Genomic DNA, 144,179 nt, shown 5'->3' on the forward strand with positions numbered 1-144,179 from the left:
CTCCTCCTCTCTCTCCTATCCCTAACATCGACTTATCTAGAAAAACTATCCAAGTTGTCTCTTTTTTGTCTCCTTCTTTCCTTCAACAAACACCCAAATATTTATAAGAGGCCCGTCTCACATCCCAGGCATGGCAACCATGGAAACAAAAGAGACCATCCCCTCAAATAATTTAATCAGTAATTATAACCAAGAAGTGCTCCCTGGATGATGCGGCAGAGGGAGGAGAGAGCCCGGGCATCTTAAACCAAGCCCTCTGCAGGCTTGCTTTGGCCCATACGTCTGCAGAAGGGGCACATCTCATATCAGGAAAAAATCAGGTACTACAGGGATCTCTGTTCCAAGTGTGCGCGGGGGCCTTTAGAGGTGGCCAGATGTGGCTGGAGGAGGATTGCTCCCAGGTATGACAGCGGGTACAGTGGGATTTGCTGAGTGACTAAGTCACTTGGCCTCTCTGATTTATTTAGCTTATTTAATCGGGGCAAGAAAGCCGACTTTCCTCAGTCCCAGGAAGGGCCGCAGAGTCCTCTCACATGAGAGAATGGTTCATGTGTGTCTTTTACTCATGACAGAGTCCTGTCATGTGCCTACTCTGTGCCATGTACCAGAGGACCGATGAATCCATGCGCTCAGTCTTGAGAGGCTAATAGGAACAGCCAGTGTTTATTGAGCTGGTACTATGCTTCAGGCCCTTTACCCATAGTAAGTCACTTTATTGTCCTTTATTGTCTTAAGAGTCTTACAACGACAGCTATTACTATCCATATTTTGTAAGCAAGAAACTTGAGGCATGGAGGGGATAGATGCCTCACCCAAAGTTCCAGAAGTTTGGCTTCAACTACTACACCAGAGATTCTCATGGAGTGGTCTGGGGACCCCTGGGGTCCCAGAGACCCCTGGATGTGGTCCAGAAGGTCAACATAAATTTCATTATTACTAAGAAACTGCTTGCCTTTTTTACTCTCATTTTCTCATGAGTGCACCACGGAGTTTTCCAGAATCTGCATGACTTGTGATATCACAGCAAGCAGACAAGAGAACCAGGTGTCTCTTGTAGATGCTCAAAAAAATGTACAATGCCACTCTTCTCCCTATTTTTTAATTTTGAAAATATTTTCATAGGGATACTTATATGAATGTGATGAGTTTATTGTTACTTTTTAAATACATTGCCACATAAATACTTAGAATGTTCTTCTCAGTTTTAATAAGGTAAGAATGTAAAGGGGTCCACAGACCACAAAGCTTGAGATCACACAGAAATGTTCCACAGTCATTGTAACATGGGTATAATGCTCCAAGGGAGGCCTCCTGGGGCTGTGGTCCTGGGGCTGCTTGCCGGTATCATTAACATTATTAAGAAATAGATCCTTGGATCACGCTACATGGAGTGGCCCATGGGAGAACCAGCCCTATCACAGATCAATGCCTGTGATTCAGAGCGTTCTACCCTTGTGACTTGCAATATGGGAGTTAAGTTGTAATTCCTTCCTTGTATTTCTCTTTCTTTTTTTTTTTTTTTTTGTTAAGAAAATTTTGTGGTTTTATTGTATCATGAGGCATTGAAACATCCGAACAAATCAATATCTGGGCGGTGAGGCAGCTGCTTTCTCCTTCACTTCTTTGGGTTACTAGAGCAACTTGTCAGTAGATTAAAAAAAAAAAAAAAGACAACCTTTTGCATTACTGAAGTCTTTCCAAGGCATGCGCTGGTACAACACAAACTTCTCCTGTCAGATGCAACTAGTCTAGCATCCAAACATCATGCACAATACCTTGGTAGCAGCGCACTGCGCCCGCTCCTGCCACGGCCCTGCTCGTTTGTGTATGATATTTGGGGCATCTGGAGGAGTGTGAATAGTATCAGGAAGAGGAGGGAGGAGGAAACAGCACGAGTGCCTGGCTGGGAGGAGGTCAGCCAAAGTTGTGCAGGGCAAGCCTGAACATGTCATTGGTGCAAACCCAAGCATCGTTGATGTTCTTTAATAGGACCATCTGGTGGAACCCCATAATGGGGTCTCCATCGGCCTTGAGCTGGCCCACAACCATGCTGATGATGCCGCTGTCTGGCGTGGGCTGATGGTCCTGTGCCGTGATGCTGTGCTGGATTTTCTGGACCGGAAGGCTAGACAACTTCTCCACAATGGCAGCTTTCCCCTGGAACTGCTGTCCTTCCCAAGTAAGGCATGATGCGTCAATATAAATTGCGCCTTGTTGGGTTCTGTAGTTATCAAATAACTGGTAGTAATGTTGAATGAAGCTGGATCCAATCTGCTCCCAGATTGGCTTGTCTCCCGTTCTGGAGCGTCACCCGGCCTCGTTGAGGCCCGAGGGGCTGGCACAATGACGGCAGCGGCCTGTATTCCTCTTTCTACAGCTTCCTGAGGGCTGTAGCTTTCTCTCTCTTGATCGGCAACCGCCAGTGTCTAGGATGACTTCCTTGCTCTTCGAGATGCACCCCTCCCAACCTGAGCCCTGCCCAAAACTGTTGTTTCCTACACAGCCTATATTCTACACAAGATGCTCACAAACACTTCTGCCAAATTTTGTGACCACCCAGTTAGTTGTTTTCACTTGCTATGGTGACAAATAGAAACCGAATAATGAAAATGATGGTAACAATAAGATCAGATATTCAGTAAACACGGATGGCATGGAGACAAATGCCCAATCATGGCAGATCTAGAGAAAACTTTCTGGAAATGTTCACAAGATCTGTATACGTGTCACTTGCAGGGGAATCTGGTCTTCTGGATGGCGATCTTAATTTAATCTTTCATATTACCTTTTATCTGGAACTCTGCAGGTAACTTCTTGGAGAAATTCTGAAGGACAAAAACATTTGAGAAGAATTTCATTCCAGAAATATTAAGTTAGGATCTGACATGAACGTGATTCTAACTTTCAGTGTTTCTATAAATGTTTCTTCGAAAGACGAGAGCTATGTTTTTCAGCCGTGTTGGTTAAATTACTACAGTTTTACGGGATGTGTGAATACTCTCTGTAGATGCACCACAGAGCATTCTGTATCATGCGTGGCGATGTGGTTCACCTAGCTCTGCTCTGAACTTTGTAACCCAAGAGAGGCTTGCCTGAGAGCTGCTCTTGTTTTGGAAGCTCACGATGGCGCAGTGTCAAAAGGAACGAGCTTCAGATCTGACCTGAAAGGTAGTGATCCTGGCTGAACTGGTAGACATTCTAGAGCTTCAGGTCTTCGGCTGTGAAATGGAAAAAGAAATCGACCCTTCTTACCCTTACAGCTTTGTTCTAGGGATCAAATAAGGTAAATACTTTGAAAAACAAAGTGCTTGTCTCTCTCCGGAGGAATTCCCGCATGCTGATGTGCCTCCCTGGACCCGCTCTGGCCCTGTATTGGTGTAACCCCAAATGGTCCTACAGTGTGCCTTGCTCTGCTGCATCCCAGCTGGCTCAGGCGCGCAAGTCTGTTTCAGCGCCTTCATACTTGTTACACTCTTTGCACGGAATGTTCTTCCCTTGGGTAACTGCATGGCTGAGCCCTGATTTCCTTCACATCTCTGTTCAAATGTCACCTTAGCAGGAAGGCCTTCTCTGGACACACTCTATGTGTCCGACCCCTGGAGCTCTCCTATTCTCCTTACACCACATCAGTGTTCTTTGTCGCACGTATGCATTTTATAGTTATTTGTTTACCTGTCGATTATCTGACTACAGTGTCACTTCCACAAGAGCGGGCACTTTGCTTTGTTCTGCTGTAATCCTCATGCTTAGAACTGAGCATGCACACCCTCCTCCACCAGAATAAAAGCAATAGACAATAAAAAGACAAGAAAATTGCAGACTGCCGTATCAGACTATGAGACAGGGCGGGCTGGCTGGAAGAAATTTCAGTGGGGTAGACCACAGAGAACAAAGAAGAGGAGACCCCATGTTTCCTCCTGCTCCCACTCCCACCCCTTGGCTTAGATGTATTACAGCAAAGCCTCAGTGTAATTATGGGCATTTAGATTGTTTACTCCTTGTTAACCACCCTCTTTGCTCACTAAATTGGTCCAAAGCCCGTGGCATGAGTAACTAAGTGTGCAGCAATTTGGCACGCGGCGTGCCCCCAGCAACAATGGGGTTGTGTGGACCGACTGGGCTCTGGGTGCAGCCTTCTGCCCACGCGGAGCTCAGGCAGGTGGCTTCCACTGCCCACAGCACTTCTGATGTCCCGGCAGACACGCCGGGGGACTTGCTCACCCCTGGGATCTTCACTCTTGGCTTCTCGCGGGTGCCTGATTGGTCTCCCCGATTCCAGGCTTTCTCTGCACCCTACCCAAGGGGGCAGAATAATTCCCCTCCCCACTTCAGGGGGAATGACATCCACCCTGCCTCTGCCTGGCCTGGCTTTTGCCTGCCTGGCCACCTCACCTCACGTGTCTCTCCTCACTCATCTCTTACCTGCTTCCCTATTCAGGTCCTGCCTCAGGCCATTGGCACTAGCTGTTCCTCTCAGATCCTCACAGCTGCCTCCTCTAATCCATGTAGTAGTTTATATGAATGACTGAATGGATCATATGACTGGGCAAGTCCTGATCTCTCTCTGTATCTTCATTTCCCCATCTGATAAATAGGTAGATGGATTTAAGTTCTACGTTCCTTTCCAAAATGTATGTCTGAGCATTAGGCAAGTCATTTAATGAGGCCACAAAATTTCTTTTTTTCTGGATTTTTTTTTTTTAAGTAGGTTCCACACTGAGTGTGGAGCCCAACGCGGGGCTCGAACTCAGGACCCTGAGATCAAGACCTGAGCTGAGATCGAGAGTCGGACACTTAACCGACTGAGCCACCCAGGTACCCTGAGACCACAAAATTTTTTGAAGACCCTACTGGGCACAGAGTTCTAGGGGCTATGTAAATAGTGGTGAAAAAATAAGATGGAAAGGCTGCCCTGAAGGGGCATACTTTCTAGTGGATGGAGATTGACAGACAATAAACATAGAAACAAGATGATTTCAGCTTTACTGGTAAGTACTGTAACAATAAAAATAAGGGAATGTGATGGAGAGTAAACCATGGCAGGGGCTTTGGTCAGAATAGTCAAGGGGGGCCTCTTTGAGGAGGTGACTTTTGAGTTGAGACCTGAGTGACAGTGAGCTGACACAAACATTCCAAGGAGGAGAGCAGGTACAGGGGCGCAGAGAAAGAAATGAGGGCGTTATCTTCAAGGAGCACAAGGAAGGCCTGTGCAGAAGGGGAGAGTGTCTGGTGGGCAGGACATAAGAGATGAAGGTCTTGTCCAGGGGCCCTGGTATACAGTGTGCACCTCATGCTAGGGTGGAGGATTTTAGGAGGAGAGTGACTTATATCTTAGAACAAATCATTCTGGCTGCTTCTTGGAGAATAGGCTAAAGGGAGACAAGAGAAGAGGCAGGAAGAACAGCCACCCATGAGAGAAGAGAGGGCATCTGGATCAAGGGCAGAGGGGCTGGTGGAATTCAGGGTGTATGTTTTGCTGAGGTAGAGGTGAGAGGGCTCAGTGATGGACTGGATGTGCTTGTGAGAGAGGGGGAGCCATGTGAGATACAATTAATAAGTGATGAATAATAAACATGGCTCAGTGATCCCTGTGGGGTGCTAGTTTGCCAAAAAGCTCAGCATTGGGGTTTGGGCACATCTGAACTATAATGGGCGACCTTTGTGTTTCCTACTTGTCATTGTCTTTGAGGGCAGGAACCATGTGGGTTTTGTTGCTTTACCCTGATGCCTAGCACAATGCCAGGAAGAGAGTGATGCTCATAATGGTCATGAATAGTCCCTAGAGCTTGTGTTTCTCCCAAGGACCTCCCAGGGACACTGGGCCAGAGAGAAGGCATCCCGGCGCTCACAAGCCACCTGCTGTCTCATAGTGCTATCAGTCCCACAGGGAACCAATCGGAGTAGGTAAGGAAGCTGTGCTGCATTCCCACGGCCATGCTCAGGTCACCCAGAGCCCTCTCTTGCCCTGTGCCCCCTCACCAGCTGCAGGAGGCCAGGAGCCCAATTTTGATGCAGTCTGGCTGCTTTCCCAGCTCAAAAATATGCCCCCTGCTTACAATTCACCAATAGTCTGGACCCTCATCCCCTGCTTCCCTTGTGGGTCACACACATATTCACAGAGGCTTTTGGGAGACCTGAGAGTCTGCCTCATACTAAAGGTGAAATGTCAGTTGTACGGGGGGTGGGGGGAATGTTAAGGGCAGGGGTGTGATCTGTATTAATACATACTTCTCTTGGCTGAGGAGATTACCACTTTGCCTATGATTGAGGCTGATACAGGAAAAAGAGATCCCTTTTTCAGAAGGTCTTCCCCAGGATGCCTCCGAAGGGGAAGAGTGCTCCCCCAGAGCTTCTCAGGGATGGGACCTTTGAGCATTCTTGGCTCAGCCTGACTGATTATGCAGGCTTCACCCTGTTCCAGGGCTAATAAAAAAGCACAGCCCCAAGGCACTGGGGCTTTGTATTAAATTTTTAATAGCCATGGTGGGTTTGATCCCACACTCCTGGGCAAATTAGTCACTGCAGGTTCAAGTGAGGAATTTATAGACAGGCCTCAACAATCTGCTTCTAATTTTGGGATGGAAACTTTGATTTAAGAATCCTACAAGGCAATATGGTATAGTCAAGGAGGCCTAGGTTCCTGCCATTCAACAAATTTTTAGTAATCTATGTGTTTGGCACTGTGCTGATCCAGGCTCCTCCCTCTGAGTCTAAAGCTATGTGGTCATAAGCAAGCTATTCCCCATCTTTGGGCCTCAGCCTCCTGACTTACAAATGATGGGAGTGGGGCTCTTCCCAGCTCTTTCCAACATCCTGTGTCTGGGTCTGTGAAGGACAAATGGCATCTCCAGCTGCAGCTGCTCCCTGGGAGGCCTCCTTTAGGGAAAGGTGGCTTTGGGTGCAGAGCAGTTCCTAGAAGCCCAAGCATGCCCTGCCCTGAATCTCTGCTGGCCTTCCTGCTGCTGGGACAGGGTGGAAGGGGTTAAAGTTGGCTCAGCAAGGCAGGAATAGACTCACTCAATCCCCTCCCTCTTCAGGTCCTCTCCCCTTTTTGTTCTCAGGGATTTGCTCAGCTTGCTGAGGTTAGGTAAAACGCCTTGCTGGGCTGGGAGCCATGCCTCTCTGCCTCTCTGCTGGGAGAGAGCTGAACTGTAGCAACTTGCCCAGGCTCTTCCCCCAGGCAAGAAATCTGAAGCTACCACGAGGGGTGGAGAAATCTTGGAACCTGAGACAGTGATTCTGGCTGGAGCCAGAAGTGCATTTGGAGATTATTGCATCCAGCTAGCTCCTTTTGCAAGTGGGGAAACTGAGGCCCAGAGAGGGGGCTTTTCTTAGGCTCATCCAGTGACCGAGGGATAAACACAAATGCAGGTTCCAAGATTCCCAGACCAAATCCTTTCTCCTGGGCTGATACCTGGATTTTGGGGACAGTCTTTTGGGCTGAAGCTGTCATGAATGGATAACGTTGGGAGGGGGCCCAGAAGGAAAGCAGAGGGGGTATAACCCCAGGTGTCCTGAAGCAGGAAAAAGGGACTAACTCTTTGTTAATGCTTTTGGGGGCCACCTTCCTGATACTCATCCTGCCTCTGCTAGGCTGTCCAGGCACCCCAAATGTCTATCCCTTCAATCCTCAGATCACAGTAGGCCAGTTTGTTTTTACTAAGAACCCAGCTTGGGTGGAGCCTCCTTTATTTATCTAGGGCCCGGTTTTTTAAAACAGACTTGCTTCAAGGCCCAGCTTCTCTTCTGATTAGCTGTGTGATCTTGGGCAAGTTGTTTCACTTTCCTGAATCTGAGCTACCTGTCTGTCAAATGGTAGTGCTAATAGTACCTTCTTCACAGCACGGTGGAGAGATGAATGAGATACTGCAGGGCCAGGAGCAAAGAAATGGCAGTGCTTACTAGCATTCCTCTGCCTTGGGTGCTCTATCACCATCTTTCTTGTCTTCTCTTTCAGGAGAATGGACCTATCTCTGGGCCTGCCCTCCTCACAGGGTACTGTGAAGCCCTAATAAGACAGTGGAGGTAAAGGAGCTTCATACTATGTGGAACCAGTGGTTTCTCTTGGTGGTTCCTCTGGCTAGTTTGTCCCATGGCCCCGTGGCTCCTGAACAATCCCTGGGTCGACCAGGTGTCCATCCGCTCAGGATGTGGTGTAGGAGAAACACTGGGAACCTGGATGTACCAGATTCATCCTAACCATCCATGAGCTAAACAGCTCTGGGCATGTCATTTTGCCTTTCTAAGACCACTTTGCCCACTGCAAGATGGGGCCAGAATCTCTGTTTTTCCCAATTCATAGGTCTATGTTGGAAACTGCAAAGCTCTCTGCCTGCTCTGTGGCCAGTCCCCCTTCCTCTGGTTCCACACCTGATTTCCATGAGACATCCAGCCCACTCTGACCCCCAATTTTGGCCAGAGGTTTGGGGCAGCTGACCCAACTTCCGCTCCAGTGTTAGGTCTAAGACCGGCCTTACCAATCAGAGCCCTGAACTCCCTATGGTCACTGTGAGGGTTTCAGGGATGGGACTGTGATCCAATCACAGCCAACTAACATTTATCCTGGAACTTTGGCTTATAGAGACAGGGAGAAATGACTCACTCTTTTTTCTACTGGACAAGAGCCTGGGAGAATGAGAAATTGGAGCTCCCAGGCACCATCAGATGTCAGGAGAATCTACCTGATCATTAAGCAAATGCAAAGCAAAACAGACAAAAGGCAGAGAAGGGCAATCTTCTGCCAGTGTTGTTTGCACATTCAGTCATAGACTTACCTAAAGCCAAACTCTTCCTGGACTTCTCAGGAATATAAGTCAATTTATTTATATATAATATATATATAACAATATATAATAATAAAATATTTCCTTTCCTTCTTTCTGTCCTGTTTCTATTAATTACTCTCTCTATCCAATTATTTTTGCTTAAGTCGGTCTGATTTGGCTTTCTGTCACTTGCAATCAAAATTTCCTAATTAAGACAATGAAAGAATTATGATACTCACTGGAATAAATAATGTTAGCTGTCGACCCAATTTCCATTTCCCCTTCTTCTTAACTAATAGAACCCTGGATGGAGGATGGGAGCAGGGAGAGAGTGTGGTTAAGTCCCAGGAGAGATGTGATATTTGGTCTAAGTTAATTGTGACAGCCCTATTTCTTGTTTTTCAAAATCCTTGCATTAACAGTGACCATGTGACTCAGTTCTAGACCATAAAACAAGGAGAAAACTGCTGGAAAGTAGGTGTCTGGGAAAGTAGATAGCTGGCATCACCCTGTTTCCTTCTTCCGGCCTTGAGAAAGGATGTGATGACTGGAATTGCAGCAGCCACATTGTGACCATGAGGCAGAGACCAAAAGAATTACATCACTAAGCCACTAAACTAATGCCAACAGGTGTCTGCCTGTATGTTTCTTGTAAAAGGATAAAACAAACACTTATTTGTTTAAGCCACTGTTAGTTGGATTTTCTGTTATTTGCAGCTCAAAGCAGTCATTAGGAGTGAGTCACTTCACTCACACAGAACTCAAGTAGCTATCCAGCGATGTCACTGATCCAAAACTCAGACAAGAATACTATTTAAGAATAAAACAACGCAGCCTGTTTTTGTTCCTTAGGGGAAAACAAAAGAGAAAAACAAATAACATTTATTGAGTAGTTATTATTGCCAGGCAGTGTGTTAAGTGCTTTAGTAGCATATAACCTTAGGTTCAGTTGCAATAGCCTTATGGGCAGATACTATTAGTAGTCCCATTTTATAGATCAGAAAACTGAGCCACAGAAAGATATTTTTAGGGTCACTTGGCTAAGAAGTGCTGGAGACAAAAAGGCTTCTGAGTAGCCACAGTGGATTCTACTATGTATTTTATTCATAAAAGAGCCCCATTGCCCGGAGTTGATAGACTCATTTTCTACACAGTGTAGGCATGTAGTGATCTAACAGATTTACTGTTGTAAAGAAGGGAGAGATAAGGGCCCCTGAAGTAAGTGACAGCTGACACTTTGTCACTGAGCAATAATAAAATACAAAAAAGGGAAGCCTGGCTTTTTCAGTGTAGGCAAAAATAGCCTAACAGACCTGCACAGTCCTGAGGACACTGCTGTATTAAAACTCAAATCAATCATTAATGTTTTATAATGGCCCTGAGTCATCAAGGAAAGATGAAATGATGCTTCACCTCTTGTTTGAGAAGGCAAGGAAGCATGTAATACATCTAGGGAAGGTTCCTATCTGAAACACTTAAAAGAAAATTTTAGCATTTTCATCAGTGATACCTCCCACTTCCCCCCTCCCCAACCCAACTCTCCAGAAAAATCAGTCACAGAATGCTTCCTCCTCTAGGGGCCCAGAGGCCAAGGTGTTAGGGGACTGCATTTTTCATCACCACGGTCCCAAGATGTGCCCTCCTCAAGCCTATAAATGTCAACCTGTGTGTTTCTAGCAAGGTGCTCTGAATTCTCATGCCTGGGGGTGACCCATGGGCACACATGGCGGAGAGCCCAGCTGCAGGGTGAAGCCTTGAAGAGCAGCACCTGCTAGGAGCTCTGCCTGCTGCCTGAGCGGGGACCACAGGAGGCTGCACAAGGAGCAGGAGTGGGCTCTGAAAGGCAATTACATGGACCCAATATCCAGCTGGGCAGGGGCCACTGAACAAAGTGCTTGAAGGTAAAAACCACACCATGCTGACACTGGATGTGGCCTTTGATGGTTGCAATCCACCCTGCTCTGTGAATAGATAAGGAACCTGAGGTCTAGAGAGGGGAAGGGACTTCTTAAGTTCACACAGCAAGGTTATCGCAGAGCTCAGAGCCCTGATCCCTGACTTTGGACCAGGGCAGAGGGGAACAGCAAACAAAAGTCTGAGGGTTGGAGAAGTCCTCTGAGACTTGTGTCCCGAGCTGGGAATGGGATCAGCCTGGCTGACGTTCCTCTCCCCTCCTAGGCCTCCTCTTTGGGACTTCCGGGGCTTCCCAGGCAGCTGAACCAGGTGGGGGCCTCTCTGAGATATTAATTCAACAAACATGTATTTTGTATCTACTATGTTCTCATAATAGTGAGAAAAATCACAAGTGCTCCCTGTCCTCAAGGGGCTAACAGTCAAGTGTAGTGTTGAGGTGATAGGTTCTGGTATCGTTTGCCAAGTACCAAGACTGGGGGTCCCTTGTTTGCTGCACTTAGACGCAAACTAAATTACAGATGCAAAGACCTACATATAGACCTACAGGACAGCCACATAGGCATAGGCAGTGACCTAGACCTTCTCAGACACACACATGCACACACACACACACACACACTGTAAGCCCACAGACATGCACACACAGACATATGTATAGACATGTGCCCCCATCAGAGACACACACACATACATATCACACACAGATACAGGCTCAGATGTACACACACAAAGGCACACATGTGTGCACACACACAGAGCCCTCTTGCATTCCTCCCTGCCCGCCATGAGCAAATTGCAGTTTTGGCGACATTGGAGATGCCATCTACATACTTTCCTGGTAAAACACTTCCTCAACAACGCCTGACCCCAAACCAGGTGTGCCTGGGTCCCTCCCCCACATCCGTTGCTGCTACAGGTGTTTGCTGAGTAGAGGCAGGAACCCAGGACCTGAACCACTCCTGCCTGATTCACTCCTCTCTGGGCCGCAGAGCTTTCCTCTTCCTGCTCGGAGCTGCTTCCCAGGCTCAGCACCTCGAGTTCTGCCCCTGACTCATCCTGCCTTAGCGCCCTATGCGGCCTGTGGTTTGCACAAGCTGGGGCATGACCCGAGGCGGGGATGGGGTGATTCTGGTGTGGGGTGGGGGGTCACTGTTAGGTAAGGGCCCTGGAGGAAGTATGGGTATGGGCTGTGTGTCTCATAGGGGCCAAAGGAATGTGTACTCATCAGTCTTGCTGGAAAGTTGCCTTATGGGAGCAAAGGGGGAACCTAGCAGTAACCCCAGGATTGTCTGCAGTTCGGATTCCCCTCACCCTAGAGCTACCGGGCCCCGCCTGCCCCTCCTGCAGCTGCATTCTCCCCATGGAATCGAGAGTCTGTGGAGCCAATGGGATGGTTTACCCTAAGCCTATGACCCCCACTTCTTGATCACATTCTGGGCACCCAGGATCTGGATTTCTTGTTCAAAGACCCCCAGCTAGTTTCCTAGGCCGTTGCAGCAAGCCCCTGCCAGGCATCTTCTTTTAAGGGCAGGCTGTACACCCCTAAAGGGCGTGGGGGGGGCCAAATTGGTGCTGTTTACTGGGCAGGAGTGAGGGTGGTGTGGGTGGAGCTTGGGCTGAGAGGTGTAAGCCCCTTCCTTGTGGGAGAGCAAGGGGCAGGCAGGGAAGGCAGGTGGGCTGAAGCCCTGGGGCTGTCCAATGGCACTCTTGCTTAGTGCCCTGCCTGAAGTCAGTCTGTCCTTACGCCGGGATATGGAGGCCTCCCAGTGGCAGAAGCACAAAGCTGAGTGTCAGGGAACCTGGACTCTGACCAGCTTCTGCCAAAGAGTCCCACTGGAGAGGAGTGGAGTCTCTGCGGTCAGTTACCTGGCTTCCAAATTTCTGGGGCTGTCTAGCCATGTGACCTGAGACAAGATGCCCTCTGTGAGCCTCAGTTTCCTCACTGGTCACACGAGACCAATAATTGTCTCTACCTCGTGTTGGACAGTGAAGAGCTGAGCACAGTAGCTGCTACATAGTAAGTGATTAATTAGCATGATGATGTCTAACCTTGGTAAGTCCCTTGCTTTTTCTCTGCATCTCAACTCCCTTTCAGGAAAGGGAGGGATGACGGACGTTAACCCAGGATCAGGCCCCGGGGGAGATGCCTCTCAGTGCCTGGAAAGCCCCACGGACAGAGCACAGCAAACTCATTGAGTCCTCTCTGGGTACACTGACGGCTTGGACCTGCACATCCCCATCAAAGGACTTGGAGAGAAAAGTGGTTCCCAGAGAGCCATCCTCCCTTCACCTCAGGGCTTTGGCACATGCCTGTCCGATTGCCGGGGACACCTGCACTGTCTTTCACTTCTCACCAGTTAACTGCCATGTAGGCATCAGATCTTAAATATCACTTCCTCAGCTCAGATCTGCGGTGACCGGTTTTCATTGTTGGCTTGGATCGACATTCCATCTATCATATTTATGTAGGTAATCGCTGGATGCCACTTCCTCCAAGGGGCCTTCCTTTCAACCCTGTCAAAGTTCTGTGCCCTCCTGGTGTACTCCCAAAGCACCCTGCACTTTACATTTCACATTTTGTCTGTGAAATCTTTGTACCTCATCTCTGAGGTGTAGATGAAATGTCGCTTCATCGTGGAGGCACTGGATCAAGATCGGCTCCCCTGCTGTGTGTTCCCATAGTGCTCCTTACTCTCCTTTCATGAAATGCACTGAACTTGTCAAACTTGTCATGACTTATTCAATATCTGTCTTCTCCTACCAGAACAGGAACTTCCCAAGGCAGGAACATACTTGCCTATCCACAGTTGTATCCCCAGCATGTAGAACAGTGCTTAGCACATTGAAAGAATTAATAGCTACGTGTTTATCCCTTTCCCCTCTGCAAACACACGTGCATGTGCGTGTACACACACACACACACTCACAAACCTACTTTTACTCTCAGTGCCTATGACAGTGGCTGGCACAAGGTAAACTCTCAGTTAGCACTTATTAAATGAATGGATGAATAAGCCTCTACTACAGCTGAAGCTCAGGAGGCCAGGGAGCCTGTCTTCAACGATGTTGTTTTCCATCTCTTGTGAAAATGGGATCAAGGGAATCCCCCAAAGAATGTCCCCGTAATAGGACTGGATCTCCAGACTCCCACTCCAGGCAGACACAGTGAGGCCTCCGGGTCCTCCCTTCTAATTATTCACAACCTGCCTCATTCCCTCATCTGGCTCCACCCTTGCTTTCCAATCTTAATTTCCACAGCTTCTTCCCAAACTTGGGGTCCCAGCCACAGACACTCCCCTGGATAAAGGAGGTAAAGCCAGTTGGTTTTCTCCATTGTCCAACAGCTGCCATGGCGTAAGGGTGGGAGGAGATGTGCTAGGTCAGTGGCACAGAGGAAGCTTAGTAGTATTATACTGGTATACAGGTATTATCTAGCCAGGCTGAGACTGTGAGGGATGGAGTAGTAAAGAGCAGGGGAGGACAGGCATTTCATGCAGAGAAAATAATCAGCACAAGCTCAAAGCAGGACCAGTTTTCTGGCACCGTGGCTACTCCCTTACAACATGGGTCCAGCACTACGCAGGGAGCAGAAGAACTGCCAGGTGCTGGAAGAGAACCTGGAACAGGTATCATTTTAGAGAAAGGAAAGAATAGTAGCATCAGCAATAGCTAAAGTAAGATGTGGCCTTCCCTTCTAAAGAGACCGTTCGTTGTGCAGCCGTGCATGGGACTCCGCCTTTCCTGGGCCTCAGTTTCCTGATCTACAAAATAAATGTCTTGGATGAGATGGTGCCTCCAACTCTTTCCAGCTCTGAAGTCCTGTGACTGAAACTAAAGTCTCCCTTGGCTTTTCCTTCTGGTTTTGGATCAGCCTCAGGACTTGTGACCAGATATGAGGTCAGTCTTGCCGATTTCAAGACAAACGAGGGCTCTGTCTGTGCAGCTCGTGCCCATTTCCTGTGCCCAGAGCCCTGTCCTTGTGCTTGGTGCAGCCAGCTGTCACCATGCTCACAGTGTCACCTGCCCCTACCAGCCTTTCATCCTCTGGGCTCCTGGAGCATCCCCAGAGCTTGGCCAGGGGAAAGGTGGTGCAGCAGGTTAGGCATGGTAGGTGGACCAAAGGGAGCCTATGGAGGGCTGGCAGGGCCTGGAGGACACCCTGATGATCCTTGGCTCAATGGCCTAAGCTTCCGCTTTCCTTTCCTATGTCCACATATGTTTCTTGCAGCCAGTAGATTTTGGAATGAGTCAGACCTGGCTTTGAATTCCTTCCTTGCCACTTACTTGTTGTAAGCATTTGGCCCGGTTTGCTTGTTTTTTTTCTCATTATTTCATTTGTTCATTAGCTCAGTTTGTTTGTTGACTCATCCATTTATGCATTATTCAACAAATGTTTAAGACTATCTACTATGTGCCCACACAAAGCAAGGGGTACAGTGTTCAACAAGCTGACTTTGTCACTGCCCTCATGATACGGTGCCACAGGAATGCCTGTGTGTCCAATGGGAGAGCCACTAATGTGTGACATCTGGCTGGTGTGACCGAGGAACATTTTACATTTTATTTAATTTTTATTAATTTAAATTTAAAAACAGATACTTGGGTTTGCTTTTAAGGGTGCTTGAAATAATGGGAATGTGAAGCTACTTTTCAACTGCAAATTTTGTGAAATTCCTTTAGCATTTAAGTCAAAATGTGTTGGACATGTATAAAAACACATTGGATTTTAAAGTGTTAGTAAGAAAATAGGAACGAAAAATACTGCACTAACAAATTTTAGATATCGATTATGTGTTGGAAACAACACTGCGGATACATAAAGTTAAATAAAAATATATTACTAAAATGAATTTCACCTGTTGAATTTCACCGCTGGACAGTGCTGTGTTTGACATCTCAACAGTCAACTACGACTCCCGGGATTGCAGGGAGCAGTAAATGCAATGCTGCATAGGAAGGGCTTCGTTCAGGGGAAGTGCTCAGTCAGTGTTAGCTGTATCTGACCTTCAGACGTTGGGCGGAACTCCAGATTACTCCTTTCCCTCACCTTGACAAGCAGAGCCTGTTGTAGCACCAACGTCTGGTTCCATTTGCTGACCGTGACTTTTTCCCCAGGAGCCTTGTGAGCCTTTTATGCAAACAGGGCATTCCATGTCCCACCTCTCGTTCTTAGGACGCTGCGCCTAGATCTATGTTACAACAGGGGCCCAGGGGCCCCTCAACGCTCCACTCGATGTCATCTTATTCCTTCTTCCTCCTCCTCCCCAGCAGTGCACACTCTGCCCTACCTCAAAATCTGGCCCACACTCCAGGACTTTCTAAGTCACTTTGGATTTTACAGATTGGTAAAATGCCCCACAATTTTGAAGGCTCAATACAGGATTGCTTTTTTTTTTTTTCCCCAAATAGGGTCATTAAATTTTTTTAAAAAATTACTGTCTCCTATCACCATATTTCATAAGAGAACACTTTTTAAAGTGGGAGCTATTTTTTTTTTTGCAGACTTTGACAAGTTAATTCTAAAATTCATATAGAAATGTAAAGGACCCAGAAAACCCAAAACAAGCTTGAAAAAGAAGAGCAAAAATGAAGGACTCCTACTTCCTGATTTTAAAACTTACTACAAAGCTATAGTAATCAAGATAGTGTGGTACTGACTAAGAATAGGCATCTGGGTCAATGGAAGGAAATGGAAAGTCCAGAAATAAACCCTGACATTTATGGTCAATTGATTCTGCAGAGCGTGCCAAGACAATTTCATGTGGAAAGAATAGCCTTTTCTTTCTTTTTTTTTAAAGATTTTATTTATTTATTTGACAGAGAGCTAGAGAGAGAGCACAGACAGGCAGAGCGGAAGGCAGAGGGAGAGGGAGAAGCAGGCTCTCCACTGAGTAGGAAGCCCGACGTGGGGCTCGATCCCAGGACCCTGGGATCATGACCTGAGCTGAAGGCAGATGCTTAACCAACTGAGCCACCCAGTCACCCCAAGAGTAGTCTTTTCAACAAATAGCACCAAGACAATTGGATATGCAAATATAAAAGAATGAATTTGGACTCCTATATCTCATATACACAAACCTTAGCTCAATATGGACCCTCGACCTAAATTAAAGAACTATAAGCTTTTAGAAAATATAGGGGTAAATCTTTGCAACCATGGATTAGGTAATGGATTCCTAGATATGACCCCTAAAGCATAAACCATAAAAGAAACAATTGACAAATTGGACATCAGGAAAGTGAAAACTTTTGTGTTGTAAATGACACAATTGAGAAGTGAAAGGACTAGCCACAGAATGGGAAAAATATTTGCAAACTGTATATTTGATGAGGGACTTGTATCCAGAATATTTAAAGAACTCTTACAACTCAACAACATAAAGATGAACAAATTGACTAAAAAATGGGCAAGGGATTTGAACAGACATTTCTCCAAAGAAGATACACAAATGGTCAATAAGTACATGAAAAGATGCTTAGCATCTTTAGTCTCTGGGGAAATGCAAATCAAACCCACAATGAGATACTATTTCACATCTACTGGGATGGCAATGATCAAGAGGACTGCTATTAACAAGTGTTGACAAGGGTGTGGAGGAACTGGACCCTTATATTCTGCTGGTGGGAATGAAAATGGCTGCTTTGAGAAACAGTTTGGCAGTTCTTCAAAATGTGAAGGATAGAATTACCATATGACACAGCATTTCTCTTCTTATGTATCTACCCAAGAGAAATGAAAACATATGTCCACAAAAAAACCCATAAAAAACAAACAAAAAGGGGTGCCTGTGTAGCTCAATTGGTTAAGCATCTGACTCTTGATCTCAGCTCAGGTCTTGATCTCAGGGCTGTGAGTTCAAGCCCCGCACTGGGCTCCATGTTGGGCGTGTAGCTTACTTCAAAACAAAACAAAACAAAACAAAAAAACCAAAAAGCCTCATACACAAATGTTCATAGCAGTATTGTTCCTAATAGTTAAAAAGCAGAAAAAGTCCAGATGTCCATCAACTGATGAGTGGATAAACAAAGTAAGGTATACCCATACAATGGAGTTTTATTTAGCCATAGAAAGGAATGAAGTAGTGATACATGCTACCACATGGATGAACCTCAAAAACCTGCTCAGTGAAATAAGCCAGTAACAAAAGAACACATCCGCTATGATTCCATTTGTCTACAATGTCCGGATAGGCAAATCTACAGAGACAGACGTGGATTAGTCGTTGGGAGGGGCTGGAGATGAAGGATGGGAATCAGGAGGGAGACTGCTGATGGGTATGAGATTTCTTTTCGGGGTGATGAACATATTCGAAAATGCGATTATGGGGATTGTTGCATAATTCTGTAAACAAACTGAAAGCCACTGACTTGCACCCTTTAAACAGGTGAATTTGATGGCATATAAATTCTTTCTCAGTAAAGCTGTTAAACATAAGAGCAGGCCTGAGGATGGACCGCATATTAGGCGGGAGGGCAGCACTCTGGTGTGCCGAGGTCTTCAGGGTGAGTCCTAGCTCTCCGGCTTTTCAGCTGTGGGACCTTGGGCAAATTAGTGACCGTGACCTCAGTTTCCTGAGTTACGTGGGGGATGAGATGAGGAATAAACAAGAACATCTGTGTCAGGTGACTCAGGTCTGGGACACAGCGAGTGCTCAAAACTCGCCAGATATATTTGTTGTTAGATAGACCTTCATCTCTGCTTCAAGGACAGTCCTTTAAATGAAACAAAGCGAGCTTTATGAAAATCTCACTGGCTTGTCCTTCTTTTTCTCATTTTGTAAAAACTAGTGAAGGCTTCTGTACTGGCCGGCAACCCCCAACCCTCCCCCTCCCCCCTAGCCCCCTGGGGAGCAGGGTGCTGCCCACCTACAGCATCATCCCTCCCTCTGAGCAGGAGACTTCCAGGCCTGGAAGAGCTGTAGGGATCCAAACACATTTTAGGAATGGAATTAGTCTTCACGTGACATTAAGATACTAATAATCATAATAAGAGTTGATGATTCTTGAGCCTGTGCCACAAGCCAAGTATGATGGTAAGCGTCTCACGCGAACGTCCCGTTCAATAACTTACCTCGAGGTACTCTGGGCCACAGTTTAGTCAGTAGCGGGACCCTCAAGAGCCTGCCAGCTTAATACAAAACATCCATACTCTTGATCAAGGGGCAGTTAAACGGGGCCTGACTGCAAGTGTTTGCATCCTCGCTCAGATCCTGGACGAGGTATCTAGCAGCCTCGGTTTCCTGCAAGATGTGCGACCTCATGATACATGTACCGTGCAGTGTTACTGCGTTAAGCATTTGGCATGCATTATGGCATGGAATCCACCCAACAAGGTGTGAGGGCTCAGTGTTTGCTTTCATTATCACTCCGCATATCACCTCCTTATGAGGAAACCCAGAGGGAGAAACAAATCACAGCGGGGCTGCTCTGGTTGAGAAGGGGGGTGAGGGCCCCACTTCAATCTGTCCTGTCTATCTTCTGCTGCCCCTCCCTGCAAGGCAGACCCTAAGAACCCCTCTTTGGGACCCTAAGGCTCCTCGAAGCATAGCTTGAAGCCACTCTTCTTACCCCATCCTTATTAATTGGGCAGAGGAGAGCACTGAGGCCCAGAAGGGGGGGATACCCACCCAAGGTCACACAGTCACTCGGGCAGAGCTTAGACCCTTGGCTCCCTGATCCCAACCTGGTTGTTGCTGCCCCACCTGGGGGTCCCCAGGTCTCCCTGCTGCCTCAGAGGTTGTGCTGCCGCCAGAACTCCCAGGTTGGGCTCCCTCCCCTCCTCCAGTCTCAGGGATAATCCTTTAATGAATTAAATGGGGCAATCATGGGAGGGGAGAAGGAGGCTTTGTTACTTTTTGGTAACCAGCTGGCATCTTGCAGTCTTTTTTACCTCAGTGGAGTACTTAGACATAAACCCTCTGACTTTCCACGTCTTCACCAGCATTTCCTCCCCTCCACGTTCCCCTTCAGTTCACGTCAACACCCCCCATTGCACCGCAGGGACAAAGTGGTGAACGAGACCCGCACAGCACCCCCTTTTGTGGGGCTTCCATCTAGTACAGCAGTCGGACGCCAAATAAGCAAAAACCGGAGCAAAACCCACAAAGAGAAATACTCTCAAGATATCTTCCAGTTTTTGGTTCTCTTCAGTCAGAGTGGAGTGAGGGGTTGGATCTTGGAGGTAGCACCAGACAAGGCTTGGCTGTTGTTCCTCCTTCGGCCTGGAATAGCGCCTCTCTGACCTGTGTGGCGGGCTCCTTCTCACTGCAGGTCCCCTCACGGGTCCTCTGGTCAGCGCGGCTTTCCCTGGCTGTCTTACCCAAGCAGTCCCAAACTGCCCTAGCCCTGGCTCTGCTTTATTTTCTCCCTCCGTCCCTCCCTCCCTTCCTTCTTTCCTACCTTCCTTCCTTCTTAAAGATTATTTATTTGAGAGAGAGAGAAGCACAGGTGGGGGGTGGTGGGGAGAGGGACAGAGGGAGAAGCAGGCTCCCTGCTGAGCAGGGCGCCTGCCGCGGGGCTCGATCCCAGGACTCTGAGATCACACATGAGCTGAAGGCAAACGCTTAACTGACTGCGTTAACAGTCAGTTAACAGAGGTGCCCCTCTGCTTTATTTTCTCTAGAGCACACAGCTCACTAAAATCATCCGATTGATTTGCTGATGTGTCTATTTTCTGTCTTCAGCCCCCAGTGGAAGCTCTGGCAGGTAGGACGTGTATCTGTCTGTCTTGCTCACGACTGCATGCCCAGCACCCAAAGGAGGGCTTGGCATTTGGGAGGAACTCCATACTATTTGTTGACTGAGTGACTGAAAGAAGGAATGAAAAAGTCAAGTGCCAAGAAGTGGAAGTTGGGGAAGGATCTTTTTCCAGTTCTGTCACTAACATGCAGTGTGACTGTGGGCAAACTTCTTGCCCTTCTCTGGTTAGCCTCATTTTCTTCAGGTGCAAATTAAAGAATTAGAGTTAGCATCTCTTTTGGCTGTGTGCTCACATCTCGCTCTAAGGATTTTCACACCAAAATATAACTTTGTCTTTAGACATCTGTCTCACCCACTTAGCTCTATGTTCCTTGGGGGCAGAAACCAAGTTTTAGCCTGCAGTCTAAACCAGCACCACACCAGGGACAACTAATAGTGTCGGATGAGTGAGTGGGTGGGTGGATGGATGGATGGACGAAAGGTGCTCCGAAGGGGCGCCTGGGTAGCTCAGCCAGTTAAGTATCTGGCTCTTGGTTTCAGCTCAGGTCATGATCTCAGGGTTGTAAATGGAGCACCGCGTCAGGCTCCACGTGCAGCACAGAGTCTGCTTGTCCCTCTCCCTCTGGTCCTCCCCCCATGTGCTCTCTCTCTCCCCCAAATAAATAAATAAAATCTTAAAAAAATAAAAAGAAAGAAAGGTGCTCTGACGTTCCTTCCAGGGAGAGTGACTTGGGGTCCTAGGGTTCCTGTAAGCAGGGACAATTAAAAGAGGAAATAGGTGTTTTAGCTTGGACATCTTCCTCAGAGTCTTTCTGAATCCACTTTCAGGGGGTCAGGCTCTTCCTGCTTTCCCACCCCCTAAGGCAGAGAACAATTTGCTCCACCAGAGTGAAGACCATGAGGGAGTGGTATGAAGGAGACCTATGACACAATCTCATTAAAGACTATAAGACAGGGCAAATTACCACATGAGCCAAACAGTAAAGTATGTAAGGGAGACCCAGCAACAGTCCTGTGGAAAGTGGGAGCCAGAGCAGGGCTCGGCTCACTTCTTCCGTAAAAAGCCACATAGTAAGTATTTTACGCTTTGTGGGCCATACTGTGTCTGTGCAGCTCCTCACCTTGCCCTGGTACCAGCAGTTACAGACAATCCATAATGAACAATTGTGACTGCCTTCCAATAAAACTATGTATAGATGCAGAGGTTTCAGCTACATACATTACAAAATACCACACTTGATTCGATTTCTTCAATCATTTACAAATGTAACACCATGCGTAGTACACAAACAGGTGGGGAGAGGACAGTGTTGGGTGGCCTTTCTGGGAGGCTTTCAGAAGGAGGGACTTGGAAGCCAGGGAAGGACTTGGATGGGGAGTAGCAGAGGTTTGAGCCAGAGGTGAGAGCAAGGACACACACTCAGACACTAGTAGGAGCCAGGGAAGACTCTGAGAGAATGAGCGAGGCAGGCTGGGGGGGACTGGGAGCCTGGGGGCGACTCACACACTTGCATCCCATTGAAAATGTGCAGCATCCGAGCTCTAGAGCTTTGCTGCCCACATGCCCCTTTTTGAGATCATCCAAACTTTCAAGAGAAGCCTGGGTTTTTCTGTAGAAGTTCTCAATTTTTAAAAATTGGCAATGAATTAAGGCTTTTTTTTAAATTAAAGATTAAAAAAAAGAGCAGGTCAAATAGAACATGAGGAGGGGTGATTGTGGCTCATGGATCATTAGTTTGCAACTCATGGCTTCCTAGGCTTATGGAAATCATGCCAATTGGAGTGGGGGTGGGGAGCTTCTTAACCAGGGAGTGTGCCTACAAGGGCAGGTGGGCACCCGGAAGGGGGGGCTGAAATACACCCAACAAACAAGACCTATATTCCAGGAGAGTCCATTTTACTGAGACGTTTTGGAAGAAATCATTGTTAAAGTAAGCACAAACGTATTTGGATAGATTGCAAAAATTATATACTTTTTCTTTTCTTTAAATTAAGAAATTTTTTCATGGGCATTACATACAATAAAGTTCACTGATCTTTATAGTACTGCTCAAAGTATTAGTCTTGCCCGATCCTGAGCTCCACATATTCTAGAGCAGAGGCTGTCTGGGGTCTGGCTTCCTTCTCTCCACATGTTGTCTGAGAGACATCCGTGTCATTACGTGTGGCGGGGGTTTGCTAGTTTTCTGGTCATGCAGTATTGCTCCATTTACCTATCTTACTACCAATGGACATTCAACTTGTGTCCAGTGTTTGGATTTTATGAGTGACATTGCTATGACCATGTGTGGACATAGGCACTGGCTTCCTGGGGTCTATGCCCCACGTGGACTTGCTGGTGGTACGGCTGCTGTGTGTTTCAGAGAAGGTAGTACTTGCTGTGTGTGGCTTCAGACTCTATACCCAGGCCCCCAGGGACCCAAGTCCACTCTCCCTTGCAGTTAGGTGACCTCACTGGAAAATTTGAGAACACTGGTGTAAGGGTAAGGACATGGAATGAAGGGCTAGAAGACAGAGACCAATAGACAGTACCACTATTAGCATCATTTTGTAGATAATCACATCGAGGCTCAGAGAGCAAGCTGATTTGTCTGAAGCCAAGTAAATATTAAGGGGAGACCCTGCATTTAAATCCAAAGTCAGTCAACTCCAGAGTCATGTTTTTAACTGCTCTGCTCTAAAGCCTGGGCATGAGCCCCTGTATTTTCACCTGCCCAGCATATATTTCTCTCCTCTCACTAACAGCATCCCAGTGTCCTTTGGAGAGGCATCCAGTGGCTATTTGATGCAGTCTCAGTGGGCTGTCACTCTAAGTGCCCTCCACTCTGGGCCAAGGTGCAGGCCTGGGACCCAGCCCAGCACTAGGGTGAAGGGCACCAGGTGTCTACGACACCTAGGGTGCAAAAAAATTTTTTTTAAAGATTTTATTTATTTATCTGACAGAGAGAGACACAGCGAGAGAGGGAACACAAGCAGGGGGAGTGGGAGAGGGAGAAGCAGGCTTCCCGCGTAGCAGGGAGCCGATGCGGGGCTCGATCCCAGGACCCTGGGACCATGACCTGAGCTGAAGGCAGACGCTTAATGACTAAGCCACCCCGGCGCCCCTAGGGTGCAAAATTTAAGGATGCACTCACTCTCAGGGTCAGACAAGTACAGGGTCAGCCTCCCTTCATCCCAGCCCTGCAAGGGACCCAAGCTCAGCCAGCTCCACCCTCCTTAAGTAATCTGGATCTTGAGAGGAGGGGCATCTGTCCTTCTGGGGGTGACAGCCTGAGTGGATTGCCCACTTCCTTCTGGTTCTTCTCTTTTGGGGAGGTCTAACTATAACCCCTGCACTCATTCATTCTCTGTGTTGCTCATATCCATGCATTAAATTCCTTTTTTGCACCAGGTAGGCAGGTGGGGTTGGTTTCTGTACCTTTTTTTTTTTGAGAGAAAGAAAGTGCAAGTGGGGGCGGTGGGGGTGGGGGGGCAGCGGGAGAAGGAGAGAGAGAATCTTAAGCAGCCTCCATGGCCAGCACAGATCTCACAACGCTGAGATCATGACCTGAGTGAAAATCAAGAGTCGGATGCTTAACCACTTAAGCCACCTAGGTGCCCCCTTTTCTGCACCTTTTAAAGAGCACACTATGTGCTCTGGGACATGGTGCCCAACATTTCTGAGTCTCATTTTCTTCATCTGGAAAATGGGGATTCAGTGGTAATACTCCAGGTGGAAACACAGCAAGACCCTGGGGATGGGATGCCTCTGAGCCCTGCTTCCTAACTCTGGCCCCACACTGGCACCACCTAGGGAGTCTTCACAGTCTGATGCCCAGGCTTGCACCTCATCCTGATGCATTCAGAATCTCTGGGGGTGGGCCCAGGCAGCCCCCCACCTACACCTCCCCCAGGTAGTTATTATAATGAGCACCCAGGGCTGAGAACAACTGTGGGAAACAAGCCTGGGGTTTCTGCGAGTACTTCTCCTGCAAGGCTCCATGGCTCCATGCCTGGGACTTTACTATAGGCATTAGAATGGCCTTCATCTGAGCCCAGCCAGATGGGAGGAGGAGCAAGAACCACTTATCTGCCTTAGGCCTCCCTTATCCCTGGGTTTTCAAGGATCCCACCAGCAGCCGCGAGAAAGCCAGCGGGCTTAGCTCAAAATCCTTAGGCAATTGGAGGAGGCTGTGTCTGGTAGTGGCTGAGGGGTCTGAAATCCCAGAGATTAGGGCCATCAAGAGGTCATTTGGGCCATTTCCCGGCCCCTGGGCAGGAGGCACTGGCAGGGGCCCTGGAATAGTCAGCAGGACAGCTGGGTTCAAGTCTCAACCCTGCCAGACACCAACCAGTGAAACTGTGCAAGCCACAGCAGCTTGGTACCCTCAACCTGGGCACCTCCAAGTACTCTGACTTAGAGGCCAGGGGAGGACCCCCACAATCTGTGCTTGTCCGTGGGCACCCAGGTGATCCTGATGCTGCTGGGCTCTGCACCCTGCCCACGAGGCTGAATCATCAGGGTAATTCTGAAGAGGGAAGCAGACCTGAGCATCATAGCAGAGGGGCTGTGTCAGGGAAGATGGCATGTTTTGGATGGCGAGACAGAAGTGTGTAAGCCAGACACCGACCTCAAGCAGTCCCAAAACACCAGGCCCTTGGTTTGCTCAACTGTTACTTGATGGAGTAGGACCTACTGTGTGTCATATAAATTCCAGCTCCCACATCTATTCCTCTATCAGTCACTTTTTTTTTTTAATTTTTTTAAATTTGAGTATAGTTGACACACAATGTCACATTAGTTTCAGGGGTACAACGTAATGATTCAACTTCTCTATACATTATACTATGCTCACTACCAATGTAACCACCATCTGCCACCATATTGTTACAATATCATTGACTATATTCCTTATGAATCTCTCACATTGTCCTATTTAGGTATAACTAGGCCTGAGAAGTCCTTTAGATTTGCTTACAAACACTATCCTCTGACAATTGCAAGCAGCTTTACACAGAGCTGTCATCTAGTATTTTCATAATTTCCTGGGATGGGGGCAGACCGGACTGATCATCTCTGCTTGTAGCACAAAACCCTCATTGGTTACATGGCCAGTAAACATCAATAAGCAGAGGGGCTCAAATCTAAACTTAGATACCTGATCCAAAATTCAGTAATCCTGGACCAAGATTATCTATCTCTCTGCTTGCCCGTCCATTCACCCATCCATCCACCCGTCTATCCACCCACCCATCGTGTGTCCATCTATCCATGCATTGCTAACTTACTTTCATCTGCTTATTTCTGTCATCTATTTAATGCCCTCATCTATTTCTATGTATCCATTTATCATGAGTTTGTCTCTATAATAATCTATCTATTCAATTTAGCAAACCTTTATTCAGAGCCCGTCATGTGTCATACAGTCTCCCTACTTATATCTCCTGCTTTCACTCTCTGTATACCTCATCTTCCCCCTGAATGCTTTCTTCTCCGACCTTTCTGCAGGACCCATAATCTGTGTGACCGCAATCTCCATTTGCCTCTCTCCTGACTTCCACTCTTCCCCAACGGCATGTGAGTAGACCCCTGGTCCTTTCTTGAATGCTTTGACCTGGTTCCTCCATTCCTGCCCCACGCTAGACTCCAGGGAAATACTGATTGACTGGATGAATGGACCCTCAACTAGGCTGTTTGCATCATTTCTTTTCTAGGGTTCTGTCCTCCTCAGTTCCCAGTCTAGGGCCATGGACAAGTAAATGTTTTATTCATAATGGTTGCTTTGAATTCACTGTCCTTGGGAGTTGGAAAGGACTTTTCAACTTTTATTCATTCAACAAAACTTGCCTTGATTCACTTGCTAGATGTACTTGTCAGGCACAGAGATTACGGACTACAACCTTATTTTACCGTTGGGGGGGGGCTCTGAGAGGGAGAGGGGCTTGCTCAAGGTCCCACAGCTATGGCAGAACTTTGAGGACAGTGAAGAGATTGTCACTACTCTAGACCCAGACAGCTCCTGAGTTCGCCATAGAGACAGATGGTGTGTGCTTGAAAGTCCCTAGAGGGGAGGTGTTGGGAAACCACGAACTACCTTACCAAGTCAAACCAGTCAGGCCTCATCAAAAGCCCTGCAGAACCGCCTTCTGGGTGGCAGGGAGAGCCTGAGTCAGTCCTCACCTGCACAGATGACATCAGGGTGACCAGGGGCTGTCAAGGGAAGGAGGGTGTGGCACTGAAGGAAGGAAGTGGAAGGGAAGGGAAGGGAAATAGGAGGAAGGGAAGGGAAGTAGGGGGCCCTATCTAAGTGGTGGAGTCTAGTTCCAGGGACACTCCAATTAGGCCAGACTTTCCGTCATTCTTGGGAAATATCCTGCTAACTCTGCCCCTTCTCTATGTTACAATCAGACTCGCAGGATGTGATGTCAGTGTTTATCTAGCTCAGAGGTTCTCAAACTTGAATGAGCCCCAGAATGACCTGGAGAGCTCCAAGTGTGGGTGGATCTATGTGTAGTCCGTGAAAAGACCCCAAGACAAACTGTTGAGTGAATATGTTGCAGGATGACACGCAAGGTACTATGTTAACAACCACCCTCCTTCCCCAAACAAACAAAACCCTCCAAATGCTATATATTTCCTTTTGGTATATTTATGTATGAATATAAATATCTACAAATGTTACACACCTAAATGATTATATTGGTTGCCTTTGGAGAAGGTATTTGTGGTGGTGGCAAAGAGAACTTTAATCCTCAATGTACTGTTTTATTATTTCACGAGAAAAATGTATCGTGTTTTATTTGTGTAAATGCAAAATTTAAATAAGATTTCTCCAAATTTTTTTGCCCATTTTATCTGGAAGTGTGAGAATCTGCATTTTAACCAAGTTTCTGGGAGCTTCTGTGCAGCTGATCCATGAAGCGCACTTTGAGAAAAGCTAGTCTAGCCCACCATCGTACAGATGAGTAACTTGGGAGGCAGAGAGGGTAAGGAACTTGCCTAAAACCACACAGCATGGCGGTGACTGAGTTGGGACCTGAGCCCAGCATGCTGACTCCAAGGCAGTGCTCTTTCTCTTATACACAGTGACTCGAGAAGGAAAGCCACCAGGAGAGTGAACATGAAGGCAGTAGACAAATTTCCAGAGCAAGGTGGGAGGGGCTGGGGCTCCATCCACCCCTGAGTCAGACCAGTTGGCAGTCTCTGGGGTGTGGGTAGAGGACACAAGGACAGTGGTGGAGTGAGAAGGGCACATATTGCCCATCTTTCTAACTTTTCTTTGAGCTGCCCTGTTCCAGCCCTTCACCCTTCTGCATTCCCCAGCCCTTGTGCAGTTTTCGTCTGAGCGCTTCCTGTTTCCAGAAGGAACCGTGGCTCCTGTGAGGACGGCCTTGGAGCGGGTGACTGTAGGCAACCCCTTCTGTCTCCTGACCTCAGCTGTGCCATCGATCACCTGTGCAGGGGACTGAATCAGCCGCCCTTAAACCTGGCCATGCACCCTCTTGGAGGCTCATTTAAGAAGCAGAATCCTCGGCCCCTCTGTAATGGGGGGTGGGGCCTGGAATGTGCCTTTTTAACATCCCCCCTCCGCCCTCCCACCAGATGATTCCTACAAGTCTGAAGTTAGAAAATTACTGGGCTACTAGTCTGTCTTCCCCGAGCAGCCTTCCCTGGACAACCAGTCCTGAGGCCCAGCCTGTGAGGAGGGCCTGGGGTGCTGAAGAAGTCGGCGTGGCCAGTGATCCCTGCTCCCAGGAGACCTGAGCCCCTCTCCCTGACGCCTCGGTTCCGGCCTGAGGGCCTGCCTCTTCCTAACCTGGGCAGAATGTCTGGAATGTGGCTGCTGAGGGAGACAGGGCTGCCTGGGCTGCCAGAGCTGCCTCTGGAATTCAGGCAGCAGAGAGTAGACTCCTGCCCCTGAGGGCCTCTGCCCTGATGGCCTTCAAGTGACCCAGCGAGACCCAGGCACCAAGGGCGGGGAGGAAGGGAGGCTGTGAGGCCCTGAACAGGTCAGCAAAGCTGACACTAGGCCTCAGTTTCTTTATCTGTAAAATCACATCCTCCCTCTCGACACTCATGGCCCTGCAGCACCCCCAAAGCAATTTCACATCTCTCCATCCCCCGCATCTCGCACCTTTCCTTAGCACCATGTGAAGAGCTATGGGAAATTCATAGATGAATTAGACACCAGACTGATCCAGAAAATGACCACTTTTTGCCTCAGGCATCCTGCTTAGTGTTTTATTGATTCATCCCTTATTTAATCCCGACAATTCCTGCAAGATAAGCACCGCTACCACCTCCGTATGGCAGATGAGGACATTACTACCCAGAGAGGCTAAGTAACTTGCCCTAGGCCACACAGCTGCACACACAGATGGCAGTGCTGGGGTTGAATCCATTTATCTAATTTCAAGTCCAAACCTCACCCTGTGCTCCCTTCCCCTGACAAATACGGCAAGGGGGATGAGGACCACACAGTGATCTCCCTCCCTGACCTCATGTGAGACCGGAACAGGGCAGTCTGCTCCACAAGGGCCCAGGAACCCTCACAGTGGGCGGGGAGGCATGCTGGGGGAGAATAAGAGATGCCCGTGAGCAGGCAGCCTTGTGATGGACCAGGTGGGTGCCCAGCCAGGTAGACGCAGGAGGGGTGGCAGTCTGCACAGAGGCCCAGCATGAGCAAAGGGACGGGGTTGGGTCGAGGCTGGGGAGCAGCAGGCTGGCCCATGTGCCCAACTGGCTGCATCACCTGCCGGACCCAGTGCAAAGTGACAATGATGGGAACCTGATGCCAAATTAATTGAGATTCCGAGACAGATACAGCGGAGCATTGAATCAAGTGTGAGGCCTTTCTAAATGCAGGTGGCAAGTCCTTGGATCCAAATCTTGTGATTTGGTTGGAGCATCACATAAGGGGGGAGGCTAGAAGCATGTGTTTCTTGTTTTTTTGTTTTTAAATAAATGAAGTTGTTTTACTTGAAGAACGTTTAACAGAAAAGTATATAAAGTCATTCCACAAATGTTGATACAGAGATCTTAAAATATGCCTTGGGAAGAGTCCTCAGTAATGTCCCTTTTGCCTTCCAGAATTAAATAAGGCCATCACCCAACAATTATTTCCTAGAAACAGTTTAAAAATTAAAACAAATAAGAAGAAAAAAACCCAGCCACTATCCCCCCCCCCCCCCCCCGCCATCAGCAGCAGCAGCAGCAAAAAGATCCATCAACAGACTCAGGCCTAAAGTGGGGACACATCCCACTTTCATAGTAAATAGAGTGGCCTCAATATTTGCGTTCACACTTGGTTAAATATTTCCATGATAGAAGCATGGGTTTTAGAAGTAGATAAACTGAGTTCAAATCCTCGATCTCCCGTTTAAGGGTGTGACGACCTTGGACAAGTCACTTTAAACTCTCTGAATCTCAGTTCCTTCCTCTGCAAAATGAGAATGAAAATAATAGTATCTCATCAGGAAGATTTATTTGAGGATCATAGGAGATGATGCTTAGCCTAGCACTTAATAAATTGTAGCAAATGTGAGTTACTATTACCACAATCATTATTATTGCTGTTGTTACTACACAAGAGGGAGAAAAGGAGATGAGGCTGGAAATGTAGTACATGGTTGTGGAGAAGGGGACATGGGAGGGGGACTGGTTCCCTGGCCAGAACCACATCTGAGCCCCAAGTCTGGGGGCAGGTAAAGGTGGGGACAACAGCAGAGGCTCTGTTTCCAGACCTCAGAGTGACTCCCCCCGTCCCAGCTTCCTATTGGGGTGACCTAACCAAGGCCACTGAACCAGCCAGCCTGGCTCCAGTAGCTCTCAGCACCAGAGCCCCACCTGCCAGCACCAGCCTGGGGCAGGCTGACTGAGGGCCGGATTGGCAGCAGATGAGCTCATGCTCACCAGCCCGGCCAACAAGGCCGGACGCTTCTCCTGGCAGGAGCCTGTCAGAACTGCCAGCTGGGGGTCAGGATGAGCTGGAGGGCCCGGTGGTGCCCAGGTGCCCATGGCCAGCAGGTCTGCTGAGTGTTTGATTACATTCCCGAGCACCCCAGGCAACGCCAGGGCTGGCTGTTCCAACTCCTGCTGGGTCCCGTCTGTTCGCTGCAGAGCTGACATCCCAAGCTCGGCCCCCACGGCCCACCTGCCTTCCACCTTCTGCTTCCCGCTCTTGGCTGCAGGCTGCAGCCCTCACAGAGCCAGGTGGCCTCGGCCCCCGATGACTTCATCCTCCTTAAAGGCATCATGTCCCTTTGACAGCCAGGCCTCTGGAGACTTTCCTGTCCACAGGTCCATAGCCCAGACTCCAGGGTCTCTGCTCTGTACCTATCTCCCAGCCTCATTCCCATCCTGCTGTGTGACCCTCTCCAGGGAGAAGGCAGTGTGATGGAAGGGACCCCAGCCCTGGAAATGACAGGTGCATTTCAAGTTCATTGACACACTGTCTCAAAGTAGCCAATCCCTCAGCCAGCTGTCCCCAGTGAGCTGAATCTTCTCTCAAGGCTGGTCTTCCCAGGTGGACCCCACTCACTGGGCACCCACTCTGGGTATACAACACATAAGCGTAATGCAGGAACACAGCAGTTCACCCTGGGACTGTCCTGGTCATAGCACTGAAAGTCCCGATCGCTGGGAACCCCTCAGCCCTGGGCCAGCCTGGATGCTGGTCAGCTGACCCTGCACACACATCTGTGATATGCTGTCTGTCTCTGATGATTTGTGTCTGATTTTCACTGAAGAAACCTGAGACTTTAGCCTGCCCCAAAAGGAATCAAAAGGGTGCAGTCCGTTGAAAATGAAAATAATATGATCTGTGCTTTCAGACTTTATGGGTGCCCTGAAGTTGGCCACCTAGTCAGAGTTTTCATCACTGCTCAGGTCCCCCCTTTATACTCTGTCCACGGCAAATGTGGACAGATTGTTCTGGAAAGGAAAACCTAGGAGGGAGGAGAAAGAGCTCATCCAGTCCACAGGGGTAATACGGCTTTCCTCAGGCAGGTAGGGGGAGTAGATAGAGACTATTCGCTAGGTCTCTCTTTAGAAGCTGACAACATCCTTGTAAAGACTATTAGGATTTTATTTTATTTTAAAGATTTTATTTATTTATTTGACAGAGAGAGAGATAGAAAGAGCAGGAACACAAGCAGGGGGAGTGGGAGAGGGAGAAGCAGGCTTCCTGCCGAGCAGGGAGCCCGATGTGGGACTCGATCCCAGGACCCTGGGATCATGACCTGAGCCGAAGGCAGACGCTTAACGACTGAGCCACCCAGGCACCCCAAGAATATTAGAATTTTAGAACATCAGAGCTAGGAGTTAAAGATCTGAGTTCAACACCTGCTTTGTTGAGATAGGGAAATTGAGGTCCCTACAGATGATTCAGATCAGATGTAATTCCTTTTAATGCGTACAACGTGCCTGGTGCTGTGTAGGAAACACTGGTGCTACAGGCCAGCCCAGGTGATGCCGGTGATGCCAACGTGCGGTCTTGGTGGAGAACCACTGAGTTAGACAGAGGTCCATCCCTGAGGAGCTTACAGTGGAGCGGGCCAGGCTGAAGTGAAGAGAGGCACATAGGAAGTAGAACCCAAAGCAGAGGGTCACACAGGAGGTTCCGTCAGAGGGCTGCAGCGGGGCGGGCAGACCCAGGACAGTGCAGCCCAGTGGTTCAGGAGTTCAGACAGAAGGGAGCTTGAAACTTAGCTTAGTCTAGACCTGTGACCTTGGGCAAGTAATTAAAGCTTTTCTGAGCTTCAGTTTCTTCATCTGAAAACTAGAGCATGATAACAGTGCCTAATCCACTATGGTGGTGTTCAGAGAAATGAGATAATCCCCGCGGAGTGCTGAGTTGAGTGCCTGACATAAAGATTAGCTATTATTGTTATTATTACTTCTCACTCAGGTCAGGGGCATGGTTGGGGGAGCTCACAGAGGGGAGGTGGCCTATGGGTTGTGCTAAGATGGACAGGGACAATCTTAGATGTCCAGGAAGCTGTCTTCGAGAAGTCTCCAGGTATGCTTGGGGGACCCTGAGGAGTCCAATTTCCCTGGTGCACGGGGCACTGGAGGCCAGTAGATGCCCCAGTCAGGTCCTGGGGCCAGAAGGAAGAAGGACCAGGGCCTGGGTCAGGAGTAACAGGGGAAGTGGAGAGGGGATAAATGTCAGTGGCATTATGGGGTTCTGCAATCCATACCAGTATTCATCCCTCCCTTCCCTCCTTAGACAGCAGGCTGCCCTGCACTGGACAGGCTGAAGGCCAGCTTTGGCCTAGATAGGGACCCGAGGGAAGACAGCCGCCTGCTATTCCGCACATGACTAGTCAAAGGGCTCATGGGGCCACTCAGCTACCTTCCCTCGGGTTAATGCCTAATCGACCGAGACTCAGAGACTTGGGCGGCAATCAGTCAGCTGGATAATTGCCCAGGTTAGTCTTCCCACTGGAGCTCCCCTCATGCTGCATATCCCCAGGACTCTCATCCAGGGCTGAGGGAGCTTGCAGGAGAGAGGCCTGGGGGATTCTCCTCTGGACGTCTTGGGCAACATACCATGGCAGCCTCCCTGGCACTGTGGTCCTCCCCAGTGCTGGTGACAGATCCCCGAGCAATGCAGCCCACAGTGGCTCCATGAACGAATAGCTCCTGAGAGCTGGGAAAGAGCCAAGAGCCTCCTTACTCCTTCATAAGCACCAAGATCAGAACCTTAATGCTTCCAGTTATCCTTAGGGTCCAGCCTAAACTAGAAAGCCACATCCTAGCCATAAAAACAGATCTCAGTTGTGGTCACATGGCAGAGAAAATAGATCTGTTCTGAGCAGCCCCAGGAATTGTCAGCCCATTTAAAAATCAAGGAAACAGAGACTTAGCAAATTTAAAACATCTGCCTTGGGTCACATAGCTTATAATAATGGTAATAATAAAGATATGTAGAATTCTTTTTTTTAAGATTTTATTTATTTGTTTGACAGAGAGAGAAACGGCGAGAGAGGGAACACAAGCAGGGGGAGTGGAAGAGGGAGAAGCAGGCTTTCCGCGGATCAGGGAGCCCAATTTGGGTCTCCATCCCAGGGCCCCGGGGTCAGGACCTGAGCCGAAGGCAGATGCTTAACGACTGAGCCACCCAGGTGCCCCAAGATATGTAGAATTCTTGTTTATTATGCAGGTTCAAGGGTTGGGGCTCAGCTGAACATCAGATAAAGATGCCAAGAGTCAGAACTGACTGCTGGGAGAGGTAATGAGCTCCCTATAATTAGAGGTATGCAAGCAAAGTCTCACTATTCACCACGGAAGCTGCAGAGGGGCTGCAAGTCCTGGGGAGCGGGGAAGGGATTGGATAGGATGGTTGTAGAGTCATTTTCAGCTGGGGGGAGTGGGCAGGAACTGTTCCATTTACCTCTATATCCCCAGCACCAGGTACAGTCCCTGGAAGAGTGTAGGTGTAGAGCCTCACGCAAAACAAGCAAATGAATACATTCTATAACTAAGAAGCACAACAGCGAGAGAGGGAGGAGGGCTAATTCCTGTCTGACTTTTCTTCCCTTCCCTTAAAACACTGGTTCTCAGCCCAGGGAGCACATTAGAGTCATCTGGGGAACCAGAGCAGAGAGGCACCCCATAAATCATACCAAAACTAAGATGTCTTGCTTCCCAGTGAGATGTAGGCACTGTGCTTGGCACTTTACACACATTATCTATCCCATGAATCTGCACAACCTTATGAAGCCGGGATTCTTGGTACCCCCATTTCACAGATGGGGCAGCCAGAGCTTGGGGAGGTTAAGCCGCTTATGGAGAAAGTCACAGCTCGTAACAGAAAGAAGAATCACCTCTTACGGGAGACTTTCTCCGCTAAATGATTTCCATTTAACCTTTATCTCATTGACTCCTCATGCAGTAAGAGTTATTATTGTCCCCATCTTTTCAAAAAAGGAAACTGAGGCTCTGACTCAGTATTTCCCCCAAGGTTACTGAGCTTGTAGGTGGCAGCCCCAGGGTTTTGAACTGGGCCTGGGGGGCGTTGGGGGGGTGTCTCAGACCTAGAGTGTCAAGGAGGAATGTGGAGGGAACACTGCTGAGAGCTTAGCAACCCGGGTCCTTCCCCAGTCCCCTCATGGTCTCTGTTGGTCCCCCCGCGAGTACTACCTGCCTAGGGCCTCAGTTTATCCCTCCGTCAAACCCAGGAGGGAGGTGGAGATGGGCCTGATTTCTCAGCAACTTTCCAGCCGTCATTTTCCATGACTCGATTCCCCACTGTGAGTTCTGGGCCACAAACCAGTTGGCTTCCTCCCTCCCTCTCCGTGAGACAGAGAGCTGGCAGGAGGGGATGATCCGCCTCAATTCGCCCACCTCCTTTTTCCTCCTCCCCCTCCTGGGCTGGGACACACCTACTCCAACTTTCTCAGCAGCCTCTCCGGAGTGCGAGTGCGTCGGGCTTTCCTGCTCTGAGTCTCTGCACCTCCCTCGGGAGCCTGTCAGCCTGGTGCGTGTGGAAAGGGCTCCAGCCCAGCAGCCCACCCTGGGGCACCCTCCCCTACCTGAAGGGCATAGGTAAGGACTGCTGGAGGATGGGAGGTTGTGGGAGGGGGTTGCAAAGCGAATCCATTCTTGTGCCTTGTTCCAGAGCAGGTGGGGGCGTTCCAAGGCTCTTGGACGGTGGGGACCGGACCAGGATTTGAAAGGGGCAGGCATGGTGGGGGTAGGGAAGGGATACCTGGGCCCCGGGTGCCTAGGTACGCTGAATGAAGCCAGAGATGTAGCCAGTCCAAGCCTGCAGGCTGGGGTTTCTGGCCCAGGAATGGACAAGGCCAGGATTTTGATCTCATGAAGGAGCAAGGTCATATTTGCACGTGTGAAAAGTTGGAGTCGTGTCCTTGGAAGAATGAAAGTCTCCGCATAGGCTTTCTGAAGATGAGCCTTCCAGGGGATGTGGTGACATTTTCCTGCCTGGTTTTAGGGGGAGAAGTGCTGGGGCCAGGGCACCAAGAAGTGCTGGCTTCTTGTGTGTGTCCAGGGGGGCAAAGGAGTCCTATTACAGAAAAGCCACCTGGTGTGGAGGAGGGAAGGAGGGCCTGCGGGACAGTCAGATAACCTGGCCAGCCCCGGCTCTTGTGTGGCTCTTGAGGCACCCTGATTAGAACCTCAGCCTTCCTGGCTATAAAATGAGGGTGCTCACTATCTCTGAGGGTTGTAAAAGGCTGTGAGTCTGAGAGACACCAGAGGCAGCCCCGGCGTGGGGTGAGTGGGAGCAGTTCTGTTCCCCTGTCTTGGGGGAAGAAGGAATCCGATGCATATCTTTGGAGGCAGGTGAGCTGGAGTGGAACGCTGAGCAGAGCCACCAGGCCAGAGTTCAGCTCTCCACTGCAGACAGGGTATGCTATATGCCCCAATTGTGGGGAGCAGCAGAGCATGCTAGGGTTTGCTGAGGGCTCAGAAGGGCTGCCTCTGCGGGCTGCCTCTGCCGCCTGCCACACTCTGGCGCTGGTGGCTTCAGGAGAGAGAGGTAGAGAAGCAGGCTTGGGGCTCCTTTTACAGATGGGGAGCTGAACCTGGGCAGATTAACAGAGCCCTCCATGCAGAACACTCCTAATAGTTACTATTACTGTTGATACTGGCTGAATGCTTCCTGTGTTTAGGGACTGGGCTGAGTATGCATGGTCATTTGAAAATAGTGAGTTTTTGAAGGAGGATGGAAAGAGAATTTTATTATTCATGTCTCTGAAACTCACAGGCTGTGTGGTCTAAGATGGTTCCATACCTCTCTGGGCCTATTTCCCTACATATAAAATAAAGGTGGCTAGATTAATGTTATGATCCATTCTTAACTGATTCACCCCAGTAAGCCTGTTGGGTAAGCAAAGTAGGAATGGCTGTCTATTTTGCAGGTGAGGAACCCAGGGGCAAGCTCAGGTTTCCCCCCGTGTTCTCCAGGGACCACAGGTTACACTGTGGCAGGGAGGTGCTGAGTCCATGACATTGGCTAGCCTGACAGAATGCAGCAGTGACACCCCCCTCTCCCATGAGCTGTCCAGGCCTCAGGTTTCTCATCTGTAAAATGGAAGAGGAGCTAGAGGGAGTCAACCTGGAACCATTCCCACCCCATGATTCCATTGACTCTTAGTGGTCTCTTTAAGGACTCAGGCGACAGACCCAGAAGGGCACGGACATTCTCCAGCCCCTGTGTCAGCTGTGGCTGTGCTTTCTACAGGGAGCGGCGGCCAGGCTTGCTCTACACCAGTCCTCTGTGAGCTGGGCCACCATGCTCCGCTCCCTGCACATTCTTCCCTGGGTTCAAATGAACTCACCTCAGGCTAGAAGTTCTCCTTCCAGCTGCCCATGACAGGCCATGGTGCTGGCACTCCTTCTGGCCAGGTGGGGCCAGGTAGGAGAGAGTGTGGGGTAAGGGTCATGTCTTAAAGAAAACCAGGCAATGATGTCGGTACATTCAGGGACCTTCTATACCCCCTGGATGGGCCCTGCCTTTTGGGATCCTTTGGAAATGGGACAGGGTAGAGCCTCTAGAAGTTTCCCATGCTTCCTGGGTCCCCAGCACAAGCTGAGTTGGCTCAGAATCTCAATGCTACTATTTCTATAGCTAATGGTCTTAATATGCTTACATTTATAATGGGGGTTTCTAGACAGGCTTACAAAGACACATGTGGATCCAAATCCTGGATATCATTAGTTGTGTGACCTGGGCCTCAACTTCTCTAAACCTCAGTCTCCTAATATGAGAAAGAGGGCTAATGATAGTCCTTTCCTCAGAGATGGAAGTGACACTTAAATGAGGTCATGCATGTAGCACACAGGGTCGCATTCATTATGCCCACGGTCATCAATTAAACAGCTCACTCTGCTTCCCCTGGGTGGAGACCAGCTCACAGTGCCCTGAAGTCTTCCTTCGAAAGACAAATCAGAGTTGCAGTTATTAATTATTTGAGGGTTTTTGGGGGGGGTACTGTCTCTCCTACTAAGTGTTGCTCACTGCTCTGGCCCCCGTGTCCAGCACAGTGCCTGGCCCATCAAAGATGCTCATTGCATAGCTGCTGAGAGAACAAATGAATCTTCATTTCTAATTCATAGATGAAAACTGTCACGTAGAGGAACTAAGCATTAGCCTGACCCAATCACAGATCCATAAGAGGGGGGGGCGGGGGGGAAGGGCGGGGCGGAAGGATCCTTAGAGATAATCAAATCAGACAGATGGAGACACGGCAGCCTAGCCAGAGAACACTGAGCATTTGGCTGAGGTCACACAGCAAGTGAGCCCCTCTCTCAGAGCCTGGCTCAGGAAAGGGTATTGCTTCCTAGTGGGGTCATCCATCTAGGAGGCCAGCGAATCGTCTTCACATCCTCAGAACGCAATTTGGGATCCACAACCAGGCCAATGGCTAGATTCTGTGTTGCCCTTCAGGGGACAGGGGACATAAACCTCATCAATCGGACCCCGCCCCTGACACCCCCCAGCACGCACGAGCATGTGCACGCCGCGCCATCACTCCCGCCAGCGAGTTGGCAGGTATCTGTAACTGTATACCTAGAGGAGCCTCAGGAGTTCCCTGGAGTCTCCAAGAATCTTTGGTCCCATTTTACAGATGGAACCATGGATTTTGAATTTCTTGCCTCAAGCCACCAGTTTGTAACAGTGTCCTGGGTCGTTTGCAGCCGACAGGGAGCCACTGCTGAGCATGGGATTTAAACACGGAAAGGGCAGCTCTCATTTACCGGCCCTTCTGCGTGCCTGTTGCCAGGTCAGATCGTTTTACAAGGACCTTCTGCTCTGCATAACTGCCCTGCACGTCAGCAGGCGTTGCCCGGGAGCGCTTCCTCCGCTATCCGTGCTGTTCTCGGTGTGGAGACAGGAGACCCTCGGAAAGGCTCAGGCACTTCCCCACCATCCCACAGATTCTGTCCACCATGCACTTACTTCATTACACCTAATGAGTGCCAACGGTGTGTCAGGCCCCCAGAGATTCACGGCTGGGGGAGGCAGGCCTATAAATGGACAGTTTCGTACCTTGAGGGAGGTGGTAAAATAGAGGCAAACTGGAACGGGCTTGGGGGCCCACACGAGCAATAGCCAGCCCAGTTATAGGGTCAATGAAGGAAGGCTTCTTGCAGGTGCTGGTACGAAACATCAGTTTTGAAGTCTGAATAATGAAAAGTAGGAAAGGCAATTCAGAAAGAGAAAGTAGCATGTGTCAAGGCATGGCAGGTGTGTGCGGGAAACTATCAGCTGGGTGCAGAACAGTTGGAGGCGGGCACTGAGAGGTAGGATGGGGCCAGGTCATTGAAGGCCTTATGTGACAGGCCAAGGAGTATGAAAGAGGTGATGCCTTAAACATTTTCCAGTTCAGAGCCCGTGGAAGAGAGAAATCCCTCCCCTTCTCTCAGTCCTGAGTCTTTTCCCATTCCTGAGACTGGAGTGGCCCCTGTGAGGCACCTGTCCATCCCCTTGCTGCGGGCAGGGAGCCCGCAGTGGAGAACTCTCCATTTTCCAGTTCCCATTCAGCTCCGATGCCCATAGCAGCTGGCCTGGCTGGGTACAAGCTGGGCAGGACCGTACGTGGGCCAGCTGCGGGGTAATGTTAGTGTGCACGTGCTCACGCGTCCCAGGTCAGGGCTGCTCTCCATGCCTGCAGCATCCCCTTCCCTCTGGATCCTCCCAGCAAATGCATGACTGCATGGCCTGAAATGCAGTATTTTAGATGCCTAGGAGTTTAGCCTTGGGAAGGGGCAGAGCTGGATACCAGTACTGCGCCAGGGTTGGGCACATGAGCTCTGGAGCCAGGGTGCTCTGCCTCCAGTCCTGCCTGCACTGCTGTCTATGTCTGTGACCTTGGACACATCACTTCCCCTCTCTGAGGGTGCAGGGTATACAGTGCTATCTGCCTCACAGAAGTTGTTAGCGTAGAGCCCAGCACACGTTCAAAGCTCATTAGACATTAGCTCCTATGACAGATTGGGGGGGTGCTCCTGAAGTCTTGGGAATTGACTCAAGAGAATCATAGCATCTTGGAAAATTCAAATCCTAGAATCTCAAACTCTTGGAAGCACATGATTAGAAGTACCCTGCTGGATCCCTTATACAATGTCTCCGACTGTGCTTTTTTCTTCTTGTAAACATTCAAGAATGAGCATCGATTGTAAGTTACAACTTGATGAATTTTACCAAGTGAACACAATAGTGGCTAACCAGCAACCAGAGCAAAAGCAGACACCCCCAGCTCCCCAAGAGCCCTCCTGATGCCTCTCCCCAGTCACTCCCCCGCCCCCTCACACACGCAAACATAGTGATTACCCAGCCAGCTGGGCTGTTGTCAAATGCCTTCTTGTGGGGTTATGTACCATCGTTAGGAGAACTCTAATTACGAGAGAGGCTCAGTGAGGTAATTTGGAAGTTGTAAATGAAACTTTACCTTTAAGTTGTTTTATTTTTACTGTCCTATTTCAGTGGCAGCCTAGTTTAGGGCTGAGCTACCCAAATGCCTAGGGCTGTTTTTACTTTTTTTTTTTAAGACTAATTTTATTTATTTTTTTAAAGATTTTAATTAATTTATTTATTTGTCAGAGAAAGAGAGAGAGAGCACAAGCAGGGGGAGCGGCAGGCAGAGGGAGAAGCAGACCCCCCGCTGAGCAAGGAGCCTGATGTGGGACTCGATCCCAGGACACTGGGATCATGACCTGAGCTGAAGGCAGACACTTAACTGACTGAGCCACCCAGGCGTCCCAGGGCTGTTTTTTAAAAATACAGATTCCTCAGCCCCATCCTGAGTCTATAGCACTAGAATGTGGGATCTGGATGTGGGGCCAGAGAATCTGTATTTTTACATGCTCCAGTGGAACTTCAGGTGAGGTCCAGCTGGGTTTGGGAACCACTAAAGAGTTCGGACTCTGGAGAGGCCATTTTTCCAATCCACGTGCCATCTTACTGGCCATTGACCTGGGACAAGGCACTTGGACTTCTTGACTCTCAGTTTTTTCACCTGTAAAATGAGGATAAAATGATAGTACCCCCATCCTTGGGTTGTTGAAGGACTCTGACATCCACAAGCAAGTGCTCACTAAGTAATGAAGCTATAATCAGCATGGCTATTCCTGAGAAGAGCCCATCTGTGGTGTAGCCAAAGGAATGTTGGGCTTGGTATCTGAAGACTTGTGTTTGAGTCCTGACTGGGCCACTTGCTGGCAGTATGACCTTGGCCAAATCTTTTTTTTTTTTTTCCAATTTTATTTATTTATTTATTTTTATTTTTATTTTTTAAAGATTTTATTTATTTGACAGAGAGAGACACAGTGAGAGAGGGAACACAAGCAGGGGGAGTGGGAGAGGGAGAAGCAGGTTTCCTGATGAGCATGGAGCCCGATGCGGGGTTTGATCCCAGGACCCTGGGACCATGACCTGAGCCAAAGGCAGACGCTTAACGACTGAGCCACCCAGGCACCCCTCAATTTTATTTATTTTTTGACACAGAGAGAGAGACAGTGAGAGAGGGAACACAAGCAGGGGGAGTGGTAGAGGGAGAAGCAAGCTTCCCGCTGAGCAGGGAGCCCCATGTGGGGCTCCATCCCAGTGCTGTGGGATCATGACACAAGCGGAAGGCAGATGCCCAGTGACTGAGCCATCCAGGCACCCCAACCTTGGCCAAATCTTTTGACCGCTGCCCCCCACCCCCAGGTCTCAACTTCCCTATCTATAAAATGGAAATACTCTTTGCTCCCCTCATAGGTCTTTGAGGGGATCAAAAACTGCTCTGAGGTTAGAAAATGCTTCAGGAAGTAAACCCAGTGAACAGGGACTCAGCTGAGCCTGGGAACCCGGTGGAAAGCGGGCTTGCCTTGTCCTTGGGGTTCTGTGGAGGGCGGGCCGGGTGGGGGTGGGGAGAGGGAGCTGCTGAATCCTTGGTGTTCCACGGTCCTGGTATGCCCTGGCACAGCTCCCATACTTCTTGGTTTCCGAGAACTGCCTCCTTCCTGGTCCTGGGGCAGGAAGAGTCCAAGATCCCATAAGCAATGAAATCCCGCGCAATGTGCCGTAGTCAGAATGCTTTTATTATTTCAATGTCTTCCCTTTTATTAAAAGTTCTTTGAAGTCCTTTACTAGCATTTTCAGAAAATTTTTTAATGAAGTATAATATGTATATAAGAAATGCACAAATCATAAGTGTATGGCTCAATGAACTTTCCAGAAACTAACCAGCTCCCAGAGGAAGAAACGGAGCCTTACCACCCTTGCAAAACCTCCTTTGTGCCCCTTCCAGTAACTAATACCCTCACAAGGGCAACTTTATCTTACTCTAATCCACAGATAAGTTTGCCTTGATATAGCCGGAAGAGTACAGTATGTATTCTTTTGCATATGGCTGCTTCCGCTGCATACTGTGTCAGTGGGATTCACCTGCATTGTTGCCTGGAGCAATACTTCATTTCCGTTGCTGCTTAGTATTCCCTTAGATGATCATCCTACATTCTGCTCTTGGTGGACCTTCAGGGTGTGTCTACTGTGGGGCTATTATAATAGCGCTTCTCTGAACATTCTGTGTGAGCCTTTAGTGAGTATGTGTGCACACTTCTGTTGTGTCTCCTAAGAGTGGGACTACTGGGTCATGAGGTATACGTATGTGGCTGGAAACCCTTTATTTTCCGGTTCAGTTCTATTTATTGCAAGTAGAACATGGTTCATGGGGCTGAGTGTCTATCCAGAAGATAGACAGACCCGACCACAGCAAGATAAACAATCGCCTCCGGGGTCTGAGATGCTGATGCACGGACAGATCTGCAGATTCAGAGACTCTCAGGTGAAAGTCGGACACGGGAATCAGACCTGTCACTTTCCCTTTCTGTCTGCTCTGCTAATTGACTCTGGAGATAACCTTGTGTCTGCCTCGCCCGAGGGCCAGTGTTCCCCCCACAGTAGTCAGCAGACCACCTACAGGGGACAGTGTGCACTTGAGCGTGCTGCAGCCCTACTCAATCAGACACAGATGAGGCTGTGATTTTTAACACACTGACATTTGAGAAGCACTTCTCGGGACCTTGCGGTCTTTTCCTCCCTTCCCTACCCCTCTCCACTGGGACCTAGGAGAGGACCAGGTATGGGATATCCACTTTAAAAGGAGGCATGGTAGAAGGCAGGATTCTAAAGGAAGAGATGACCTTGTCAGCAGATCCCAAACACCAGTCCCACCAAAATCACCCTGGGAACTTGTTAAACATCTATTCCTGAGCCCCACCCCTAATGATTTTGTTTAGTAGATCTGGGGTGGAGCTGGCACCCCACCCCCTTAGGGAATTCCCAGTGGTGGGAACCACTGGTTCCATTCAACGGCCAGCCCTGTCTGGGGAGAACACAGGGGGCCCAGTGGTTCTGTTCTGTGTCTGCCATGGAGGAGTGGAGCACAGAGTTACTGTGGGAAAGAGGAAATTGGTATGGACTGAGCTCAGGGGGGCTTGAGTGTGGAACTCCAGGCCTTGGCGGGGAACCTACCAGCGGAGGTTGGTTTACATCTCATTAGTATGCACCTTGCTGCTTGCAGTCATCCCTAACCCCTTCCTGCGCACTGCACTGACAGGGGCCTCAGAGAGCGGAACTGCCTGTCATGCCCCACCGCTAGAATGCTGCTCCCTGCCTGCCCAGGCCTGCCCGCCTGCCGGCTTTGTCCCAGGCACTTCTGCTCAGAAGGGTTTGGACTCGCTGGACAGACAGCATGGCAAGGCTGGGCCCGGCCAGAGGGAATGGGATGGAGAGGGAGGGCTGGAGATAGAGCCTTTGCTGAGACTCTGTGTTTGCGGGGCTGCGAGGACACACGGTTATATGATCCCTCCCCTCTCCCAAGTGCTATTTCCAACCCCCGAGCGTGGGGAGGCAGGTGATCAGATCACACACAGGGGATCTGAATTTTAATCCCGCCTTGGCCGCATGCTGGCTGTGTGCATTGGAAGTTAGGGAACCTCTCTCAGTCTTATTTACCTCATCTGCAAAATAAGGGTAATTGTAGGGTTGCTGTGAGTGGGTTTAAAAGCTATACTGCGTGCCAAGTGCTTACTACGGGGCCTCTCCAATGTTCAATAAATGCCAGCTGTGGCCAGTGTCTGTACCTCTGTAAACATTTCATATTCCCCAAACCTCAGCATCCTTGGGACATCATTCGACAAGAGCTCAGTGGAGGGTCAGCTCCACTAGGGCAGGAGAGCAGGGACTAGTCCCAATTCTCAGATAAACAAGTAGAGGTCCCATAAAGTGAGGGGGTTTTGCTCAGCTCCCACTGGGTCCCCTGTCTGGCCCTCTGATGGGTTACTGAGGACCCCTGACACCCAAGGAGTGGGGTTCATCATCACAGTGTCTGCAGGTGACGGCTCATGTGTGAGCCATTGTGAGGACTGTTTTAGGCACTTCACCTTAACTGAGCCTCACTACACCCTGATGATTATCTTCTCCAATTTATATGTGAAGAGACTGAAACTCAGTCAGGTTCAATAGTTTACTCCAGGTCCCACGGCCAGCAACGGTCATAAACCCAGGCGGGACTCAAAAGCAGGCTGCCTTAGGCCCGAGCCTGAGCCGGTGGCCACCATGTTATGTGGCTCTGACAGTAGCTTCCCCACCCCCGGGGTGCCTCTGTTAGAGGAAGACCTGACTGCGAGTGGCCATGGGTGGCCGATGGTATTGTGCACAAAGAACACTGAGAAGCTTCCATTCTAGCAGCTTCTCAGAGCCAGCTAAGAGGAACAGGGTCCACTTGACTGGTGGCTATGGGGCCTGCTAGCTCCTGGCAAGGCAGCTTGCTGGGTCCTGGGTAGAGAGTGGGGCTGTCCTGAATGCTCATTATACGGATCACATAGGATGGGGCCCGGAGAGGCCAGCCCAGCATGCCAGTGTCAGAATGAAAAAGATCAGGAAATTCATGTTGTTGGGGTACGTCCACAACATTCTCCACCTTCTGTCTTCACTGCCACCTCACACCCACCGCACTGCCCCCCTTAGCCTCTGAATGACATCACATCAAATAGCTCTCTGCACCCACTGCAGGGGAAAAGGTGACAGGAATAGAAATTATTCTTTTTTTTGAGAGAGAGAGAGTGTGTGTGCACGAGAGCAGGGGGAGGGGCAGAGGCAGAGAGACAGAGAGAGAGTCGTAAGCAGGCTCCACGCACAGTGCAGAGCCCGAAGCGGGGCTTAATCTCATGACCCCGAGATTATGACTTGAGCCGAAACCAAGAGTTGGATGCTTAACCGACTGAGCCACCCAGGCGCCCAAGAATAGAAATTATTCTTATTATTTTGATGCTGTTCAAGCTGCTGCTTGGGCTTTGTTACAGATCATTGCACGAGAGAAGGGAAGTCACAAAGACCCGTGTGTGTGTGTGTGTGTGTGTGTGTGTGTGTGTGTGTGTGTGTGTATAGAAGGGTGCTTTAGCAAGGAACTCCCGGGACATAGGCTGGGATCAGTACACATACAGAGAATAGTTCCCTCTTTCCACATGCACTTTTTGAACACCTAGTGTAATATTAGTAACATTACTGGATTTTTACAATAGTAATAATTAATAATAGTAATAACATTAGCTACTTTCTGTGTGCCTGGCACTGTGCTAAATGCTGTCCATGCAGAAGCTCATTAAATCCTCCATGAGGTAAGAACTCCTATCTCCATGTCACAAATGGGGAAACTGAGGCTGAGACAGACAAAGCCATGCCCCTAGATGCAAGCAGAGGCAGGATGGAGGCCAGGTCTGACCTTGAGGCCTGGCTCCTTCCCCCTGCAATCTCTTCCTGGCTGGTGACTTTGTGGGTTCCCAAGGAGCCTGCAGGTTGGGAGAAAGGCTGGGTTGGGGGAGCAGCTTGGTCAGTGCGGAGAGCCCAGGACATGGAGACTGGGTTCTGGTTCTAGTCGTGCCACCGCTGTCCTATGTGATTTAATACAATGCCTTCCCTTCCCTGGGCAGAGTTTTCCCATCTTTCTAAACAGATTAGACTCCCAGTTGTTTTTCACCTGTGCCCTCAGGAGGCCTGGGACTGTCACAGAGATGCCTGGGAGGGTGAAGGTGGCAACAAATGGGAGACAGGGCTCTGTACCCCCAACTCATATCTATCACAGCACCAGCTCTGTTGATTCCACTTTACATAATGATAATGATGGTTTAAAAATAACAGCAGCTAGCATTTACTTTGACTGCTGGGTGCCATGTACTGTGTTAAACATTTAATATGAACCATCTAGTCAAACCTTCCAAACAACTGTCTCAGGTGGCTTCATTTAGTATCTCTCTTTTAAAGAAGAGGAAAAGCAGAGGCTCAGAGAGTTAGGTTAGTTACCCAAGGTCACTCAATTTGGAACTTGGTGTCTATATGTCTGAAAACCCACCCTTTTCAAAGGATTCCACTGGATCAGAGTGGCAAGAAGCACAGACAGGAAGCACCCCACTAGATGAGGCTATGTAGCAGGGACATTCTGGGTTCTGCAAGTTGTGCTACTCTCTGTAAGAGGCTCTCCAGTCCTCTGGGGGAGTCTATCCCATAACTTCAGAATACAATCTTCCTCCCTCCCAGAGAGCCACGCCAAACCCAGACCTTCAGGACAGCCCGTCTCCCCTCTCTTTACCCCTCCCCCCATACAGGACCTCCTAGTGCCTTTCCAGCCAGAAGGAGAAAATCGAGGGCTCCCACGGGCCTTCCCACAAGGCTGACTTCACACTCGCATCCCCATCTGTTCCAGGGCACAAATGTAGAACCTAGAGGAGATGCTCTGTTCCCCTGCTTGTCTCTCAAGCTTCTGATGGATAAATATTCTCTGCTCTGCTGATCTGGAGCTGGTTTTCATCTTACAAACTACTCTGGCCAGAGAGCCCCGCAAGAAATGGGGCAGGATTCCTCTCCTCCTGTCTCTCCACCCTGAGCCCACTGCTTCTGAGGTGCCTCTGGTTTAGGGAGTTTTCAGCTTCAAATGCAAAGCCCATGGATCCATATGGAATCCCAAGAGGAAGAGACCTTGCTCCCTCTGGGCCTCACTGAGTGTCAGGTTCTGCAAACTAGAAGGCCTATAGCCATCATCTCACGATGTGGAGAGAGATGTGGGCACGAACGGGTTTCTCTTCCATTAGAAAAGGGACCTTGGTGATAAACAGTAGCTGAAAGACCCTCAGTGTCTGGGAAGCACTCTCAAGATTTTGGAGAGTGCTTGCTCCCCCTGGTCTATGTGCACAACCTCCTTGTTCCTGCCTCGGCAACTCTGAACTGCCTGTTCTTTTCTGCCTGAAACCCTTTCTCAAGAAGACTTTGTGGCCCTCGCCCTGCTCAAATGACACCTTGTCACCCTGATTTATCATCTCTTTCTTTCTGTTACTAGAAGAGAATCCCCACAAGAGCAGGGACCTCATCTGTCTTGTTTTCTGTTCTGGAATGCCCTCACAAGGTAGGCCCTCAGTAAATAAGCACTGAATGAATAAATGAATGAATGAATGACTTTGGCAGAGGAGGCCCAATAACAAAACATTTTCTCATCCTTCCCCACTTTGTCCCTTTGCGTCCTCAAAATCCAGGTGCCCAGAAGTCCTTTGTTTCCTTCACATATTCATCTCCCCAGGGTCCCATTAAGACATCCAAGGGTCCCAGCACTATAGCTGCTTCATCCATGAAAAAATATTAGAAGTTATATCTTATGGTAATGTGTCGGTATAAAGATAAATATATTTTTCTATATGAAAATATTTTCTTCAACCTAAAAGTTCGTTTTCTTTCTTCTGAATTTAATAGAAATCAAAACATTTTCAGGGTCCCTGAAAGTACCACGGGCCCTGGGTGTGCCCACTGTGCCTACCACGTGGGGGGGGCCTGCATGCTCTGAATCCCAAGCATCCTTGGCTCCTGGTTTCTGTGCCATGTTCTCTAGAGCTGAGTTGGCCAACACAGTAGCCAGTAGTCACATGTGGCTATTTAAATTTAGATTAAATAAAATTACAAACTCAGTTCCTCAGTTGTACCAGCCACACTTCAATTCCTTGATAGCCACACATGGCTAGTGGCTCCCATATTGGACATCTGAGATGTAGAACATTCCCACCATTGTAGAAAGTTCTTTTGGAGAGTGCTGTTCTAAATAACTGGCTCCAGCTACACCAGCCCTCTCTGAGTGTCTCTTCTTGGAATATGGGTTCCAATTATTGGCTGGCACTTGATCCATCACCTATTAGGTGGATGAACCTGGGCAGAGCCTTCAAATTATCTGAGCCTCAGTTTCTCGTTTACAAAATGAGGGTCATAATAAGTGTCATAATAATGGTGATGTTATGGTGACAATAATTAACTTGCACTGAGTGTATTCCAGTGCTGGCTATTTGTCATGCATGGACTCATTTAGCCTTCTCAGCAACTCTGTGAAATAGGTACCTAGACCATATCCCTTTTACCGGGACCAGAGAGGTGACATAACTGCCCAAGGTCACACAGCTGGTGAATGGTAGAGCTGGGATCTGAAACTAGGTCTATCTCACTCCAGAGCCCACTTTCTTTCTTTAAACATTTTATTTATTTATTTGACAGAGACACAGCGAGAGAGGGAACACAAGCAGGGGGAGTGGGAGAGGGAGAAGCAGGCTTCCCGCGTAGCAGGGAGCCTGATGCGGGGCTCGATCCCAGGACCCTGGGATCATGACCTGAGCCGAAGGCAGATGCTTAACATCTGAGCCACCCAGGCGCCCCAGAGAGCCCACTTTCTTGACTCTTAATTCTACCCCATGCTGCACCCCCTCCCTCAAAACCAAGTGAGATAATGCATGCAGATTTTTTTTAAACTTACGGATTACATATAGATATGACAGTATATGTTTTGTCATCAACAATAATATCAGAATACTAATGATGAAGGGACCCCCCCCCAGTCCCAGCTCCATTTCCCCCATGTCCTAGGTGAGGACTTCCTTTGTCAGTCATCTCTGCCTTCTAATTTTAGGCGTGGGCAGACCTGGCATTTGACAGCTCTCTTGAGAGCCTCTCAGTCCGCTGGCAGTTCAGGCTGCCATTTACCAAGCCATTATTGGTCCTAATAAGGTGTTCCTCTGCGTCTCTTCCTCCCTGCGTGTTCACCTATCACATTATCTGTCTCCCCTGCAGCCCTGGGAAGTAGGTAGGAGTAGCTATTATCATCTGCAGTTTACAGACAGATAAAGTGAGGCTCAGAAGAGGTTCTGTGGCCTTCCCAAGGTCACACGACCCATCAAGAGCTCAAGCCACTGGCTCCTTTCGTGCTTTTATCTAGTTCTTTGACTTGTTCTGTTACAGGAGGACCCGGCAGGGGCTGCTTACAAACTAGCTAGGGAGTCAAGGGCTCATCCAAGTTTCTGAGAAGTAAATCAAGCCTCTCTCCCCACAGGGAATTCCAGTTGGCTTAACCCAGTAGAGCTGCTGTTCAAGCCCAGTCCACACCAGAGTGGGAGTCTTGAATGGAAATATCTCCCTTTTGATCTGACATTAAGATCTCAGCATGTAGTTCTCTTCTGGTCCTGCTTCTTCTCAAAACTCTTCAGTGGCTCCCTACTACTAAGAGGAAAAATAACTTTAGTAGCTAAAGACTTCATGACTAGCAGGTACCTGGAATGTCAATATTCTTTCACTGATGATTTTAATTCCGGTTCAAAGGCACAATCCCTCCTGTCCCTCCCCGCCTTTTAGCTGTTGTCACAAATAGAATATACTGAGGATTCTTGAGAGGTGGCAAGAGCCAGCCCTAACAGTGATGCTTGAGGCAGACACCGTGGAGGGGAGGGGAGTGGGATCAGAAAATACTTACCGAGGGCACCCAAATCCATGGTAAGTTTACATTTGGATTTTGGGGGGAGTGTGGACATTCTCCAATCCAGAAAAAATGAATCCAGGGACTCTTTCTTAAGTGAAAGGCTCTCTAAACTTAAAATAATATCCCATCTCGTTGTTTCTTCCTAAAGCCTAGGAAATCGAGAGCACCCAGTTTCAGGAAGTCTGGCTGCATCTTTTCAGTTCAGCCACCACCTTTCTGGGTGGCCTTGGGGGTTCTGTGCAAATTTCAGGGTCCCCTATCTGCGAAGTGGGAGTAAAAGGGCAGATGTGCTTCCTAGGAGTATTAGGTGGGCTACTAATGAACATCTGGGACATGCTTCGGAGAAGGGAAGGTGTTGGGCCATGAGGGAGAATGTCATCACCGGTCTGTGCCTGGGTACTTCTGGGAATGACGGGGGTAGGGGGGGTGAATTCATTGCCAGAAACAAAGCCTGACAGTTTGAAGAAATCTAGTAAAAGCTTCTTTAGTGGGAGTTTGATTTGGCTTTGAATTCCTCCAAGCACATTTGGTTCCCCATGGAAGGAACAGAATTAGTCACAGACTTCTAGAACTAAAGACTAAAATCACTGCACACGGGCATTACAAATATAGATCATAGTGCATTAGGATCCTAGCACATCCAACTGTGTGTCTTAGGACTTTTTAATGACAGGACACAAGATGTTAGAGTAGCAGAGCTCCAGCCTGTCAGATCTGGAAGGGCTCCTAGAGGCCATCCATCCAGTTTTTCAAACCTACGCTTCCCAGTGGGGTGAGGGGCAAGCCTGTGGGCAGGGCCCTAGCCCTCCACCCCTGCTCCTAATAGTGTAGCTCTGCTTTAATCTATTTATGATTTCATTAGGAAAAAAGAGATTCTGCCCCTGAAAGCAATAGAGGGGTTTGAAATCACGGATCTATTCCAGCCCTTCACCCAACAGACAGCACATCATTTACAGAGGAGGAAAGAGGTTCACAGGGCTTAGGTGACTGACTGGACCAAGGCCACCAGGGAGCCAATGACTTTTGATCCAGGTCTCCCAAGACCCAGGGTAGCTTGCTACAAGGACCATTGAGCAAGCATTGGCGAGTGTGCAAGCCTGATTCACAGCCAGAGGAAATCCATTCCCTGACTTTGAGGGTTCTTCTAGGGTACAGTAGAGACCACAGGGCTGCACAGCCCAAAGAATCATACCTGTATGAGTTGGAAGGGACTTCAGAGCTCTCCTCTTCTCCCCCAAGGGCAAGTGTCCCCCTACAGTAGCACCATCCTTCACAGGTGGCCACCCAGACTCTGCCCGGGCTCCTCAGTGATGGGGAGCTCTGTATTCTGAGATGAGTCGTTCCAGAATTGCACTTGAGGTCACTAACCAAAAGAATGAGGAAAGATCTTAGAGCATTTCTCCTCCCATTTGTGCTTAGACTTTTTATAAAGACATGGACAAAGACATGGATGTCACAACCACCAAGTTTCTGAATGTTGGAATCTAGATTCTGAGAAGCTGGAGCGGTGAGCTGAAGCACAGGGTGAAGTGCATCATGGTCTCATTTAAGCCCTACAGCACTGAGTTGGAGGAAATCAGCTCATGAAGAACAGATTGGGGATGGCGTGATAATACATCTGAGAGTTTTCATTACCTACAAACTCAGCAGTCAGTAGTATGAGCTGGCTGCTAAAAGTAATAGTGCTCGGTAATATTTGTTGAAAACTGTGTCACCTACTATATTCAGCATTTACGTACATTAACTGATTTCATTCTCAAAATGGTATTATGAAGGAGAGAAATGAAAATCAGAGACAGTAAGCCATTTGCCCAAGGTCACACAGCCAGAAACTGTGTGTTGTGGACCACTTTTCTGCTGTCTTCCCCCTCTATGAGTTGGGTCTGGGAGTTCCAAGGAGGCAGATTTGATTCAGACATATATCCTAAAAGGGTCCATTCATGAACCCTCACCCCTGCACTTGCTCACACCTGTGCACGCACAAGCCCCATAGCTACCAACTTATTTGCTCATATCATATTCATTCTGTCAAGCAGGCACATACCATTAATGTATCCATACAACTATTCAAAAATTGCCACCTAAGTATGTGTGTGCTCTCTTGCAAATGTGCACATTCACCCACATGCAGATTTTCCTCTGAGTCTGGGGAGCCAAGAACAGGAGGCCCCACCCCAGACAAGCACCTGCTCGCAGTTTACCAGAACAGCCTGTGGCTGGGCCAGCAAGCTTAGACTCGACCAGAGACCAGCGGCTTCCTGCTCCGCTGGGGCGCAGGCTGGACCTTCTCCAGAGGGTTCAGTGGACCCCACCCTCACCCCAACCTCAGGCTTTGATTCGGCCTTGGCTTTGCAAACTAATAATAACGAATATTTATTGAATGCTTTTCTATGGGCCAGGAACTGTGTTAAGTACATTAATGGGCATGATCTTATTTATTTAGTCTTTATAAAACGCAAGGAAAGCAGTACTCTTAATAGCCCCATCTTACAGATGAGAAAACAGAGGTTCGAGGAGGTTAGCTTACCCAAGGTTATGTAGTTGGCAAGCAGTGGAGCTTGGATTTAACCCCAAAGGGTCGGATTCACAAGGAGCCACAGCTTGTCTTTCTGGCAGTGTGGTCTGGAGGAAAGAACCTGGCTCTGGTTCTTACCCTGTCACTTTGGGCAAGTCCCTTTCTTTCTTTTTTTAAAAGATTTTATTCTATTTATTTATTTGTCAGAGAGGGAGGGAGCAAGCACAAGCAGGGGGGAGCAGCAGGCAGAGGGAGAAGGAGAAGCAGGCTCCCCGCTGAGCAGGGAGCCGGATGTGGGACTCGATCCCAGGACCCTGGGATCATGACCTGAGCTGAAGGCAGATGCTTAACCGACTGAGCTACCTAGGCATCCCAGGCAAGTCCCTTTCTTTTGGGGGGACTTCATATTCCAGCTTCAGAAAGGAAAGGATAATCACTAATTCAATTTTCATTCTGTCATTGCTTTTCCTAAGTCCAGATCCTTCCACTTTTCACCTATTGAGTAGGGTTATGTACCAGGCACAGGGAATTCATGCATGAATAAGATACACAAAGCTCTTGTCTTCATGGAGCCCAGTGTCTAGTGCAGGAGACAGTCACTAAACAAATTAGCAAGAACATACTGGGTGGTGCTAAGGGCCATGGAGAAAATGGGGTGGTATGATAAAGAGGGGTGCTAGGAAGGAGGCTACGTCAAACTGAGTGTTAGAATGTGACATCTGAGAGCTGAGCCAGGAAGAAAGATAACAAGAAGGAGCCAGCTATGTGAGAATCTTAAGGGAAAGAGCAAGTGCAAAGGCCCTGAGGCAGACTCTAGTTTGGCATGTTTGTGGAGGAGAAAGGAGGCCCATGTGGCTGGTGGCTGCAGCTTGATGAACAATGGGGAGAGTGCTGGGAGGTATCATTAGAAAAGCAGGCAGGCATGTGGGCCCACATGGCCTTGTAGGCCATAGTAAGGAGTTTAGATTTTAATCTGAATGCTAGGGGAAGCCACTGGAAAATTTTAAGAAGGGAAGTGATCTGAACTGATTTGTGTTTTCACAAGATGTTTCTTTTTAAAAAAATATTTTATTTATTCATCTGAGAGAGAGAGAGAGAGAGAGAGACAAAGCCAGCACAAGTGGAGGAGAGGGGCAGAGGGAGAAGCAGACTCTGCGCTGAGCAGGGAGTCAGGACGTGGGGCTCGATCCCAGGACCCTGGGATCGTGACCTGAGTCAAAGGCAGATGCTTAACTGACTGAGCCACCAGGCGCCCCTCACAAGGTGTTTCAAAATAATGGTCCTAGGTGCTGTGGGCTGGGAGGGCAGCCCAGGGAACCCAACATGCCTCTCCACCTTGCAAACCTGTTCACTTGCCCAGGCATAGTGTTAGGAAACAAATGTCCAGACACAGGCCCTTCCTCAGCAAACCACTTGCCTGGTCTGTGGGTCTTACAGCTTTGAACACAGCCCTGCTCACCAAACCCTCATCCAAGGGTGCATTCTCTTTGCATCTTGCAAAGGGGCAGCACCCTGCCCCTGCTTTCTTCCCTGAGCTCATCTCTACAAGACGCTTGTGCAGTGGCCGAATGGTGTGTCTTGTTGGGGCCTGCCCTACACAGGTGCTGACCTGGTGAGCAGGAAGCTTTCTGCAAAGCAGGGCAGGCGGAGCAGGGAGGCTGTACGCACCCCAGGCTCGCTGGGCTGCAGAGTGAGCAGACCTGGGACTAGGGTAAGAACTCATTTTTCCTTGGGGCTTCAACTTCCAACGCGATGCCACTCTGGGGGGTTGGGGTCCCCGTGACTCGGAGGTCCACCCCCTCTTGCAGGAGACTGTGTCAGGGATGGGGTGAGTGGAATGGAAGGAATATGGCTTTTGCCTGGGGTCAGCTCCATTGTGAGCTGCAGCGGTAAGTGAGGGGTAAGAGTAGAGGGCAGGAAGGATGGGGAATAGCCACCCCAAGTGAAGAATCTGCCTCCATTCCTGCCCCGCTCTTCTCTGAGGTGCTAGGCCTACGGTGCCACCAATAGGATTTCAAGAGAAGGATGGCGGTAGGGAGGCTGGAAGGATGGGGCATTTTCAAATTCTTTCCTGTCACAGGCTTGCAGAGCCCAAGTTAGGCAGACTTTTCTACTCCCGCCTCCCATGTTGGGATGCTCCCTGCAAGGTCTTAAAGAAGATGCATTCAGCTCCCTCAGGACTCTGGAAAGACAAGGATGCAAGCCTCTCCTTTCCCCTCTTGCCCCGGGAGTTTAACTCTTCCTTGCCTTTGAAGAGCGAGGCAACTGGAAAAACAAGTCTTGCCTGTTTCATCCAGGAATGCTCCACACATCTGGCTGACAGCCGAGGAGCTCCTTGGAGAAGGACTCTCAGGAGCAGGCCAGGCACCAGCCTGGTGTACGCAGCCTCATACTTTGCTTCTGAAAGGTCTAGTTTGGCAACCAAACTTTGCCCTCCCCTACTCCCATTCTATCTTCTCCCTGTCCTTAACCCTGAAGTTGGACTTTTAACCTAGGCTGGAGTTCAGGGATGAGCCATGTGGGAAATGGCACGGGAGAGAATGGGAGCTGCAGCAGGTCTTAGGGGGAGAAGTACTCATTCAGGGCCAGTTAAACAACTCCCAGGGATGAGTTCTTTCCTCGCCACCCACTATGTGAAATGGGGCAAGACTCATCTCCCCTCTGGGGCTCCATTTCCCCATCTGTGCATGAGGAATGGGGTCAGAACTCCATGTCTCAAAGGTCCATTGTAGCTCGGACATTCCAGGAGATTTGAAGTTACAGGGTGAGTCAGAACCAGGCCCCATCCAAAGGGACTAGTGGTGTGACAGGTGCAGGTAAGCCTGGGATAGGGGAAGCAGCCCTGGCCAATGATGCAAGGAGCCCCAGGTCTAATTCTTGCTTTGCCTCTATCTAGCTGTAAGGCCCTGGATGGGTCCCTTCCCTTTATGAAACAGAGTTTCTTATTACTAATAATAGCCCATATTAAGTTAAAACTTCTATGTCCCAGCCCGCCTGCTGGGTCATTTACCTTTGTTAGTCCATTTAATTATCACAACAATCCAATGAGGTAGATAATATCCTTATCCCCATTCTACAGAAGAGGAAATCAAGGCCCATAGAGGTTAAATAACCTGCCGAGAAAATCACCCAGCTAGTAAGTGGTGGAGCCAGGGCTGATGGCCAAGCAGCCTGATGCCAGGCCCGTGATCTTGGTCACTTTGCTTTTCTGCAGCCCCGGCATGTGCAGATGCAGCTCAGTTTGGCTGGACCTTAGCCTTGATGGAGGGGTCCTGTAGGAAGTACCTAGAGCCAGATTGCTAAGCTTGGGTACCTGGTTGAAACTATTCTACCGTCACTGGGGAGCCATTGAAGGTTTTGTGGGAAAAGGAGTCAAGTGGTCAGGACTGTGTTGTGTCTGCCAGGTACCCCTGAGAAAGCATTTAAACTAGTCTGTTAGTCTTCAAATATGGGGTTTCGCAACCTCAGCACTAATTGACATTTGGGGCTGGATGATTTTTTGTTGTTGGGAGGCTGTCCTGTGTGATGTAGGATGTTTAGTAAGGACCCCAGCCTCTATCCACTAGATGACAGTATCTCCCCCTCCCCCACAAGCTGGGACAGTTGAAAATGTCTTCAGACATTGCCAAGTGTCCCCTGAGGGGCAAAATCACCCCAGCTAAGAACCACAGCAGTAAGAGACATTTCTTTCCTAACTTATACCCTTCTTTTTTTTTGCCCAGGGCTTCGGGAGTTTTTCCATCATGATTATTGCCTTCTTGGGCTTTGTCATTTTCTTGCTCCATTGTACAACCTGTGAGAAGCCCCGAGAAGGTCTCCTCTCCACCTCCGCCTGGCGCTTCACACATTCTCTCTATAATGCGACCATCTATGAAAACTCTGCCCCCAAGACCTACGTGGAGAGCTCTGTGAAAATGGGCATTTACTTGGCCGAGCCCCAGTGGGCAGTGAGATACCGGATTATCTCCGGGGACGTGGCCAATGTGTTTAAAACAGAGGAGTATGTGGTGGGCAACTTCTGCTTTCTGAGACTAAGGACAAAGAGCAGCAACACGGCCCTTCTGAACAGGGAGGTGCGAGACAGCTACACCCTCATCATCCAAGCCACGGAGAAGACCTTGGAGTTAGAAGCTTTAACCCGCGTGGTGGTCCACATCCTGGACCAGAATGACCTGAAGCCCCTCTTCTCCCCACCCTCATACCGAGTCACCATCTCTGAGGACATGCTCCTCAAGAGCCCCATCTGCAAGGTGACCGCCACAGATGCTGATCTGGGCCAAAATGCCAAGTTCTATTATGCCTTTAACACGAGGTCAGAGATGTTTGCCATCCATCCCACCAGCGGCGTGGTCACCTTGGCTGGGAAGCTCAATGTCACCTGGCGAGGGAGGTATGAGCTCCAGGTGATGGCTGTGGACCGCATGAGGAAAATCTCAGAGGGCAATGGCTTTGGTAATCTGGCTGCGCTCATCATCCACGTGGAGCCTGCCCTCAGGAAGCCCCCAGCCATCACCTCAGTGGTGGTGGCTCCACCAGACAGCAGTGAGGGTACCACCTATGCCACTGTTACGGTGGATGCAAACAGCTCAGGTGCTGAAGTGGACTCACTGGAAATTGTTGGTGGTGACCCTGGAAAGTACTTCAAAGCCATCAAGTCTTACACCCGAAGCAATGAGTTCAGTTTGGTGTCGGTCAAAGACATTGACTGGCTGGAGCACCTTCATGGATTCAACCTCAGCCTGCAGGCCAGGAGTGGGAGCAGGCCTTCTTTTTATTCCCAGATCAGGGGCTTTCACCTACCGCCTTCCAAACTGGCTTCCCTTAAATTTGAGAAGGCCGTTTACAGAGTGCAGCTTAGTGAGTTTTCCCCTCCTGGGAGCCGCGTGGTGATGGTGAAAATAACCCGAGCCTTCCCCAACCTGCAGTATGTTCTAAAGCCATCCTCAGAGAATGCGGGGTTTAGACTTAATGCTCGCACTGGACTCATCACCACCACAAAGCTCATGGACTTCCATGACCGAACCCACTACCAGCTACACATCAGAACCTCACCGGGCCTGGCTTCCACCACCGTGGTCATCAATATCGTGGACTGTAACAACCATGCCCCCATCTTCAGCAGGTCCTCCTATGATGGTACCTTTGATGAGAACATCCCCCCAGGCACCAGTGTTTTGACAGTTAGTGCCACAGACCAGGATCATGGAGAGAATGGATACATCACCTATTCCATCACTCGTCCAAAAGCTGTGCCCTTTTCTATCGACCCTTATCTGGGGATCATCTCCACCTCCAAACCCATGGACTATGAGCTCATGAAAAGAATTTATACCTTCCGAGTAAGGGCATCAGATTGGGGATCCCCATTTCACCAGGAAAAGGAAGTGTCTATATCTCTTAGGCTCAAGAACTTGAATGACAACAAGCCTATGTTTGAGCAAGTCAACTGCACTGGGTCTATCCGTGAAGACTGGCCAGTAGGAAAATCCGTAATGACCGTGTCAGCTATAGATGTGGATGAGCTTCAGAATCTAAAATATGAGTTTGTGTCAGGCAACGAACTACAGTATTTTGACCTAAATCATTTCTCTGGGGTGATATCACTCAAACGCTCTTTTATCAATCATACTTCTGGTCAACCCATCAACTATTCCCTGAAAATTACAGCCTCAGACGGGAAACACTATGCCTCGCCCACAACTTTGAATATTACTATAGTAAAAGACCCTCGTTTTGAGGTCCCTATAACATGTGATAAAACAGGAGTATTGACACATTTCACAAAGACCATCCTCCATTCTGTTGGGTTTCAGAACCAGGACTCCAATGATGAGGACTTCATTTCCTTAAGTGCATATCAGATCAATCATCATACCCCCCAGTTTGAGGACCACTTCCCACAGTCCATTGACATCCTTGAGCGGGTTCCTGTCAATACCTCCCTGGCCCGCCTGGCAGCCATAGACCCTGACACTGGCTTTAATGGCAAACTGGTCTATGTGATTGCAGATGGCAATGACGAGGGCTGCTTTGACATGGAGCTGGAGACAGGGCTGCTCACTGTAGCTGCCCCTTTGGACTATGAAGCCACCAATTTCTATATCCTCAATGTAACAGTGTATGACCTGGGCACTCCGCAGAAGTCATCCTGGAAGCTGCTGACGGTGAATGTGAAAGACTGGAATGACAACACACCCAGATTTCCTCCTGGGGGGTATCAGATAACCATCTCAGAGGACACAGAAGTTGGAACCACAGTTGCAGAGTTGAAAGCAAAAGATGCTGACTCGGATGACAATGGGAGGGTTCGCTACACCCTGCTAAACCCCACAGATAAGTTCGCCCTTCATCCCCTCACTGGGGAACTGGCTGTCACAGGACACCTGGACCGGGAATCAGAACCACGATATATACTCAAGGTGGAGGCCAGGGATCAGCCCAGGAAGGGCCACCAGCTCTTCTCTGTCACTGACCTGATAATCACATTGGAAGATGCCAATGACAACTCTCCTCAGTGCATCACAGAACTCAGCAGCCTGAAAGTCCCAGAGGATATGCCTCCAGGTACGATTCTAACATTTCTGGATGCCTCTGATCCTGATGTGGGCCCTGCAGGAGAAGTGCGTTATGTCCTGTTGGATGATGCCCATGGGACCTTCCACGTGGACCTGATGACTGGCGCACTCAGTCTGGAGAGAGAGCTGGATTTTGAGAGGCGGGCTGGATACAATCTGAGCTTGTGGGCCAGCGACAATGGGAGGCCCCTGGCCCGCAGGACCCTCTGCCATGTGGAAGTGATAGTCCTGGATGTGAATGAGAATCTCCACCCTCCCCGCTTTGCCTCCTTTGTGCACCAGGGCCAGGTGCAGGAAAATAGCCCCTCCGGCACCCAGGTGATGTTAGTGGCTGCCCACGATGATGACAGTGGCTTGGATGGGGATCTCCAGTACTTCCTGAGGGCTGGCACCAGTCTTGCAGCCTTTAGCATCAACCAAGACACAGGTACTGGGAGTGGGGTGGATGGGAATGCCAGGTGCTGGGAGACAATGGGCCTAAGGAGATCAGGTGCTGTCCTGAAAGAAGGCAGGCTGCAGGCTAAAAAGAAAGGCAATAAATAGGAACTCTCCTTCTTGTCCATTTTATTTTAAATTTATCATACTGGAGATATATGTGTGTGTGTGTGTGTGTGTGTGTCCATTTAAGTCAAATTACCCATCTCATTGGCATCTGTGTATACATTCATATACACACATATGTTACATAATACATATTATATATTATATATAACTATTATATATATAACATATATATGTGCTTATAGAGATAATGCATCATGGTTACAAATTTTTATATATAATTTAAAAATGAATGTATTTTTTTGTGTCCCACCTCCCCAGATATAATCTTTATTAACAATTTGGTCTATAATCTTGTAAATTTTTCTTCTTTGAGTCTGATATATCATCACTGTTTATTTTATTGTATGAGAAAATAACACAAAAGACACTAAGTCTGCAATACCTTTTTTCCCCATAACATAACACCAGGATATCTTATATATCAGTGCATATAAATATTTCCCTTCTTTTTTAATAGCTGCATTTTATTCTATCATATAGATGTAATATCCTTGATCATATACTTCTGCACATATGCATCTTTACAGGAAAAACTCTTAAAAATGCAGTTGCTGGGTCAAAGGATAATGTATATTTTCAATGTTAATAGATAATTCCAAATTGCCCTCCAAAAAGGTGGCACCAACTTATTTATTCATTTTAGGCTTCATAGAAAATAAGTACAATTCAACAAATAACTTGCAAGCACCCTCTGCTTGTGAGGTTCTAGAGATAGGCACCTTGGGGGAGATACCCGGTGAATAAAGGTAGGTCACTGTCCTCGAGCAGCTTACAGTCTGATGGGCAATTTATTTCCAGGGTGAAGGGCAGGGTGATGTGGTAGGAAGAGCATTAGACTGAGAGTCAATGACAGACCCAGCTCTTCCACCCACTTGCTACATGATCTTAATCAAATCACATTCTCTCCCTGGGCCTCCATCTCCTCACCTGAAAAGAAACGAGGTTCCTTCAGCTCCGACACACTATGGCTGTGGACCTGGGCCCTGTCCTCTCGCACAAGTCCTTCCAGCTGAGTGACCCATGAGAACTTAGGTGCGAGCCTCTTTTGCTCACTATTAGACCCGTGACTTCTAGAACAGTGCTGGCCTGTAGTAAGCAATTTGTGGAGTGAGTGAAATAATGATTCTGAAATAATGAAGATGCTGGAAAGGGGGTCAGCAATTTATTCATCAAATCCCTAACTCTTAAATTGGTACCTATAATATCTGAAACTTGAAGGAACTGGTTTAAGGACAACTGCCATGGGCCTATTTTAGCAGACAAAGGCTCCTAGAGGCTCTAGAAAAGGACATGAATTGCCTGAGTTTGACTCAGCAGCTCCCATGCCACCTTGGCACCTTTTCTTGTGGAATTCCTATTTCCATAGTACCATTTGGGGGCTATTAAGTAAGGTGTGGGCTCTAAAATATTTTGGGTTTGGTGATCAACTGTCCCTAGGTATGATTCAGACTCTGGCACCCCTGGACCGAGAATTTGTGTCCTGCTACTGGCTGACGGTACTGGCAGTGGACAGGGGTTCCATACCTCTCTCTTCTGTAACCGAAGTCTACATTGAGGTTACGGATGTCAACGACAACCCACCTCAGATGTCCAGACCCGTGTTCTACCCCTCCATCCGTGAGGATGCACCCTTGCACACCTCTGTGCTTCAGCTGGATGCCCAGGATCCGGATTCCAGCTCCAAAGGGAAGTTGACCTTCAACATCACCAGTGGCAACAACATGGGATTCTTTGTTATTCATCCTCTCACAGGTAAGGACCTCAGAAATCTGGGTGAATTGGGATCTCTACAACAGTGTTTTTCAAAGTTTGGGCCTGCACCAGCATCATCATCGGCATCACCTATGAACTTGTAGGAAATTCAAATTCTGAGGCCCCACCTTACACCTACTGAATCAGAACACAGGGTGGGGCCCAGAAATCCATATTTTATTTAACAAAATATCTAAAGGATTCTTATGTGTGCTAAGTTTGAGAACCACTGCTCTATAAAGTCTATGTCTCTGGGAAAATAAGAGTATGCCGGCTTTCTTTCCTCAGGGCCTAGGAAGCTAAGCAGGTTGCCTGGTGTTCAAGCCAGGACTGTTTCAGACCTCCTTTTGCTCCCATACCCACCCCTCCCGAGTCACAGCTACAGATCGAATCTCTCTCTCTCTTTTTTTAAGATTCTATTTATTTATTTGACAGAGAGAGACACAGTGAGGGAGGGAACACAAGCAGGGGGAGTGGGAGAGGGAGAAGCAGGCTTCCCATGGAGCAGGGAGCCCCATGTGGGGCTCGATCCCAGGACCCTGGGAACATGACCTGAGCCGAAGGCAGACGCTTAACGGCTGAGCCACCCAGGTGCTCCTACAGACTGAATCTCTTAATCCTTGTTCTAAACTCTGCCCACAGAGTGGTGGCAATGGAGAGCCACTTCAGTGGAGTCAACCATCTCACAAATAACTATCCTTGACCCAAGGCCATCTGAGGCAAGGACAGTGGGTGCTTTAGAGGAATCCAGAGGTCATGAGCTTGCAGCAGTGAGCCAGTCATAGCCCACAGAGGTGTTTTATTTGGCTTGCACAAGTTTTAAACAATGACTTTTCAAGTTGTTGACAACATTTAAAAATTAGAAAATTCCATAAAACACACCAGATTTCTGGTTGTTCATAAAAAACTAGGAGATCTGGCCATACTGACTCCACATTTGCACAGGGCTGCAACTGCCTGGAGCCAACGGCAGCTTTCTGTGCAGAGCAGGTGCACGTCCTCCAGTCCCCATGGTTGCCTCACTCTCTGTCGTACTATTCCCAGCCTGCTCCCCGAATCTATGCTATCTGCTTGGCTCCTGTTGGTGTTGGAATTTGAGAGCTAGCTCCCACTACCGTGGATATGTCTCCAAGGCCACATCTTACTCCTAGAGGATGAACAACAATCCTATAGCAGAGGATTTTCTCCTTTGAACCCAAGATCCTATTCTCTGGCTCCAACAATTCACTTTTTTTTTTAAAGATTTGTTTATTTATTTGAAAGAGAGAGTGAGAGAGAGAGAGAGAGAGAGAGAGCAAAAGAGCACAAAAGCACACATGCGTGCACATGGGGAAGGGCGGAGGGAGAGAGAGAGAGATCTCAAGCAGACTCCCCACTGAGCGCAGAGCCCAACTCAGGGCTGGATCCCATGACCCTGAGATCATGACCTGAGCTGAAACCAAGAGTCAGACACTCAACCCGCTGAGCCACCCAGGAGCCCTTCCAACAATTGACTCTTGGGAGGACAGCGCCCTGGTGAGATTGGAGGAGGTGGAAAGGGAGAAAACTCGTTTCCCATCTTTAAGACAAAAGGAAACGAAGAGGAACATGAACCTGGAAGTCCTGGGACAGACAGTGGGTGGAGGACACGGGTGTCTTTGCACAGGGACATTTGTTTGGAGTCCTTCCTGTTAACTTTTGACCTTAGGGAATGGATTAGTCCTTTTAGAAGGACCCTTTCACCCTGGAAAATAGGCCTAAGCTGGCTGTCTACCTGGGCCCATTCTGTCCTTCCCCTTTCAGAAGAAAGAAGAGATTTCTCACCTAAGGCACCGGCTTCTCAGCATCTTCCAAATCCCTATTCTGTTTACTGTCAACAGTTCCCTGACACATGGTCTGGCAAAATGCCCCAGAGAACAGAGATGTTTAGTTTTTTGGCAGTGGAGAAGAAATTTTAACCAGCATGAACATTTAAAAATAAAATAATAAGTCAGCAATGGAGCCCCCAGCCCACCTTTCTTACCACTATTATATTGTCCCACTTCCTTGCTTGGATACTTTGGATGGTTTCCCCACATCCTTAAGATAAAGTCAGATCCTATCATGTCTCACGCACTTGGGTCTGACATGGCCCGCGCTGACCTTTCGGGCTTCATTCTCCCTCTCCCACCCTGCCACTCTCTGGTTTCAGCCACATGGCCTGTTTCAGTCCACGCCCTGTCCTGGTACATGGCCTTTGCACACGCTGTACTTTTTTCCAGAAGTTTCTTCTCCTCTCCTTTTGTCTAACTCCTGCTCTTCATTCAGAACCTAGCCCAGCTGTTCTTTCTTGAGAGTTTTTCCTGATACTACAATACATCTCCTAGCACCATCCACTCCTTTCTTTTTTAAACACTTATCACATAGAACATTATATTCATTCGTGTGATTATTCCATTAATTATCCCTGTCCTCCACTAAACTTGAAAGGCTTCCTAGGAAAGGAACCTTGACTATTTTTTATTGTTGTTGTTGTTGTTTTTTAATTTTTTATTAACATATAATGTATTATTTGTTTCAGGAGAACAGGTCTGTGATTCATCAGTCTTACACAATTCACAGCGCTCACCATAGCACATACCCTCCCCAGTGTCCAACACCCAGCCACCCTATCCCTCCCAACTCCCTCTACTCCAGCAACCCTCAGTTTGTTTCCTGAGATTAAGAGTCTCTCAAGGTTTGTCTCCCTCTCTGGTTTTGTCTTGTTTCATTTTTCCCTCCCTTCCCCTATGATCCTCTGTCTTGTTTCTCAAAATGATAATTGTCTTTCTCTGATTGACTTCTTTTGCTTAGCACAATACCCTCTAGTTCCATCCACATTGTTGCAAATGGCAAGATTTCATTTTTTTGATGGCTGCACAATATTCCATTTATATATATACCACATCTTCTTTATCCATTCATCTGTTGATGGACATCTAGGCTCTTTTCATAGTTTGGCTATTGTGGACATTGCTGCTATAAACATTGGGGTGCACGTGCCCCTTCGGATCACTACATTTGTATCTTTGGGGTAAATACCCAGTAGTGCAATTTCTGGGTCATAGGGTAGCTCTATTTTCAACTTTTTGAGGAACCTCCATATTGTTTTCCAGAGTGGCTGTACCATCTTGCATTCCCACCAACAGTGTAGGAGGGTTCCCGTTTCTCCACATCTTCACCAACATCTGTCGTTTCCTGACTTGTTAATTTTAGCCATTCTGACTGGTGTGAGGCGGTATCTCATTGAGGTTTTGGTTTGGATTTCCCTGATGCCGAGTGATGTTGAGCACTTTTTCATGTGTCAGTTGGCCATTTGGATGTCTTCTTTGCAGAAATGTCTGTTCATGTCTTCTGCCCATTTCTTGATTGGATTATTTGTTCTTTGGGTGGAACCTTGACTATTTTTGCCCTCTATAATTTCTTTAGTGTCTGGCACACAGTAGGACCTCAATAAATAAGAGGGAAATGAATGAATGAATCTCTGCCGCATCTACGATCTCCAGGGAAGTCAGAGCTTCATTCATTCATTCAGCAAATGTTTAAAGGTGTCTGCCCTTATGAAGCATTTAAACTATGCACTATGTTGAGATGCAAAGATAATAAAACACAATTTCAGGCCTGGAGGAATTCGACCCATCACAAGCATGAAGATCTGAACATAAAAAACTGAATGAGCCAGTGTGAAGGAACCTGTCATAATATACATGTAGATGCAGGGCCGCGACTGCTCAGAGGAGAGAGGGAGGTGCTCGGCGTGGTGGGGTAGCAATGGCTGCATGGCGCGGGGGTGGTCATGCTGAGCTGAAGGGTGACAGGCAGCAGTCTGCAAGGGCAAGTGGGCAGGGAGGGCCACAGGAGCAATAGCCAGCAGGGAGGAACCGGTGAGTAGGTCAGTTGTCTAAAGGCAGATCCCATTCCCCCCACTTATTCATTATAGGATCTCGGACAGTTACTCAGCTGCTCTATGCCTGAGTTTTCCCACCAGTGAAGTGCAGATGATAATGGCTCCCTCCCACGTGGTTGTGAAGATTAGATGAGCTGACTGAGAGAGAGAGAGAGAGAGAGAGAGAGAGATGAAGAGCTTGGAAGAACATCTGGACACGCAGGAGCTCCATGAGAGTTGGCTGTTAGGATCCTGATGGAGAGGGAGCTGGGCAGGTGGTTGGGGTAAGACCTAGACCGTGGTGGGTCAGGGTGAATGGCATAGAAGGATTTGGAATCCATTTGAAGTGGAATCGATAGTGGTTGGAAAATCACTGGATGAGGAAAAGTCAAAGATGGGCCTGAGATGGGTGATGGGAAACATTTGTTTGGAGAGGAGAAATGATGAGGGCCCACCTCATGCCAGGAAGAACGTTCAGTCGGCCCTCACACGGCCCTGTGGGGTGGCTCTGCCGCGTCCCCATTCTGCGCAGTGCTTCCTGGGAATTGGACACTGACCTCAGAGAGGGGGATGAGGCTGACAACAGAGGCAATGACCCGGAAGCCACAGGCAGTGCAGATAATATAATTGCCGCAGCAATTATAGGGACACTGGCTCTTAGAAGGTCAGGGGATGTGGAGGTGAGAGAAAGGAAAGGAAGAAGAAAAATCAGAGAGACAGAGAAAGAATTGTGTGATTCAGAGAGGTAAACAGGGGTGAGGGGGAGCAGCAGAGAGGCGGGGAGGGTGAGAGGGAAGGAGGACGGTGAGGGAGAAACAGAGAGAGAGAGAGAGAGACAGGAGGGAAAGGGACAAGAGGGGATAGAGAGAGAGGAGGTGCAAGGAGGGAAGCCAGCACGCAGCCGCCGGGAGGGTTTACCAGCTGAGGCCCTCTTGCCCCGCCCTCTTCCTGGGGCCCCCTGGATCCGGGGGGCTTCCTTGTCAGGCCCCTCATCTTGGGGATGAGCTGGGTGGGGTCACCTGGGACAGTATTCACACTGTCCCAGCGGAGTGTGTCTTTCTTCCCTGACCGAAAGGGCCTCTGGCTGTGGGGCTTTCCAGAAACCTTCTCTGCTCCCCCCCATGCCTGCCCTCAGTCACGGAAGAGAAAGTCAGGCCGAGACGCTCAGAGGACAGGGGGAGCTTGGTTCTACTGGTGACTTGGTTCTACTGCAAAAGGCAGGAACACTTAACTAACAGAGGCCACTCCTCCCACGTACTCCCATTTCCAGCGCTGGAGGCTCCACCCCAACGCCGAATCCCCCTCCCCTCTCCCCTCACAGCCCCCATCCCCACACTTCATTACTGCATCATTTAATTGCCTAAACAAACAAACAAACAAAAAACTCCCTGAAAGTTCCAGATGATCCACTGACCCCTATCTGCTCTGCTTTCCTTTAAGAGACCTTCCCTACCCAGCCCTGACCGCTCCGTCTGTGGGCTCGGAAGCCCCCTCTCGTATAACCTCCATCTTGACTTCCCTGATGTCTGCAGAGAACTGGCACCTTCTCTCCTTTGTGGCCTCAGGTGGCCTCAGTTTATAGCCGTTGTCCCTCAGAAGATTAAAACTAGACTTATAGATAACCAAATCCACCTTCCTCAATTTACAGGCAAGCAGAGAGGAGCCCAGGGGACACAAGCTGCCTCCCCTCCCCCCCACAGTACATTGTGCACAGCATCCCTCCTAATGGTGAAAGTGGGACGTACGTGGGAGCCTCTGCTGATCCCATGATCTCTGCTGTACTCTCCCACTTCCTCTCTTCCTCACTTGCCCTTCTCCTTCTCCAGAGTCCCATTCCCCCTCAATGTCCTTGTTCTCCAAAGACCAGAAAAATTCTGCCTTAGGATTTGGATGTATCTGCCAATTCATCCCCAAGACAGTGGCCCTGGGAGCCCTTTGCTCAGGTCTCGCTCTTCCCACCTCTCCCCCAGGTCTCCTCACCACAGCCCGGCAGCTGGACAGAGAGAACAAGGGCGAACATATTCTGGAGGTGAGCAGTCGTGTGAACTCATTCACTGGATTCAGAAACCTCCTGAGGAACTCCAAGCGGAAGCTGAGCCAGGCCTTGGGGCCACGCGCGTGTCTCCAGGCACGGCGGCTGAGGAGGGTGCTGGGCTCAGGGCGGAGGAGTTTCTTAAGCTGAATCTTGCTGTGGTTGGTGGCAAAGACTCTCAGGGGCTTCCGTGGCTTTCCAGCCCTGGAAAGGGGAGGAATCTGAAACCACGTCTGGGCTGGGCAGGAAGCGCTGATTGATTAGTAAAGCCTGCAGTGAGTGCGGGAAGAGGGAGTGGTACACACAAGCTATGCACTTGCTGAGTCTGGTTTCCAGCTCACCCTTACAGCCAGAGAGAGAGTCACCCCAGGTCAAGCACTATGACTGTCAGTAGCTGGGCCCAGATGAAAACCCAGAGCTTTGTTCTCTAGATCTGTGGGTTCTAGGATGTTTCTAAAATCACATAAACATCCCCGGTGCCCATTCCAACAAGAGGAGTCAGTAAATCAGATAAGAGGGGAGTATATCAGAAGGAATCTAGTTATGTCCCCTCTGGAGCAATTCATAACTGATGAACAGGCACCTCTTCTAGTCTTAAAGAATCAGGTGGGAGGGACACACATTCTTCAGCAGAATTGAAATAAATTGGCCTCCTATCCTCCCAGGTCTGCACATTCCCTTTGTCAGAAATAGGTATTATTAGTAAGAAGCTGCTAAATGGCCTTCTGGGACTGAGGCATTCTCCCTAATTCAGTAGAGGTATTTCTCTCTAAATACCAAAATATTTTAAAAATTCAGAACCACTTAGAGTGGAAATGTCGTATCTTGTAGGATGCCCTTGGGGCTACTGATGCATGGGACGATTTGCTCCTACATGTAATAGCCCCTGATTCTGAAATTGTCTTAGTGCCTTTTCTCTCCCTCTGGATTTCATTTCATGCATCGGTCCACATGTCTGACTCAAAAGGTACCACCCACTCCTTCATAAACATCTTCTCATTTGTTTTTTTCTAACCTCCAGTAGCTTAAGGAAACTGGAGAACAAAGCTTATGAGAGTTACTAGCAAATAAAAAGTAAATGGTCTCCGAGAAAATGGCCCATGGGCCTCCTGAGTAAAGAGCACCAGCTCTTCTCTAGAGCCTCTGTGGCTTTGTTTTCTTCCAGTTCTTTCTGGTTTCTTTCTCTGTTCTTGCTGGCTTTCCTGTGGGCGAGGTTACCAGAGAGCTGGGTTCCAAGTAGGTGAAGTTATGATAATAAAAATCACAAGCATGTACCAAAGAACAGACTGAATAATATTTCCAGGCTGTGGAAGGCAGGGGTCGTGGTAGGGTGGCAGTGGGTGGAGATGCATACTCACTGCTTTGCATTTGGCAATTCATCCTCTATTCCGTCCCCAGGTGACTGTGCTGGACAACGGGGAGCCCTCCTTAAAGTCCACCTCCAGGGTGGTGGTACGCATCTTAGATGTCAATGACAACCCCCCTGTGTTCTCCCATAAGCTCTTCAATGTCCGCCTTCCAGAGAGGCTGAGCCCGGCCACCCCCGGGCCCGTGTACAGGCTGGTGGCTTCAGACCCTGATGAGGGTCTCAATGGCAGGGTCACCTACAGTATCGAGGAAAGTGACGAGGGGAGCTTCGGTATCGACCCAGTCACAGGCATGGTGTCATCCAGCAGCACCTTCACAGCCGGAGAGTACAACATCCTCACGGTGAGGAGGGGATGGAGGCTGCAGAGAGGGGAGTGTCATAACTGCTAAGGGATTTTCTTTGAGGATACAGGAGAAGGGAAACAGTTTTTCTTTGAGGATACAGGAGAAGGGAAACAGTCATCAGGCATGGTGGAGGTGGTACTCCCTTCCCTGGCTTTCTCGGAGAGAAGTGGGAGCCCTGACATCAGCTAAAGCGTCAGAATTCTGGGCCTTTCTCTTTGAAGGCAATAAGGTCCTTGTCTGGGAAATCTGCTCTATTCTTAGAGGTAAGGATTTTGGTGAGAGTAGCACAGACTTTGGAGGTAAGCCTGCGTTCCAGCCCTAGCTCTGCCATTTTACACCTTTGTGACTTTGGACAAGTCACTGAACCTCTCTGAGACTTTGTTTTATCATCTGTAAAATGGGGATAAGAACATTTTCCTGGTAGGAAGCCAAATAACAAGTGGTTAAGATATGGACTCTCGTGTCTGACAGCCTGAATCCAACCCCAGCCTCACTGCTGGCCAGGCAGATGATCCCTGGCAGCTGAATACATTTCCTCCTGCGAAAGGGAGATATAATGGTACCTCTCTCAGGGCTGTCATGAGAATTAAATTAGATGTTGCACATATTGCTCTTAGAGCAGGGCCAGATACTAGTGAGAGCTCCATAAATTCTATTTAGTTTATGTTTACGGTTGTTAAGAAGGCCCATGTATGCCAAGTCCAGCTCGGGAACTAGCACACAGTAAGGCTTCAGTTAATGGTGGCTCTGATTATTTTTTCCCTACACATGGAGTTCTTGAGCACAGGTTATTTGTTTTGTTCACCACTGTGCCTGCAGCAACTAGCATGGTGCCTGTTTATAGTGTGTTGAATGAATGGACGAGTGGCTAAAAGTCCAGCTCCACCAGTCACAGGGCACTCTGTCTCTTGGCTGACCACCCGGGTCTTCTTTTTCTTGGCCCCAGCCCTACGGACAAATCCTCAATTTCAGGTTTGGCTTCTTTTCAGATCAAAGCAACAGACAGTGGGCAGCCACCACTCTCAGCCAGTGTCCGGCTACACATTGAGTGGATCCCCCAGCCCCGGTCCTCCTCCATACCACTGGCCTTTGACGAGCCCCACTACAGCTTTACGGTCATGGAGACAGACCCTGTGAACCACATGGTGGGCGTCATCAGTGTGGAGGGCCGACCCGGTCTCTTCTGGTTCAACATCTCCGGTGAGAGCCCTACGAAGGCCAGCCCCTCCCAACCTTACAGCCCAGCCCCGGTCCTCACAGAACAGTCCTTCTCCGTGCTCTCATTCAGGTCATGCTCCCCAGAACCCCCCCGTTGGCTATGAGTGGTGACTGTCTCTTCCCTTATCCTCCGGGGGAGCCGGTGAGTAGAAGTACCACTTCTGCCAAACTTGCCTTCCACACCAGCTATGCTCTCATGAGGGGAGAGCCTCCATGGCCTCACTGGCGCCCCCCTAGCCAGAGGTGGACAGAACCTCAATTACTCCAAGGGCCTGGAAGACTCAGGAGAAAGCACAAGTTTTGTGTTTCCTCTCCTGCCTCAATGTGAGATCCATGCAGAGCTGACATCGTTCACCAGGAGCCTGAGGACCACTGTACCCTGGGGCCATGCTTAATGTCCTGATCCCAGGTTGCATCCTCACGATCCATTCTCTTTATAGGAGACATTTGAGTCCAAGCTCTCATGGTCTTCTCTGAAATTCCTTTCTGTCTCTAAACCAAGATTTTGTTAAAATATCTGGGGAGAGGAGAATCACAGACCCCTTTGGGAATCTGATGAATCGTTTGAGAATCTAATGAATGCTGAAGCCCTCTTCCCAGAAAGATTTGCATGTGCACACACACACATGTTTGCATACAAATATAAGGATTTATAGATTCTCTGAAACCCACCCAGGGATTCCAGGTTAAGAATCTCTGAGAGTTCCAGGACCACATGAACCATGGAGTCTTATTATAGAGATTCCCAGCCTGGTTCAGAGATTGGATGTACACCTGTCCCAAGCTTTTTGACCTCCTGGATCTACTTTTAATTCTGATTCACTGTTCTTGTTTGGCTTTATTTCTTTCATACAAAATTAACATGTGTACTCTGTAGATCACTTAGGAAACACCAATGAGTGCGAGAAGAAAAATTAAAATCACCAAAAACTCCCACCAGTCAGAAGATAATCCACCGCTAAAATGTTGATGTCTTTCCATTTAGTTGTTTTTCTCTTCTGTAGGGGCACCTGGGTGGCTCAGTCGTTAAGCGTCTGCCTTTGGCTCAGGTCATTATCCCAGAGTCCTGGGATCGAGCCCCGCATCGGGCTGCCTGCTCGGCGGGAAGCCTGCTTCTCCCTCTCCCACTCCCCCTGCTTGTGTTCCCTCTCTCGCTGTGTCTCTCTCTGTCAAATAAATAAAATCTTTAAAAAAAAATTGACAATAACTTGACAGGATCTACTACCACCTCCTCTCAATCTGCCGGCCGAATGCCGGGACAGTACTACAGCCCCCATCACTGAAGGTGAGTGTGCTTTACCCCCTGCTCCCACTCTAGGAGGTGACAAGGACATGGACTTTGATATTGAGAAGACCACAGGCAGCATTGTCATCGCCAAGCCTCTCGACACAAGGAGGAGGTCGAGCTATAACTTGACTGTGGAGGTGACCGATGGGTCCCACACCATTGCCACTCAGGTTAGAGGCCTCCCTGGGGACCCCTGAGCTGAGAGGGGATGGGAGGCCTCCTTGGTTGGGATAAAGCTACAGAAGAATTTCGGTGGATGTGGTGTAGCTCAGAGGGCACTGAATTTGGAATCAAGGTTTCGCCTTCCAGTCTTACCTGATATGCTTTCTACTTCTGTGCTCTTGGGACAATTCTTGTTTCCACTGTGGATCTCTGTGTAATCAAGGGCTTTGTCTAAATGATCAGTTTTCAATTAAAGATAGAGTTCCATAGGGGCTACCAGGGGAACGAGAAAGGACAGTAAGTGGGGCTCTGGATTTCTACCATGGTTTCAGCCAGAGTTTTATCTGTTTCAGATGTTTTTGGAATTTCACAAAAAAATTCACTTGAAGAAAAGGCCCTTTGGATCAGAATTTTGCTTTTGAAAACCACTAGACTGCATGTTATTTCAAAGCCTTGTGATTTTGAAATCCTATCATTCATTCAACAAATATTTATTGAGTGACGGCTGTGTGCCAGGCACTGTGCTAGGCACAGATGATATGGTGAAGAACCAGACAGACAAGGTCGCTGACCCCCTAGAGCTTATGGTCCACCTTCTCTCTCATTCTCCTCCCTAGGTCTACATCTTCATGATTGCCAATGTTAACCACCATCGGCCCCAGTTTCTGGAGGCTCATTATGAAGTCAGAGTTCCCCAGGATACACTGCCTGGGGTGGAGCTCCTCCGAGTCCAGGCCACGGATCCAGACAAGGGCAAGGGCCTAATCTATACCCTACATGGCAGCCAAGACCCGGAAAGTGTCAGCCTCTTCCAGCTGGACCCAAGCAGTGGTGTCTTGGTAACTGTGGGGAAGTTGAACCTGGGCTTGGGCCCCTCCCAGCACACACTGACAGTTATGGTGAGTAAGCTGAGAGATCAGGGAAAGATGCACTTGCATGTGGATGTGTGGCGGTGGACATGCACAGAGGCACGCTGAAGTTTCCCTTTCCCCTGACGAGCCAGGTGTACTGATGCTCATGATGACCCATGACATGAAATGTGACATTTTACAGTCAGCCAGGGGCACCTTCCATTAGGGATGCCTGAGAGTAAAGAAGAGGGGAGAGCTGCCAAGGAATATCCTGCAACCCCGGCTTTCTCTGGGTTCACTCCAAATACCCCCCAACAGTTTTCGCCCCGCTCTATGACTGCATGACCACAATGGGGACTGACATGGTGTCAAGCTGGGAAGGACCGAAGACCATCCCCCCCTAAAGCAAGCACTGGGGTGAGGAAGTGAGACATGTGGGACTCCCTTTCAGGGTTCTGTGCCCGCGCTTTTGTGATCCTGAGAGGGAGCCTCCTTCAATCTATGTCTTGTGTGCCTCAGGTGTCTCACTGTGTTCCAGCCCTGACCTGACCCACTTCTCTCATCTTACACCTGAGGCCCAGAGAGGGACAGATTTGCTTACCTCATACAGTTCTTTATGATGGAACCAGAATCAAAGCCAGCCTCCCTGACTCAAGATGCAGGGTTTTATGTGCTAGTTTATCATCCTCGGGGCATATAAATATACATTAAAGGCTCTGCAAAGTCCTGTAGCAAAGAAAGCTTTAACTTCATTTAATTTAGTGCTGCCTAAATTTAGTCGACCATAGAAGTTTTTCCCCTGCGTAACATGTTAACATCTTGAGGAACTAATAGTCTCTGAGAACTAATTTGGAAAATACTGTTTCTGTGCTTATTTCTGCCTTTCTCCTAAAGTGGGATTATCCATGAAAATAGCTAAGCCTAATAATCACTAATTTATAAATTTATTTTTTAAAAAAAGGGAGCATAAATGAGAGCAAAATTTAAATGGATACAGAAAGTTACAATTAGGTATGTTTTTCACTGGCATTGTATTTCATTGACCTTAATTTAACCCTGCCTCCTCCCATCCCATTTGCTGCTCATGGCATTATCCCCTTGGGCCCATAGGTGCGAGACCAGGAGATGCCCATCAAGAGGAACTTTGTGTGGGTGTCCATTTACGTGGAGGATGGAAACCTCCACCCACCCCACTTCACCCAGCTCCACTATGAAGCAAGTGTTCCTGACACCACAGCCCCTGGCACAGAGCTGCTCCAGGTCCGCGCCATGGATGGTGACCGGGGAGCCAATGCTGAAGTCCACTACTCCCTCCTCAGAGGTGAGAGGCTTGGCCATGAGTCCAGAGCATGAGGGAAGAGTCTCTGACAATAAGAAAAAGCACCAGAGGCATGAATTTGCAAGTAAATCAAATGCCAGGTTCTCTAAGCTTTGGCAAATACCATTTCTAGAACATTCTCTGGGATTATAATAACCTAATTTAATACACTTCCAAAGATGGTAAGAATAATAACTAAGGGCCTACTTAAGTTATGGAAGAATTTATATACATATTATATAAATTCACCAACAACTGTATTTGTAAAAGATGCTTATGAAGTCCATGTAACATTTTAAAATGTAGTATCTTTTTGCCTTTACAATAGAAGGGACCTATAAATACCTTATAAGATGTATGGCACAGTTTTAGGAATTACATTTGGGAGTAACATTTTCTGTTAAGGCCGTATCATGATTTCTTATGTTATGTGGTTTTCCCCTCTCAAAAATGGGAACAATATTCCCTGTGCCAGAAAGTCTTTGTAAAGATTAAAAGAGAAAATGTATGTTAATACATGTTGTGAACTGTAAAATATATGAATGCCAAGGGTTTATTACTATCATTGATAAGTGTTAATTAAAATGTCAATATCTAGTATCCAACTAATTATTAATGATAATTTTAATGTTTGATAATTCATAATTAATGATATTTAATAATTATTATTATCTTTAATAAAGTTAATACTCCATAGAGCTAGATGTTGTGGACGGACAAAATGAACGTGACTTGCTTTCTGCTCTCACAGAGCATAATGTTCATTTATTGCTTATATGCTTTCCAGAAATCAGAGCTTTTGCATTTTTTTTTTAAGAAACAAAAGTTGTTATACTTTGCCATGTGGCAGAAATCTATGCATCACTGAAGAACAATAATACAAATTCTAACCCATTAATTGCTTACTTTTTGTGATTTATGAAGCATACTCACGTCTTCTATCTCATTTTATCTCACTGACAACCCCATTGATGGAGGTACTAATTTTATTTTCCAGATAAGTTAAGATTAGTTTTAAACTGTTCTTCTGATTATAGAAATAACACATGCTCATTTTTTAAAACATGAGAGAAACAGGAATATATAAAGAAGAAAATAGCATTCAGCCATAGTTTTCTGCACAGACAAAATAATTTTGTGTATTTCCATCTTTTTTTTAAATATTTTATTTGTTTATTTGACAGAGATTGACACAGTGAGAGAGGGAACACAAGCAGGGGGAGTGGGAGAGGGAGAAGCAGGCTTCCCACGTAGCAGGGAGTCCGATGTGGGGCTCGATTCCAGGACCCTGGGACCATGACCTGAACCCAAGGCAGACGCTTAACAACTGAGCCACCCAGGCGCCCCTCTTATCTTTTTGGTGCATCTTTTTGCCATAGTAAGATTGAAGTGAATATACAATTTTGTGTCCCAACTTTTTCTCTCAGCAATATAACATAAATTATAATTATGCTTAGGTAGTTTACTTGGCTACTTCTAATAGAACTATTTTTAAACTGCAGCCTACCTATTGAAACTGTGTTCTTTGACAGAACTTAGGGTTTGTATCACATGGGCAAATTGGGAAATCACCTCACTTGTCGGCTGGAGAATGGCTTCCATGAGTGGGGGGAATCAGATGGACTGTTTTGTGATGAAGCCTAGCTATTTGTCTCCCATTGAAATAATAAAATATGTACCTGAGTGATAAACAGCATAAGAATAGCAAAGAGCAGTACTTCCCTGAGTGGAAGACCTGTACCCCTGGTGGTGACCAGAATTATTCAGGTGTTACTGAGTCATGGCATTAAATAGGTAATCATCTCATTACAAGAAAAAAAAATGTGCCTATGTGAGATAATGGATGTCAGCTAAACTTATTTTGGCAGTCACTTTGCAATATATATGTATATCAAATCATTATGTTGTACATCTTAAACCAACACAACATTATATGTCAATTATATCTCAATAAAACTGGGGGGGGGGAGTGTCAGTTATGCAAGATGAAATTCTAGAGATCTGCTGTATGACATTGTGCTTATAGTTAACAATATTGTGCTATAATCTTAAACATTTCTTAAGAGGTAGATCTCATGTTATCTGTTCTTACCATAAAAAGAAAGAGAGAAGGAGGGAGGAAGGGAGGAAGGAAGGAAGGAAGAAAGGAAGGAAAGCAGGCAGGAAGGAAGGCAGGAAGAAAGGAAGGAAAGAAGAAAGGAAGGAAGGAAGGAAGGAAGGAAGGAAGGAAGAAAGGAAGTGTTGCTGTTAGGTTAGACTTTTAAAACTGTGATAACTTTGAGACCCTATTTTTTAGGGAAATACAATTAATTTTCCACATTATTTTTTGTGAATCATATAATGTTGTATAACTGTAACTTTCTTTAAAACCTAAATTTGAAATGTTATGCATTTATCAAAATGAATATTAAATTTTAATTTTATTAAATTTTAAAAGGCCTACAAAAAATAGGCTACCAAATGTGGAAAGAGTACTCCCCCTTGATTCTCATTTGGGCTTCCTGATAAGTCAAGGACAACGCTTTCCCTGGGTATTAGAATCTCTTTAATTCTTCCCTAACACTTGCTACTCTTTGTTTTTACCATAGAAAGAGGATAGGTCTCAGGCTCATATCCTATAACAAGCAATAGATTTTATCCAGATTTTAATAAGATATTTTTTCCCACTGACTTGTTTCTATGGTAACCTCTGATTTATGGCAAGCAATAATGATTTTCTTTTCTAAAGTAGCAATACAAAAGTTGCCCGTTAAAATATTTTAAATTTAAGAAAATGAGTCAATTTAAAGAAAAATATCCATTCAATAATAGTACAAAATAGTAAAGGTAGGGGCTGGGTATTGAAAAAATTGTAAAGGCAATGTGAGAATGCCTGCGGTTTAGGAAATTCATGTGTGGTAGAAAGGGCATTTGATCAGGATCCTCAAGGTCTGGGTGTTCTATCCACTGTCTCCCCACTTAACTGTGTGCCACTCAACTCCCAAGCCAGACAAGAAAGGATCTTCCCACTGTAGACTATACTGGGAGCAGACAGGGTAGTGTATTAAAGTCTCTCCTATAAAAGCCACCACTGAAACAGAGTGGAGTGTGTTTTCCTACAAACCATATGTTTCCTTCCTTTGCCTTCAAGACCTTCTGCAGCTTTGGTTTACAGCTTAAGTTGTGACCCCAAAACTGAGTGATCATTGAAGCTGCCATTTATGGAGTACCTAGTATGTGCCTCATGTAAGGTATTTTATAAAGTAGGTATCTTCCCTATAAACTACATCAGGGTAACACGGGATATAGATTTTTGTCCTGTACAAGTTTTGTGTGATAGCCTCTTTACTGATCTAGAAAGTATCTCTTGAACATGTGGTAAATTTCAGTTTGTCTTGTCTTTTGTTTCAGGGAACAGTGAGGGTTTCTTCAGCATCGATGCCCTGCTGGGCACCATCACTCTGGCCCAGAAACTTGATCAAGCAAATCATGCCCGGTATAGTCTGACAGTCAAGGCAGAAGATCAAGGCTCCCCACAGTGGCATGACCTGGCTACAGTGATCATTAATGTCTACCCTTCAGATAGCAGTGCCCCCATCTTCTCCAAAGCTGAGTACTTTGTAGAGATCCCTGAATCAATCCCTATTGGCTCCCCAATCCTCCTTGTGTCAGCTACAAGTTCCTCAGAAGTTACCTATGAGTTAAGAGAGGGAAACAAGGATGGTGTATTGTCCATGAACTCATATTCTGGCCTCATTTCCACCCAGAAGAAACTGGACCATGAGAAAATTTCATCTTACCAGCTGAAAATCCGAGGCAGCAATATGGCAGGTGCATTTACTGATGTCATGGCTCTTGTTTACATCATTGATGAAAATGACAATCCTCCCATGTTCTTAAAGTCCATTTTTGTGGGCCAAGTTAGTGAAGCAGCTCCATTATACAGCATGATCATGGATGAAAACAACAACCCCCTTGTGATTCGTGCCTCTGACCGTGATGAAGAAGCTAATTCCTTGTTGGTCTATGAAATTTTGGAGCCAGAGGCCTTGAAGTTTTTCAAAATTGATCAAAGCATGGGAACCCTAACCATCATATCAGAGATGGATTATGAGAGCATGCCCTCTTTCCAATTCAGTGTCTACGTTCATGACCAAGGAAACCCTATCTTATTTGCATCCAGGCCTGTCCAAGTCATCATCAATGTCAGGGATGTAAATGACTCTCCTCCCAGGTTCTCAGACGATGTATATGAAGTAGCAGTAGTGAAGCCCATCCATCGGGGTATGGAGCTCCTCATCGTGCAGGCCAGCGATGATGACTCAGAAGTCAATTATAGCATCAAAACTGGCAATGCTGATCAAGCTGTTGCCATCCATCCCATCACGGGTCGTATATCTGTGTTGAATCCTGCTTTCCTGGGGGTCTTTCGGGAGCTCACCATCAGGGCTTCTGATGGCCTGTATCAAGACACTGCACTCGTAAAAATTTTTTTGACACAAGCCCTTAACACAAGCTTACAGTTTGATCAGATTATCTATAGGGCAACCGTGAAGGAGAATTTACAGGGTAGAAAGGCACTGGTGATTCTTGGCGCCCAGGGCAATCATTTGAATGACACTCTTTCCTACTTCCTGTTGAATGGCACGGATATGTTTCATATGGTCAAGTCAGCAGGTGTGTTGCAGACAAAAGGTGTGGTGTTTGACAGAGAAGAGCAGGACACTTATGAGGTGGCAGTGGAATTGAGGGACAATCGGACCCCTCAGCGGGTGGCTCAGGCTCTGGTCAGAGTCTCTGTTGAGGATGTTAATGACAATCCCCCTCAATTTAAGCATCTGCCCTACTACACGATTATCCAAGATGGCACAGAGCCAGGGGATGTCCTCTTTCAGGTATCTGCCACTGACCAGGACTTGGGGGTAAATGGTGCTGTCACATATGCATTTGCAGAAGATTATACATATTTTCGAATTGACCCCTATCTTGGGGACATATCACTGAAGAAACCCTTTGATTATCAAGCTTTAAATAAGTATCACCTCAAAGTCATTGCTCGGGATGGAGGAACCCCATCCCTCCAGACTGAGGAAGAGGTACTTGTCACCGTGAGAAATAAATCCAACCCACTGTTTCAGAGTCCTTACTACAAAGTGAGAGTGCCTGAAAATATCACACTGTATACACCAATTCTCCATACCCAGGCCCGAAGTCCAGAGGGACTCCGACTCATTTACAACATTGTGGAGGAAGAGCCCTTGATGCTGTTCACCACTGACTTTAAGACTGGTGTTCTGACAGTAACAGGCCCTTTGGACTATGAGTCTAAGACCAAACATGTGTTCACGGTCAGAGCCACAGACACAGCTCTGGGGTCATTTTCTGAAGCCACAGTGGAAGTCCTGGTGGAGGACGTCAATGATAATCCTCCCACTTTCTCTCAGTTAGTCTACACTACTTCAGTCTCAGAAGGTTTGCCTGCTCAGACCCCTGTGATCCAACTGTTGGCTTCTGACCAGGATTCAGGGCAGAACCGTGATGTCTCCTATCAGATCATAGAGGATGGCTCAGATATTTCCAAATTCTTCCAGATCAATGGGAGCACAGGGGAGATGTCCACAGTTCAAGAGCTGGATTATGAAACTCAACAACACTTTCATGTGAAGGTCAGGGCCATGGATAGAGGAGACCCCCCACTCACTGGTGAAACCCTTGTGGTTGTTAATGTATCTGACATCAATGATAACCCCCCAGAGTTCAGGCAACCTCAGTATGAAGCCAATGTCAGTGAGCTGGCAACCTGTGGACACCTGGTTCTTAAAGTCCAAGCTCTCGACCCTGACAGCAGGGATGCCTCCCATCTGGAGTACCTGATCCTTTCTGGCAATCAGGACAGGCACTTCTCCATTAACAGCTCATCAGGAATAATTTCTATGTTCAACCTTTGCAAAAAGCACCTGGACTCTTCTTACAATTTGAGGGTAGGTGCTTCTGATGGGGTCTTCCAAGCAACTGTGCCGGTGTATATCAACACTACAAATGCCAACAAGTATAGCCCAGAGTTCCAGCAGCATGTTTATGAGGCAGAATTAGCAGAGAATGCAAAGGTGGGAACGAAGGTGATTGAGTTGCTAGCCATAGACAAAGACAGTGGTCCCTATGGCACTGTAGATTATACCATCATCAATAAACTAGCAGGTGAGAAGTTCTCCATAAACCCCAATGGCCAGATCACCACTCTGCAGAAACTGGATCGGGAAAATTCAACAGAAAGAGTTATTGCTATTAAAGTCATGGCTCAGGATGGAGGAGGACGAGTGGCCTTCTGCACTGTGAAGATCATCCTGACAGATGAAAATGACAACCCTCCACAATTTAAAGCGTCTGAGTACACAGTGTCCATTCAATCCAATGTCAGTAAAGATTCCCCAGTTATCCAGGTGTTGGCCTATGATGCAGATGAGGGTCAGAATGCAGATGTTACCTATTCAGTGGACTCAATAAAGGACTTGGATGAAGAGGTCATTGAAGTCAACCCAACTACTGGTGTTGTCAAGGTGAAGGAGAGCTTGTTGGGATTGGAAAATCGGGCCTTTGACTTAAAAATCAAAGCCCAAGATGGGGGCCCTCCTCACTGGAACTCCCTGGTGCTGTTACGACTTCAGGTGGTTCCTAATGAAGTACCCTTGCCCAAATTTTCTGAACCTCTGTATACTTTCTCTGCATCTGAAGATCTTCCAGAAGGGTCTGAAATTGGTTCTGTTAAAGCAGTGGCCGCGCAAGATCCAGTCATCTATAGTCTAGTGCAGGGCACCACACCAGAGAGCAACAAGGATGGTGTCTTCTCCTTGGACCGAAACACAGGAGTTCTAAAGGTGAGAAAGGCCATGGACTATGAGTCCACCAAATGGTACCAGATTGATTTAATGGCACATTGTCCCCATAATGACACTCACTTGGTTTCCTTGGTCTCTGTCAATATCCAAGTGAAGGATGTCAATGACAATAGGCCTATATTTGAGGCTGATCCCTATAAGGCTGTTCTCACTGAGAATATGCCAGTGGGGACCTCAGTCATTCAAGTGACTGCCAACGATCAGGACACTGGCGATGATGGCCAGGTGAGCTACAGGCTGCCAGTGGACCCTGGTAGCAATATCCATGAGCTCTTTGCCATTGACAGTGAGACTGGCTGGATCACCACACTCCAGGAACTTGACTGTGAGACCCACCAGACCTACCGCTTTTATGTTGTGGCCTATGACCATGGAAGGACCATCCAGCTATCTTCTCAGGTTCTGGTTGAAGTCTCCATTACAGATGAGAATGACAATGCTCCCCGATTTGCTTCTGAAGACTACAGAGGATCTGTGGTTGAGAACAGTGAACCTGGTGAACTTGTGGTCACTCTTAAAACCTTGGATGCTGATATCTCTGAGCAGAACAGACAGGTCACCTGCTATATCACAGGTAAGGATAACTGTCTTGGAATGGAGGCACTGGGGTACATTGAAAAAAGTATAGTAAGAGGTGCCCTAAGACGTGGGTTTAATTCCTGGCTCTTCTACCTATTATCAATGTGACCTTGGGTATATTAATTAACCTCCCAGGACCTCAGGTGCTTCACCTGTAGACTTTTCATGCCTGTTCTCATTCACCTCCCAAGGATGCTGGTAAGATCTTTTTTTAAATTAACATATAATGTATTATTTGTTTCAGGGGTACAGGTCTGTGATTCATCAGTCTTACACAATTCACAGCGCTCACCATAGTACATACCTTCCTCAGTGTCCATCACCCAGCCACCCCATCCCTCCTAACCCCCTCCACTCCAGCAGTCCTCAGTTTGTTTCCTGAGATTGAGTCTCTGATGATTTCTCTCCCTCTCCGGTTTTGTCTTATTCCACTTTTTCCTCTCTTCCCCTACAATTCTCTGCCTTGTTTCTCAAATTCCACATATCAGTGAGATCGTATGATAATTGGCTTTCTCTGACTTATTTTGCTTAGCATAATACCCTCTAGTTCCATCCACATTGTTGCAAATGGCAAGATTTCATTTTTTGATGGCTGCATAATATTCCATTGTGTGATATATATATCTCACATCTTCTTTATTCATTCATCTATTGATGGACATCTAGGCTCTTTCCATAGTTTGGCTATTGTGGACATTGCTGCTATAAACATTGGGGTGCATGTGCCCCTTCGGATCACTACATTTGTATCTTTGGGGTAAATACCCAGTAGTGCAATTTCTGGGTCATAGGGTAGCTGTATTTTCAACTTTTTGAGGAACCTCCATATTGTTTTCCAGAGTGGCTATACCAGCTTGCATTCCCACCAACAGTGTAGGAGGGTTCCCCTTTCACTACATCCTCGCCAACATCTGTCATTTCCTGACTTGTTAATTTTAGCCATTCTGACTGGTGTGAGGCGGTATCTCATTGAGGTTTTGGTTTGGATTTCCCTGATGCCGAGGGATGTTGAGCACTTTTTCATGTGTCTGTTGGCCATTTGGATGTCTTCTTTGGAAAAATGTCTGTTCATGTCTTCTGCCCATTTCTTGGATTATTTGTTCTTTGGGTGTTGAGTTTGATAAGTTCTTTATAGATTTTGGATACTAGCCCTTTATCTGATATGTCATTTGCAAATATATTCTCCCATTCTGTCAGTTATCTTTTGGTTTTGTTAACTGTTTCCTTTGCTGTGCAAAAGGTTTTTATCTTGACAAAGTCCCAATAGTTCATTTTTGCCCTTGCTTCCCTTGCCTTTGGTGATGTTTCTAGGAAGAAGTTGCTGCAGCTGAGGTCAAAGAGGTTCTGCCTTTGTTCTCCTCAAGGATTCTGATGGATTCCTGTCTCACATTTAGGGTGTTTCGTCCATTTGGAGTCTATTTTTGTGTGTGGTGTAAGGAAATGGTCCAGTTTCATTCTTCTGCATGTAGTTGTCCAATTTTCCCAACACTATTTGTTGAAGAGACTGTCTTTTTTCCATTGGACATTCTTTCCTGTTTTGTCGAAGATTAGTTGACCATAGAGTTGAGGGTCCATGTCTGGGCTCTCTATTCTGTTCCATTGATCTATGTGTCTGTTTTTGTGCAAGTACCATACTGTCTTGATGATTACAGCTTTGTAATAGAGCTTGAAGTCCGGAATTGTGATGCCACCAGCTTTGCTTTTCTTTTTCAACATTCTTCTGGCTATTTGGGGTATTTTCTTGTTCCATACAAATTTTAGGGTTATTTGTTCCATTTCTATGAAAAAATTGATGGTATTTTTTAAAATTTTATTTTATTATGTTATGTTAGTTACCATACATTACATCCTTGATTTTTGATGTAGTGTTTCATGATTCATTGTTTGAGTATAACACCCAGTGCTCCATTCAATATGCGCCCTCCTTAATACCCATCACCGGACTAACCCATCCCCCCACCCCCTCCACTCTAAAACCCTCAGTTTGTTTCTCAGAGTAAAGTTGATGGTATTTTGATAGGGATGGCATTAAATGTGTAGACTGCTCTAGGTAGCATAGACATTTTCACAATATTTGTTCTTCCAATCCATGAGCATGGAACGTTTTTCCATTTCTTTGTGTCTTCTTCAATTTCTTTCACGAGTATTCTATAGTTTTCTGAGTATAGATGCTTTGCCTCTTTGGTTAGATTGGTAAGATTTAACTTAAAAAAATTTCTTGAGAGCCTCCTATAAATTGGGAAGTGTTTTGCAGAGAGGATTTCTTATTTCTTTAGGTGGAGTAGACAGAATAGAAGGGAGATACTGTAACTGCTCTCAGTCAGCTTCTAGAGGATGGAGAAGATGTCAATAATGGTATGATCCCTGAAAATTCTGTCAGATGACTGTCCTTGTGGAGTGTATTCTGCCTAGAGCAAGTTGTGGATACTAGAAATGTTCCCTAAGTCAATCACAGGACTTAAGTGTCAGAGTGAAAACACTTCCATAGGTATGATTCCAGCTCAATACCCTCACTTCACACACAGGAAAACCAAAGCGCAGATGGGGCAGAAATTCAACCAAGGTCACACTCCAAGCTTGAGTGAGGTCTGGGATTAAAACCACACCCTACGATCTATTTTCCCCAGTGGATACCTATTGCAAACCTAAATTATCCCAACTCCTGTCCAGTGGCTGAACCAGCTAGCCAGTGGCCAAAAAAGAGTTTCTTTACTTCTCAATGTCCCTTTCCCCCTCTCCTGGGTTCCATGTCATCCCATCCCCATAAATATGGCTCCTTCTGCTGTCACAGCTCTCTGACAGGAAGTTAATGAATCTGAAGTTCCAACCAAGAATCATAGACTCCTATAGAAACAACCTGGATCAGAGCCGTTCAAAATATGGAAACTTAGGGAAATAGAATCTTACCATCTTATAATGACAGACTCTGAAAAACACAGTCTTAACATCTCTGAGTAATAGAAAAAATGTCAATAGATCATGAATTCCTGGAATAGTTGAGTCTTGGAACTCTGGAATCTTGGAATCTCATAAATCCATCTCCTCTATCAGTGACTGGTGTCAAGGAAAGATGACTCAGAAGCAAACTTGGTGATCCACGGGAACCTCCATTTAGTCTGTGTCCTCATTTGTAAAAATAAAACCTCAGAGAGCTTAGCATTGCTGATCACTTCCCACTCTCCTGCTGTTGAACAGATACTAGATACCAGAAGATTCTTGTATAAAATTGAAATATGCTTCCTTTTAACTTCCCCCAGTGCTTTCCAAAGTACACAAAAAAATAAGAAACCTGCCCCTCAACTACGTATTTTAGAGTGGTGCTTCTCACAGTGATAATAAACACAGTGATAATTAATAGGAGGCCTTTGAAGTCAGAAGAACCTTCAAAACACCAAACAACTGACTCAATATAGAACTGTGGGTCACTAGTTAAGGAAGGAAATGTTTGTCTTTCCTAGCAATCCTTAAAAAAGGGTCATCTGGGCAGCCACCTTAGGCACATAGCCTGGTTCGTTCCTATTCCTTGACTTCTGGAAGCTTTGTTCCATCTTTTTAGAGGGAGATCCCTTGGGCCAGTTTGGAATCAGCCAAGCTGGAGATGAGTGGAGGATTTTCTCGAGGAAGACCCTGGACCGTGAGCACATGGCCAAGTACTTGCTCAGAATCACAGCTTCCGATGGCAAGTTCCAGGCTTCGGTCCTTGTAGAGATCTTCGTCCTGGACATCAATGATAACAGTCCACAGTGCTCACAGGTGAGAGCCTCGTGAGGGTGAGGTGGCATTGGAGGCAAAGAAGCTGGAGTGAAGGCCAAGAGGAAGGAGGAAGACTCAGGGGACGATCTCTGAGGCTGGGCAGCATCACTGATCAGCTCTTGCTTCTCCCCAGCTAGCCACAGACTAGTGCCCTTGGCAGGGTGCATTCTAGGTAATTCCTCCCCTCCACCCCTGGCATAGGGATGTCACCAAGCTCTTTAGAACCCTTCTCTCCCTACACTCCCTTCAAAAGTCTACTTCTCTGCAAAATATATCCAGAAGTAAAGTAACTTCTTCATTCTCCAAACAGTCTGCTGTGCCCAGTGGGAAAACCCCTCCACCACTCAGCTTGGGCTCATTATCAAATACATCCAAATAGTACTGCCCCCAGAGACACCTTGCACTGCCCCCATGCCCATATTATGTATATCCCCACATCTACATGGGTGATAACACCACAGATGCCCTCCTTGAGGTTATATGTATACACAAACATGCAGACAGGGCAGTTACATTTTTGTTGAGGACTTCATTTAATTCAACCCTACATTTCCTGTGAAAACAAATATTGAATGGTGGTGGTGGTGGTGGTGGTGGTATGTGTGTGTGTGTGTACACTTGTGTGCATGTGTGTGTGTGTGTGTGTGTGTTGGGGAAGGAACTGTGTTCTTAGAGGACATAAATGAACAATCATTGTCCTATAGCTTTGCGTTTAAACATATTTTTTAAATACAGTAAATAATTTTTAACTTTGGGAGATTTGCATTACCTCAAAGTTTTCAGATAAACTATTAATATTTTACTTTTATAACATTTTAAATTACAATAATTCAAATTTGTATTAAAAAATCCAGCCATTCAGTATATATACATAAATGCAAACTTACACATACTCACCCATATATACATACACAAAGGATCATCTACAACTCTATATATACATGCAAATACTTATACATATATACACACAGATACAGAAGCATATACCTACATACCCACAACATTCATCCTTCTGTATACCCATCCATACATGGAAATATACATATATAATTCACACAAACATATGTGCATTGGCATATATACACTTCACTTATTTGCACACATATATGCAACGCAGACATTGTAACACAAAAAAATACATATGTCCCATCACCTTTTCTTCCTCTGTCTTTTACACTCCAACCACATAAAATCATAGTAGAAAAAGAGAACCTATGTTATCAGGATGCATGGAAAAATGCCTTTGCAGGATCCAAGATGATGACCTTCTGAGTGGTCTCAGAAGGGCTCTCTAGAGCCCCTAGAGGATTTAGGCAGGTGAGCTTCATGGTCAAGGACATGATCTCAACATGCATATGTTGCAGACCTCCCCTTTTGGGGAGGATGGAGCCCACACTTTCTTCCTCTTTCCCCTTAGCCATCCTCACAACCAGCCTGCATCCTCCCCATGCTGGAAGAGGCCAGGATCAAGCCCTCCTTGGCCTTCCCAGGGGTGGTCAACAGCATCACTAGAGCCAGGGAAAAGAAGCCTGGGGAGTCCATTTCTACACAGCCCACCCAGGCCCAAAGCCTTTATCCAGAGCACATACAGGGGTTCATGCTCACCCACACCCAGCAGTGGGGGAAACCAGTTTGTTTGGAGCCTGTACCCAGAGACAGCAGCTATAGGAACACTGGGCTTCCAGGGAGTTCCAGCCTCTCCCCTGTGCCACGTCCCCTACTATGAAGGTACCTGTAGTGGAGGGAGGGTAGGACAGGCCCTGTGGGCCATGGGGGTCCAGACCTGACTCAAATAGCCAAGGCTCTGTCTTGGGTTGTGGCAGGAGGTGAGCCTGACAGCATGGCCTCACCACAGGGACCAAGATGCCTGGCCTGGGCTGAGTGGCTTGACCTGACACCTTCCAGAATGCCTCATATCAGGCCCATCTCATCACCCAGAAGCTCAAAGGGCCCCTGTGAAGTAGGTGGTAGCAGGTCCTTCTAGCTCTGAGCGTGGGTTTTCAATGGTGGAACTTCTCTCTCATTCTGTCTTTTCTGACAAGTCCTCTTGTCATCCTGCTCCTTGGGTTTTTTTTTTTAATATTTTATTTATTTATTTGACAGAGAGAGAGACAGTGAGAGAGGGAACACAAGCAGGGGGAGTGGCAGAGGGAGAAGCAGGCTTCTCGCTGAGCAGGGAGCCCCATGCGGGGCTCGATCCCAGGACCCATGACCTGAGCCGAAGGCAGACGCTTAACCGACTGAGCCACCCAGGCGCCTCCTGCTCCTTGTTTTTAATCCCCATTTCCTTGCATGTTTCAACTTTTTCTCTTTGTTCTACCCCTGCCCTGCTTCTCTCTCTCTCCCTCTCCCCATCTTACTCTCTGATCTCTCTGTCTCTGTTTCCCTCTCTGTCACTCTGCTTCTCTCTTGATCTAGGTATGTCTCCCACAATCTCCCTCTTCTTTGTCTTCTGTTTCCAGCTTCTCTATACTGGCAAAGTCAGTGAAGATATATCTCCAGGACACTTCATTCTGAAAGTTTCTGCAACAGACTTGGATTCTGATACCAATGCTCAGATCACATATTCTCTGCATGGTCCTGGGGCAGATGAATTTAAGCTGGATCCTCATACAGGTGGGTTTCCTGAGCTTCAAGATCAAGCTGAGAACTTAATGAATACCAGTGCCCAATACCATGTTAGGTTCCTTGGAGAAGAAACAGGAATTCACCTACCCATCCATCCGTTTACTCAGCAAACATATTGGTACCATGTGCCAAGCATTGCACTAGATGGTGGGGACATAATCAACAGACAGATAAGATCTGGGTCTTGTGGGAAAGGCAGTCATTGAATCAGTGGTTTGAAATGTGCTGAGTTAAGAAAAAATGCAGGATGAAGGGGAGGTTCGACAGGAGCGGGGAGGGAGGCTTAGGAGCAGAGTTAAGGGAGTAGTAGGGATGGACGCTCAAGGCAGAAGGAGAATTTATACAAGGACTTTGTTTTAGGAAAGAGTGCATACATCTGAGGTCCTGATGGAAGGCCAGAAACTGGTGCACAGAGGGGAGGAGAGAGGCCAAAGGGTGGGGGTGAGGGGTGCACACCCCTCCTCTAGAGGGGTTTAGGCAGATGAGCTTCATGGTCAAGGACATGATCTCAACATGCATATGTTGCAGACCTCAATGTATTATTGTAAAAATCCCAAGAGATGAAGTATATAGAAGTCTAGCCCAGGTCTGGCACATAATAAGAGTTCAGTAGATGTGGTTGCCATTGTCATTATTATTAGAGGACAAAGCAAAAGGTGGAAGCAGAGAGCCCTGCAGGGTAGACCACTAATGCCTGGGAGAGGTTGGGCTGTGAGAGTCTGATGGAGAAGACAGGGTGAGGTCTGCTTTCTTTGGAAGAGCAGCCCCACAGTGGGATCCCTGTCCTGCTGCTACAGGCAGCACAGAAGGCCCAGGTCACAGAGGGCCAGCTGCTGACACTTGACTAGGAACCAGTAGCTCAAAGGATGGCTTGGAGATTCCTGAGCAGGGAGGTGGCAGGTGAGAATGGTGTCCCAGGAAGCTGTCTGGATAGATAGGAGACAACACTGTCCTTTCTCATTCCAGCATGGGCATGCTGATTCACCCCAGGTAGGTTACCTAATCTCTCTCTGCTGCTGTTTATTCAGCTGCAGGATGACTGGTGAGGTCTTAAAAAAGAAAACTGGGTGTTTTTTCTCAATATGGAAAGAATACATGCTCATTTTACAAAAATTCAAACACTGCAGGCATGTATTACGCAGAAATTGGAAAGTCTATATGATAACCAGGCCCTCCTCAAAGATAAGCACTCTAGAATACTATTTTGTGACTTACTTTTTTTTCACATAGCAATACCTTGGAGGTTATAAAAAGGCATTACATAAAGCGCTATCATAATTCCTTCTGGGTTGCACAGTATTTTACTGTATGGCTAAATCATGATGTATTCAACCAGTCCCTTTTAGAAAGACATACAGGGTATTTTCAGTATGCTGCTATTATAAACAATGCTGGAGAGAATATCTTTATATATACATTTTTATCCTTGGGTTGATTATTCTGTAGGATATATTCCTAGATGTGTAATCGTGGACCAAAGGATATGTGTTGTTAGAAATTGCCTCCTTGCCCTTTAAAAATGTTGTGCCTCTTTGTAGCTTGTTGGTGAGGATCTTAAATTGATGATGTGGGGGTGGAGTGCATTTGGAGAATTAGAGAGGTAGGCAGGTGTGGAACTGAACTTCTTTCCTAACTGTATGTAGGTAGGACTGACCCCTTTTCTTTGACCCCTTTTTGTCACAGAGTGACAAACCCCTGTGCGCCTGTGGTTGTCTCGCATAGATATCTAGAATGCAAGTGCAGGGAAACCTCACCTGCTGTCATTTCTCTGGCCAGGGGAGCTGACCACCCTTACAGCCCTGGACCGTGAGAAGAAGGATGCATATAGCCTTGTTGCCAAGGCGACGGATGGAGGTGGCCAATCGTGCCAGGCAGACGTGATCCTCCACGTGGAGGATGTGAATGACAACGCCCCCCATTTCTTCCCCAGCCACTGTGCTGTGGCTGTCTTCGACAACACCACAGTTAAGACCCCCGTGGCTGTGGTGTTGGCCCGGGATCCTGACCAAGGTGAGGAGGAGAAGGATTGGAGGCCATTTGCTCACAGGGTCACCTGGGGTGAGGGTTTGGCTCTTTGTGTGTTGCTCTGAGATGTAGCAAGGACTCTGTCTCCTTGCTGAGTGTATGAACACTCACAAGAGGAAAATGTCTGCCCAGAAACCGCATACCTAAGTGCTAGGTGACAAAAGATTTGGCCGGTACAGGGCCTTTCAGCCTCATTGATTCTCACTGGCTGTCAGGCCTGGAGCCCTTTCAATTCTGCCATTTACCCTCAAGGACACTTTAAATACAAACATCTAATCTGAAATACACCAGTCGGAACTATTCAACTCCAATTAATTTGTCACAGGAAAGGAATTTTTGGCACAAACTCTATTAAGCCTATTAAATTCCTTGATCCATTTTCTAGACAATAAAGTGGAATCACTTTCAGTATTTTACATTTGAATTTTAATGACATTATTTGCACTAGAGTTAATTCCTTTTCTTTAGAATTGACGAGGCAAATTAGATTCATGCACGAGTATTTGTTCCGTATTGTACCAATTATAACTTCTGCTACCATGAAGCACTTTGTGTCTGCATATATATGTGTATATATATTTTTATATATACAGTACATATGTCCAATTTTCTTGAGTTTTTGCTTGGCATTGAAGGAGATAGGAGATTTTTGGAGGGATGTAGGGGTTCTAGAGAGGGCAAATAGAGCAGAGGCATCTAATGGCTACAAGGCCCGGTAGTGCTCACTAGCTTGTACTTGCACACTCCCAGGGACAGGAAGCTCCCTACTTCCTAGGCAACTACTCACCTACCTTCCATGGTACCCCCTACTTCCTAGCAGCTCCCTACCGACCTTCTGTGGTACCTCACATAATTATCAGGTGCTACGTATTTTGAGCTGGCAACCACCAGTCCTTGTCCGGCCTTTTGTAGTCACACACATCTCCTAGACTTCCGCCCACGACAGCCCTTCCAAGGCGGGCAGGTGGTGATTATCTGCTCTAGCCCTAAGCTTTCCTATCTGGGTGAAGGAGACCTAGTTTCTTCAATTACATGCTTCTGCTCACACCCTCTTTCTAGGACACATCCTGTGGCCTTGCACCAGTTTACCATTAACCCTTCAAAACTGTTATTATTCTAATCCAAATATTCCACTCAGATATTCCAAACGTGGCCTGACCAGAAGCTCCCTCTCTGTAGAAAAATTATGGTCTCTCCAGAAAAATGTATATATGGGGGAATTGCATGGTATGTGCATTTAATTTATGTAAATTCCCCTATTCTAATAGGCAGTTCCTGCCACCATTCCACCAAAAGGGTGTGTGTCCCCATGTGTATGTGAGATGTGATTCCACCAAAAGGGTGTGTGTCCCCATGTGTATGTGAGATGTGATTCCCTCAGGCTCAGAGCATGCACTCCTCCCACTGGGTGAGGATCTCACCGCTGAGCATTCAGTACTGGCGTTCTTCATACACAAAGACCACCACTGCTTCATCTAGTTACACAACCAAAGAACATAATAGAATCTGAGTCAAAGGTGAAGAAACACTGCATGTTTTGATTTGCTAAGAACTTTCCATGGGTATGTGTGTTTCCTTAACTTTTTATTTTTTCTTAATTTTATTTTTTTTAAGATTTTATTTATTTGACAGAGAGAGACACAGTGAAGGAGGGAACACAAGCAGGGGAAGTGGGAGAGGGAGAAGCAGGCCTCCTGCGGAGCAGGGAGCCAGACGCGGGGCTCGATCCCAGCACCCTGGGATCATGACCTGAGCTGAAGGCAAACACTTAACGACTGAGCCACCCAGGCGCCCCTCCTTAATGTTTTATTTTGACATAATTATAGGCTTATAGGAAGTTGCATAAATAGTACTGAGAGACCCCTGCACCCTTCCCCCAGCTTCCCCCAATGGTGGCATTTTAGTTGTCGCAGGAAATTGGTACTGGGACATGACTGGTAACTCGACTATAAACCGTATTCAGATTTCACCAGTTTTTATGCACTCATTTGAATGTGTGCATGTGAGCGCATGGCTTTATGTGCATAGTTCTATTCAATCTTATCCCACATAGAGTGTCGTGTAACCACCACCACCATCAAGATATAGAATTGTTTTATCACAACCAAGGAACTCGCTATAGATGGTTTTGACCTTGCACAATTTTCACTTTATGAGCTGGCCTTGGACTCTAATCCCCACATAAACATTTTCAGATAATTTTATAGGTTTGCAGATGCCCTACCCCCAGGAACCTTTCTGTGAGGCCTTGAAACCCCTGGTGAAGAATCTCCCACTGAGAGATTCTCACTCTTAACGCAGCCTGAGCATGTTAGCCTTTATGGGGACCCTCCATTCCAGGCCCTCCTGTGGCTAGATGGGGCCAGAAGTCAATATGAACCATACCCTTGGTCTCCCCAACAGGTGCCAATGCCCAGGTGGTTTACTCTCTGACGGACTCTGCCGAAGGCCATTTTTCCATTGAGGCCACCACAGGTGTGATTCGGCTGGAGAAGCCACTACGGGTCGGGCCACAGGAAGCGCTGGAGCTCACTGTCCGTGCCTCTGACCTGGGAACCCCGAAACCACTGTCCACTCTGGGCACAGTCACTGTCTCAGTGGTAGGCCTCGATGACTATCTGCCTGTGTTCCTGAACACTGAGCATAGTGTGCAGGTGCCTGAGGACGCCCAGCTTGGCACAGAGGTGCTGCAGCTGGCCACCCTTACTCGCCCCACTGCCGAGAAGACCGGCTACCGCGTGGTCAGCGGAAATGAGCAGGGGAGGTTCCGCCTGGATGCCCGCACAGGTGAGCCAGTGCCTGAGGCAGCCCCACCCCCTACATTCAGCTGCACACACAGGGTCTTGGGGAACAGTGACTTCTTCACACATGGGTTGTGTGTGCCCCATGCAGACCTTCCCAGGACAAAACTCCTTTGGTTTTTCTTCACTCTGCATCTCTCCAGGTCCCAAGTCCCTCTTCCACCCTGGGGCCAGCTTATGTGGGGACCCCCTTTATTCCTCCACGTCCCCACCCAGGATGCTTGGCAACCCACTCTCCTCCCACAGTTTGTAGCTGGTGTAGATGTCCCAGCTCAGGCCCAGCCCCTGGAGGCTGAGGCCACTCTCTGACCTTGGCTGACAAAGCACTTGCTGGAATCTAGGGCATAAGCTTCCCAAGGGCAGGGCTACCTGCTTCCCTCCTACAGCCCTTCCCAAATATCCCAGCACCCCTGACATTCCCCTTATTCTCATGAAAAGAACTAGGAAATGGTCTCTTCTTTCCCCCTAGCCACAGAAGAGTCTAAGTCAGACTCACAGAACCTCGTGGAAGGGCCTCAGAGGCTGCCCAGGTCAGATTCCTCCCCACAGCACCCTTGCAATGGTACTCTCTACCTCCCAGAGCAGCTGTCTTATCATTAAGCAGTACTTTTAAATGGTTGTACTATGGAGAATTTAAACATAAAAAATAGAGAGAACAGTGTAATGAACCCCACGTTCCCATCACCCAGCTTCAGGAATTGTCAACGTGTGCCCGTCTGATTTCACATTTGCCCTTCGCCACCACCCCCATGCACACATAATTGCATTTGGTTGATAGGCAGTATTTTAAGTCTCTTTAAATCTCTAACATTTTCCTCCCCCTCTCTATTTCCCCCACCATCTAACTAATGAAACTTGGGTCATGTGTCAGGCAGAACTTTTTCTATTTTGGATTGAATACTGGCTATATCTTTTTGATGTCATACATCTCTTTAGCCCCTATATTTCTTATAAATGACATTTGGATTAACGATCTTGATCAGGTTCAAGCTTAATTTTGTGGCAACAGTGCTTCATAAATGATGCTGGGCTGTACTTGTCACTATGTCGGGAGGCATATAACTGATAGGTTTTTTCTGAGGTTAAGATTGACGATGGGCTTGCGTGTTGTCAGCCTGACCCATCCATTATAGAGTCCTTCATCAGCTGTCCTTCTAATGCTTTTAGCAACCTTAGATGATTATTTCCTAGATATATTATTTCATTAGGGGCAGCAAAATGGTGATCTTCTGATTTTATCATTCCTCATTCATTTACTAACTGGAATTCTTTCATAAAGAAGAGTTTTCTACCATTAAATATTTGGTTATCCAAGAACAGCATGATAAATCCTTATTCTTTTCCAATTTTCAGAAAAATAAATCTATGCCCTAGTAGTTCATTGAACAATTTGGGGTATTATAAAACTCCTTATAATCTAAGTGTTCTCATTTACTAGCTGGATGAACTTGGGCAGGTCATTTACCTGTTGAGAGTATCAGATAATTCACCTAGAAAATGGGAACCACAGTTGTTCCTACTCTACAGAATTATTGATCTACATGAGAAAGATTTAATATTACAGATTTAAGTGAGATTTCAATGAAATATTATAGAAATAAATGAGGGAAACATTGGCTGTTGAGAATAACAATAAGGAAAATGAGAGGAGATGGAGGGGGAGGGGAGGGGAAGGTAATGGGGAAATATAAAACAAAGAGGGTGATGTAAGAGATGAAGGAGGAGATGATGGAGGAGAGGAAGGAAATGGTGGAGGAGATGATAGAGTAGATGATGGAAGAGAGGAAGGAGGAGATGAGGGACAAGATGGAGGACATGGTGGAGATGATGGAGGAGAAAATGGAAGAGATGATGATGGAGGAGATCTGTCTCTCTCAACCCTGTTGAGCTGCCTCTCCTGGGGTCTGGCTCAAGACCCCTCAGCTCTCTGCCTCTGCAGTCCCAAACACTTCATTGTTCTCATCATCTCTTGTTTCCTCAGGGATCCTGTATGTCAACAAGAGCCTGGACTTTGAGACAAGCCCCAAGTTCTTCCTATCCATAGAATGCAGCCGGAAAGGCTCTTCCTCCCTCAGTGACATGATCACAATCGTGGTCAACATCACTGATGTCAATGAACACCGACCCAGATTCCCCCAGGATCTGTACAGCACAAGGGTCTTAGAGAATGCCATCGTGGGTGATGTCGTGCTCACAGTAAGGACCTGCAACTTTGCCCTTCGGGGGGCATGGACTTGGGTGGGCGTCTATCCCCCCTCAGATGTCTATGAGCACGGGTTATTTATCAATTTATACACTATAGACTTAACTCTGACTTGCAGCCACTTGGCCAAACTGTTTCTCATGACAGAGGGTCTCAGGGCTATGTTTGATAAGGTCTAGATCAGTTACTGATAGAACGGGACATAGGAGAGACCCCAGAGGACCGCCAGAGGCTCCAAGATCTGGGAACGGCCTGGAATATTAGGGTGTGTATAGGGGGAGGGGCACCAAATAACACCTCTTTGCATTTAAACACGTAATTGCTCCCAGCTACATTAGAGTGAAACCAAACTCTGTATGCCCATATTCAAGGTTCTCTATGATCCCTCTTTATTCCGCCTTCTGGTCTTAATCTGCTTCCACTCTCTAACATGTACCCTATGCTCCAACCACACAGGAAGATGTGCCTTTCCCTAAACAGTCTCTGCACTTTCACACATTCTGGGCTCCTGCCTGGAATGCTGGCTCTATTCCCAGAAGCCCTCCTTATCCTTCTGAGAGTCAGGGATGCTTTGCTAATCTCCCCAGGTAGAATTTATCACTGTGTTCTCTGTGCTCTCATAAAGCTGATCATACTTTGCCCCAAATTAGAATTACCCATAAAATTAGACATTAAACTTCCTGTGGGCATCTTCATTTTAGCACATCCCTCACCTCCTGGCTCAGGACCTAGTACCCTGTCAGTATGAGTTAATGAGTAAATGAATGAATCATGGCATGCTGAAATTATACTAGGATATAAAATGAAGAGATTCCTTTCATAGGGATGACTGTGGTCCGGGGATTGCCAGCCCAATGGCAGTCATTGGAGTGGGGACATATCTGTCCCCTTACACTCCCAGGGGCCAATGTTCCTTTCTGGTCCCTCTTGCCCTCCATTCACAACTACCCTCCCATTGCTGCAGCTGTCAGCGACTGATGAAGATGGACCTGCAAATAGTGCCATCACCTACAGCCTGGTAGGAGGGAACCAGCTCGGGCACTTCGCTGTCCACCCCAAGAAGGGGGAGCTACAAGTGGCCAAGGCCCTGGATTGGGAACAGGTGAGTCATGTGGGAGGGGCCCAATCTGAGCTAATCAGAACAGAGATATGGCCCTGATGCAAGTCCAGAGTCCTGATGAACTGTGGTCAACACCCCATGCTGACTTCTCCAGACTTGTCCTCGGCATCCCACACTTGTTTTCTCTGTGTGGTCTCTATGACCTGTGAGGCCAGAGGCAGGAGGGGGACTAAGTGACCCTTAACCTTCACTGGAGAAGGTTGGGCTAGCTTCTTTTTATTGACCAGGAATCATTAGATCATTATAATAAATTATCATTTATTGAGCACCTGCTCTGTGCCAGGAACTTTGCTAAGTGCTTTATTACACCGTGCCATTTGGTCCTTAAAATAATCCTAGGGTGTGGGTCCTAACAGCCTCACGGATGTTTAGTCACCTTCCCAAGTTCGCACAGCTGGTAAGTGGTGGAACTGGAAATCAAACCTATTTCTTTCTGACTCCAAAACCTGGGCTCTAAAATAGCATGGGTGGGTAGTGGGGGTGGGCATAGGGGAGTGTCTCCATCTTATTTTTCTGAAAACATTAGTGATGAGTCATGGGGCAGAACTGAGGGGTCTTGTTGCTAACTCTCCACTGGCATCTTGCTATAGACTTCTAGCTATTCCCTGAGGCTCCGAGCCACAGACAGCGGGCGGCCCCCACTGCATGAGGACACAGATATTGCTATCCAAGTGGTTGATGTCAATGATAACCCACCGAGATTCTTCCAGCTCAACTACAGCACCTCTGTCCAGGTACATTTGAGCTTCCAAAGACATCCTGAAGCCTTCCTCCCTTCGTTTCCCTCCTAGTGGATGGTGCTTATCACTGGTATCAGTCTACCAAAACAGTGGCTGTGACCTTGCCACTGATATCCCTAATGGCAACACAGCCTGCTAAAGGGGACTATGAATTATGGAATTAAAAATAATCAGGCACTGTGCTAGGCATTTCCACATCCATTACCTCATTTGGGACTCACATAGCTGCATGAAGCAGGTAGTACAGTAGTTCCCCCTTATCCATGGTTTTGCTTTCTGTGGTTTCAGTCAGGCTGACCCCTAGTCAACCACAGTTCAGAAGCTGATGATCCCTCTCTGACGTATCATCAGAAGGTCAATAGTAGCCTAATGTACACCACACATTCTGTGTGCCTATGTCATTCATCTCACTTCATCTCACCACATGGGCATCTTACTATCCTCGCATCATCAAAAGAAGAATGGGGGAGTACAGATACTTTGAGAGCGGGAGACCACACTCACATAACTTTTATTATAGTATATTGTTATAATTTTCTATTTTGTCATTAGTTATTGCTGTTAATCTCTTACTGTGCCTAACTGATAAATTAAAGTTTATCACAGAGATGTATGTATAGCATTCATGCTTTCAGACATCCACTAGGGGTCTTAGAACATGTCCCTGTGGATAAGGAGGCCTACTCTGCCCACTTTACAGATTTTTTAAATGTAGGTGCAGAAATGTGCCATAGCTAGAATGTGGCAAATTTGGGATTTAAACCTAGATGATTTTCCAGATCGCCAAACTATTTCCACCATACCAGTGGTTTACAAATGGGATCTGGAGAGAGCCTAGGGATTCAATGGGAATTATGACCATAAGAGGTGAGGGAGGTGAGGAAGAGGATAGGAAGGCAGAATCCTGGGTCCTGCTATGTATCAGCCAGAGTCTCTCCACTTTTATTTGTTTGTATATTATTAGTTAGGATGCTTTGACTGCCAATAACAGATTATCTGACTAAAATGTCATTCAATAATAAGGGCTTATTTTTTTCATATAACAAAAGGTATGATGGTAAGAAGTTCTATTCCAGAACTGGTTATTTCAGCAGAAAAACAGTATCACAGCTTTGGGCTAGCTTCTTTGAAATTCCCTCACCTTCTTTCTCATGGCTGCTGCAGCTCCAGCATCACATCCTTGTCTAACCATCTTCAAAGACAAACAGAAAAGGACTTCCCCCCACCCCAGGCTCTGTTTTTTATCAAAGAAAGTTTCTCAGAACCCTCACGTGGTTGACTTCTCCAGTGATCAGAATAAGATTACACGGGTGCCTGGGTGGCTCAGTTGGTTCAGCGACTGCCTTCGGCTCAGGTCATGATCCTGGAGTCCCGGGATCGAGTCCCGCATCGGGCTCCCTGCTCAGCAGGGAGTCTGCTTCTCCCTCTGACCCTCCCCCCTCTCATGTACTCTCTCTATCTCATTCTGTCTCTCAAATAAATAAATAAATAAAATATTTAAAAAAAAAAGAATAAGATTACACGATCACCATTACATCAAAAACTGGCACAGGGAATCAGATTTTATAACTGACTTAGACCAATCACAGTCCATCTCTCTCCTTTTTATTTTTTATTTTTTGAGAGGGAGAGGGAGAGAGCATGAGTGGGGAGGGGCAGAGGAAGAGAGAATCTTAAGCAGGCTCCACGCTCAGCATGTCACTGACATGGGGCTCAATCTCACAACCCTGAGATCATGACCTGAGCTGGAATCAAGAGTTGGACACTTAACCAACTTGAGCCTCCCAGGTGCCCCAGTCCATCTCCTCTTAATAAGGGCATATCTTTTGTGAGGATATTGCCACCCCACAAAAGTCAGGTTTTGTAAGAAAAGAAGGAACGAATGCCTGTTGGATAGGCAACCATTAATTTCTGTCCATAAGATTCTGTTTGTAGATAGGGTTTTGTTGCAAAAAAGATACAGATACTGAATCCCTATGTTATAGAACAGAGACTGGAATGATATCCAGGGAATCAATTTTTCTTAGTTGCATGCTTACTCATTTTTAAATTTTCTCATTGAGTTGGGTGTTCCATTGGTCTTCTAAGCAGGAAACCATTTATAGGTGTTCAGTTGACCCTATGAATCACAAAACTTCCACATGGATCCCAGGCACTAACTAATTTATGTACATGAATTATATCACCTATGTGACCTTGGGCAAGTCACCTTCTACAGGATAAAGGGACTCTAAGGACCCTTCCTGCCTTAATGGGCTTTGTTTCTTTTTTTTTTCTTTTTTTTTTTAAAGTTTTCAGTTACTTTCTTTTTTTTTTTTTTAAGATTTTATTTATTCATTTGAGACACAGAGATAGAGAGAGAGAGAGAGCATGAGCAGGGAGAGAGGCAGAGGGAGAAAGAGAAGCAGGCTTCCCACTGAGCCAGGAGCCCGATGCGGGACTCGATCCCAGGACCCTGGGATCATGACCCGAGCTGAAGGCAGACGCTCAACCATCTGAGCCACCCAGGCGCCCCTTAATGGGCTTTGTTTCTAAGACTTAGCACTGCCCTCAGGAAGCTCCTGGTCTAGACTGGCGAAGCCAACAACTAATTCACGGGCTCGCAGAATGAATGAATGATAGCTTTAAGTCCAGACATGGCCTGAGAGCAGCCAGAGTGCTGAGGACTCATCCCAGATGAGGGGATCCAGAAAGATGCAAAAGGAAGGACTGGAACTCATTTTGCTCTTTGATTTCCTGGTACTCTCTATCTCAGGAAAACTCACCCATTGGTAGCAAAGTCCTGCAGCTGATCCTGAGTGACCCGGACTCCTCAGAGAATGGTCCACCCTACTCATTCCGAATCACCAAGGGAAATGACGGCTCTGCCTTCCAAGTGACCCCTGATGGATGGCTAGTGACCGCTGTGGGCCTGAGCAGAAGAGTTCAGGAATGGTATCAGCTTCAGATCAAGGTGAGAGCTGTGTTGGGCCACTAGTGGTGACCATGGGGACATTAATGTGCTGACAAAAGCACTATAAGTCCTTCTATTATTAGGAGAAAATGTACAGAGCTCTTACTAGGTGCTGGGCACTGGGTTAAGTGCTTCACATGCATTATTGCATTAAACCCTCACAACAGGCTTTAGGGGGGTACAGTTAGCACCCCCACTTTACAGAGGTGGTAACTGAAGCACAGGGAGGTTGAGGGACTGGGTTAAAGTAATACTACCAATAAGTGGCAGAGGTGGGTTGCCTCAGACCAAATACTCTGACCCTGGAGCCTAACCTCTGAATTCCTCATAGCTTCCGGGCAGAACAACAAACACCCTCACCCTGGCTCTAGCTCCTTGAATTTGGCCAGGACAGCTCTCTGAACCTCACAGCAACTGGTGTGGGGTCCAAACTGGAGAAGATATACATGTTTAGGGGGTCATGGTGGTATTGCAAAGGGTAGAGTAAGAATAGCCGAAGGGAAGTGGTCAAGATGGTAGTTAAACATTTCTTCTTCATTTCATTCCCTCAAAATCCCTTTCCTAAATCTCAAGTCCTAGTGGACCCTGTTATTCTGTGAACTTCTCTGGGCTCAGGATGATATATCCATCCATTCATCCAGCCAGCCAGTCAGTGATTTGCTGTCTTTCAACAAATATTGAGCAGCCATCCTGTGCCAGGCCCTCTGCTTGCTGCTAGTAATACAGCAGGGGGAAAGAAGGCGATGATCCCTGTCCTTGTGGGCTTTTGATTCTAGTCATGGAGATGAACCATAAACAAATGAAGAAAGAAAGTGCCTTATGAAAGGCACAGAGGAGACATATTCGGAGGGTGGCTCCCCTCGTGAGGAAGGGACATTTGAGCTGGGACCTGAGAGGAGCCAGCTGTGTGAAAAATGGGCAGGAGAGTGTCACAGGCAGGAACAAGATAAGCCAATTCTTGAGTTGGGAAAGAGCTTGAAGTGGCCTGAGATGGGGCCAATGTGGTCAGCATAGTGATCCTAAGGGTAATAAAGCTGAAGAGATGGGTTGGGTAGATCATGGAGGCCTCATAGCTTGGGTGACCACACTACCTGAGGTCCAAACTGTGATGCACTTGAGAGGGAGAAAAGCACTAAAAATAGTTCATTGGTGACCACTGAGCCACAACGGGATCAATTAGTGAAAATCAAGACTGATCTGGGCAAACCAGGAAATTATAAGCCTTGGTAATATTTTTAGTATTACTTTCAATCCCAGTGGGAGAGAGTGGTGTGGAAACCTTGAGCAGATAACAAAGATGCAAGAAGTGGATAGACTAGGGGCAAGCTCTGCATGGAAATAAACAGGAGTTGGTGATAGACTGGATATGGGGAGAGAGAGAAGAATCAGGGGTGAGTCCCAGGTTCCAGACTCTAGTGAAGACTGGGCGGGTGTGGCCATTGCTGAGGCTGGAAAGAGAGTGAGGTGGGGGAAGGACAGGTTTATGGGGGTAAAATGAGGACTCCGTTTTGCACATGTCACCTTTTCGGTGCCCATGAGACATCGACATGAAGGTGTCCAGTAGGTAGTTGGGAATGGAAGTCTGCAGCTCAGAGGACAGGTGTGGGCTAACATAGAGGGTTCTCAGAGCGAAGGGCATGGACCCGATTGCCTAGGAAACGATGAACTCTGTCTCCCGACCCAGACAATCGCTCAGTAACTATCGGCATCACCATCTCTTGTACGTGTCCTGTATTTCCACTTTTGTTCACTGGGAGGCACTAGAGGCTAGCAAAGACCTACCCGGACACAGGTAGGAGGACAGATTCTGCTCTGGCCTTACCTCCCATATGACCTTGGGCGAGTTACTTGACCTCTTTGAGCCTAAGTGATAGCTTTTGTAAAATGGGAGACTTTGTGGTATCTATCTCCTAAGAAAGGTTAAGGTTACAGTTAGGGTTGATAGGATATCTCATATCATGCATCAGAAGCATTAGAAGTGACCAGCATACAGTCTGCACTCAGTTGATGCCAGCTGTAAGTTATACTTAGCAGTAGTATTAATTATTGCTGTTGCTATTGATATCCCACCTGTGTTATGCACAAATCCCAGCACTAAGTGTAATTTCACAACTTGTTCGCCCACTCAAAGCACTGGAATACACGTGAACAAGATACTCCTTGTAGGGAAAGTTGTGGAGACCCCTGGCGACAGCTGGGAAAGTGATCAAGTCACTGAAGGAAACTTCGTCCTTGCTAATCTGGACAGAAAGTTGCAGAGACGCTTGGCAAAATATGAAAGGGAAAGGCACTTTTTATTTACATTCTTTTCCTTGCTTAACTGAGGTCATAGCACGGCCTTGTTAAAACCTTCAATGGCTTTTCATGGCTCTGACATAAAACCCAACCTTGTGCTCCTCAGCCCATCAGTGACGGGGTGGCCTCCCTTGTGCCCCCCTCTGGTCCTCAGCCCTGCCCACTCGCTCCAGCAGCCGTGGCCCTTCCGCCCCGTCAAGCTCACCACATTCTTTCTACTCTGGGGCTGGTCACTTGCTGTTCCCTTTGTCACCTCCTCTCCTTACCTCTTCTCATCCCTTAGGACTCAGTTCAAGGGTCACCTCTTCCTCAAGTGTCACGACTTCCCTTCCACCTGATCTGAGTTAGGACCCTTTCACTCTTCAGATTTCTGTCCCATGCTCCATTTATCTCCTTCACAGCACTTTATCCATGTCTGACATTCTCTTGTTTATTTGGTAACGTATTGACGGTCTCTTTTCTCCCGATCACAGCAGAGGGCCTGGCCTGTAGAAAGCACTCAGTAAGTACTTGTTGGCTGACCTGAAGAGGCAATGCCCACCCTGACCCCAATCACATAGTAAAGGGGGATCCCAAAGAGAACCTCCTTTGGCTGACAGGGGCCACGAAGGATGCACACTGGAATCATGAAGAGACATTTGATGACTCACTTAAGGAATGAGACAGAATGAGGGACGTTGGAGAGGAAGGAGGCACGAGTGCGAGTGGCTGGAGAGACTTGGGAAGAGGCTCAGAGAGCTGTCAGATGAGGAAACGGAGTTAAGTTTTACTGTGAGGTATGGGATATAACTCCCTCCACAAGACCTTCAGTGCTTTGGAGTTATTGTCCTCTTTTTTGATTGTGACGACATGCTGAGCCTGGCCTCAAGCAGAGAGACGTGGTTGCCCCAGGAGGCCCAGACTTGTTCGGGCCACAGACAGCTGCAGTCCTGGGGTAATAACAGTGCTTGTTTTGCCCACAGGTGTCAGACAGTGGCATCCCTCCCCTCTCGTCTTCGACATCTGTCAGAGTCCATGTCACGGAGCAGAGCCACTACCCACCCTCCGCCCTCCCACTGGAGATCTTCATCACCATCGGGGAGGAGGAGTTCCAGGGTGGCATGGTGGGCAAAATCCATGCCACAGACCGAGACCCACAGGACACGCTGACCTATAGCCTGGCAGGAGAGGACACCCTGGCCAGGCACTTCTCAGTGGGCGCCCCCGATGGCAAGATTATCGCCGCCCAGGGCCTGCCTCGTGGCCGCTATGCATTCAACGTCACAGTCAGTGATGGGAGCTTCGCTGCCACTGCTGGGGTCCACGTCCATGTGTGGCATGTGGGGCGGGAGGCTCTGCAGCAGGCCATGTGGATGGGCTTCCACCAGCTCACCCCAGAGGAGCTGGTGAGCGACCACTGGAGGAACCTACAGAGGTTCCTCAGCAACAAACTGGACATCAAACGAGCTAACATCCACCTGGCCAGCCTTCAGCCTGCAGAGGCCACAGCTGGGGTGGACGTGCTCCTGGTCTTTGAGGGGCATTCTGGAACCTTCTACAAGCTCCAGGAGCTGGCATCCGTCATCACTCGCTCAGCCAAGGAGATGGAGCACTCGGTGGGAATTCAGATGAGGTCAGCCATGCCTGTGGTGCCCTGCCAGGGCCCAAGCTGCCAGGGTCAAATGTGCCAAGAGACAGTGCACCTGGACCCCAGGGTGGGGCCCACGTACAGCACAGCCAGGCTCAGCATCCTCACCCCGCGGCACCACCTGGAGAGGAGCTGCTCCTGCAATGGTGAGGAATGGGCTTCCCCAAGACAATCAGCACTGTAGGGCTCAGCCAGACTGACTGTAGGGATGGAGATCCCAGGGAGGCCCTGTGGGGTAGTAAGAGGGGAGTTTCAGCAGGGCTAAAGGCCACAGGCCACCACGGGATGGGTAGTGGCCTCACAAAATCTAGTCATGGAATAGCACCCTGTTTCTGGCCACTTTTTGGAGTTTTGAAAATAACAGCAAGGATACAAGAGGCAGTTAGCATGATGACTGAAAGCACACACTCTGGCATCAGACTGCCTGGGTTTAAATCCCAGCTCTGCCACTTGCGAGCCAAGTTACCTTAGGGAAATTATGTAGCCTTTCTGTGTCTTTGGGCTGTTATAGGGATTAAATGAGTACTAAATATCAGGGGCTTGCTTAGAAAAGTGCCTGATATAGAGAGGAAGTGGTCACTAACATGAGTTACTAATAGTACTAATAGTACTACAGCCTGGTGGCTATAACCTTAAGACTTAGCTCAGGTTTTAACTCCAGCTCTATCTCTTACTAGCTGTGTAACCTTGGGTGGGTTACTAAATCTTCTGAGCTGTAGATTTTCATCTATAAAATAATGAAAATATTATCATCTGCCTTCTGGAGTTGGCTTGGGGAGTAAATTACTTAATGGATATAAAAGCACTTAGCCTTTGGCCCATAAGCACCCTGTCCATGATGGCCGTCATTCACATGGTAGCAGCCGTTGCTAGAAGGACTCTGCCATGTGCCAGGCACTGTATATGTTACCTAAACTAATTGGCACCAACACCCTACAAAGCAGGGTCATTAGTTCTAACTACAGTTGAAACTGAGGGATGGGGATTGCATTGGTTTACCTGAAACTGCATAGCCTCCGGTGAAGGGCTGGTTATCTAAATACCTGTATGTCCCACTCTAAGGCCTGAGCTCTTCACTGAGCTCTACAGGAAGTCAGTTTCTTCCTGAGCTCTTCACTGAGCTCTACAGGAAGTCAGTTCCTTCCTGCAGACTCACTCCAGTACCCCTGGCATCAAGAATCCATGCCCTGGACCAGCTCAGGAGCATTGGCAAAACGAAAATGACACTGTGTCCCGTTCACCATCGCCCCCTGCCTGGCCTACCCTTTATGGGCTCCCCCTGTTTGCATTAGGGAAATTCTTTCTCTAAAGATTTGTAGACTTTCTCCAGGTCCCACTGTATGTTGGCTGGGTGAGCTACTCTTGGTGTGTGCGTGTGTTTATGGGGCAGGGTGGGGGTGGGGGAGTGCTTCCCTTCTGTGTCTCTTGCTCCAGAGTTGCCTGCAAAGAAAGCTGTGATGGCTGAAGGTTCTCTCTTGGTCACCTCGCTCCAGAGAGCAGAAGTTCTAAAATTCATGCTTGTGCAACATCATCTAGGGAGTGTTTTTTTTTTTTCAATTAAGAACTCATTTATTACGCTCTATTAAACCAGTGATCTACTGACACAAGATATGAACATAAAGTACAATTTAGTGTTTAAAATAGTACAGTGAATTAAATTTATCATGGACTGTTAGCTCATTGGAAGAGTTGACAAAGATGATTTTTTTTGTGCAACCCAAGAAGAGTGTCTTATATGAACTTCCACTAAAGAAGAAATATGAAGTGAAAAAAAGTGGAATGCCAACAACTTAGTATGAGAAACTACATTATAGAACCATTATTCTGCCTCATAAAACTGGAAAACAGGAGAGAAGGAAAACATATTACATGTACATTGGTGGAAGACAGTAACATCATTCATTCAGTTAGTATTTGTGACACACCTGCTCTGGGCTCTCTGCTAAGTGCTAACAACGGGGAGTGTGATTTTAAAGAGACCTGCTCCTGGGTGTCACCTCCAAAGTGTATTATTCAGAAGGTCTTGAGTGAGGCCTAGAATTGGCATTTTTTATGAAGTATTTTATTTTAATTAGCATACAGTGTTGTATTAGTTTCAGGTGTACAATGGAGTGATTCAACAATCCTGTACATGACTCAGTGCTCATCACGATAAGTGTACTCTTAATCCCCTTCACATATTTCACCCATCCCCTATCCACTCCCCTCTGGTACACCATTAGTTTGCTCTCTGTAGTAAGAGTCTGTTTCTTGGTTTCTCTCTCTCTCTCTCTCTCTCCTTTGAATTGGCATTTTTAACCAGCACCTCAGGCAATTCTGAACCAGGTGGTCCAAGGGCTGTACTTTGAGAAATACTAGAGAGGCTGGCTCACCAGAATCACTTGGAGGAGAGGGTTTTGTTGTTTTCAAAAACATTTTGGTGAAATTCATATGGCATACAGAAAGGTCCATGTGCTATAGTGTACAGCTCAACTAGTTTTCACAAACCGTGTAACTGGCACCTATACCAAGGATCACCATATGTAACTGGCACCTATACCAAGGATCACCATATGACCAGCTTCTCAGGAGCACACCCATCACAGGGAGATTTTTATGCAGATTCTCATGTGCCTCCAGAACTACTGAGTCATACTCTCTGAGGGTAGAGCCTGGCATTCTGTATTTTAAAACTCCCTCCAGCTGATCCTGATATTCAGCCAGGTCTGGGAATTCCTAGACGATCTAGATCATCTTCAATATCCCATCCAGTAACGACCTACTACAACAGAATTGCCCACAGCAAAGAGTTTTAGATCTAAGGTGTGACAGACTCTTAGAATCTTGAAATTCTATGCGCCTCAGGCTTCCTGGTGCTTCTTTCTCCTCTTGGCTTTTGTTCTCTCTCTTCAACAATCTGGGGTATCTGGGGCCTATACAGCTCCTCCCCTTGCCTGACCATTGATAAGCTTATTCACACTGAGGTTTTAGGGATTTAACAACTGAACTCATTTCTGGGGAGGGTAGTGCTTAATATACATAACTCAGCCTTCCCCAAGGCGGGCTGCAGAATGCTATTTCCTAGGGCTTGGAAGACGTAGTCCACATAAGATGGTTCCATGGTTGAATAAGCTGGAGAAAGTCAAGTTGAAGTGGAGCCTCCTGATTCTGCAACTATGAGCTAGCAGCTGCTACGGGGGGGTGGGGGGGCACATGCAGGACTTCCCAGAACTTTGCACCCCTTCCTTGATCGCACTGCCTCTCGACCTCTCAGCAACGCTTCATCTGGTTACATGCTTCTCAAATGGTTACACTCCTAATTGCAAAGGGGAGATCTTGAGGCAAATGACCTTTGTGGTATTCCTGAAATCACACATATATGCAGAATCCTCTTCAATTCTGCTTCCTTCTTTCCCCCGGTGATGTCAGAAATAACACAGAAACTATGTAGGATAGAAATTTTGATTTCCACACATTTCATCGGTAACATTTCTGGCTTGATCCTTGCTTTCTTAATGGGCTCAAGCTCATAGTTCCTGACTCAAGCTGGGACCCAAGGCAAGGGTCTTTGGGGCCAAAAGAAGGTGTGCAGTGTGATGGCCTCTGTCTGGCTGCATTACCTGTCTGGACAGGTAACTCCCACCCACCAAGAAGCCTCACTTCTTCATCTATAAAATGTGAGCAATGTCACCCAAGGGTTGAATGAGACAAAGTCAGTTGGAGGACTTTGTGGGGACCACTTCATGGAGAGCTGACATCTCTGGTTGCTTCTACAGGTACTGCCACAAGATTCAGCGGACGAAGCTTTGGGCGGTACAGCCTTCCTGAGGCACAGAACTGGTACATCCATTTCCACCTGAAAACACTCCAATCACAGGCTATTCTCCTGTTCAGCAATGAGACAGTATACGTCTCCCTGAAGGTAAGGCACTGCCAGCCTGAGAGATTTCACGTGGGCATGCCAGGCTAGGGAGGTGGGGACAGCCTGAGGAACAGCCATGAAGCCCAATTTCTGGCAAAGAAAACCCTGCGTGGTTTTCAGGGATGCTGGTGTGACTATTGGGTTAAGACACAAGACTTTCCGGGGCACCTGGGTGGCTCGGTCGTTAAGCGTCTGCCTCCGGCTCAGGTCATGATCCTAGAGTCCTGGGATCGAGCCCCGCATCAGGCTCCCTGCTCAGCGGGAAGCTGCTTCTCGCTCTCCCACTCCCCCTGCTTGTGTTCCCTCTCTCACTGTGTTTCTCTCTGTCAAGTAAATAAATAAAATCTTAAAAAAAAAAAAAAGACATAAGACTTTCCAGTTGTGATGGCCCAAGCCCTGGACCTGGAGATATATATAGCCAAAGACAACCAGAGGTTGGGCTGCTCTGTGGGAGGAGAGAGAGCCTCTGAAGATAGAGGGAGAAATGGGAGGCCACCTAGTCATGGTGGGTTTGTTTTGTTTTATCACTTTTGCTGAGTACCAAACCAGTGTTTTCCAAGATGTGTGGAAGGCTGGCTATCACTGGGGTGCTCAAGACTACAAACCCGGCATTAAGTTACATGGAATCACATGGAAAAAAAATGAATTTTCTTTCTCATGGTCTTTCAGTCCTACTGATTACATCTTATAGAATATCTCAGTTTGCCTGTCTGATTTTAACACCTCCAACACAAAAGCCAGTCTCCCACTTTGACAAAGAACAAGGAGACTTTGGCAGCTAGTTAGAAATTAATTATTCAATAAATATTTATTGAGCATCTGCTAAGTGATAGGCACTGTTCTAGATGCTTGGGTCTCATCAGTGAATAATACAAAAATCCCTCTGAGAGCTTTCACCCTACAGGGGAAGACTGACAATAAACATAAAAATAATAACTCAAAATTATAGTTTGTCCAAATGTGATAAGTGCTTTGGCTTTAAAAAAAAAGGTTAAGGGGGATCAGGACTGTGGGAAGTTGGTATTTCAAGTAAGGTGATCAGGGAAAGCTTCACTGAGCTGGTAACTGAACCAGAATATGAAGGGGGTAAGGGAATTAGCTAGGTAGACATCTGAGGAACAGCATTCTAGGTAGAGGGAATAGCAATGTAAAAACCTCTTGGTAGGAGAATGCTTTGCATGTTTAAGGAACAGTCGAGCTGTGTATATGGACTGAGTAAAGTAAGCAAGGGAGACAGTAGTAGTAGGAGTTGAGGTCAGAGATACAATGGGATGAGGGAGTTCTATAAAGTTCTCATAGGCCATTGAAGGACTTTGGCTTTTGTTGTGAGCAAAATGGAGGGCATGAGAAGGTTTGAGCAGAGAACTGACATGACGTAACATATTCAGAAGGGTCGTCATGGCTCCTGTGTTGATAAACAACTTTAGAGAAACAAGGATAAAAGCAGAGACCCAACCAAGAGGGTACTGCGATAATTCAGGTGAGAGATGGTGGTGGTCTAGATCAGGGTAATGACAGTGAACTGGGAAGAAGAACTGAGATTATAGATAGATTCTTGAAGGTAAAAAACAACAGGACTTCCTGATGAATTTAATGAAGGCTGGGAGGGAAAGCAAGGAGTAAGATTTGGGCCTGAGTAATTAGAAGGAATGGAGTTGCTGCCAACAGACCTGGGGAAGGCTATGGGTAGAGCAGGTTTGGGGGAAGATCATAAGTTCAGTTTGGGAGATATAAGTTTAAGATGACTATTAGACTTACAAGTGGAGCTGGATAAACAAGCCTAGTGTCTGTGAGAAAGGTCTGGGATAGAGATGAAGATCTGGGAGCCTTCAGCATATACTTAGTATTGAAAGCCATGAAACTGGATGAGATCACCAAGGAGTATAGATCGAAAAGAGAGTAGACCCAAGGATTCATCCATGTGACACTCCAAATTGAGATATCTGGGGGAAGAGAAGGATCCAACAAAGGAGACCAAAAAGGTGCAACCAGTGATGTTGGAGGAAAACCAAGAGTATTGTATCCAGGAAGCTGAACGAAGAACATGTACCACGAAGGAAGGAGTGACCAGCTGATAACGTGCTGCTGAGAGGTCAAGTGAGATGGGAAGTGATATTAATCATTGGACGTGGCAACACAGAGGCCATTAAATACCCTGACACCAGTGGTTTCAGTATTGTGGTGGGTCGGTGGGTTGGGGGTAGAATTTTGCTGCAAAGAGGGAGCAAAGAAAGAAGGTGATCTCTGGTGGGAGAAGTGGGTTCAAGACAACTTTTTAAAGGATTAGAGCAATAACATCATGTTTGTGTGATGACTGGAATGGTACAGTAGAGAATGAACAAACAAAGATGTAGGGAAGAGAAAGGAGGTCAATGGAAACTTGTCCTTGAGGAGGTAAAACCAAGTACATGAATGGAGAGACTGGCTTCCACCAAAGCGTATAGATATGATGGTAAGAGTGCCTGCAAGTCCCCACCTGATTGCTGAGAGCGAGGATGGGGAGGAGAGCATCAGGGGTTTGAGGAGAGAGAGGTTGTGAAAATAGTCATCTGGGAGAGTAAACCAAGGAAGATAGCACCATAATTAGGCACCACAAAGGGCTCATTTGAAACTTGCAGTCATGAAATTAAAGGGAGATCAATAAGCAAGGCTGCATGTTTTTCTCCAGCTATGTTCAGTTCAATGATGCTCACATACAGCAGAGGGAGAGTTGGATTTTACCAGATTTGTATGTTTGCCAAACGAGTTCTACCAAGTAAGTGAGGACAGGAGTTTGGCTATGGAATTTAAGCTGGAGAAGGAGAGAGGTGAGAACCTACAGAGGCTGACAGACAATGAAAAGACGGTGGGGCCAATGGATTTATGGTCTTAGCTAAGTGAAAGGAGTGATTTAAGGACAACGTTTTGAGTCTACATACTGTAATAACAGTAAGTTTCCTTTTACGTAAATAACTGTATAGCTAGTATTCAACCAGGACAAAAATTGGGAAGGTGATGTACAAATGGCTAACTTCTGTAAAACAGTGAACTGGATTTTCAAATTTCACCCAGAGAAAGCTCTACACAACCCAGAGTGACCACAGTAGTCCTACCTCTTGGGCTGAGGTAAACTAAAATGATTTAACCCAGTGGTTCTCAGACTTGTTGATTTCAGGACTTTTTCACACTCTTAAAAATAATTGAAGATCCTAGGGAAGTTTTGTTTATGTGGGTTAGAGCTATCGGTATTTTCAGTATTAGAAATTAAAACTGAGAAATGTTAAAATCTTTATTTATTCATTTAAAAATAGCAAGAAACCTATTACATGTTGACATAAATACCATATTATTGTGAACAATAATTACATTTTCCAAAATTAAGAAAAAAGAAAAGTGACACTGTTTTACATTTTTGCGAATCTCTCTTATGTATGGCTTTATAGTAGACAGCCGGATTTTCACATCTACTTCTGCGTTCATCTGTTGTGATAGCACATGTCTGGAAATCACTGCATATTTGTGAGAGATAGAGTAGAAAAGGCAAATAATGTTTTAGGATTATTATAAAAATGGTTTCCCCTTGTGGGTCCCCTGGAAAGGTCTTGGAGACCCACTTTGAGAACTGCAGAACTGTTGAATAAGAGAGTGGGAGGGAGGGAGGTTTTTGGTGTCCTTGAGCGCCAACTTCGGGAGCACAGAAGATGGGGAGAGGCCTACAAAGAAGAATCCAGAAGAGACAGTCTTGGTCAGCAAGGCTTCTCTGGGCCTCAGTTTCCTCATCTGTGAAATGGAGATGCCATCCCTGCCTGGACCATCCCATGGAATATGGTAAGGGCCAAATGGGACCATAGAGAGAACAGCACTTTGAGGGCATTAATACTCTACAAAGACAATGCTTAGAACAGCCTTGAAAATCCCCAAACACTGCCTCTCCCACCCATGAAAATACAACCAACATTCTTTGCACTGGTAGCCTGTTAGCAGTACTTTTTATAAGGACTTCTTGGCTTTGCTGATGGCCATCTGGGTTTTCTTTGCAGCTGGCTGATGGAGTGCTCCAGCTGGAATACCGCTGCCCAGGTGGTTTCTATGGAAATCTTTCCTCTGGGCTCCACGTGAATGACCAAGAGTGGCACTCCATTGTGGTGGAGGAGACAGACACTTCCATTCGCCTGTTGGTTGACAGCTCAGGCAACGCCTCCCTTGTGCTCCCAGAGAATTGCCAGGGTCTCAGGCCTGAAGGAGACCTCTTTCTGGGTGGCCTTGTTCTCTTGCATTCTTCCCCAATTGTGTCCCAGGGTTTTGAAGGCTGCCTGGATGCGGTTGTGATCAATGGAGAGGCGCTGGAGCTGCTGGTCCATGGCAAGAAGGCATCAGCCTTGCAAGAGAGGCAGGCCCTCACCCAGTGCTGCTCACACAGCAATGACTGTAGCCAAAACCCATGTCTCAATGGTGGCAAGTGCTCACAGACCCACGGGGCAGGTAAGGGCTGAAAATAACTCCAAGGCTTATCCCAGAAGGCTCTTCAGAAGACCCCAGCAATCATGTATCACTGGAGAGCTTACCAAGTATATTCCTTCAGCACAGCCCCATGAGGGAGAGAGGAGTTGAAAGAAAGCCGTCAATGGCTCCATTTTACAGCATAGGAAACTGCTGGGCTACGTAAGGGATACCCAGATGGGTGAAGGAACTCATCCAGGGCCACATGGCTGTTAAGTGAGAGAGGTGCCTTTGGAGTGCGGATCTCAGTGGAGCACCCCTCCCCCTGATGCCAAATGTCTCTTTCTTCCCCTTACTATCTCATGAGTAACGGGTTGGGGTCCACTAGGTTTACACTAAGGGAAGCCAGGAGTCTTTGTTCTCCCTCACCAAGGACTGACTTTCTACTTGTATGGATGGGGGACCAGCATGAACAGGGACCTCTGGTGCCACAGGTTAAGTTCACCACACACCTTACTATTATGATCGGTCTATGCCAGGTTTCTCTTTTATATTCCCCTTTACTCTATACTCAGCTGCCTTTCCCTCCCCCAAACGCATAGGCAAACATTTAAAGTTTTTAAATGAGTTCTTGCAAAATGTACATTACTGGTTTTACACATGCTTGAATTTCTAATCATAGAAGTGATATACAACTTTTTATAGTTTTCCATCCACACTGCCACAATTCATATTCATTGCTTTTACTGTGGCTCTGTACCCCAACGTGTGTGCACGCACTCACATCTTCCCTCTCTCCTCAGCTAGCACTGAACACCCTGGTGGCTTCAACACCCCACCTCCATCAACAATGCTGCATGAATATCCTCATGCACATCTTCTTGTGAACCTGCACGAGAACTTCCTTCACACACACACACCACGCTCAGGGACGGAACTCACATACCCAGAGGATGTAAATCATTATTTTGACTAACTAGGGCCAAATTGCTCTTCAGCATGGCCACAGCAGCTGCACTTCCACCAGCAATGCAGGAGGATCCGGTATCTCTGTTAACACTCGGCATTATCCCGTTTTCTCATTTTTGCCTGGATAATAGTACTGTCGTTTCCATCTGCAGAATATCTAAGGGGTCCATCACTTCTGTCTGTCCGCACTACCAGGCAGCTGTCGTCTCTCACCCTTGGGCCAGCTGTCTCCCTGCTCTCTCCCTTCTCCCCCTCCACCTGCGCCTTCCAGCAGGGCACCAGAGTGACCTTTATACAAAGCAGCTCTGAGTGTATCACTTTCCTGCTTGGAACCTTGCAGTGGGTTCCCCTTGCTGTTAAGATAGAGTCCTAATTCCTAATTCCTGCATCTGGCTCATAGGGACGCTCTGGCCCCTCCCACCTCCCTGGCCCTGCAGTCCCCACTCTCCCTTGGCCCGCTAGGCTCTGTCATTTTATGATAATTACTAATATACTGATACTATACACAGTTGGTTCGATAGGTTTGAATCCCAAATTTGCCATTTACTTGTTGGGTGATCTTGGGCAAATGTCATGCATTCTCTGTGCCTCATCTCCTCCCCTGCCATCAACTTGTACCTGTCCCCTGATGAGGACAACAGTAACCAATTTCAGAGTTGTCATGAGGCTCAAATGGGCTGACACATGCAGATTGTTAGCATGGTGCCTAGCACTAAATAAGTGTTGTCTAGGATGATTACTATTCTTTAGATGCCTGTTCTCTGTAGACTATACGTGGTTTGAGGCCAGGATCATGTCTTCTTGTCCAGCAGGGCACCAGTGCCCCGCATGGTGTTTGTCACAGAAGGAGGCACTCAGTAACTCAACATGGACACGCGGATCTGCAGACACGCCGAGGCCCCCGCTCTGTCCTGGAGGGCCTCTCAGCCTGCAGCTGCCTGACTCTCTTCCCCCTGCCCTCCCTCCCAGGCTATATCTGCAAGTGTCCCCCCCAGTTCTCCGGGAGGCACTGTGAACAAAGAAGGGAGAACTGCACTTCAACACCCTGCCTGGAAGGTGGCACTTGCGTCTTGTCCCCTGAAGGCGCCTCCTGTAACTGCCCTCACCCTTATATGGGAGACAGGTAAGCACAGGGGAGGCCACCTGCCTTTGGCTCCTCACCCTGGGTTTGGCACCATTAGGGAATGATCTCCACACTCTGATCTCCAGAGAAGCCAATGGGAGACCAGGAGCTCAGTGCTCCAGCGACCTGGCTTCTTGGCCTTTTCCACGTGCCGAGGCTTCTCCCTCCAACCACCTGCATCAGAACACTCAGGGAAGGAGGGTTCTTACTTCCCAGAAAGTGGCCTGGGGACAATGACTCCACTAGGTACAAACACTGCTGTGGGTCTCAAACCCCACTGCAAGCTACCTGTGCCTTGTATTATGCTGGCCTGGGGGACTGCAAGAATCCTTAGATCCCCAGAATCCTAGAGGTAAAGAGGTTTGGTAATTATCTGGTTTTATGGCTCCCCAGTTTAGGAGCCTTTAAAAAAAATCATCAGGGATACTTGTGAAAAATACAGACTTCTGGACCAACTATATCAGAATCTCCAAGGAATGAGGCCTGGGATTCTATCTATAACAAGCTCTCAAGTGATCCCCTTGCTGTCAGCGTGTGCATAAGAGAGCCAATGATGTAGTCCACCCGCTCACTTTACAGATGGGAAAACTGAGGCCCAGAAAAGGAGAGGGCTTGTCCAAATCCCCCCATATGTTTGTGACCCAAGTCCTTTCTCTCACGCCTGGCATTTCTGGCCCCACTGCATACCTCGCTCTGCAGTCGATGTGTTGGCAGGATACTTCCTGGCTGAAAGTGGTGGTGTTTGCAATTTTTTTAAAAGAGGAACGTGGGGCGCCTGGGTGGCTCAGTCGTTAAGCGTCTGCCTTCGGCTCAGGTCATGATCCCAGGGTCCTGGGATCGAGCCCCGCATCGGGCTCCCTGCTCGGCGGGAAGCCTGCTTCTCCTTCTCCCACTCCCCCTGCTTGTGTTCCCTCTCTCGCTGTGTCTCTCTCTGTCAAAAAATAAATTAAAAAAATCTTTAAAAAAAAAAAAGTGAATGAAACTGGCCACGGAAGTCTCCTAGGAGCCTTACACCATGGAATGCCAAGCTGATGGTGACCTGGGAGGTCATACAATTCCAAGTGCTCACTCTGAACAGTTGTCCAATAGAAGGTCTGTGCAAGACCATGCTGGGTTCCTATGATCTCCTGAAGAACAGTGGGCAACGCTGGTGCCCAGCTGTCATGGCTGGGTGCTGCTGACTTGTATCTGGGACTCTGACATTAATGCTGAGGACAGCTGGGTATGTTGGCTGCCTCCACCACAATATGTGGTTGCAAATCTCACCCCAGTGGTGGAGTGTATATCCAATGCCTAGATCACACAAATGGGAAATAACGGAAGTGCCAAGAGTCTGGATTCCAAATGGTCATGAATGAAGTTGAAACTGACTGCCACACCTTCCTCATAGAAGATGGAAGGCTCTGATGTTGATATGTGTGATCGTTATCATCCATTTTCTTTTCTCTTTTTTTGGTTGAAAATTGGAGAAGGTAGGCTTGAGTGCAGAGGTCCATAAATCTTTGTGAGAGGGGACATGGAAAGGGAAGTATACTGACTACTTCTCTGTCTCTGCAGGTGTGAAATGGAAGCAAGGGGCTGCTCAGAAGGACATTGCCTAGTCACCCCTGAGATCACAAGGGGTGACTGGGGGCAGCAGGAGATTCTGATCATCATAGTGGCCCTGCTGTTTATCATTTTAAGCACCGTCGGGCTCCTCTTCTACTGCCGCCGTTGCAAGTCCCACAAGCCCGTGGCCATGGAGGACCCAGACCTCCTGGCCAGGAGTGTTGGTGTTGACACCCAAACTATGCCTGCCATCGAGCTCAACCCGCTGAGCACCAGCTCCTGCAACAACCTGAACCAACTGGAGCCCAGCAAGACCTCAGTTCCAAATGAATTTGTCACTTTTGGACCCAGCTCTAAGCAGCGGCCAGTGGTCTGCAGTGTGCCTCCCAGACTCCCACCAGCTGTGGTCCCTTCCCACTCTGACAACGAGCCCGTCATTAAGAGGACATGGTCAGGCGAAGAGATGGGTCAGTATAGCCAGAGGCCCTTAGCCTCTGGAATTGATGGTATAGGTGGTAGACCTAAACACTCCATTAGGTGAGGCCACCATCCCGTCTAATCCCTTGGGATAGGATATGAAGGGATGTGCTCAAGGTCACAGTGCACTGGTGGGCTGGACCAGATGCCAGGTCTCTGAACTCAGAATCTGTGGCTCATTCCACTGCACCATGATCCCCTCCTCTAAATTCCAACTCACTCCATAGGATCGATATCTACGGGAGAAACCTAAAGACCCTGGATAGGGGTAAATGGGATCCCTGGGGTGAAATGGGGGGCTTCTGCTCCTTTGTGCTTTTCTGGGAAAGGAAAGAGCAGTAGTCCAAGCTTTTGGCCACCCAGTCTGGAGGTATGACAACCTTGGGCCAAACCTGACTGACCTAGAGGAGGGGTCTTCACCTCACTCTCATCTTTGGCTCAAAAGGAGGTGAATTTGTAAAGCACTTTATATTTTCTGGCTTATTCACCAATAGTTAAAAAAGGTATTTTCATAAACTTTTTGCTGATAGGGTAATTGGGGCCCATAAAGACACAGTAACTTGTTCTAACTCACCCAACTATTCAGTAGCAGGGACAGAGAAGGACCAAGGAAGCCTGGTCTCCAATCTTCCAAGCCACATCTCATTTAATCACCCTCTGAAACAGATGCCATCACACTCCCCCAGTCCAAACTGTGTGTCCATTTCCTTCTGTTAAGGACACATAAGTCACTACTCGGAGTTGGGATGGAGTTGCTGTTCCCAGCAGAGGCGAGCAGGCTACATGGAGTCATCCATATTCTTCCCTTATTCACTGACTCTTAGATCATTGGCACAGATTAGCAATATGAGCTGGCTTTGGGTTAAACCTCTGGCCTTGAAGGTGGCCCCATTGAATTCTAGATATCAATCTAAGCTGCCAGAGGCAACACACATCGATGGCCACATACCCACCCACTCTTTTGCCTGTTTCTACCACCTGCTGAATTATGTATAGCAGCTATAAGGCCTGCTGAAACCTTCACCAGGGAAACTCAGCGCTCACCTCATCTTGTCATTTTCAGTGTGCCCAGGCGGAGCTACGGTCTGGCCCCCTACTTACTCCAGGAAGGAATGCTGGGAATACCCCCACTCGGAAGTGACCCCTGGCCCTCTGCCGCCGTCGCCTCACCACCACCAGATCCCACCCGTGATGCCGGACTCCACTGGCCTCTATGGGGGCTTCCCCTTCCCACTGGAGCTGGAAAACAAGCGGGCACCCCTCCCACCCCGTTACAGCAACCAGAACCTGGAAGATCTGATGCCCCCACGGCCCCCCAGTCCCCGGGAACGTCTGCTGGCCCCCTGTCTCAACGAGTACACGGCCATCAGCTACTACCACTCACAGTTCCGGCAGGGAGGGGGAGGGCCCTGCCTGGCAGAGGGGGGCTACAAAGGGGTGAGTATGCGCCTCAGCCGGGCTGGGCCCTCTTATGCTGACTGTGAGGTTGGGGGCGGGCATCTCACAGGTCGGGGCCAGACCCACGCTCCCCCCAACTATGAGGGCTCTGATATGGTGGAGAGTGATTATGGGAGCTGTGAGGAGGTTATGTTCTAGCTGTCCTCAGAGGAAGGCAGGGAGGAAGCCAAGGACTTGGAGGAGTGAGTTGAGCATGGCTGGAAAAGTGGGAGGGAAGCCCCCATCCCCAGTCCAGGCTGCCATACCTTGAAATGTGCTCTTACAGACCCCCAGCGAGTCCCTGAGGATGGAGAGAAGCTGAGGGTGGAGCTCCAAAAACAGCACGAGGGCCCTCGGAAGGAAGGGGATGTACAGAACAGTTAACCCTGGGAAACCAGGACAAACTGATTCCTGGGAGGGGCAAGAAGGAGTCTGTCTCACTGCCTGCCATCCCTCAGTCCCCAGGGAGGTGGCTCTGTCAGGGAGCATTCTGACAACTGCCCATAGCTCCATTCTGGAGGCTGTCCACCTGACAGGCACCTACTACATCAGCTACAGAGACAAGGTCCAGGGTCCTCTAACCCCGGAGGGCCACAAGGCATCCTCTAGGGGCTGAGAGGTGAGCAGCAGGTGGGCAGGTCACCAAGTCACCTGTGCACTCTGCCTCATTCACATGTAATTGCAGCGTCTGCTCCGTGTGAGGCACTGTGCTAGGCCTGGGGCAACAAGGGCTCCTGAGGAGCATCACTTGTCCTCAGTCTCCTGGTGCCCCACTCCTCTAATGCAGAGTCCAAGGAACTTGCTCTGCCTCATTAAGTCATATGACTTTCCACCAGCCAGGGCCTGCCAGGATTCCTGCAGCCCTGAACCTTCTTGGTTAAGGAATTCAGACCTCATGGAACTCTGGGTTCTTCAGCCCAAGTTTCTCAAGCACTTTGGGCCAAAGGCAGGGAGGACCTAATTCTTCATTTTTTAAAATTCTTAGGCACTTTTCAACCTTGCTGTCTGGATGAGTTGCCCCAAAGGGATTTTTCTTCCCTAGACACAAGGAACTAAGAACTCCCCATTCAGGGCCTCAGGGCAGGGTGGAGGCGTGGAGCTGGACTTCAGTGTCCAGGCTGGACACTCTGCCTTTTCCTGCCCCTCCATCTCAGATGCCTGCCAATCTAAGTGTTACCTGCAGTGACTCAACCCTATGCATGGAGGGTCAATGTGGGCACATGTCTGCACATGTGGGCACCTCATGTATAGATGTGTTCACATGTGTAGAGTGTATGTAGCCAGGAGTGGCAGGGACCAGAGAATTCTGGTGGCCTTGCCACTCCCGCCCCTACCAATCCCTTTCTCCGGTCCACTGATTTTTCATTTGTGTTGTTTCTGGATGCAAAAGTCAAAAGGAAGAGCAACAGAGACTCTCACCCACAGGGTTGCTGCTTACAGAGAGGGAGCTGTGTGGGTGAGGGCGTATTCATTCAAGTGGCTGTGAGTAACTGTGTGTGTGTGACAGAATGCACAGCTTCACTGGCCATTTGTTGTTGTTGTTTTTTACTAATAAAGAGTCTTTTTTACGGTTATTTTGTATGTCACTTATCCTGCTTGGGGTTGGGTCAGGGGAAGGGCATGAGGGTCTATGGGCCCTGCCAAGCTGAGGTTCAAGGAATTTGGGGGCTAGACGGGACCCTTGAGGTCATCAAGCACCGTGATTCCCAAACCTAGCAAAATGGCTAAAATATAGATCTGTGAGCCCCAAAGCCAGACAAAAAATTTAGAACCTCTGGGGGCAGGGCCCAGAACACTCATCAGGGAAAACACCTCTAATTCCAACACAACTGCCCACAGTTGGTGGACAAGTCCACTAATCAGCAGGTGCGTGAATGGCTCGAGACAAGACTTCAGGACTGCTGACCCTGGCCAGCACCCTCTGTACCACATAGCACTGGATGGGGAGAGTGAGCTTTATAGCACAGGCCTTGGGAAGCCAGCCCTCCTGGTGCCCGGAGCCAGCCTATGGCTACTGCTCCACAGCTCACTCCCGAGGCCCAGCCGGAGGTGAACATCACTGGGCAGCTGTGACACAGACCTTGTAGGTGACACTGAGACTGGAAAGCCCAGTCCCTGCCATTGAGTTCCCGGTGCAGGTGGGCAGAGAAGGCACATCCATGAGAGGCACCCCAGCACACTGTGGCTCTGGGGCTGGACATGCTCTGTTCCAAACCCCCTCTGCCATACACCAGTGTGGCCTCAGGCAGGTATGAATTGGCTTCCTGTTGTTTAGAAGCATAAACAATAAATGGTGACCTTTATACTAGGAAATAATACCAGATAGTATGTAGGTAAGATCAACTTATCAGAACTGTGCAGGAAAGCACATATAAGCTAGTCCAGTGTTGCCCTGACTTCTGTTGTTTTGCTTATCACTTTTATGATTTTTGTTCTAATACCACCTGTATCATTATATACTTAATAATTTTCTTTTAGTGCTGTCCAACTTTTAAAAAATATTTTTATTCACCTTAAAATGACACATCCATAAACCAAAGGACTTGAAAGTTACTATTTTTTCTAGAACACATGAAAACACATAAACATTCAGACTTTTAAAATGACTGTCCAGGGTCTGCTCAATCATCTTTGGAAAATTCTGATCTAGTGCATCTTCATTCCTGATGTTCCTCAACCCAAGGCCCACAGAGGAGAAGGGTTTGTCTGAGGTCCTGCAGCTAACACTTCACAGAGATAAGACCCACATTCAGATCTGCACCCAGCCTGGTTATCTCCCTACAACACAACTTGCTCTCCATCTTCAGGAAGGGGGTAGCCTCTCTCCACCCAGCCCACCTTTCCAGAACAGGCCCCTCCTTCCCTTTGTCTTCCCGAGCCTGTACCTTCACCTGTCAACCACCAGAGGGCGCTCTGGGATCAAGACTCAACCTACTGGGCGGTGATAGACTCAAAGGTTTTCAGGGAAATTCTCCCGTCTCAAGTCCCTGGGGCTCTGGTTCCAAATGTCCCGAGTCTTACACAGCGTAACAGTGGAAAAGAAAGGCAGAGACACAGGTTTCCTGACCTCCAGGCTGGGCATTTTTACAGTTCACCATAATCCTCTTCACTACCACTGCTCACTGGCACTTGCTATATGGCAGGTGCTGTGCAAGCACTTGACGGGTCTTGTCTCATTTAATCCTCACAGAAACCCCATGAAGTAAGTACTGTTGTCTCCATTCACAGGCAGAGGGACAGAGACACACATAAATTACGTGGTTTGTAATTTATGTTAGTGACTTAAAGTGAGGTCACCCAGTTCACGGGTGACAGGGCCAGGATTTAATCCGGGGCTGTCTGGCTCCTGATCTTTGCCTTACATTTGGGTTCATGACATAGGACATCAGGGGATGGAGGAACAGCAGCAAGGAGGACTGAGAGGGCTTAGTCTAATGAGTTCACAGGCCAAGAGTGTCACCATAATTCTAAGTGGTATTAACAAAGTGTCTGGATCCTGGGAGGTGGGGTCAGCTCAACCCCAAACCATTCGTGTGATCCTGTTTCCAGTTCTGAGACTGGACGTTAAGAGTGCCGCAGCAACCTTGAGCATTGCTAGACAGCAAGCAGGACGGGTGGAAGTGAGGACTCACAACCATGTCCAGGGTGGGAGGGCAGATGGAATCCACTGGACAACAGCAAAGGGGCTGTGAGCCTGCTCATTCAGAGGGCTGTGGAGGAGGCCTGCACAACTACACCATCACATGGGGTTTATCAAGGCCTAACAGAGAAAGCCAATGTATCTTCTAGAAATTGGAGCAGTGCTCTGGAGGGAACACACGAGGTCTTGGTGGGGAGGACTTAGGCCAGGGCTAGAACCTCAAAATGAGTAGCTGGGTGAAGAAGGGCAGAGCCCTAGACCTTGGGGAGGAAAACCATTCTCTTTTGGACTGAAGATTATGGAGATTCTAAAAGACATAAAGAGAAAAATACAGGATATAAAGTTTTGAGATATGGCGTGATTTGCCCAAGGCCCACAGCTGGTTTGGTATAGAACAGGTGGCCCTTCCTGATAGCCCATGGTGAACGGGTGAATGCCAGCCTACGAGGGCATCTGGGCTCAGGTGTTGGACAACAACCCACATTTCAGTGTCTAAGGACAGACTTTAGAAGACCTCGGGCAGCCTCTGCTAGCTCTGTCTTGAGGAGAGGCACAGGAGGTCTCACCAAGTAAAGAGCGGGAACTTTCTCAAGGAGCCAGGTGGGAAAAGACAAACCTTTAGAATTTTCTTAAGATTCCTCAACAAATCTACAGGGTCCAACCAAGGAAAGTGCTTGGTTAGACTGATACAAAACTAAAAGTATATATAACGATGTCAACTCCTTAGAGGCCAGTCTCCACTCCCTACTAAAGGAAACCACACTGAATTTAGTAACCAGCTAATTCCAGATACAAGATTAGCCCCCACAGACGAGGACTGGAAGATCAAGCCCGATCCGATCAATGCCTCCAGCAGCCCATGATCTAGGGAGTGACCAAGTAGTCACAGCTTTCTAGCATAAGTAGAGAGGAGGCTAGCCAGGGAAGGGATGTTACTGCTCTGCTGAGGAGGGAGTCATAAATTATTACTGACGTAGCCAGGGAAGATTCTAAAGAGGAGCAGCCATCTGAGCTGGATCTTAAAATTGAGCTTCAGATTTAGCACAGAGAGAAGGGCCAGCCATGCTAAGGGAAAAGCCCAAAGCAAAGGCCTAGAGGTTTTAAATATTTGGGCAATGGTAGGTAGTCCTGATATGTTGGGGTTGGAGTGTGGGAGGACTTAGGCATCCAGACTGGGGCCTGGAAATGTCCCCTGTCCACTGAGGGTTGTGAGTAATGGAGTTAGTGGCAGGGAGGCAGATCTCAGGGGCAGTACGAGGTTTGCAGTCAGACAGACCTGGCTCCACCACTCAGAAAATGCATGCTCTCGGTTAAGTTATTTAACCTTTTATGCCTCAGTCTGCAAAGAGGGGATATTACCAGCGCCTTCCCTCACTGGACATGAGTAGTAGAAGAGATAATATAGGTAATGTGCTTAGCGTAGTTGCCATAGTAAAGGCTCAAAAGATGTTATATATTTTATCACTACTATTAAAAAGGCAGATCTTTTTGCAGCATCCATAACCACACACTTACCTTTGTTCCATGGCCAAGATTAAAAAAAAAAAAAATCCCTCCAGCTAGGGGTAAGAAGGAGCTTAAATGTATTAACGCAGTAGTTCTCAATAGGAGAGGGGGATGATTTCCACCCCCAACCCCCCACACAGGGTATTCTTTGGCAATGTCTAGAGACACTTTGGATTCCACAACTGGCATTTAGTGGCTAGAGACCAGAGATGTTGCTAAACATCCTACAATACACAGGACATTCTCCACAACAAAGAATTATTTACCCCCAAATGTACATAATACCAAAGTTGAGAAACTGTCCTAAGGAAACATGTGCAGGCTTTATGCAGCACTTTAGCAGCTGGGAACCCGGCCTGAGGCAAAAGTACACTTATGCCAAGAATAGTAGTTATGGCATATGGTTTTGCTCATTTACAAAAAGGCACCATTCTGGAGTTTGGGTGAGAACAAAACAATATATAAAAAGAAAAACATACCATGACTAAGTTGGATTTAATCCAGGTAAGCAAGGCCGGTTCAATATTGAAAAATCAATCAATTTAATCCACCATATCGATAAGTGAAAAAAGAAAAATTGTAAGGTCATGTCAATTGATGAAGAAAAAAAAAATTGACAAAATTCACCTATTCAGGATTTTTTTTTTAATCTCTCAGTACAGACATAGAGGGAAACTTCCATAAAAATCTTAAAGCTTATATTATACTTAAGGGTGAAAGACTGAATGTTCTCTCTGTAAGATCAGAGATAAGACTAGAATGTTTACTGTCACCAACTCCTTTTTTGAACATAGTTCTAGAAGTTCTAGCTATTGCAGTAAGAAAAAAATATATACAGGATGGGAAAAAAAGGAAATACAACTATCTCTATATGCAAACAACATGACTGTCTACACAGAACATCCCAAAAAATCCAGACAAAAACTCACAGAACTACTGAGTATAGACAGGCTATAGGACACAAGATTAACATGCAAAAATCAGTTGCATTTCTACAGACTACCAATGAACACATGGAAATCAAAATTAAAAACACATTACCATTTACAATTGCTTCAAAGAAAACTAAATACTTAGGTGCATATCCAACAAAACATTTACAAGATCTGATAAATGGCTAAAATAAAAAATAATGACAATACCAAATGCTGACAAGGGTGTGGAGAAACTAAGTAACTCACACATTGCTGGTAGAAATGTAAAATGGTATGGCCACTCTGGAAAATGGCTCGGAAGTTCCTTTTAAAACTAAAAATGGGCTTACATACAACTCAGCAATTGCACTCTTGGATATATATCCCATAGAAATAAAAACATTTTCATGCAGGAACTTGTACCCAAGTGAATATTCATAGCAGCTTTATCTGTAACAGCCAGACCTGGAAATGATGCAGATTTCTTTCCATGGGGGAATGGTTAAACCAACTGTGGTACATCCATTCAATTTCCTTGAATGATCATCAAGGAAATTATACTGAGTGAAAGAAGGCTATCTCAAAAGGATACATACCATGGAATTCAATTTATATGACATTTGTGAAGTAACATAATGATAGAGATGAAGAACAGATTAGTGGTTGCCCAAGGCTAGGGATGTAGGGGGAGTGCAGGAGGTGAGTGTGTCTCTATAAAGGGGCAGCATGAAGGAGTCTTGTGGTGATGGTACAGGTAAGCATCTTGACTGGGGTGGTGGAAGCTACACATATGATAAAATTGCTTACAGCTATACACGCAAACACACACACACATGTGCAAATGAGTGCATATGTGACTGGAGAAATCTGAATGAGCTCTATATATTGTGCCAGTGTCAGTTTCCTGGTTTTGGTCATGTAATATAGTTATACAAGATTTTAACATTGGGGGAGACTGGAAGAAGGGTGCGCTGGACTTCCCCATACATTTCTTTGCACCTGTGAATCCATAATTACTTCAAAACAAAAAGCTTTAAAATTTTTAAGAAAGCTAAATTTTAAAATACATCACTAAAGAAGACAGACCAATGGCAAATACGTCAGGAAAAGGTGCAGGACATAACTAGTCATTAGGCAAATGCAAATTAAAACCACAAAGAAGTACTACTATATACCCATTAAGCTGGCTAAAATTTAAAAGACCATAATATGAAGTATTGGTGAGCATATGGAGGATCTGGAGTTTTTTAAACTGTTGGTAGGAATCCAAAATAGCAGAGTCACTCCGGAATAACAATTTTCCATTTCTTATAGTTATTATACACTTACCATACAAACCCACAATTCTACTCCTAGGTATTTATCCAAGAGAAATGAAAACATATGTCTCCACAAAGGTCTGTACATGAATATTTATAGCAGCTTTATTCATCATAGCGGAAAACTGGAAGCAACCCAAATGTCCAACAACTGATGAATGAATAAACAAATTATGGTTCATCCATACAATGGAATATTATTTGGCAATAAAAAGAAATAAACCTAATGATACAAGGCATGATACAGATGAATATAGAAAGCATTATGCTAAGTCAAAGAAGCCAGACACAAAGGACTCCATACTTAATGGTTGCATTTATATGACATCCTAGAAAAGGCAAAACAAGAGACAGAAAAATCATATCCGTTGTTGCCAAGGGTCAAGTGAGCATGGGGATGGAATTGACTGCAAAGGGGCACAAGGGTACTTTTTAGGGTAAAACAAACATTCCATATCTTGACTGAAATGGTAGTCAAATGCATTTGTCAAAATTCATCAAACTGTACACTTAAGAAACAGCTGAATTTTACTTGTAGATTATACTCCAATATTTTCCCCCCAAAATGAGTGGGGGGAGGGAGACCAATGACCAAGGGTCTAGTAAAGTGCACCAGTTAAAGATACACACAGTTTCTTGCATACATCTGCATACATGGGCGGAATCTGAGGAAGCAAGCCTACTTAGCAAAGAGCCCCAAGTTTAGGGTCCAAATTCAGTCCACTGTCACTCAATTTATGCCTCCAGCAGTGCAGTGGCTTACCTTGAGGGCCCTTGTTACCTGGAAGGAGAGATTATAGCCATTAAGTGTAAACATGAGCAGGAACAAACATGTGAAGAGGTGAACAATCTAAAAAGTTTTGAATGCTCTCCACAAAGGAAGTGAGTGAGATATGACTATAACGAATGGATACAAAACCACAAAACAAGTAAAACTGCTTCTGAGTCTTGGTTTTCTTCAATTCGGCTAATATTTCAGAAAATGCTTCATAAGCTCTCATGCCAGGAAATTCAGAACATTCTCTCTAACCCTCGCAATAATCCCTAAAGGTGGACCTCCCTCCTGAGACTGTAACAAAGAGGAGGAGGCAGTCAGTGCCGTTGGGAAGCACTTGGGTTCTGGAATCACAGGGCTTGCTACGGTGTATATCCTAATGCTGCCACTTACTGGTCGATGACTTGGAACAGTCACTGAATCCCTGTGACCCCGAGTTCCAGAAATAATACTGGTAATCAAAAGGAGTCATAATACATTCCCTGTCTTCCTCTCTCCATAAAGTGCTATACTTCAGTAGTGTGCCTCGAGGCCTCCGCTTTTAAACGAGTCTAATTCAGTAGCCACCCAAGATTGGTTTTCAGATCACCTAAGAGGCAGCTCAGATGGTCTTGTGTTCCCTCTTAATGGGACAACAGGGGACAGGAGTCATCTCTTCCACTGTCCTGAAATCAATCTTCCCACTTCAAATATATATATATATATATATATATATATATATACACACACACACATGGAGGGGGTGGGATTTCAAGGAATTGGCCTATGTGATGGTCAGGGCTGGCAAGTCCAAGATTTATAGGGCAGGCTACCAGACTGGCAACTCTTGTACAGGAGCTGATGCTGCTGTCTTGAGGAAGAATTTCTTCTTCCAGTTCTCCTCTTAAGGCCCTTCAACTGATTGGAATGAGGCCCACCCACATTTTGCAGATAAACTTTTACTTAAAGGCAACTGATTGTAGACATCAATCACATCTACAAAATAACTTCAGAGCAACACTTAGATTAGTGTTTGATTGAATAACTAGGTTATTCAACATTATAGCCCAGCCATAATGTTGGGATGAAACTAACCATCATCCCTGTCAACTACGGTCATCTGATATACACAGACAGGGTTGAGAGATCCTACTCAAGTTTTCAAGAAAAGCAGGATTGTCTAACAAAAAAACAACTACCCAGACCCTTTCTTGGGAACTCTCAATTGCATAGGTGGTTCTACTGTTTGCACTACTCCCCCGGATGAGCTCTGTGACATAAACTACAAACATTTTGACCTAGTAAGATCTAGTAAAGAGATCTGAGTGATATTTAAAAAGAAAAAAAGGCGAAAACAAAGATGCAGACTGAAACCTCTCAAAAATAAAAAATAAAACTCATTTATTGATAAAAGAAAAGTTTAACACATGATCCATTTGCAGAACCCAAAACAAATTCTTCTGTGAGCTCCTGCATGGTCTACATCTCTACACATACCATGTGAGAAATAGACATCCACGTAGGCACATACACAGGATAATATATGCGGTACTGTCTGGCTACCAAGACCTGGGGATGGTAGTTTCTCATATTCATCTTATTCACACACTCATTGACATGGTTTACAAGAGAGTTATATAATTTATTGTTCACTAAAACAAAACAGCTTCCCCAGCATCACCTTGATTTAAACAAAAGAACACGGCTTAAAACAGGCACCCTCTGCCCTCATCCCCCACTCCCCACTCTGGTAAGCACATATCAGCACCATTTATATCCCCTGGCCTGAGAATGGCCCAGTGGTACAAAGAACAGGGAAGAAATATCACAAGCTGATGCTGTCAGAGCAAATAGCATTGCAAACAGCAGGACTAATTAAATTGTCTAAAAGTGTTGACCATGATTTTCAAAGACAAACCACACCCTCTCCTTTTCCCCTAATGGTCTTGGAGATTTGTAATGTACTTTGGAAAATTTAATTCTAAGGCAGACTTGGAGCCGACTCCCTAATCATGTCATGCCACTGACACTTTGTGTCTCTGCTGTCAGGAAGTAGCTTCGCATTCCGATCAGGGCTGATGCTGGGGCCCGCCTTAACATCTAATCAGCTATGAAATAAAACCCACTGATATGGACCCGTTGGCTGTGAGTAATGAGTGAATAGAGAGAGCTGTAAACAGACATAAAGTGAGATTTTGCACTTCCAAAAAACATGAGGTGAATATGTAGTGTTAAACAGAGATGATATTCTATAATTTAGGAAGGGAGACATCTGAGAAGAAAAAAGTAAGCTAGGAGAACAGGGAAGAGGGACAGATTTCCTAAGGTTCCTTCCTGGGATCATCGCTTTAAGACAAATGAAAAAAATGGCAAATTGTACCTTTCATGGGGGTGGAGTAAGTAGTGAGCACCAGCCAATGAATTTGGCTGGAGAGGTGAGTGACAGAGAGGGAGGGCATGAGCGGCAGGTTCTGAGCTAAGAGCCACCACACATTGACATACATCTGGCCAGGGTTTGTGCAGCTGAAGAGCTCCTGGCAGCCAGAGAGCAGCACAGTATAAATAATGACACGTGTGAATGGTGACAACTTCTAGGAAAATTAAACAGAAAACACCAGATCATGCTCTCCCCAGCAAATACCTGCATGTAAGGGGAGGTACACTGCCAGCAGAGAGGTGGATACCTCCCGACAGCAGCATTTACAGGAGGGGGCTCGGAGAAGCTACCTCAGAGCTCATGGAAGTCTGAGGCTGCACTGGAGAGCCTGGGGGAGGGACACAGCGCCTGACAGTAGTGGGCCAGAAAGCTGCACGTTTTGCCTGTGGCCCCACAGATGCAGCCTCCCACGGCAGAGCGCCTCGCTCTGTTGCTCCTTGACCAGACTTCTGCTCGTGCTGGGCCTTCCTACCAGGCACCAGGGCGGGGGCATGGGGAGAACCCAGGCAGCTGGTTCCTAAAGAGCCCTGGGAAGAAACCAGGGCGGACTCCCTGACTGAAGAAGCTCGTGGGCAGAAGAGTAAGCTTCCCTGAGCTGGCCCAGAGGGCTGCTTCCAGGAAAAGAGAAAGGGCTTCCTCTTACTTCCGTCTTCTGGCTGGCCCTTTACTTGAACCAAGTGCACAACCGGAAAGGCCCACCAACAGGATCCACCCTGCCTAGGTCTTCTGAAGCAGCAGGAGCACAAGAAAAAGACAAACAGGGAGAGGGCCATGCCAAATTAGCTTCCAGAAGCCCCAAAGCTAGTGCCATCTCTCCTACACACCACATTTTCTGGGCCAGGGACCCTGTATCAATAATTGGCATTTTGCAAAATGCACAGTTTTGTACTGCCCAGTCCTCAGATCCAGTCTTACAACCCACCTGGACAGGACAGGCTCTAGCAGCTCCCCAAGTCACAGAAGCTGGACACACATCTGATCCTTCTCCTGGCGCATGCCTTCTCACTGTAAACAACTCTCAGGACTGCCGTGGAAAGACAGCTGGAGCCTGGGGCTTGCACAGAGAAGAGGACAATCCTTGAACCCACTTTGGTAACTTGTAGGCCTGAGGCTTCACAGGGCAGGGCCACTGCCACCTCCAGTTAGAGCCTTGGTCATATAAGCACCTGCTGGTAACCACAGAAAGGGTAGGTGAAAAGTACCATGCTTCTGAGGGAGACCTAGTCACAACTGATCATATCTCTCTAAGTTAATAAATTATGAGTAGGTTGGGAGTCACTGCAATGAGAATGTGGTTTTGGAAAAGAAGAGAAAGAAAAAGATAGGGCTGGGGTGTGTGTGTGGTAGGTTACGAGCTTTGGTGAAACACCGAAGAACAAGACCCCTGATGAAGTTGTGCGGCTCTCTAATTTGCAGGGTGAACTGCATCTCTCAGGAAGGAAGAGCTTGGGGACAGGAGAGGAGGACAGCATGCCCCTATTCCATGTGCATGAACACACACACACACACACACACACACACACACACACACACACACATACACACACAGCTCAGGAGATGGAGAGCTAGTGAATGCCCTCCTGAAATAGTTCTCACACCAAGAGGGGAGAAGAGGCAGCCAAAACCAAGGCAATGCACCTTTCTCTGCTTTCGCTGCAGTTTGTTCCCAAATCTGAAGGCTGACCTTGAGGTGAGCCACCCCTGAGGCTATTTCTTACACTCAGGGAGGCATGCAGGGGAGGGAGGGGTCACAATTAGTGTTTAGAACACAGGGGACCGAAGTCCCCACCAAGTGGTTCCCTTTAGAAGTCTAGGTCGTGGAGGCAGCTCGGGGCAAGGCACTGCTGCTGCCCTGGCCTCGTTGATTGTAAACAACCAAGCACCACACAGTGTCAGACCAGCTGCTTCTTAATTCTATGAACACACTCTCTGTGCACACTGGCCTCATCTTCCCACCCACGGCAAAGTGTGGGTGTCTTCCCGAAATGCTGGCAACTGAATGCTACTGTGCCCTGTGCCTATCAGGGGCTGAGGCTGGAAAACAGGCCCGAATGCACAAAGTGACCCATTTCATAAGCCCCCCGTGGACAGAAGCACGTCCCACTCAGCCATCCTCTCCTCAGCCTTGTGCACTGGCAAACATATCCTGAGTCCTTCATATCTTCTCAATATGAAATCAGGCTGGTCAGTGGGAGGTAAAGTGCATGCCTCCCCACAGAGGTACACACTTAGGTGATCCTGATTAAAACCTTTGGGGTACTCAGCCAAGAATGCTGAGGACCTAAGCACACATTTCCTGGAGCAAGTTTCTTTTCAGCAGGAGAAGCCTAGTAAAAGTTGACTGAGGAAGGAACAATTCATAATAACCCCAGATCTAGAGACAGAGTCTAAAAACAAAAGCTAATTTTAAATAAAATATATATATTTTCAATTTAGGCAGCACTTGATATCTTTCAGAAGCTAAAGCAACTAAGAATACAACATTGTGACCCACGCGAGGAATTCAGAAAAGGTGTTGCCGAGGGTCACAAGCCAGAGAGAATAAAGATTAAAAGCTGCAGCTTTGGGGGCTGGTTTTAAACTACTAGGTAGGTCTAAACATCTCCTGGAGACTTGAATAGGTAGGAGGATACTGAGGTAAAATATTTGGGAGAGGTCTGAGAAAGAGATAGGTCCAGCCTTATAAGGAGAGGGGGTTCCTACTCATTTAATCCAGGCCTGGGCCTGGAAAGGAGAAAACATGAGGTGGGGGATGCTAAGATTTTTAAATAAAGTGAGCTGTGCAACAGGAATAATTTGGGTAAGGTGGATCAGAAGGAGGGGGGCAGGTAAGGGAGACATGATGGAAAAAAGTTGAAAAGTTCTGGGTTAAATTAAGTACAAATGAACAGGGATGGCACAGCCACTAGGAGGGACCTCTGCATATCTGCTACCCACTCTTCCTCCTGCCCTCAGCCCCACCTGGTCCAGGGTACCGAGGTATCAGGTAGAGGGGTTCCCCGACAGCAATCCTGCCTCTCCCCAGAGCCTGAACCCTACCTGAGGCTCTGGGGCCAGGTGCTGGGGAACACACAGGGGTGGGGTGGGCAGCTGCAGGGAATGCACCCAGATCGCTATACAAAGGCACCGGGGGAGTTGATGAAGATGGGAGCACTGCTTGGCTGGATCAGTTCATAGAGGGCCTCATACGTCCCCACCACAAAGCCCACGAAGCCCAGGATGCTGATCAGGGCGTCCTTGGCGATGGTGAGGGGGCTCATGCCCTCCGAGTAGTAGGTGGTGATCTCCAGGAGGGGCGGGATGATGAGGGCCAGGGCACTGCTGCTCACGGACCCCACCAGGGAGATGACCAGGTCCAGGCGGGGAATGAGGATGGCCAAGATGCCTGCAGGAGAGAGGACATGTCTGTTCAAGACTGCCCAGAGCTGAAAGAGACCTCCTCACTGTTGAACAAATTTAGCTAAAGCGTTCTTCATCTTGAATGGAGAGCTCTGCAGGAACTCAGACATTATCCAGTCCAATCTCTCATTCCACAGATGAGAAAACAAATGCCCACAGGTGTGGAACAACCTGGTCTCACTGCAAGGTTGGCAGAACTGGGACTGGAACCCAGATCTCCTGGCTTTCAGCTTTTTCTGCTACAGGACATGATTTCCATCTTTCTGAAGCAAATGAACAAAATTACATTCCAGGGCAATCTGGTCCCTACCAGGGGAGAGAGGCTGGAGCAGAAAGGGAGGTGGACTATTTCCGAGCGACTGGTCATTTTCGTACCACTGAGGGTACCTCCGTCACAAACATCTCTACTTAACTGACAAGGAACAAAACAGGGGGGAAAAGCCGTCCTTCTGGAACAATATCATGGATAAACCCCATTTCACAGAGCATTTTCCTACAGGGCAAGTAGAAGCAGTTCAGGGTGCAGGCTGACCTGAGGAGCCAGGCCCCACACAATGACTACATGCCTGTGCCAGGACAAGTGAGCGGCTCCCACACCTGAAATGTAGTCCCGGGCATATGAGAGGGACATGGAAGTGACACAGAATGGCGGGCTGCATTAGGAAATCCCGTCAGCTTCCACACCCCAGCCCCAAGTGCCCTGCTGTCCAACTACCGGGAGAAGGCTCCACTGACTGCACTTACTCCAATGCCCACTGGTCCCACCATGCTCATCGGACTCAGCCTTCCACTGGGGGTGCGGAATGAAGGCCAATGTTTCACAAGTTGATGGAGGATTATGGGCTCTGGAATTAGGCTCTTGTCTCCGAATCCTGGCTCTGCCTGAGTGACTCTGGGGGAAGTTACACCTCCCTTTTATTCCCTGGTTTTCTTGTTGGCAAAATGAGGATACAAATGACTCCTGAGTCACAGAGAGATCAAAATGATGAAATGAGCTGACACAGGCACTTACCACAAGGTCTGGCATACAACAGGCTCCTAATACAGTTCATATAATCATTGCTAGTATATATATTGCCACCCACGAAAAGTGCATCATTAACTCATTAGTAATCAAATGTATTTTGACGAATTGTCTTCCCCAAAGGCTCCAACTGGAGGTCCTCAGCATTGAGACTGGGATCCAGAGCACATCCCTGACCTCACTGATTGCCATCAGTTACGTCTTCTATGGGGGCTTCCATTCCAACTCCATTTCATAGAGCCATGTGGCCAGGTCGTCCTGAGGAAGGCACCACAGTGAGGAGACTGCCGGAGCACCTCAGTCCGACGGTGCCGATCTTCCCTCAGGTCAATTCTACTCTGAGGGACTGTCTGCATTCATCACTGCTTCTTTGGCTGAGCTACAGGTAAAGGGACTGGGTTGCATTTAGAAGCCAGGTTTTGTTGTTGTTATTTTTAACTTTAAAAATAAAAAAAAATTAAATTTTATTTTATTATGTTATGTTAGTCGAAGCCAGGTTTTATGAGAAGCACTTGCTTTTAAACTGGAAGAGCACTCCCTGCAGTAAGAGGAGAGGCATGTGGGTCCAAGACTTACCAGGGGAGGGACAGATTCACCGCCTGTCTCACATTTATTCTGAAGCTATGTCAACTAAAATGAATTCAGTTCCTCATTCACACTGGCCACCTTTCAAGGATTTAACAGCTACCTATGCCGAACGGCTACCATCCTGGACAGCACAGACCCAGAGCACTTCCATCACAGCAGGACATCTAGTGTCTGGTAGACGGCACTGTGAGGCAGCCCCTCGCTGGCTGAATCTGCCTCGGGTCCATGGATATATAACTTTACAACATTATTATTGTCCCCAGAGGGGTTAAATGATAGAAAGTGACAGACCTGAGACTAGAATCCAAGACCTCAAGCCCCTGGTACAGTCACATCACAGAGCTGACGATTAAGAAAATGCAGAATGATACCTGTAGGAGGGAGAAGAGGGGAGCTGGCTGATCAGCAGAAACAGCCTGTCTGTGAAGAACGGGAGGAGTCAGATGGTGGGTTAACACTCACAGGGATACACTGCAATCGTTTAGCAGAGAATTGGTATACAATAAGCCCTGACCTCTCTCTGCTCTGTAAAGGAAGTAAGGCAAGGGTTTTGAAGCCTGATGACAAAAGGGAATACAAAGATATTGAGTCTCAGATCTGCCTCTGCCATGGTTTTACAGCCCCAGGGGCAATGCTTTCCTCTTTCCTTATTCTAGCGTCCAACCATAATGGCAAGTATCCATTAATACCTTCAGTGTTCTGAAGCCTTCAGAAAGTCCACAGAAAGTATAGGCTTTTAACTTGCCCTCCAAGTTAAAAATAGTCTGCTTCAGCCGTTAGCTCTTTCTAAATAGAGTTGGTGATCTCCCTCAGATCTTCAGGGTTGAATTTGGAGAAAAGTCAAAAATACAGAAAGCTGATGACAAAATGATGGCTTTCTCATCATGGGCAACTGAATGCTCAACAAGAGTTGATCTGCTGTGTGACCTAGAAGAGGACACCTGCCCTCTCTGGGGTCTGGGTCTGCATCTGCCTACTGTCAACATCATAGTGATGGCTCCCATGGTTCCAATTCAAGTGAGTAGTGAGGTGGCAATAGCACTGAGGCAGCAATCAGAACTGAGCCCTAGGAGAAGCTGGTACAGGAAGGTGGTTAAGAGTGTGGGCTCTGGACTCAGAACCTGGGCTCTAATCTCAGCTGCACCACTACCCAGCCAGCTATTTAACTTACTGCTGAACAGGGATGGTCACATGAGATCATTCACATAAAGAACTTAGAGCACTAAGTGCACAATGAATGCTTCATAAATATGAGCTAATGCAACCACCAGTCCTAGCACAAATGAGCTCACCATTCGGAGCCTCAGCTTGGTCACCCATGAGGTCAGGTGACTGTACTAACACTGGATGGTCACTGAAGTCTCACCCAGCTCTGAAATGTTAAGGAGCTACACAGTGTAAGTTTAGTCACTTAGGAATGCATTCTGGGATATGTCCCTCAGCTCACCGTCAACTGGGAAGCACCATGTACTGCTCAACGGTGGCCCAGCAGAGCAATGGGATTCCTCTCTGAGGACACATGGTTGTGCCAAAAACATAGCCTCCAGCCTGCCTGGTTTTGTGCCATTAAAGGGAGGGTGAGTTAGTCTTCCGGTGCCAGCCCCTGGTCTCCATGAATGCTCCAGCCCACTCAAGAGAAGGGAGACCTTTATCAGAGACAAAGAGCCTGAGGAGGAGAGAAGTCAGATGATCTGCCCAGGCCCTCCCGGCTCTGAGTCGGCCATCCCCCCCTCCCTCCCATTAACCTGGAGGACATATGGTACTTCATGATACGACTTAAGTGAGGTCAGATGTGCTCAACTCTATGATAAGAATTAAGTGGAAACAGCAACAGAAGTTTGTATGATCAGAATCTTTTCTCAGATTAGACAGAGATGTTCCACTTCATCATGACATTTTAGAAGCAATCTAAAAACTTGTCCTTGTTTTTATTATAAAGGACATACAAGATAAGCTTGCTTAACAAAAATATCTTTTAGAAGTGGCTAAACTTTTCTCTTAAAGCCAGGACCACAGGGCTGCAAAGGCCCTCTTCCTGTCCTAGCTGGACCAGACACCACAGCTGAACCCCAAATAAAGCCTGACACTGGAGAAAGATAATGGGGAGGGGTGGGGAGAAGGCAAGAATTGTGAGCCTCCCACTAATATGCTGGGGAAAGAGGAAGACAAGAGGACCCAACCAAATTAGCACAAATAGCCCCAAGGGCTCAAACAGCAGGGGTACCTGTTTTGCCCCCATGCAAAATGTGGCAAACTCGTTTTAGCTAATTCCAAAGAGAGAATCAGGTACTTGAATCAGGTACTTAAGAAAGATATGGGAGCAACCAAAACCTCTTCTAGCATTAAATGTCTTTACTCTGAGTTAAAGCCCTCTAGAAAGAGAAAGAAGGTAGAGACCTCAGGAAGCAGCCAACCAGGAATATCCTGCCCCTACTCTCTCCCCGCTCCCTCACAAGAACACCCCATACAAAGAGGAAGACAGCACACTCCTAACTGGCAAGTCATCGCCCTCTGCAGCAGCCTGGCTGTGGCATGTACAGCAATGGAGGACCGAGGACAACTCAGCTAGCCCATGTGATTAGTCAAGAGGGCCCCACTAGTATTACAAAACATCTTCCCTTTGGGTTAAGAGACACTAAAAATATGATCTTTTAACTGTTGAAACAATACAAGGCAAATGACCATGTTTAGAGAAGGAACTGATTGGGATTCTGGAGCCTGTGGTTTCAGACCAGGAACAGAAAAGCTGACTTGTGCACTAGAGAAGAGAAAGCACTTAAGAGAACAGACACACACAGAGAGAAATATGTTGGACACCTACAGCCCTGTGTCCAGAAGCTCTTTCTGCTGTTTCACTGTGATTGATGCTGGTGAAGCCTACCTATGTTACTCTAAAATGTCTACAAATCTACCTTGAAAATTAACAATAGTCTTGAACACAATATATAATCTCACTTAGTGGGAGTATAAATTAAAAAGTACAAAAGCAAGGAAAACAACCTACATGTCCAACAGTAAAGGAGTAGCTTAGTAAATACAATACGCCAATATAATGGAATATCATGTGGCCGTGAAAATATTTATGAAGGATATGCATACTCATGATATAATATCAAATAAAAAGCAAAAGACAAAGTTCTGTGTACACTATGCAACATGCAGCCATGAGGAGTAACACAGAAGATAAAATGCAAAAAAAAAAAATCATTTTGTTAAGTCAGTGGTATATTCAGAATTTCTTCTTCAATAACCCCAGATCTAGACATTCTTGAAATGTTTTTACATTAGCTTTTTTTTTTTTTGAGCAATATTTTGGTAGAAATTTAAAATCAGGCTTGAAGCAGTTGTGCAGAATCACAGTTTAGACTTGAGAGAAGCCTTAGCAATCAGATACCCTGCACGTCTTACAGCTGAGGAACCCGAGGCCTCTCTCGGGAGGGTTCGCAGGGGCCCATGGTGCACAGTTCATTAACATTGCTGCCCTCTGTCTCTGCAGCTGCAGGATGGAGAAGTGTGAGAGGCCAAAAGGTGCCGAGAAGCCACTCTGTTTGGACCTGGAAGCTTCATACTCGATTGGGTCTGGCTGTTTGGAATGTTCTACAACTATGCATTCCAGTCCAAACAGGTCTTTTAATTGATACGGTTTTATGTTATTCATCTTCAACAGTAAGTTTTTGAAATGTTCATACTTCACTGAAGTTAAGGTGTTTCATGTGGCAAATGCCACAGAGAATTAACACAAACCCCTGAAGGACAGGTTAATGCTTCATGGAACCCGAAGAAACGACTCTTCCTATATCTCTGAACTCCCTCTGGAGGCAGCCTCTTCCAGCCTCTCCTACACAAACTCTGCACACAGGTGACCTGCTAAGTGCAATTCAAACACATGGGCCGGAAATAAATATCATTCCATATGCAATCACAACAAAATGAAGACCATTCCCTGACACATGTATTCCCCTTTCCCCTCCTCTCCAACAGTCTGAATTAAGCACCAAAAAGTAGACACAGCAGTCTGTGGGTTTGTTCCCTTAAAGAGAGTGGTAAGAAAGGTAAAATGGAAAAAAAAAAAAGAGTCTGGACCAAATTCCCCTGCTCCCCTTGAGGGGTGGAGGGTGAGGAAGAGGAGGAAAAGTTGGGAAAAAGGACAAGAAAACACCATAAATAGCAATAAAACAAGCTGCTATTAAAATTATAGGTATAATTGAAAATAATCAGTTCTAGCAAAGTTCTAAAATCATATACCAATTAACCTTATGCAGAAAAGATCTGAAAGTACAGAAAAAAACACAAACAAAATAAACTCACATCAATACATTTAAGTTGGTGCTACAGTGAAATGCCTCTCCTCAATCCCACAACCACTTCAAAGTCTCCAGGGAAGGTAAGAGAAACCCGAGTGCTCAGAGATGAAGAGGCTGCATCATTTAATAGGCTGACCGTGCAATGCTAAGTCACAACAGATCACAGAAGGGGAAAATAAATGAGTGAGCTTGAAGATCAAAACCAGCTTGTATCCTCTGAGCATCACACTCTTTAAGGGAGATAAAACCCCCAGAGTCAGGAAAAGTGAAGCAAAAACCAAGAGACATCTAAGGATAGCACGAGGTCTGTGAATCAGAGACTGCTGGCTCCTGTGGGGCGCAGTGGAAAGAAACCTGGCAGGAAGCAAGACATATGCTACTGGAAGCTAAGCCAGGCTTGAGAAGAAAATGGGGCCAGGAGAGGAATCAGGCCCAGCGTCACTGCCCCAGCTCTTCGAGCAGAAATAAGTTGGTGTCTAGGCAGTTAGAGCACATTTTACCTAGACAGACTTAGCTTTTCTAGAGGAACCACTTTGAAAAAAGCCAATTATCTGAATGAACTACCCCCACCCTTTCTTCCAGCGCCCTTTGGATTCCAGAATGGGAATACTGAAAGTTGTCATCATAAACACTGTACACATGAAAGCTGTCTCTTCAACACTTGGAAATCCATCCACAGAGAAACATATATATCTGAGTCAAAGCATCGGGAGTTGCAGGCAGAAGACAGAAGCAAAATCCAGAGTACCTTAGCACATATTAAGGCAAATTAATGGAAAAGCAAGATACATCACATTCTTTCCTTTTCAGTTGCTCTGGGGCAACAGTGGCCTATGGGTAGCTCCGGGCACTGGATTAGCTGCTGAGTGGGCTTTTCCTATAGGCTGGCCTAGACAAGGCCAGAAGGTCTGCAAAACAGAGGCTACATACAAGGACAAGTGAGATTCTTGGTTGCCATCAACTTGCTGGAGTTGGCAAAACCAAGCAGTCCACCCTCTGCCTGGCTCCTACCCAGCTCCATCCTGTAATAAATCCTTAGAAAGAATGCTGCCCAACATTAAATCAGAAGGTCCTGGGGAAGGCATTAAGTTCCTTTGTTCTAGGGAGTTCCTTCCATACAAAGATCCAAGACACTATGCTTCACCCACATCCTTGAAGTACAATGAGAAAAAGAACTACAGGTGGCTTAAAAAAAAAAAAAAAAAAAAAAGAACTACAGGTGGCTTGAAGAAATCTGTTCCAGGAGAGGCATTAGTCCGTTTCGTTGAGGAAGTTTATTTTGGGATAGGCACCAGTCTGTTCCTTGAGGAGATGCGTCTGGGATAGGCACTATTCAGTTCCCTTGAGGAGATCCTATCTGGTATAGCCACCAGTCTGTCCTCTTGAAGAGGTCCATTCTGAGATAGGCACTAGGCTATTACCTGAGGAGGTCCATTCTGGAATAGGCACTAAGCTATTTTCTGGAGAAGGACCATTCTAGGTGAGGTACTAGTCTGTTCCCTTGAGGAAGTCCATTCTGGGATAAGCAATATCAGTTCTACTGAGTTCTCAGTTCTACTGAGAAGACCATTCTGAGATAGGCACTATTGCTTCCCCTGAGCAGGTCCTTCTATGACAGGGACTCGTTTGTTCCCTGAAGGAGGTTCATTCTGGGATGGGCACAAAGCTGTTCCTTCAAGGAGGTCCATTCTGGAATAGGCACTAAAGAAGGCCTTTTTAGGATAGGTACTAGTCTATTCCCTGAGGAGGTCATTTCTGGGATAGGCACTAGGCTATCCCTTGAAGAAGTCCACTCGACGATAGGCACTAAGCTGTTCCCTTGGGGAGGTCCATCTGGGACAGGCACTAGTGTGTTCCCTTGAGGAGGCCCATCTGGGATAGGTATTAGTCCATCCCCTGGAAGAAGTCCATTCTTGGATGGGCACTCATCTGTTCCCTTGAAGAGGTTTATTCTGGGATAGGCACTAGTTTACTCCCCATGTCTAACCTCTACTGCCCTCCTCTTGCTATCAGTCAACCCATAAAGTCATTCCTGATTTTCCAGACTACGATCAAATGCTAGACAACTTTCACATCATTTATCCCTAAAACACTCCATTCTGCTTCAATTTAAAAACCACAGAGACCTATCTTTATTCCAAAGACAGAGGCTTGGACTGGATAATTTAAGAAGTTCCCAGAGAAGTCTTAATATAATAAACCAAGACATTTCTTTTCCCAAAACAATACAATTTTTAAAAATAAAATAAAAAGCCAAACAGAGCCAAAAAGTGAAATCTAGATTCCAGCACTTCAATCTGAAAAGAAATTGCAAATTTAAATTGGATATTATAGATCAATTTATTCAGGGGTTCTCTATTCTATCAACTCACAGAAGCTACCAAAAAGAAAGAGAAAAAAAGAAAAATTTATTTTTATTTTAAAATGTATACTGGTTTCAACCAACAGCAAATAGAGTAACATCTTATCTCTTAACTCACACTCCTGGGTGTGTGGTCAGGGAGGAGGAATAAAACACAAAGTAAAAAAGCAAACACCTAGGTTAATTCATACAGATTTTCTAAGAAACACATTTAGTAAATGTCTAGTATAGTATCATGTAGGCTCAAAATGAAATCTAAAGGAACAGACTGTCACACTGGGAAATGATTATTTGAATACACCAATAAACATGCACCTGCTATCAAAGTAACCTACACTTACATGCATGAGTTAAATCGCTCTCTATACACTTTTACCTTACTCTATCGCAAGGACGTGGGATCGTAATTTTATATCTTTGCTATGAATTATGACCATCACTGTAGTATTTTATGCCGTATCTACAAATAAATTGTTCTCATTCCCACATCCTTTAGAGCACATATATAATCAATTCACTTCACCACCTAGCCAGGCCTCAACTCTGCACCTGAGACAGCAGGCCAAGTTTCCTGCTCACACACTACAACTGTTTTCACTCCATCAGTCTCTCACTCAAGAAAGCCCTGGGGACTGGGTGCCCTTTGGGAAAGCAAACAAAGCAAGTATCTTGTCTTCTACTCACATGTCACGCAGACCAGCACGGTGCGCACGAACAGGTCTACGACCAGCTCCCAGTGCTCGGGCACACGGGACACGAAGAAGGGGATGATGATCTCAGCCGGGACATAGAACTGGAGGGCATAGGTGAAGAAGATGCCGATGGAGTACAGCAGCTTGACCGACTGGTACAGCCTGGGGAGAGAGCCAAGACCCGTTCAAAAGCCTGCTCTGCTTCCATGTGCACTAGCAGCGAGAGGGCAAAACGGTCTCATGGTGAAGGGGCCATATCTATCCAAGTCACAAATGCACGTGGTCCTTTGGACCCACCAATTTCATGTCTAGGGATTTATCCTGTGGATATATTTGCACATGTGCACAAAACACTGACATTCAACATATGTCACTGCAGCGTTATTTAAGTATGAAAGACTGAAAACAGTTTAAATGTCAACCAGCGGGCAACTAGTTAAATAAATCATGGTGTCCCATATAGCTGTTAAGAAGTATGAGGCAGGGCGCGCCCTCTCCCTCCTCCACCGCGGCCGCCTCCTTCTGCTGCTGCTGCCGCTGCCGCTGCCGCTCCCGCTCCCGGGGCTGCTTGTGTGCTCGTTCCGTGCGGACCTGGTACCTCTTTCGTGAAGCGGCAGCTGAGGAGACTCCGGCGCTTGCCATAGCCGACGAAAAGCCCAAGGAAGCAGTCAAAACTGAGAACAATGATCATATTAATTCGAAGGTGGCGGGGCAGGATGGTTCTGTGGTGTAGTTTAAGATTAAGAGGCACACACCACTTAGTAAACTAATGGAAGCCTATTGTCAACGACAGGGTTTGTCAATGAGGCAGATCAGATTCCCATTTGATGGGCAGCCAATCGATGAAACAGACACACCTGCACAGTTGGAAACGGAGGTTGAAGATACAACTGATGTGTTCCAGCAGCAGACAGGAGGTATCTACTAAAGAGGGAACCTGCTACTTTACTGCAGAACTCTGTCCCTCCAGACCAAAGAAGACATTCTCAATTAGAAGGCCGCAATTTGGTTCCACCATATCCTGACTACTACAGTATAGTTTTCTCTATTCTTTCATTTTCCCCTTCCCCATTCCTTTACTGTACATAAAGTAATTGTATGTGCACAAGCATATTGCATTTTTTTTAACTAAATGGCCAATGGTATGTTTTGATCGACATCAAATGGAGATGGGATGGGGGAAAATACTGCTTCTGTGAAAATACCCCCTCTCTCCATTAGTGGCATGCTCAGTCAGCTCTTATCTTTATATTCCAGTAAGTTATTTTGCTCTCACTGTTTAACAAAAAAAGAACAACATAAAAATCCTTGCATACCTTGTTTGATTGGAGAATTTTAATGTTTTTCATTTATCATTGTAAAACCAAGGACAATTTTATAACTTTTTTGTACGTAGCTGTTACATGTAGGGCAATCTGTCTTTAAGTGGGGATAAATTACTCTAAAAGAAATGAATCCTAGATAGTTTTCCCTTTAAGCCAAGCATCTTGTTGTTTAAATAACTTCTTGTTTAAAAGGCAAAAAAAAAGCGTGAGGCATAACTATAGGTGCTGATATGGAACTAGCTTTGTGATATACTATTAAGTGAAAAACGGGTGAAGAAACAGTGTCTACAGTGTGCTATAAATTGTCCAAAAAAAGAAAAAAGAAGGGGAAAACACTCCCCCTCATACACACATACATATGACATTCTTACATATTCTAAACATCTCCAAAAGGAAATATAAGATATTGCCTCTGAAATGGGCAACTGAAACACTGGGGACTTGGGGGAGGCAAATGGAAACAAACATATACTGTATAGACTTTGAACATCTGCAATCTTTACCAGGGACCTATGTCCTTTCAAAAATTAAAACAATTAAAATATAACAGGCCTTTTTATACCCTCTCCTCCAATTCCGTGCTCCCTAGAATCAGATGGTGACTACACAGCCAAGAAGCAGGAGCAAAACCCATCTTTCCACTCCACTGTGGCTGTCTCCCTACCACGGCTTCACATGTGGCTTCTCAGGGAGACCATTACGTCACCATCTGCTATCTCTATCTTACCTCATGCCTAGGACTGTGCAGAGTAGAAAACAAGTCTGATCCCTAAGTACTCATGGATCTGACACGATCATTAAAAGGGAAGGCCACCCTGCTCCTTAGCAAAGCTCCACTTCAAACAGGACCCTCATTGCATTAGGCAGCAAGAAACATGGGCCTCCCCCACCTCGTTGGAAATCTATTTAAAGTGGTAACTATACTGTGTATAATGTGCATTGACTTTCTCTGTGGTTGAACTTAATACCCAGAAGATGTTCTTACGCTATAAACAGGAGAATACCCTGGGAGAGACTGAGTTTGACAAAAGGTCTTACTTGCTCCAAGAATAGATAATAAAAAGGCTTTGGAAAAATCAGCTGGTGGTTCTATAATTAAACTCAGTACAACACCAAAGCCTTCTGGAGTGCCAGGAAGTCTGGAAGCAGGATAGTCACCTGCAGGGATGGCTAAATAAATTGTACCCGAATGGAGGCAGAAAGATTAGAGTAGCTGGTTTGGAGTATCAGAGGAAAGAAGACAGGTGCTTATCTATAGCTTCAGATTATGTGGGCTGCTTCTGTTCCTGCTGATCCATTTATCTCCAGTTATGCCAAGCTACCACCTGGCTCTTGAAAGGACAGGAACATTTGGAAATTTAAAAGCAGGCATCAGAGTGAAAGAGAAAGACTTTCTGAAAACACTAGCCCATTGCAAGGCTACCACTTGGCTGGCCACCCCACAGATCTTGTCCCCAGACCCCTGCTGGTTAGGGTGTTCTGTGCTAAACACCAACGGCAAGCTGAATAAATGTTTTTCCCAATTTTCTCCACCTGTCCTTGCACAATGCCTCACTGATCAGAGCTCTAAAAACATGCACAGGCAGGTCAACCAGGCCAGCCTGAAAGGTCCTTTTGATCCCCAGGGCACTCAACAAGCTTCTCAGTGTCTGCTCAGCTGCCCTCCACAATGAAATTCTAATCTTCAAAAGAGAACTGTTGCTTCAGACACACCCTGTGACAGCTACCTTTTTATCTTTTTTAAAGGTTTATTTATTTATTTGAGAGAGAGAGAGAGAGCAAGCGCACATGAGTGGTAGGGAGGGGCAGAGGGAAAGGGAGAAGCAGACTCTCTGCTTAGCAGGGAGCCCGTCACAGAGCTCAATCCCGGGATGCTTAGATCATGACCTGAGCTAAAGGCAGATGTTTCACCAACTGAGCCACCCAGGTGCCCCGACAGCTACCTTTTTAGTTAGCATTTCAGTATGTCTTAGTGTTCCCCTGAAATACAGTAACCAAGAGCTAAACAAAGTGAGATACAGAAGGGCTCCCCACAAGCCGTCGTCCATGGTGACAGGCCTCTACCTGCACATCAAGCCAGTAACTGCCATGGGAGAGGAACAGCAGAACCTGGGAACCTAGCCAATTCTCCCTCCTCTCTCCCTGTCTATTTGGAATGTTTAAGTGAACTGATGGGATACTTGGCCCTTCCAGGCTCAGATTTCTAGGGAGGAATGGTATTTCAGTCACCTGATAACCAATCCATTTGGCGTACACCTCCTTAGGAATTCCTCTTCCAAAGTAGAAAGCTCAGGGCAGTGTCCTCCTTCTGATAGCATCAGAATAGTATTACAAAGTGCTTTCTCATGCATAGCATTTGGTCTTCACGACAACCCTGGCAGAAAGAAATGACTACTTCTGGTTTCCAGAAGGGGGAGCTGAGGCAGTGAGCAGCTGTGACATGCCCAAGTCCACAGAGCTGGACATGGCAGACCACCTCTATCCTCTAAGCACCAGTTGCTTCCTGAGAACATCTCCTCATTCATAAAATGCTCAGTCCCCGCATTTAGTCCTCCTTTTGATTCAAAAGTCATCCCCTGGGTGATGATCATGTGCCAGGCACTGTGATGGGTGCTGGGGTACAATGGAGCCCTGCCCTCCCAGAGCTGATCATGTAGGGAGATCACAGTTCGGGTAAACGGACAGTTACACTATGGAATAAGATTTAGGCTAGGGTCCAAATGGGATCCCACAAGAGCAGAAGAAAGGGGCATCTGACCTAGAGGGGAAGTTGCGGGTACGACAGTGGAGACAGTTTCTCAAAAAGAGTGACTCCTAGACTGTCTTCCTGGCCGAGTAGGAATGAGGTGCAGGTAGGGCTAGAACCGGAGTGGGACTAACAGGCACCTTAAAGGTTTCGCCTCAATCAGAGGAGCAACGGGAAGCTCCTCAGGGATCTCAACAAGGAGATAGATGCACAACTGACTTGAGTCGGAGATGGCTCATACAGGTAACAGAGAACAGGTCTGGAGAAGGAGTAAGACTGAGATAGGTGGATGGGTCCAAAGGCTCAGTGCACAGCCAAGGAGGGATGGTGCTGGCCTGGCGGTGAGGGTGGAAGCAGTGGGCTAAAGTGAAGTGAGCTGATTGAAGGTATAAGTAGGAGGGAAATCCACATTCTGACCTATTAATTAAAAAAAAATAACAACATCCAGTGTTCCCAGGCTTCTATCCTCCCCACATACCAGCAATTGGGCAGGTTGAGGGTTATGCTCCCTTGGATATTAGCTCCAAACTGCAGGTACCCCAGACACCCCAGACTGATGTAGAGGGCAGTGATGATGGCCATTCCCACATACAGGATGATCGGAAATTTCTGGGGATCCTTCATTTTGTTTTCAAGGGGCAGAACCTATGAGAGTAGTGAGAGAGAAGAGAAAACAG

General features: G+C 47.1%; 2 protein-coding genes and 2 pseudogenes across 8 annotated transcripts in view; 2 read left to right on the top strand and 2 right to left on the bottom strand.

Moving 5' to 3' along the window:
• Window positions 1-1,530: 1,530 nt before the first annotated feature.
• LOC141371556 (nuclear transport factor 2 pseudogene) lies at window positions 1,531-2,307 on the bottom strand (annotated as a pseudogene).
• Window positions 2,308-34,792: 32,485 nt separating this feature from the next.
• FAT2 (FAT atypical cadherin 2) lies at window positions 34,793-116,651 on the top strand. 2 transcript variants are annotated; one of them, XM_025867197.2, is made up of 24 exons: window positions 34,793-34,908; window positions 55,386-58,665; window positions 60,240-60,554; window positions 66,408-66,466; window positions 67,868-68,179; window positions 69,172-69,382; window positions 70,719-70,858; window positions 71,468-71,749; window positions 72,812-73,022; window positions 76,410-80,468; window positions 84,030-84,226; window positions 86,689-86,842; window positions 88,631-88,864; window positions 91,283-91,666; window positions 93,662-93,876; window positions 94,848-94,985; window positions 95,594-95,737; window positions 98,499-98,696; window positions 101,954-102,764; window positions 106,374-106,519; window positions 110,539-110,980; window positions 112,877-113,030; window positions 114,588-115,045; window positions 116,119-116,651. In XM_025867197.2, exons 2-24 carry the CDS (start codon window positions 55,407-55,409, stop codon window positions 116,649-116,651), a joined length of 13,056 nt encoding a protein of 4,351 aa, XP_025722982.1. In that variant the 5' UTR covers window positions 34,793-34,908; window positions 55,386-55,406. The 2 variants fall into 2 exon arrangements, with proteins under 2 accessions (XP_025722982.1, XP_073746804.1); XM_073890703.1 differs by lacking the exon at window positions 34,793-34,908 and adding an exon at window positions 53,346-53,374.
• A 9,353-nt stretch (window positions 116,652-126,004) lies between these two features.
• SLC36A1 (solute carrier family 36 member 1) overlaps window positions 126,005-144,179 on the bottom strand; it is a 67,370-nt gene continuing 49,195 nt past the window's right edge. For 5 of the 6 annotated variants that reach the window (XM_025867198.2, XM_025867199.2, XM_073890709.1 and 2 more), the window contains 3 exons: window positions 143,981-144,147; window positions 139,424-139,593; window positions 126,005-130,447 (listed from right to left, as the gene is read on the bottom strand). In XM_025867198.2, the coding sequence (XP_025722983.1) occupies window positions 130,176-130,447; window positions 139,424-139,593; window positions 143,981-144,147 (609 nt within the window). In that variant the 3' untranslated portion in view covers window positions 126,005-130,175. The remainder of the gene's footprint in view (window positions 130,448-139,423; window positions 139,594-143,980; window positions 144,148-144,179) is intronic. The other variant, XR_003207066.2, reaches the window with a different exon arrangement.
• On the top strand, window positions 139,907-140,880 carry LOC112820170 (small ubiquitin-related modifier 2 pseudogene; annotated as a pseudogene).

Source organism: Callorhinus ursinus, unplaced genomic scaffold, assembly GCF_003265705.2.
Source record: "Callorhinus ursinus isolate GAN/ISIS: 27379988/994484 unplaced genomic scaffold, GSC_fseal_2.0 scaffold3, whole genome shotgun sequence".
In the NCBI taxonomy this organism is placed as follows: domain Eukaryota; kingdom Metazoa; phylum Chordata; class Mammalia; order Carnivora; family Otariidae; genus Callorhinus; species Callorhinus ursinus.

Bases quoted from the DNA above. Each gene is read 5' to 3' on its own strand.
- FAT2 (XM_025867197.2), top strand. From the start codon at position 55,407: ATGATTATTGCCTTCTTGGGCTTTGTCATTTTCTTGCTCCATTGTACA. The intron at 98,697-101,953 runs GTGAGAGCTGTG...TTTTGCCCACAG, and splicing joins GGTATCAGCTTCAGATCAAG to GTGTCAGACAGTGGCATCCC. The intron at 106,520-110,538 runs GTAAGGCACTGC...TTTTCTTTGCAG, and splicing joins CAGTATACGTCTCCCTGAAG to CTGGCTGATGGAGTGCTCCA.